The sequence below is a fragment of the Sciurus vulgaris genome, assembly GCF_902686455.1.
Source record: "Sciurus vulgaris genome assembly, chromosome: 3".
NCBI classification, from domain to species: domain Eukaryota; kingdom Metazoa; phylum Chordata; class Mammalia; order Rodentia; family Sciuridae; genus Sciurus; species Sciurus vulgaris.
Window position 1 is genome coordinate 173,613,898 of NC_136463.1, and position 131,872 is coordinate 173,745,769.

The following is a 131,872-nucleotide window of genomic DNA, read 5'->3' on the forward strand; positions in this document are numbered from 1 at the left end:
GTGTTATTCTTTTCCTAGATCCGAGATGATTTTAGTTTTATTCAGATTCCTCTTTAAGGAAAGTATCATGGAATACAACCCAGAAGAGCACATGAATTTGATATTAATTTCCCTGGCTGTCAGCAGTCCAAAGGAGCGGGCCGTCTGCCTCCAAGACTGGGTCACTCTAAAAAAACAACTTAGGACAGACGCCACTTTACCTCCTACTGTCCCCATCTTGTATGCACTTTGGTGACATGGTCAGGGGTAGGAGCCAATATGGCCAGATGCTAAAGGAAGAAGAATGGTAGGGTACTGAAGGGCATGGGAAGTTGAATGAAAATAAAGTTGCTTCCTGAAGCAATTCCATTTCCGGGGATCTGTCTCATGGAAATAAAAGCACCAACATGCAAGGACCTATATACAAAAGGTTTGCTGCAACCTATTTATATCCATCCATCAAGAAATGGCAGAGTGAATTCTGACAGATTCACCCTCTGCAATATTATGCAGAAGGATGCACATGATCTACTCTTCATGTGAAGAAATAAAGCACAGAATAATATGTAAAAAGAAAACTTCACCGCATATGAAATGTAAGTTTGTATATGTTTTTATGAGCATTAAAAATAAGTAGAAGGATACTTTTAACTTTGAGAAAACACAGGGAGATATTCAGACTCTTAACTTTTTATTTATATGCCTCTTTGGGTTTGGTTACAAGTAGTATAGAATCAAATTTTTACATAAAATAAAGGGCCATATGGAGACAATACGTAAGTTCTGTCCCCTATCCAATTTTTTTTTTTTTTTTTGATTCTTTGTTCTAGAATCTCACTTTTTGAACCAAGTCTTGGGGTTTCTGAAGAATTTTAAAAAAGAATTGGGAGGTTTCCAAGACGGGAAAAGAAGTGGCAGGGTATCTGGAGATGAATGTTTCAGGAAGGAGGTGCACACAGTGCAAAGGTCCTGAGGTTGATGGAGGGAGACTGAGGTGCTCAGAGCAGCAAAGAGGTCAGTGTGACTAGAGCTGGGTAAGGAGACATGGAAACAGCAGAGGTTACAAAGACCCCCAGGGACCAGATGACACAAGGTAGTATTTTCAATTGTTTTTACTGCAATTCAACATAAACAAGCACTTTTGTGTCTCAAACCAACACCAAAACAAACATATGATCAAATGCTGAATTTTATTCTAAGAATGAGAAGTAGTTGTTGAAGGCAGAGGATTGTAAGCTCTGACTTGGACTTAAAAGCATCCTGGCCGCTGTGTGGGAAACAAACTGGGGGTATGGTGGCAAGAGTGGAAGCAAAGACTGCATTTGGGGGTCAACGAGGTCATGGTCCAGGCGGAGAGACTTGTGGCTTGACAAGAAAGTTAACTGAAGCAACGAAGGTTATTGGCTTTCAGATGAAATGTTAGCACGTAGCTACTAGAACATGCTGGTCATTTGCATGGTGATGCGATAGAAAACAAGTCGGTCTTGGGACAAGACCAACAAGATCAGTGCTGATGCATCTACTGGGACAAGGAGCAGATTCTCCCGAAGAGGGAACAGAGCACACTCGAGATCCATTAAGCTTGTGTTGCCTTTCCAATATCCACCTGGAGAAGCTGAGGGGCTCCTTGGAATTGAGAACGGCCCTGTGGCTTGCGTTGATTAGGGAAGCATGAGCACAAGTCATGTGTCACTCTGGTAGACATATGATAGTGACATCTCCACCTACACAGATGTCTAGGAAAGCCACAGAACAAAAGGAAAGCTTCGAGGGCGACATCTTTCAAATTGTGCCTCTTGGCCTGTTTAAGGGGTCATGAAATTAATGCAGGGGTCATAACCAGAATTCTTTAATGAAACAGACAGCATAGGATAGGACAGAAGAGATAGAATAGAACAGAAAGCATCAAAGGACACCACTTACACACTTGGCAAAATTTACACACTTGAAGAAAAAAACCCAAAGCCAAATATGAAGTATGTGCCAGTCAGTAAAGATTGGAGGGATGCATGCACTGGCAAACAATACCAGTCTTTTGCCAATCTGTGTTCCCCTGGGCTCCCTGGTAGGTCATTTTCAGTTAGGACATAGGAAGTGAAAGCAAATTGATGAGAAAATCCCTAGGTCATAACCTAAAGCTCAACCTTCCCCCACTGACCCTTTTCTGCCTTGATCTCTTTGTGTGCAGCACTTTATCACCCATGTGGGACACACAATACTGCAAGGACCAAAGGACCCTGCCACCACCTCTCCTTCGGTGGTTACTTTTGCTTGGACTCAGGATGATATCATCATGTGTGCTCATGGCCCCGCCTCCAGCCACACTTGTGTGCTTCGTTAACTTAAGATCGTAAAATCAATAAATCCTAATTTTCCTTCTCTGCTTTAAATTTCAGATTTTATAAGTTAGAATAGAAAAATAAACCAAAGGATCTCCATGGTTTGCATACATTGAAGTACTTACGATTATTTCCTATGATAATAAGTTTCATATGACGAGGACTTATATTCAAGTTCAGGGACTTGAAACAGTCACCCAACAAATATTTATTGAACAGCCATTAGATTGCAGAAAAACAATCCCATTTATTTCCCATGACAACCCTGGAAGGGATGAATTAATATCTCCATTTTATTATTGAGGGAAACCAAGACTTGTAAGGTTTAATGAGTTTCTTATTCAACTAATCAGTGGGGTTTTTATTGCAAACAGGATCATCCTGAGCTGACCCAAACTGGTTCTTGTTTCAGGAGATCACAACAGCTTCATCTAAGTGTGCTGTGCTGTTGGCATTGCTCATCAAAGGAAAAGACTGGAAGCACCCTGCTTCTCTCTCAAAACAGAAGTGGTTAAGTGATTTACACAATAATGCAGAAGAACTACACAATACAATAAAGTCCCCCAAATATATTACATATAAACAAAAGAGTAAAACAATTCCAAGGCCAAAAAAAGATAGTGTTTGTTGAATATTCTTATGAGTAGCTAAAAAACAGACGCATACATATATCCACATATGTTTACATATGAAGAGGATATTTCGAAAGATAGATTGATGGATAGATAGAGCACAGATAGTTAGAGTAGCCACCCATGTATAGAAAAACTGGTGGTCTAGGATAAGAAAGAAAATTACCTTTCATTGTTTTTTAAATGTGCTGTTAACGTATGTGCTAGTCACGAGTACTATTGTTCAAAACAATTCCAGATCTCCCCAGGCCTCATTAAGGTTAGCCTGCATGACTTGCTTTGTTCAATAAAATGTGAGCAGATGTGAAATGTGCCATGTCTGGATTGAAAGATTAAGAGCCAGGCCTACTCAACACATTCTCCTGTCCCAACCATACTGAAAGCATGTGTAGAGATTAAAAGCTCCACCACCAGGGTCCCTGGCTGACTATGATGAGCAAGTTCTCCTTGCAGCTCCCATCAGACCTGTAGAAAGAGCAAGAAATAATCCTTTGTTGTCTTAAGTCATTAAAATTGGGGGTTGTTTGTCGTGGCAGCATTACCCAGCCTATCCTGACTGATAGAACATAGAAAAGAAATGCCACATATAAAGAAAAACATGAAGTTAGCCATTATGTTAGAACTTTTCACATTTTTTAATATGAGAGGGAAACTGCTTTAAAACAATAAATTTGTTTCTTCTTTCATTAAACAAATACTGAGTAAGCACCAAATATGTCCCAGGCAGGTATGGGTTCAGATGAAGTTCTAAGAAATAGGACAGACAAGACCCAATTCTCACAATTAACACAAAGGAGTAAATGAACAAGAAAGATTATCAAGTGCTCATGCGCATGCTCACGAAAATAAAGCCTCATGACATTATTGGGAAAGACCAGATGACTGGTTTGGGTGGCCAGAGAGGCCTCTGGGAAGAAATCAATTCAGCTGAAGATTGCAGTGGTAATGATAGCTCTAAAACCACAAAGGACTTTCTTTAAGCTTTCTTGTAGTCTTCAGATTTTCACAAGGAGGTCTATATTTCATTTTAAATCAGAATAACACCATAAAATAAATAAGTAACAGCGGGTAAAATGGTGGGGTAACAGAGTCCTCAGTTAGAAAACCCAGAAGGCTCAGTCTTCCTCCAGAAAGTGAATGACCATATTCAGTTACACCTGCAGATGGAACCGATAGAAGCGTAAGTGGATACAGAAGCAAAAGTTGGCACCTCTCTAAGTGGAAGAGGCCACCCATTGAAAATGTATCCCATAAAACATCCATCAAGATAGCGGTAAAAGGGGTGAAATGTGTACACACGTAAAAGCAATTGGAAACATATTTGCCTAATTATGCAGACAAAGATATCAAGATGAGTGCTGAAAGGAGTGAGAAAACCAGGCGAGGCAGACTCTCTGTTCTCATGGAACCCAACCCAGGGCTGGTATTAAGGCCTCCGGGAGAAACGCCACCAATTACAAAAGCATTAAAGAGTTAATAAAGCCTGTGAAGTATTTCCAAAGAAAAGAGGGTCTGAAAGAAGGAAGTCACAATTCTGCTTTTGTCAGCAATTGCTCTTTCATATTTTTGTGTCAAGTCAACTTTATTAAATCATTGCAAAGGTCAAGTGGGATGTGTCCTTCCTGGACTATTTTCATATTTCATGACACAGACTGAGTAACTGGATGATATACACTGTATTTCCAAAGACTGGAAGACATTTACGCCCAGATGCCGATTTCCTGTGGTGTGATATTAGTCACTTGGACAATGGGGTTTTATATGATGCTGGGCGTATGGAGACTCTAAGTCAACCTCTTCCTTTGATGCCTGAACATCTTCCAGATACCAGCACTTTTTAACGATTTATCATTAAAAGAAGAAACCGACACCAGTCCATCACAATAGCAATAGGGCGTAATATGCTCAGGTTGCCATGGGCAACCCTTTCGTTAAGTAAAATTGTTTATTGGAAAGACAAAATGCAGTGAGCTACAAGGATAATAATTCTTGAGCTACCAAAGTTCTCATAGCCAATATGTCTTCTTTTCCCCAATATTTGGACAAAGAATTTAGGACTCTGAATGGCTGACCAATCCAAAAGAGGACCCCATTTTGGCCATTTTTATGGCATCACTGTTATGATCATTTTGAAAATGGTAGTGAGGTAAGGGTGCACTATGTTTTTGCAGCATCTTTTATTCAAAAATTATAAAACTTTTCACACATAGGACCTCATTTCTCCTTCAGTATTCCTAGCAGGCGGGCAATGTCAGGTGTTTCTTTGCAAAGAAGCAAAGAAAACCAAAATATTATCAATGATTCTGAATGGATCGTGACTCCTCAGATGGATTTTTTTCACATCTTTCTACTTTTCTGTATTTTCCAGTTTTTCTTGAATGAGTTTTTATTTTTTTTTTTCTGTGAACACAGAATTTTTAACATTTCGAAGTAATTGCTAACAGGTATTTCTCCCCCATCACATACTTGTCAGGGCAAGGATTAATGTTGTTTCTCTGTCTTACTGTCACCACACGTTAGTGTCTATGCCACACATTCTTCCTCATTAGGAAGCACAGTGTCATGCCTTTTATTTATACCCTGTGGGAAGGAAAGAGAAGTAACCTTTTTGACCACTCACCTGTGTGTAATTTCATGTGTTCTAAGATTCAAAAAATTAACCTGATCAATATCACCATTCTATGAGCTAAGTACAGCTTCATTCCCACCTGATTTAAAAGTGAGCATTCAGAGAAGCTATTGACTAAAGGTCATTGGAGATTAAGTCAAGATTCAACCCGCGCCTGACCACCCTAAAGCCAGTCCTCTTTCCAATTCCATTGGTGCATTCAAGTCTCATTACGCTGCCCTCCTCGCACTTCCAATCCTGCTCTCCTTCAACGCAGCCTCCGTGGAGGATGGAAAGCAGATAATGTACCAACTCTACTTGAAAACCTTCAGCTGGCATGTAGACTCAAACCCAAGCTCCTCGCTGTGGCCTAGAGAGAGGCCAGGCATGACCTGATCCAGCCGGTCTCATTATTTTTGGAACTCTCAGTAGTAAAAAGGAGTCATTTAAAAACTGTACCCATCTAGGGCAAAAAAAAAAAAAAAAAAAAAAAAAAATATATATATATATATATGAATATGATGTCTCCAAAAGTGCATTCACATGAAAGAGCTATTTTGACTTCTCTACTCATGATCATTAAAAGGAATCCCTCCATTAATGTAGTAACACAGATATAATAATATGCAAGCTTCAAAGTCCAGAAACATTTTCTAATCACATTTTTATTAATATGATTAAATATAATATAAAACTAACTTCTGTTGGTTGATCACCATAGGATAGATGAATTCAAGATCTCATTTCATCTTCTCTAGAGTCTCTAAAGGAAACACTATTGTTTTTCTCTCTTTATGGAACTGGAAGTCAGCTTGGAGAAATTGAATAACTCCCCCAAAATCGCACAGGTAGCAAAAAATAATTTATAAACTGCTGATCTGGAAGTTAAAATCTAGGCTTGTGGTTCCCAACGTATTTGCTCCCCAGCTCTAGGCCAGGCAGACTTCAGAATATTCTTTTCAGAGCCTTATGCCATTTTTAAGATTTTGGAAGGAAAAAAGGAATGGGAAGGAGAGTGGTCTCTACAGCACATTCCAGAGCCTGGCATCCTGCCAAGCCCAGGTCTTGGGGTTCCTTTTCAACCTGTTTGTCTTTCCTCTAACAACTGCAGGATCTCGGTTGATTCCCTGCCTCCAGTTAGGCCATTGACTCTGCTCTGCACCGTGACTTTAGCTTCACATTAAAGACAAGTGTGTCCTGCAGATCCACAAGCACGCCCCTCACTCGGGAGCTTTGAGCTTTGAATCTTACTCGGTGCTAATTGTTTTTGTTAACTAAGGTGAAGATCAGGAGGAGGGGAATACATGCAGAGGGGCATGTGATGGTGTGTCTTCAGGCTGCCGAGAAGTGAGGGTGGCTTGGAAGAGTTCATCTCACAGGCCTGCAAAGCTTGCCACGGGTTCCAGGGAAGTTACCTAAACTCTGAGTGTCAGACGACCTTACTAGATTGTCAAGTGGCTGTGAGGATGTCTCGATCATACTTAAAGTCTCCTTCACAATGCTGAGGAAGCCATTGTTTATAAAAGCTCAATAAAAATAGAAACATTATAACTGTAAATTCCCAGATCACTTAGTCAATCTTCCACGTGGAGTGCTTCAGTGACGTCCTTCGCCTTTGCAATGAAATCCAAATGTGTCAACATGGTGTGGTAGAAGGTGATCTAGGCGTGGCCTGGTTCCCTCTCCACACTCACCTTTCCCCACTTCTCCACGGTCTTACCCAAAGGCAGTTCCCAAGGTGGATGCTCACGTACGAGAACCCAATCAACCCAAGCTCCTATCCCTGGAATTTTTATTTTTCCCACATTTCAAACCCAAACTGAGGTACCTTCTTCCAGACCTTCTTGGATCATGCTGCCCAGGCCTGGCTTCTAAGCTGTTCTTCTTCCATGCCCAGCCCTGCTCCAGGTGTGGTAAAAGTATTTACTTACTCATATCTTTCTAATTCTGCTGTGCTGTCTTCCTTTCTAATTTTTTTTTGTTTTGTTTTTAAAAAAATCTTTTAATTTAATGTAATTGAATGGCCATGAAAATTCATAAAAACTGGAAGAACAAAAGTGTAAAACTGAAATTGTCTCTCACACACTGGTGGAATAATGTACTTGGTAAGCCTATTCAAGCTAGACTATTGTCTTTACTTTTAACATTGGAATCAAATTGAATTGCTAGAACATTTTTAAGAAAAGCAGTTTTAGTATTATCAAATATGTATAGTAAATTAAGCTATCAACTAATTAGATATTGCCAAGTATAAATTTCTCTAAGTCCTTTAAATAAAGACATTCTTCTCTGAAATATTATTATCATGTAACTTTGCTCACTCATAAATGATTCTTTTTGTGATTTTGGAAACCTGATTTTAAGTAGTCTCATAATTACCTGTGTAATCAGATTTATACCATAATTTCCTTGTCAAATTCTTTATTCATTTCTACTGCAAAGGTAGAATAAAATTTGGTTTTTATCTAATAGTCTTATAAATGACATTATAAATCCATTCATAGGTTAGAGGTTCTGGAAGGTAGGAATTATTGTTTGTTTAGTCCTTTTCTCTCCCCAGCATCTGGGACCTAGCCCAGACATGCTGAATTCACCAATGCCCTCTGGATTTTCTTAGTCCAGTTGTGAGGAGCCCTCCATGTTACATTATCAGAAAGCCTTTAAGACTAAAGCACACAATTATCAAACTTAGTATTTAAATCAATTACAACTGAAACCAAATAAGCCTATTATATTTAAAGTATAAAGATTTTTGTGCTGCATAAGAACCAAACATAAATGGTAACCAACCATCTGATACCATTCAATAAATCTGTCAGGCAAATTGACAATTAATAAAGTTGGAAATGAAGGAATTCGGGGATGGGGGGACACAAACATTCAGACCAAGCAGTCTTCGAAAGGGAAAGCCTAGGCAGGAGGGTGGGCCTCCCAGACCCCTCTGTGGAGGGACTGCTGGGGGAAACGCTTGCTTGGCTCCTGGTTTCTAAGTGGGCTTGGCAATCAGGGCTCCCAATAGTTCTGAGAAGGGAGGAAAATGAAGCCGGGATGTGTGTCCCCTGGACACCCCGTGAGGTTTCCTCTGGCCGTCTGCACCTCTCCATCAGAGCCTCCTGCTCTGCAAAGCTCTCTTTCCAGGCTCCAGGGAGCCCACCTCCCTACTCCACGGCAGCTCACTGCTCTCACAGGTTGCTACATAATCCTTGGTGCTTCCACTGTGCCCCTTCCAGTTTGCAAGTAATCTCTTTATTCAAAATCCTTCTCTAAATTTCCAATCCAAGTAGGGCATCTATTTTTGATTTGATGAATCACTCAGAACTGATACAAAAACCATGAATGCCAGAAAGGACAGACCCACATGCTTCTATAGGGGCTGTCAGGCTGCCACGGTGTTTCTAGGAACAGTTCACTTCCTGCAAGCAGGTCTCTTCTCTTCCAAGACCAGGAAGAAGTGATTGCTTTCCTCTAAGTAAATATAATCTGCAAACAAACCTCCACCTCCAAGATACCCTTGCTGCTGGGCTTCCCACCACCTGTATGCACATCCATGTGCACTTGACTCCACACCCAAAAAGAGGATGTTTGCTTTCCCTCTGCATGGCCAAGAGACCACTGGAGTGTGTTTGCAGAGGGGGAGCAGCTCAAAAGACCCCAAAGAAGAATTTAAACTTCGAGTTCAAGAAGAAAGAACACTGATTTTTTTTTTTCCATTTTTACCCATTGAGATTGAATTAAATGGTGGAGGACCCAATCATACTCAATGACTAGAGATGAAGCAGCTTCCAGACCTTCAACGAGAAGCCCTCAGCCCAAGAAAGTGCAGCTGACCCACTAAGAGTTGGCATTACAGCCCTACCAAGCATTCTGGGATTTGCTTAGGAAGATGGTAAGAACAGACACATGTTCCTTCTTTCACGAGTTTCTTTCCTTTTTTAGGTACAGTGAATTGAACCCCAGGGCACTTAATCACTGAGCCACATGACCAACCCTTTTTTACATTTTAATTTAGAGGCAGAGTCTCATTAAGTTGCTTAGGGCCTCGATAAGTTGCTGAGGTCGACTTTCAACTTATGATCCTCCTGCCTCAGCCTCGTGAGCTGCTGGGATCACAGGCGTGCACCACAGTACCATGCTCTTCCAAGAGTTTCTTCATTGGAAAGACAGAGTTGTCCCCTGTGCCTCATCCAAGATCCTCTGAATCCTCCACCGGGGATTCTCAGAATGTTCTGGTCGAAGACTCTTCCTACTAAAGAACCCGGGAGGCCCCACCCCTCTCTGGTTTCTCTGACTTCTTTTGTCTGGCAACACAACAGCTGGCCTGATATACAAAGGGGATGAGCATCGCCTGAAAGTGCTCTTCGCCGTTGCATCTTCCAGCTAGATTTCTATTTATCCTTCAACATTCAGCCCCAGGACAACTTTCTCTGAAAAACTTTCCAGTGTTGGTGGAGTTATGCCTTCTCCTTGGGTCCCCATACTAACTCTTGCTACATCTTACTTTGTGTCGTAACTGAGCATTTAATGATCTGGTTCATTTACCTTGCCTAGGGTCTTTTGGCAGCAGAAACCTTTGTCTTACCCCTCGATGAAAACCTAGTGCTCAGCTTACAGCAGAAACAGTAAGCACCCAATGCATGAATCAATTAATCTGGAAATAAATCACTGCCTACCTCCCTCACTTTACAGGCAGTGAGAAGAGACCATGTTTGTAGAGATATTTTCCAGGCTCAGGAGCTGTAGGCAGAATGATGGGAAGGTTCTTACTATGATGTTCTGGAATGTTCTACAGCAATGTTACCCAATATAGCAGCTCCTGGCCATATGTCGCTATTCTGTACTTAAAACGTAGCTAGTGCAGCTGAAGAACTAACTTGAAAATTTTATTTGCTTTTAATTGCTTCAAATTTAAATAACCATGCATGGCTAGCAGTTACCAAATTGGCCAGCTCTCTTCTAGATCTTCTGAGTATAGAGTCCTCCCACATCAGGCTAGACTGAAGGAAGCAGAAGAATGTGAGTTTAGCACCTAGGTTCTGAAACTGGCCTGCCACTGGGTGATTCACATAAGCTCCAATGCCTCCGTTTCTTCCTCCTATGTAAAAGAGGCGTGCTGGCGGCATCACATGAAGTGATGGAGGCCTGAGTTGAGAGGTCCAAGGTCTTATGATGTTTTCCCTATAACGGGCCTCCCACTGGGCTAAACCGTGCATTTGGTCCCCTTATCCACTAAGCTAGGTTCCCTGCAGCAACAACAGTGTCCAACACCGTGCCTGGCACATTTAGACTCTCACCACATTAAGTGTGGGAAGGAAGAGAGAAGGAGAGAAGGAGGGAGGCAGACACCAAGACAGAAGGACGAGAGGAAAGAAAAGTGAGGGAAACGGGCAGTGGTTTTCTTAGGAAGACTGAGACAAGCTGCCAAAATAAAATACAAGAGCTTCAAATAAAAACTTCAGTGGAGGGGACAGCTGGGGATGAAGATGGAGCCTGGCTCACTGGGGAAAACACTCTTCCAAGTGACAAAAGAAAAGGGATGTGACAGCTCTGAACGGACCAAGGGGAGAGGAAGGACCACAGGCGGGAGGGTCTCCCTGCAACCCACAGCCTCAAACAGGCTTCCACCCCAGGGCCTCCACGGAACACGACTGCAGGGGGCACGTCCTTACCTGTCCTAAAAGGACATCAGGAAGTGAGGTCAGCTTCACTGGCTTCCCAAGGTTTCTGTGACACTACCTTTACCAATTCCCCCCAAAAAAGCAGCATTGGGCAAGTTTTCATAACTGTTTATTCATTATAAATAGTAAATATTTACTGCACTTTTTACATGAAAGACACTTTTACAACACTTTGTTGTTGGCTGAGGCTGCAACACAAAGATCCTCGTTCTCTCTTTCCAATGCCCTTGTCCAATGCAGGAACGAACCTCAGTTCCATGCCTCGTCTCGTCTTGCTAACTCACTACGTCACCATTCTTAACTCTAAAAGGAATGTATTTGTGCCTACCTCATTCATGACTCCAAGAACAGAGAGAAATAAATAACACTGCCTTCCACCTTTCTTGTTCCTCTTAACGTCTCAAAAAAAAAAAAAAAAAAAAAAAAAACTTTTATTGACATTCTAAAATGTCACAACATAATCGTATGTAAACCTCAGTTCCTATAATCTTTTAATATTGGATAGTATTGTATAATTTAAAAGTACATGAGAGCCACGTGGACATTTCTGCTCTTGCCCTGCCTTTCATAGAAAAGAGAAGAATGTAAACGTCATCATTTTAAAAAGCATTATTCTCTGACATGGTCTCTAATCAAAAGAAGCAAGCCTGGTGTGGGTTGTTCAGCAAATAGCAAACATCGCTGCATTCTACCACAATGAGTTCCGGGCTGCAAAAATAAAAGCACCTGCAAAAATAAGAGTTCTGCTTTCATTTCTATCACTCTGGCCATGGCCAAAGCGTCTGTGAGGTACACAGTATTGCACACGGATTAGCAGGTATATGACGCACGTCACTTGGCCGTGCCCTCCCCCTGCCCAGGCTGGCTTCCAAATGAATGTGAACTGGGAAAATGTCATACACCTCTCCCCACACCGGAAAAGAAAAACAAGCTTTTCTTCCTATTATCCCACATCCTGTTGGCAAAACGTGTCCGGGACAATGATTGACAACTAGATTCTAAATGAGGATACGATAACAAATAATTTATTATTCGGGAGGTCTTTTACATCTAGTCTAGCTTCCTAAAATACGGTGGCATTTATTTTTATATCAATTTCCAGTGTGTACAAGTCAGGGATTCCTCCATTCCTGCTTCATTATGTGAGCAGTTTTAAAGTTGCAGAAGGGTCAGCCTTGGACATCAAACAGGTTATACTTTAGAGTTTCCTCCTACTATATTTTAGAACATTCTACTTGCTTGAAACAGTTCAGGTAAGTCTCAGATAAACACACATACACACAAATGGAATGTTTTAGCTCCTTGATCATCAGCAATAAAGAGTTGGGATATTTTGATTTGTAGCCAGGTTAAGCCATTGTTTGAAAATGTTGCTTGTGTCTGTTGTCACTCCAGGACATTGTCTTCTCCACCGCTGTCATCCAGCCTGTTCAAAAGAAGCTGAAACCAACTTTTGCAGAAAGAAAATCAATTGCTGCTCTTTGTCTCCACCTCCCCCAAAGGATGATTTTTTTTTTTTTTTTCTGAGAAGATTCTTCATGTCCAGGCTGTGGAGACCAGAAGCAGGGCCAGTTTTAGCTCCAAGTGGACAGTTCGTTTATGCAATATCTGGCTTGAGATAATGAAAGGCACCTGTGAGGAAACACGCAGCTTTTTAGGTCAGGCTGGGACAATTCACAGTAAGGGGCAGTATCAGCTACAGGCTGACAATGTCATACTTAATACTGTGGTATCAAAGGATTGAGACTAATATTTTTATTCCTGAGACAAGTTTGACATAACTCTGTGTCCCTGGGATTATACCCCATGTGATCCTTGAGCTGACCTCATTAAGAACATGTGTTTGTAATGCCAGGGGTTATTTCATGTTGGCCAACCTTCATGTTTTACCTACTGGCAATCAGGTTTTATGTCTCAGCAATTAATAACCACAAGATGTTGTGGGCCTCAGTTAAGAAAATAATTATATAAGGGAGCCCTTACTGGAACAATCAGCTGGTCTTGCCACAAAATTGGTACTGGGATGTAAGGCTTAATGATTCCTCAAGTTCCCCCTTCTTAAGCAAAAGGTGAATTTATCTCCCTTCCAGGAGAGATCATCCCCTAGAAAGTCCAAGGCTTACTTTGTCCGTACTGCCCATATTGGTAGCCTGTGACAGGGTCCATACTGTAGCCTGTGGTGCTATAGGTGGGTGGACAATAGGACTGAGATGTTGGCAGACTGTCCAAGCTCTTCATATGGTCTAGTCTCTGACTGCAGCTGGCCGACACCGTGGTGGTAGGTTCCAGGCCCCCAGTGAGAGGGGAGAGCGCATAATCGGTCTGAGGCTGATGAGGTACCCCACCATGGTTGGTCAGGAGTCCCATTACCTAAAAGAGACAGTCAGGTTAGAAGACGTTAGCATGCAGGCAGGACCAGACGGTAGCCCAAGCTGAAAGAATAACTTGCACGTCCAATGTTTCTTTCTTTGGAAATCTGTTAAAGAGCTATTCCTGAGACTGCGACCTCGATTCAAAGTGGCAGCAATATTACATCACACCCAATGATAACATCTGATTGCAGTTTCAGAAAACGGGATGAGGGGGAGAAGGGAGGGAAAAGGAAAAGAAGGAAGGAGGGGAGGAAGAGAGACGGGGGAGATTACACCATGTCCCCATGATAAAATCAGACTGGGATTTCAAAGGAAAGAAAAGAAGGGACAGAGACAGAGAAATTATGTCTGTTCCTATACAGAAGTGTCTCACCATATATCACATCTGGAGGTTTCCCATATGAGTTAAAATAGGCATTAGCTTGTATTTTTTAAAAAGTTGGGGGTTGGGGTGTCACTCAGTGTTACGGCACTTGCCTAGCATGTGCTAGGCTCGGGATTTGATCCCCATCACTTCAGAAATCAAAGTTCAAAAAGTTAGGGCTGGGGGTGCAGCTCAGTGGTAGAGTGCTTGCTTAGCTTGCACAGGACCCTGGGTTCAATCCCTTCTAGCGCAAAAGAAAAAAAAAAAAAAAAATTACATGAATCCAAATCAGGGTTTTGTGTATGAGTGTTTGAGACCCCTGTGTCCTCCCCTCTCAAGAAAGTTCCTCTCCTTGTCTTGACTATGCTTCTGCAATCAGAAACCCTTTGCCCTTCCCTGAGGCTTCCTCGAGCATTCCTCATCCCTCCCACTAGGTCTTGGTTGCTGGGCCACCTACTCTAGCTGGGGAGACTTCCGAGGGGTGCAGCCTGCTGTCTCTCCACACCACACCCAGCACCAACTGAACCAGCGCATCAAGGACTCTCCAAGCAGCATCCTTCATTACTCAAACATTCCGTTCTTCTCTAACCAACCATTCCCATATAAGATGCGTTAAAAGACAAGCCAGAAAAGCAAACATGGTCTTTAAAGTTCAGTTTTTTAAATGACCCTGGTGAATACAACAACATAAAAGTCAAAAGCAGAAAGCAGTGATCACAGAAGAACAGCTTTCAGATCCGCTGGGCGAAGTGTTCCCAAACTCACTGACCCTTGCAACACCTCGTGTTGTAGAAGTAAGTGGGTAATTAATTTTGCAGCTGGAAAGTGACCACACAAGAGAGGAAGTGATTTTTTTTTTCCCATAAAAGCAACAGCAAAAGAAATCTGCTGAGTGAAGAGCCCTCAGAAAGCACAGAGACTGCAAAATATTTAACTACGGGGGCCACAACTGCACGACAGGTCCGTAACAGTGCTGCAGCAATGAAAACAGAGTCCTGACTGCAGGCGCTGGTGCTGACTGCAAAGGCAATTCAGGCAACAGACTCTGGATGCAAGAGCCCCAGCGAGGCGGGGGTGTGGGAGTCAGTCTCGCATCCCAGAAAGCATTCTAGCTCAAATTCAAAATCAAGGACTCCATAGCTTCCTTTGGGAAAGGTTTGCATAATCTTACAGCTAAATAAATTCTTCTTGAACTAAAGCTTTTAACTGATCCATTTTCAATGAGCCCCCAGAGGCCAGGGGAGGGGGAGATAGTCACCAACTTCTGCAGGTTATCCTCTAGCAGGGCCCTGCCCCCTGCTACCCTCCCTTTCATTGGCATGACTGCATGGGCCCACAGGTGGAAGGGTGGGAGCAGGTGGTATAGCAACAGTGTGTCCAAATTTTGAAAGATACTCCAGGGATTTACATTTTCTTGAGATGGGTGCTAAAAGAGTTCTTTCAAAATCTCTGAAAATTAGTTATATTTTCAAAATTAATGATTGGTAGCAAAGCATAGTTTCATGCAATTGCAGGAAAGTGAAAGTCACACAATAAAGTATCAACCAGCTGTATGGCTCCAGGAAGAAGAATGACTTCCTGGATGTTCTCTCCACTACCTGGTTCCTGCTCCTCCTCTTCTACCACCCCCACTCCCACTGCCTTCCTTGAACTTCTACAGATAATTTTATAGTGTATACTTGGAAAATTCACAGACTTCCCTAAGTGGGGTTTTATATGATGCTGGGCACGTATAGGCACCAAGCCAAATCCATCCATGCCTGAAAATCTTTCAGTTAGCAGCTATAAGAAACTCACTTTTTAACTATTTATCATTAAAAGAAGAACTTAATGCCAGATCATCTCAAGAGCAATACAGACAATTATACATTGTACAGTTTAAAAATGCATAAACTTCACTTGCTATATTAATTTACTAAACACTTTATCTTAACTCAGCCTTGGTACATCTATTTTTAAAGTCTTTAAAACCAAGGTCGTTGAATGTCAAACAGACTCCTTTCAAATCAAGGAGCACATCTTTGTGTGTTGGTCTGGTGAGCAAGAATGGACAGGAAAATTAAGAACACAGAAAATGTGAGTTTTTAATGAAAGGAGATAATGACAAAGGGGGATATGTTGCTGTAAATAAGCTGTATTGAGTAAAATGCAAGAACTTAGAAAAAGCAGTTTCGTAACTCCATCAGTCCAAAGAGGAGGGTACCATGGATTGAATTCAGGGGCACTCAACCACTGAGCCATATCCCCAGCCCTACGTTGTATTTTATTTAGAGACAGGGTCTCACTAAGTTGCTTAGTGCCCCACTTTTGCTGAGGCTGGTTTTGAACTCACAATCCTCCAGCCTCACCCCTCCTTGAGCCACTGGGATTACAGGCATATGACATCACACCTGGAGAGAAATGTTATAGCTGTACAGCACAGAGCAGGATTTTATTCAGAACATGCACACTCTTCCATGAGCTATACATGTACATTGTGATACATTTTTAATCCCCTGCCATACAGTTCTCATTTGCATAAATTCAAATGCAGCGATAACTTTGTCCATGGGGAGAAAACGAAAACAGGAGGGTCCTAAAAGAGAAGAAATAAGCTCTTCCCATAGGCCAAAAAAGACACCTGATGGTGATGTTCACTTAGCAACCTTTTGCAGTTGTTGCATTTGAAAACTTTTTAGGACAGAATTTAACCTTGAAATATGTCTTTTGGAGGATGGTGGAGACACAGAACTATCTTCAAGGCCATATTTGGTAGTTCCTCAGAGGTTCCCAGGCAAAGTGATTGTAGAACCCAGCAAAGGTTCCCACTTCAGTGAGAGACTTCAGTTCCATAGCCCAGAATCTGCAGCGGCTGATCCCAGGGGAGAAAGATCTGGGACCAGGCATCTTTGGTCCCCATGACTTCCTGAGACAGCCCAGAGACAAGACATTCTCCCACAAATGTCTACCTGTACTATGACTGTCACATATTGTATATAATCACTATCTTAAAATTTGTTTAGGAATAAGGGAAGGGACATTAATAGCTCCCCACATTTGGTCTGAAATTGAAATTAATAAAACTATCATGTGATTTATTTCAATATTTCACACCAAAATAAACTTGAGGAATATTCCATTTTCATAATCTGTCATTTAAAAGTTAAAAAGGAAATCTGTGTGAGGGACAGAGAGTGAATAATATCAATAAAAAAAATGCATTACTTTCCCTTAACATAATTTAAAACCTCAAATCTCTATGGAAGGGTTCCATTACACTTTTATGTATGTTTCTTTAAAAACTATTTCATATTTCATGTGGTTCAAGGGAAGCTATGGAAATTTCTTTTTGCGCACAAAGTCAGGAAGTGAGTTTCTTAGAACTCCATGATATGGTTATGGAGTGTCACCCGTCATATTTTCTTCTAGGAAAATTGTTGGGATTTCTTTCATACAAGCTTTTCCTGAAGCAATTGGTTATTCAAATCCTAGAATAAAATCTTCATCTGTTGTAAAGTGGACTTTTTCCCCTCTCAAATCATTAGCAAGATATTTCTACTACAGGGCTGGCATTTTTTCTGTTTTTTTTTTTTTGTTTTTGTTTTTGTTTTAATTGGGGGTGGGAGGAAAACACAATTGCCTGGTTTTCATAAACAATTTCAAAGGAAATGAAACAAATTCAAGGCTACTCAGTTCTGCCTCTTGAAGGCTGACCACATCCTTATGACATGCCAGGGAGATCTACAAGATGCAGCAGACACAAAGAGCTTCCCTTTAAATAAAGATCTCTGGTGTCCCACCAGAAGTGGACCAGGAGACTCTTTGGCTGTTTTCACTTTTAGTTGTGTACAGCTCTTAATCAAGGCATATTAAAAAAAAAATCTATTAGGCAGTTTTCTAAACTGTTACCTCCGAAATGCATCCCAGACACAGCTAACTGTTACATGGATGAAAGTGAAAAACAAAGTCAGTGCCTTGGACTCTTGTGCTCACACTTCTTCTGCCAGTTTCCCTGTCGTTTCCATTATTAGAGACATTTCCCGATGATCTCTTTAAAACTCATTCTCAAGTTTCAGAATTCCAAATAGGTTGTTTATATCTTGATTGGAAGATTATATGGTTCAGGAAAAACTAACTCTTTACAATTGTTTCATGCCGTATTTCTCTTGAATTAATTTTCCTATTGTGAGATTAAATATAAAAGATAAAAAAAAACTACAGACTGAATTAAGATCTACATTGAAAATGATGTGTCTGGAAAATATTTGTCTTGGCACAAGCATTATGGTTTTGCCATCCGTCGAAAGTGCTCAGAGTTTATCCGAAATCTAACATGACTTAGCAAATTAGGGTGTGTTTCTGGACGCTTCTTTCCCCTTTGCCAGACTCTTGGTCCATATCTTTATTCTCTTCCTTGTTCTTGAATGAGCCGTTGTTCTTCTGGCTTAACATTTGGTAGCAGGAGCACGGGTCATGGCTCAGTGGTAGAAAGCTTGCCTAGCAAGCACTGGGTTCGAGTCTCAGCACCACATACAAATAAATGAATGTCCACTGACAACTAAAAAAAAAAAAAAAAGGGTACTGGAAAAAGTTTTTTAAAAATTTAATAGCAGTATCTCTTTAAAACACCATCACGCATAACAGCTTTGCATGATGTAAAGAGATTTTTTTTTTAGCCCTCTGCCCTTCCCTCCAAAAGTTTATTGACTACATATTTTTCTCTTTAGATATAATTTATTCCCACAACCAGAGGAAAAAATCAAATGTTTAACAAGTGCTTTTTGCCAATATGGGTATCACTGGAGTCAATGGTTAAATTTCATGGACTATGTCTTTGGAACTGAAAAGTCTCCATTTAAACAGCTGAGACTTTCCCAAAATGTCTTCAGGTTCAAATGCCTTAGGAATTATCCTGCAGTTGATTAGCATCAAAATAATTAGATTTTTGGTTCTGTCTGTCTGAAAGCTGTAAGAGGGAAGTTGCCTGAAGGCAGAACTTTTCTCTTAAGGTATGTATGGTGACCTTCTAACCCATTCTGAGAGTTAGGCAGAGCTGACCTTTACCTAACTAGAAAGAAAGTCAGTGCATGCAAAGCACGCAGCCATCGGTCCTTAGTCCACATTTTAGGAGTAGCTTGTTTGATGCATGGTGAAAGGGAGTGCGTACCAGACAAGTGTGGTTCATATGCAGCATACATTTCCAAGCTGCATTTGTAAACAGTACAGTAAGAATTTTCTCACCACCAAATACATGTGCATTCATCTCTGTCCTCTGGAAATAACTTTTATTTTATCAATTTCTTAGAGTATGCATAAGAAAGCTAAAATGTTAAATTTTTAGCAATATTCTTTTTTGGTTGTTATTTTTCTGGGTTTTTGTTTGGTTTGGGTTTTCGTTTTTGTGGTACTGGGGATGAAACCTGGGGGCTTATGAATAGCAGGTAGGTGCTCTACCACTGAGCTACGTCCCCAGCCCAGCAATATTCTTCAGAGTCCAATGACTGGAATATAAATCTGGGCAAATAATTAGCAAAGAAATGACTTGCGAGAGATGTTTGACTGTATGTATATGTGTGTGTGTGTGTATACATATATATATAAAAAAGCACAGGTATATATGTACACATATATATACTTATTAAGTTCACTTCCAGTAAGTGATGAACACATCTACCTATTATCAATACAACAAAGCCCACTAAGAAAAAGCTTATTCCACCTAAATGAAAAAGTATGCCAGTTAATACAATGGGTATTTGACTATGTTAAACACATCATGGTCATAATAAAATTCTCATATGTTTTAATTCATTTACGCATGCCTGCATTTAATATGCTTTGAGACCATGTCTACAATTAATATGATTTATGAGAAAAGAACATGTGCAATTTTGGGGGTACACCATACACAATTTTTTCTCCTATGAATGGAAAAATATAAGAAAATGGCTCAAGGAAAAATCGTTGGCCCATAGCACATTAAGATGGACTGACAGAGCCCTGAGTAAACTTGGGGGAGTTAATGATATCCTCTTATCTGACCCTGACACATTTGCAGCATGTAATTTACAGAAGCTCTGTCCAGGGAATCTTGACAAATGCTCCTAAGGACGTCAGGGCAATGTTCCATGCTAATGTAAAACAGATGTGGGTCAGATACCCCCATTCATCACTTAAGCAGAGTCTCAAACTCTTTCTGGGAGGAATGACATTACCTGCTGTTAACTCTTCTCCTTTCAGGAAATTTCTCACAAACACAGTAGCCCTCTAAAGGGTATGTACTCAAACCCATCACCGTTTCAAAAGCCCATCTGAGAACATGGACTGTGGAAAATCAAACATATATCTTGCTTTCATTTCATGACTACTTCAGGACATGTTTGCTCAATATTAACTGACCCTTTGGGACTTAGGATGCTAAATACAGAAAGAAACAGGTTCTATGCTTGGGCATTCCGTAAGACTTTAATGAGCTGGTATTTGAAAATTTCTAATTGTCCATAAACTAAACCTGCATTTAAGAAAATGCAGAACTGATTTACCTTAATGATCATCCTTAATGCAAACCTTGTTGAATGTTAACTGTGAAGCTCTGGCTGAGGCTCACAAGTAAATAATAAACCTGAAACGCACGTCACCTTTTAGTAAGAAGGGCTTCAGTTCTGCCCCTCCCAGGCTGATAATGTTGGGCCACGCTATATTCCTTTTCCCCTAAAACATTCCCCTCCACCCAACACCCAACAGCATGGAGGGCAGACACTCTGAGCTATTAAAGAAGGAAACTAGTTTCCCAGTTCAACAAGGAAATTTCTTCTTTCATCCAGACCATGTATAGCATAGGCAAAGATTTCTGTGTTGCTCCCAAGTCAATGACACAAGATTCCTTCTACCAAACACCTGAAGACTACCAAAAAGATACCCTGCATCCCTTCTCTTCATGGGAAGGAAGGTGCAACCTTTAGATAAAGAAAAGAATCCACGAAAAAGATGCTGATTTATGGATACTACCAATCAGTAGATGTCAGGAAAAAAAATTTTTTTTAACCAGGGAAGGTAGAGGATAGTCTTGCTAAAGTCTAAGAGTGAACTTGCTCTTTAGGAAATGCACTGGGGTCTGAAGGTGGAATGAGCATTCACTTAAGATGCCTGGAACCTGTAAGCAACTCTACAAATGTGAGCCCACACCTGAGAACTTGGTCTTCCAGGAACCAGAAGCAACTGTGCAACCAAGTGAAAATCCTGTCTGCCTCAATTCCACCCCATACCTGACTGAACCAAGAATGCCACTCTGTTGTCTTTGGCCACACAAAAACCTGCTGGTATTCCTGATCCTAAATTCAGTGGGAGCTGGGTCTACTGCTCCACAGGCAACTCCACAGGACCCTCAGCAAAGTCACTTATGTAGTTCTGTGATCTGCAGAAAATGAAGTCTGCTCCTGCTGATCTTAATGAAATAAAATTTTTGTAATCTTGTGATTAAAAGAATGATCCCCAACTGTTAAGTCAAAATCACTTAGATGATCCCTTCCTTTCCAAAACCATTCTATTGCACCTGTCATTTCAGCCGCCTTTGTCCTTCTCTGGTGAGAGGGAAGCACCGCTGGGCTCCAGATTCTCTTATCTGTAAGTTACATTCAATTCTAAAGCAGTATCTTGTATTACAGAAGATGGATGGCGTATTTTAATGTGTCTGTCAATATTATATTTCAATAAAAACAAGAATTAGACCAAGAACACAATACGCCTGTCGGCTCCCTTCCCACTCTTAGCCTGTGCCATGGAGGATGGTCGGCTCTTGTTTTTGTTGTGGTGGGTCCTCGTGTTATTTTTATCCCAGTTGCTCAAACATAACCAGTTTTAGAGCATTGTATTTCCACGGACCATCTCATCTAAGCACACTAAAATTACCGCATTCTGAATGAACATCAGTTGGAGTCTTTAAGCTGCCGAGGTGGAATTCTTGAAAACACCCCTATTCACCAAGAATCTGCCTTTCCTTCTAGGTCACCGTTTCCACATTCGCTTTATTTGTCAGAGACAAACAGAAGAGTAATTTTTGTCAGAGGTCTGCATGATCATTTTAAACAAACAACAATAAAATCCCTACTTTATCAAAAAACACTTAAATTTGCTAGGTCCTATGTTCCTCAATAGTGTTCTATGGGACAATTCCTTTTTTAAGATTTTCCAGGTTAAGCAAGAAAGTGAAACAGAAGGTAAGATAGTTTGAACAACTCACCTGAGCTAGTGGGTAGCCTGGAATCCAGTGCTTTGGACCTTGGGGCTTTCTTCAAGATGACTCTCACCCAGGCTACAGACAATTCACCACTAAAGAATTCTCTCTCTCTCTCTCTCTCTCTCTCTTTCTCTCTCTCTCTCTCTCTCTCTCTCTCTCTCTCTCTCTCTCTCTCTCTCTCTCTCTCTCTCTCTCTCTCTCTCTCTCCCCCTCTCTCCCTCTCTCTCTGGCAGAATTAAACCAGGGGCACCTTATCACTGAGCTGCCTTCCCAGTTCTTTGTATTTTCTATTATTTTGAGACAGGGTCTCACTAAGTTGCCAAGGCTGACCTGGAACATGCAGTCCTTCTGCCTCAGCCTCCTGAGTCCCTGGGATTAACAGGCATGTGCCACTGCATCCAACTAAAATTCTCTTTTTTTACCTTATTTGCCTTATCTGAAGTTAAATGCCTTATCTAACGTAAAACTTGAGAGTGTGGTATTCAACAAAGGGGCTCCACAATCAAGTTGGAGAACACTGAGTTAAACAAAAGTAAATAGTTTTCCATAACTTCGGGACTTGTCAGAGCCTTTAGTAGGCACCAGGACCCTGATAGATAAAGGCATATGATTTGTGACTTTCACCTAATTGTGCATTCAGAATACTTTTCCCCAAAACCACTATTCCAAGGAGCCCACTTTGGGGAATAAGCCTTTATTATGAGGTTCAGCTTGGCTTTTGGGTGTCCAAAAATGATGACAATACAATTCTATTCCTCCTGAACCTAATTATCAATGGGAATGGGAATGGAGGCATTACAATAGAGTATCATGTAGAGTATATTTTAACAGATGTCAAGACAGTCGTGTGGCATCTACAGAGGCTAGAACAAGAAACTCTGCCTGCAAGAGCTGGGAAGGAAGGACTGACCCCAAGCTGGAATTTTTCCCATGGAGTCACACAAATAGAGGATCAGTTCCAGAGGGGGCATTTATGAATCTCAGAACAGATGCAATCGTTTAACTGAATTTTTTAAGTGCAAACTGCCCCAAATGAGACATTAGGATTTTGTGAGAAAAAAAAAATAGTCATTTCTTGAAATAATACTTGCCTCCTTCGTTAGCTCAGCCTGAGAGTTAGCTGTGCAGCCATCTCACAGTGATGTATAAATACCACCTGGGATCCTACACTGGCTCTAACATGAAGCCAGGAACAGAAAGACAAAGAACACAACTTTCACTGATATGTAGGAGCTCAAAAGTTGATCTCAAAGAGGTAGAGAATAGATAGGGGTTAGCAGAAACTTGGGAGGGCATTTGGGAGGGAGGAATGGAGAGAGGTCAGTTAATGGGGACAGGAGTGCAGCTGGATGGAAGGAATAACTTCCAGTGTCCCACAGCACAACTATGATTGACAACACTTCGTTGAGTATTTTAAACTAGCTAGTAGAGAGGATTTTGAATGTTTGCACCCAAGAAATGATAGAGCTTGAGATGATCGACCCTCCAGCTACCCTGTTTGGATCATTACATGTATTGTAACGTCACAGCATACCCATGTGCCAATTAAAAGCAAACATATAGTTTGCAAACAGCACTATCTCAAAGGCCTCCCAGTTTGCCATTTTTTCCACTGATCAGCAGGGACAATGGAATTGCTAATCCAAGAAACTCTTGTTTACTGACCTCAAGCTAAACGTCAAGAGTAATTTTTAAGTATTCTACTATACTTTGAAAAATATACACCTCTGATGAAACCCAGACTGTTTTGCAGAGACAGATTCTTTAGAGGGGAAAAAAAACACAACAAAAAATAGTACACAACTAATGACCGAATCAAGTCTCCTGTGTCCACAGTACAAAGCATACATTCAGCCCCTAATTGAATAAATATGCAAGTATTCAGATTTCTGTAGATATTGCCATTTTGCAAATGCAGTAATAAATTAAAAGCTTTACATTGCATTCCAACCACATATAAAGGGTTGATTCAGACCATTGACCTTGCCATAGAATCTACCACAATTTTTCTGTATATTACTGACTACAAAGAAAAACTTTTGATTCTAGTAGCTTAGTTATAAACTAAGCAATCATACTCGATTTTTTTCTCCTCAATGGCTAGAGGAATTCAAATGAGCCTAAACACCATGGGGTTGTAGCAGTCGATTTGTTCAACATACAGAAGAGCAGAGCTGACACCATTTCTATTTAAATAAACTCAGCAGACACACACCAAAAAGTTAATTCAGCAGGAAAGATTTTCTTGTGGCTCTCTTCAGTAGCATGATGTAACATGCAGTGATCGGTTGCTGCTTCCTTCCTTTCTGCAAAAAGGAGATCAGATCCAAGTCACTGCTACTCTTAAAATCCTCCAGATTCAACTAACTCAAGAGGCTACAGCCAAAGCCTACAGAAAGGGGGGGCTCCCCTCATATTCTTTAAGGGTAGCAACCCCAGCCTTCAGAACAAGCCAAAGGCTCTAGGTCAATCCAGCCTGCACAGATTCAACAAATGGAAAAGCAAGGCTTTTCAAGCAAGGTTTGTTCCGTTTCAAGAATAGAACATCTTGAAAGAGCAGCATGGCAGACTGGGCGTGCAAATGGCCCAGGGTTCTGATGTAGCTGGCACGGGCTCATTTTTGTTTGTAAACATCCTTGAACCTTTGTGAACATGTGAGATTCCTCAAGCCCTGGAAATGAGCTCATGTGCTGCTCTAGGAAAGGAACAAAATGACCCTGGAGCTTTTGAGAAGCTGCTGCTTTGGTACGGAATGTCTGACCCAGCTTTGTTTGACACCCAACAAATCTCTTTAATCAAAATCACTCCTCTTTCTTCCACAGATGAATCTCTGGAAAGTGTAAAGGGAAGGAAGTGCCTCCTTTGGGAAATAGGTTGGTGGCCGGCCACCTGCTCGTCTGGCTCTTCGCAATGATAAAAGGTGGGCAGAGGGCATGGGATTTGTCAAATGGACAAAACAAATGGCTGACCCACAAGACCAGCAGCAAACAGCTCCTGGATGTGTGCCCGAAGATGTCAGAAAAATTTCTCTCTTGAAACAGGAGCTGGCCGTACCACCAGAGTAAACCTGACTGCTTTTATCTGAATCGACAGCACAAGAGGACAATGGATTTACATGCAGAGTGAAAAAAACCTTCACCGAAACATATGAAATGGAAAAGTACCCATGGCAACCATTTTTAATCGTCCTTTTTTAATGAATGTCTCCCTTGTTCACATCGTCCATGGACAAACGACCATCATCTTGCCTTGCAGCTAAAGAATTTGAGATCATTTGTTAACACTGTGGTCCAAAAAATGACAAGGAAAATCAAAAGCAGTCTTGAGTTTTGTGTACACATATTAACACTTAACTGCTTCGGCCTAATAAGTTTCAGGATTAACAAATGTTTGTCAAAAGAAACTGTGCTGAGCAACTGAAATCTAATTTGAAATGGAACCAGGAGAGTCTAATACATATATGCATGAAATGGAGAAGCAGCCTAATAAGCGTAGCTGACACCAAATATGCAATTTACATACATTACACACTAATAATCTCAATTTTAATATTATTCTTTAAAGGCAACTGGATGGGTGGTTGAGTTAAAGGTTTTCTTTTGTAAGATGTGAATAAGAACAGAAGTTGATCCTGGCGTCTTCTGCCATTAACCACCATCTCGTTAGTACAAAGGGTCTGTTCCAGGGAGGGCATCTCAACACCACAAGGTCATGAGCATTCAACCAGACTTAGACGAATGGTCAATAAACTTGATGAGATCTGCAGACCTACTCTTTGTTCCTGAGGTGCTGAGTGGCAAGCAAACATTCAAGCATCTTCAAGCCTGGTACACAAATCTTTATGAGACTTTTTTCTTTCCTCAGTAGATTATCCATGAAATAGGACAGGTGTACTGGTTATTCAATTACATCTTATCCAAGACCTGGACAAAATTTGAAACGAGGCCTCTGAGCATAGCTCTTACCATGGGGATTTATTAATAACAGTTAAACATTCTCTAAAACAAAAGCTTTTTTTTTTGGTAATTTAAGCCTATTTTCTTATATTTTCATTGGTTTCACTCATAAACCAGAAACTAAAATCTGCCCATCTGCTCAAAACACAAAATGTGTTCATAATAATCCAGATTTATACCAAATGTATTTTTAAGTATTGCTGAATGGAGAGGTACTCAAAATTTATGGCCTCTGAGGTTGCAAACAGGACTTCCTCTTTCTGAGAAGGAAAAGGTTTAAAATGAGTGTAGGAAGGGATCCGAAAGCTTCTTGGGTATCAAATGGCTCCGTTGGAAAAAAAAAAAAATGTCAACGATAGAAGAGTAAATGAATCAAAACCATATGGACCAAATTTTCCCTAAAATACACAGTTTGAAAAATTAAGGAGGAAAAGTGCTTTGGCAAAAATGTGTTTTAGGTTTTACCAAACCCAAAACATTTGAAGAGTCATTTGCAATGGTTGACAAACCCTAAATTCAGCCAAGTGGCCCCATTTTTATACACTATAGAACAATAGAAAGGCTTCCCAGGAGCATGGAATCCACTGGTACTATATTTCACTCGAGAAATCGCTGGAAGCTGTCACCAAAAAACTGTGGAGTTTGTAGAGGGGCGGAGAGGGTGGAGGTGGGGCGTGAAATGATAAAAGTTTGTTAATTTCATTGGCTTTGTTTTAGGGGTTTGGCTATGTGTGTTTGGGGGTAGGAGAGCAGTGTGGGTCATATTTCTTGCCTAGGAAAGTTAATTAGAAGAACATGGGCCAAATATTAATTGGTCTCATGTCTTAAGCACGTGGTAGCTTTTCCTGGCACTCCATATTCGAAGACCTCTCCCTGTCCCTCCTGCACAGGCTGGAAGGTACTGGTAACACACTGTCTACGGATCAAGGAGAAATAAGTCTTTATTTCCCCCACATTTTGTGTTGTCCCTGCAATAAGAGAACATGTAGTTCAGACAGCTAATCTGAGAAAATAGAAAATATTGGGGTTTTATAGCCAATCCCCCTACCTTACCCATCACTAAAGATCTCATCTCAGAGATTCCCTGTTGAATCCAGCCTTTAGTGGAACTGGAAGCCCAGCCCTCCATTTGCAAAGCCCTTCCACCATGATTGCAAGAAAAGCAGGCCAAACGGCAGTACTAGAACCCACAGAAGCTTCTCAGGACATTATGCATCCCCTGGCAGAGACCAGGAACTAAAAATATGTAATTTGTGTTCACAGAAGAATTAGTAGCAACTAGGAGATAGGTTTAGCTCTTAACCCTGCCAGGAACTCATTCTGTCATTTAGACGAGTGTGTTGTCTTGGCCTCGATTTTCCCACAAGTAAAATGGGAATGTTCCCCAGATAGTTGCTGATTGCTTGATAACAAAGAAAAACTGCCAACAATTAAGTTGCCCTCTTATTACTTTCAGCAATTCAGAGGAAGGATATGACCCAATTTTCTTGTCATTTCTTGTTTTTCTGTTCTGCTTTGCTTTGTTTTTGGTATTCTGAGATTTAGCCTGTCACAGATGCAGGACAAGGCATGGCTACACTCTTTGACCATCTGGACAGGTGTGAACTCTCCGAATCATTGTTTCCCAGTGACGCCCATGAAGCAGAGGCCTTCCCTGAGGAAAGGCCTAGAGATGTCCAGGAAGCATCATTTGGCAAAGGACTCTGTTTCTGAGCTTTAAGAGAATCTTTGCCAGAGGGAGATGTTAGAGACACCAAATGAAAACCAACTATTATCCACGCACACACACAGAGGAATGATCTGACTATCTTTATGGTATGTATTATTCCATGACCCTCCACCCCCAAAAAAAACAAAAACAACTAGAAGGTCCAGTGTATGATGGTTCACACACAGTCTAGCTCATGATTTCCAAGTGATCAACAATACATCAATTTCAATGATGCCAGAGAACACATCAAATAAAATGCACAAATATTTTTAACATATCAAGTAGCTTTCACTGAAGAGATCTACAATGAACAGACCATCATGACTCATGAAACTTCATATTCACTTCTGTGACAAACTGTAAAGGCAGAGAAAAGGCAAGACATAACATTACATATGCTACCACCTTGATCATGTTTTTTGAAAAGGCTCAAGGACCCCAGAAAGTTAGAAGTTGATATGCAAAAATATTAACAGTGCCCTCTGTTAATTCTCTGGGAGAATTTTTTTCTGCTCTAAGGATATTTTAAAATTTTTTTCCCATTTTTATGAAAAAGCATGCAATGCTTTTATTACTGGAAGAAGTTAAGGGATTAATGGAAATGAGATTTAGCAAATATAGTCTAGCCAGGAACACTGGCACACACCTGTAATCTCAGCGACTTGGGAGGCTGAGGCAGAAGGATTTCAAGTTTAAAGCCAGCCTTAGCAACGGCAAGGCACTAAGCAACTCAGTGAGACCCTGTCTCTAAATAAAATACAAATAGGGCTGCAGATGTGGCTCAGTGGTCAAGTGACCCTGAGTTCAATTCCTGGAACTAAAAGAGAAAAAGAGAAAGAAATTGTATAAAGTAACCTGAACCTAAAAGTTTAGAAAAGTACTCTCTACTAAATTATTTTGAAATATAACTAAAATCCTCTGCCCCTGTTTTGTCATAAAGCCTGTTTCCTCTTCACTGAGTAACTGCTATAATGAATGAGATCTTAGACCAATCACCAGGAATCCTGGAGTCTCGCTCCGATTCCCTCCCTATTAGTCTTGTGGCTGGCAGAGGGTCACAATCTCTTTGGGCCTTAGTTGAACCGTCTGCATAACAGATGACCAGAGAGAAGTGGAGCAGGTAGAAGAGGAGGTGGAGAAGAAAAGGAGAAGCCAGGATCACAACACAAATTCCTTGTCGGCACCTTCTGAGCCAGCGTGTTAATCAGCACTTCTCTATAATATACAGTGACAAAAGAGTCACCTCTCTCTCTCTTTTTTTTTTTTTTTTTTTCCTCTAGTCCCTTCTTTAGCTAACAGGTAAACCATGTTATGAGACATGGGTTCTTGCTTCCAATTTTTCTTCACACTATTTTTAAGAAAGCCTAAATCAAAACGAGTACAGGCACCTCTGTTCTACACGGAGGCATTTGGGAGAAGTGATAAACTCCAACAGCTACAGAAACCTGAGTTCCAATCCCAATTTTTCTACACCATTAACTTGTAACTGCATTCGGTGAGATAGACTCCTTCCTTGTCTTGTTTTCCAACTTCGCCTGAAGAAACAAGAAGAAAATTCATCTTGTTTATCTCTTTCCTTACTCATTGGCAATGCAACCAGAACTAAGACAACACAGGATCTTAGTGGTGATCTTAGGCAGAAATATGTAGTAGAAACACAAAAAATCCTGGAGCGTTGCAAGGTAAGAAGTAAGGAATTAATGTAATATGTAAGATGCAGTAAGGAAAGTTGCCTGTAGAATTTTCCATTGCTTCCATCAAATGATTCTACCCTACCACCAACTCTGATCTCTGCCAATCTTCTTGAAGTCAAGGATTAGCAGCTGGAAGTTCAGGTTCTAGTAATTCCACTTACATAATACCTATTTAATACACTTATCATTGCATCCAAGATAATATAATACAAGAAACTAGCTGTGTCCACTTACAGAATCCAAATTCTTATTCTCTTCCTTATGACCCACTAAAATGAGTTCTGAGAAATGCCAGTGGATTCCTACCTCTCACCTTACAGAAGCAGCTAGGGTCAGAGTTCACTTCCATGAAAACTTTCAACCAAATCACATTCATAAGAAACTTTTCTCTGGCCCCAGAAAATTAAGGTTAAAAAATCACAGACACAACTGCTTCCCGTGTTACTTCTAACCAGTGGAAGAATCTTCTGTGTGATGAATGTGGGCACATTAAAGATGACTGTTAATATAAGCCCATGATTGTTATGCAAAATCACATTCACAAATGCCAGTCCTCTAACAAAAAATGCAGTCAGTGCTGTAGGAAGCACTTTGGTTGTTGTTTTCATGTTGTTATTTTTTGGTTGAGGTTTAAAGCCCCCTCTTACTTTTTTTTTAATCCCAGGATGTGCTATAGGAATCTATGAAACTTAATTACATTTACTGTTACAAAAAAGGATTTATGAACTTTTGCCTTTAGGCGGAAATGTTTATTTCATTGCCTTTGCTGTCCATTCTTTTCAACTTCCACGGCTTTGAACTTTTCAGCTGCTCAGAGTTATCACCGTTGTGCAGAGCTCAAGAGCTCCACTCTAAGACACACACACCACGAGCTGAAGAGAACCAAGGAGGCAAAGATATATGAGTCGTGATTTTGGCCACCCTTTGTGCCATTAAAATCTCATTTTCTGCCTATTAGAATACCCTCTCCCTGCTTAGGCGGCGGTGATAGTCCGTGATTAGTGTGTAATTGAGTATAATTGTCTTTTCACTTTTCATTTGTGTCATTCTGAGCTTCTCTCTGTTTTTCTAACCACCGGGAGGAAAAAAAGAGGTCGAGAAAAGATAAAGCTGTTAAAACTCTCACTCTCAGCCCTGAAGAGATTCTCGATTGCAATTATAGATTGCAACCCCTTTGTGACACTTCTCCAAATTTTGTGGGCAGCTATCCTTGCCACCTGGGCCAACTGCTCTCTAATAAAATCAAGTGATCTGTATTTAAACAACTGCTAATAATGTCAACCTCAGACAGATGCCACATGTAGGAAATTTAACCATCCCTCTGACATGCAATTATCGAGGCAATTTATTAATGTGATCTCCCAAGAAAAGCTCATAGACCAATGCAAATTAGAAAAACAATTACAACATTCAAATATTTATATATTCCCAAAGAGCAGTAATTCTCCTAATTTGCGCATTTATTACTCATTTATTCCAGGGTTCCGTAGTTATCAGCTGGGTCTCTCTCCACCCGACTTGTCTGCATGCTCTCTGATGGTTTTGTCAAAGCTTTGGTGTTTTCTTATGAGTTAGGTTTGCTCAAAACCCTGTCAGCTCAAAACCCATTTTAGGCAAAAAACAAACAAAAAGATCCACCATGTTTGGGAGGTTCTTAACCAACGCAGAGCTGGGAGAGAGGGGACACATGACAAATGTCTTCACAACTAAGTACAAACACAAAGTCTCTGAGATTACATTAAAAGTTGCTTGAATTTTAAGGCTAAGCGACAACTTTGGATGCAGCAGTAGGAAGGGTAGAGAGAAAGGAAACTGGAAAACTGAAATCATGTGGCTTGGATAAAGAATACATTATGGTTTAAATTTGGTAATTCATTATACGACTGCCTGGGGGAATCGACTCCTTGGTTCTGGTACACAGCAAATCGTCTGTCTAGAACCGTGGGACTGACCTGAGGTGAAAGGCCATTGCCAATGGCGGGGTTCATGGGGTTGGAGGGCCCCGACGGAGGCACAAAGCTGTCTGAGTAGCTGGAAAATCCGTGCCTGGTGCTGGGGAGGCAGTAAGCAGAGCCACTGTCCGGGTTCGAAGGAAGAGGGCTTTGGTGTACAGTGCTCGGAGGAAGCGGTTGAGGTCTGTGAACGGTGCTGCTGGGATCCGACACGGCTGAAATGAAAAAGGCTGTCAGTGCTAAGGCTTCTCTGGAGGCCAGCAAAACAGGATCAGGGCAGAAGTTCACAAGTCACTAAGCCAGTGGTAGTAACTGTGGGTCAGATGGAATGCTAACTTCAAACTGCACTTCCTAACACTCTGGTGCAGAATCACCCAACAAATAGTCACAGCTATCTTGGAGCAGATTCGCAGGTCCATAACTTTGGTATATATGCTCATGACATATTCACCTGGAATATGAATGCAGAAACCACATGAATGCTAGCCTCTTTTGGTAGTGAAAACTACGAATCAATGTGAGAATTAACCAATGTCATGACTGCAAGTCTCAAGTTTCCCATCAAAATATACTTTTTGATACATTTAGGTACTAATATTAGGTACTAATAGCTACATATCAGTATGGCTTTAAGTGCCTGGCATGCTATGTATTCTTAATCCAAAATCAATTTAGTCTTAGAATTCAACATTATTGGGTTCACTTCTACCTATTTGCTAACACATAGTAACTTCATCAACCTCTCCTTCCCTTCCCTGTATTACCGCTACGGTTAGTAACCATCAGAGAGCTTCAGGTAATTGCAAACTGGAGCAGTAACATTTTAACCAAAGAAAAGACAAAGCAAATTCCATGTTTATTGAGGAAAGTTGTTTCCTTTTAAAACACTGAAATAGTATTCCATTACAACAGAGTTTATCTAAAGAGATTCAGATATGTCCTAGAACAAACTATGTTTCTGAAATGTGACAGGAACATTTAGGACAACCCAGTGGCACATAATTGACACACAAACAGCATCGAGGTCAACCTGTGGAAAGAATTCACCGTATAAAGTATCCACCGGACAGAGCGGTTGAAAGTTCCCTCTAATCTCGGTGACTCCCTTTCCGTGTACCTTGTGGAATAGCTGTGGGCTGGTACGAGGTCTCCGACAGCTGGTATGTTGGCAGGGTCGGCATGGCAGTGGGAGGGAATCCCCCCGGAATGAGATGGTTGAAAGCCATCAGCTGATTAGCTCCAGCTTGCTTCCTCCATCTCGCACGGCGGTTGCTAAACCAGACCTATGGATTTAATTTAAAATTTGAGGATTTCACTGATGAAATAATAGTACATCCTTAATGAACTTTTCATGCTAAAACAGATTAAAGGCCCCTTACTGACAGGGCATATAGATGCAGGAGTCCTCCCTCTTCAGTGTTATTTGGAAGTATTGTCAGGAGTGAAAGCAGAGTGGAAATGTCAGGGTCAGCAGAGGGCTTTGAGGACCCTCCATGGTCTTGTAGCAGCCCCCAGGATCCATGTGATAACTAAGAGAGGAGACAGCTGTGTAGAGCTGGGACTAAACTAACTTTCCACTATGACCATCGACACCCACCCAGCTTCTTACCGTTGGTCTTCTGGGGAGCTCTGGAACCCACACGGGACAACTGTTCTAAACTTGACCTTGCTTATTACATACACCAAGCCTTGTGTTTTATGCCCCTATCAGTCTTTCTCTGTGATCTCATAGTCTTTATAGGCACATCTCCCAGAGAGTCAGATCAATTGAACAGGAGGACAAGCAAATGGAGTCTTTTGAGCATCCCTTTGAAAGTGAGACCTTGCAATGATCCCCATAGAAATAAATGCCAAAGTGTTCCCAAAAATGAAAATGTTTTTCATTTAAAAAAGCTTATTTATCATTTCTTTTGACAGTCTTAAAGCACCTATGATATTCTGTGCTGGCGGTCTCTGTGCTAATAAGATATATACAGAAAGAATCTGATATAATAAAATACTTCCAGGAATTCAAAGCCCAAGTATTGTGTGTGTGTGTGTGTGTGTGTGTGTGTGTGTGTGTATGTATCAGTGGAGAGAAAGAGCAAAAATGTCAACAAGAAATGTAACTGAACATCTAAACTGCTGAGAAAATGTAATATAAGGTTTTCAATGGGCTACATGACCTTATCCAATGCTTTTAGCTGCAGAATGTAAATGTAGAACCTGGGGTAATTTTTCCAAGGTACACACATGATGATTACCCCAAAAGAGGATTTCTATCAATTAAAGAAATGTTTTGTGTTTTTTTTAATCAAAATTCACTGAAGCTGGGTGTGGTGGTGCACACCTGTAATCCCAGCAACTCAGGAGCCTGAAGCAGAAGGATCACAAGTTCAAGAACAGCCTGAATAACTTAATAAGATCCTATCTCCAAAAAATTTTAAAAAGGTATAGGGTGTGGCTCAGTGGAAGAGCACCCCTGGGTTCAACCCCAGTACTGCCAAAAAGAAAAGAAGAAAGAAAAAAAAAAAAAAGTTCATTGAAACTTAACAGGGGAAAGCATTTCACTTGAGGTTGGAAGGATAAGGGTGGGTGAGGCAGGACCCCTGGACTTGAGTAGCTTCCAGCCTGCTCCTCATGGAACTCACCGAGAAGTCAGGGAAACCCAAATAAGTGCTCACTAGAGAGCTCAGAATCAGGACATCTTTAGAATGGAGGCAAAATCTCAGCTCATTTTAAAGTTTGGATATGATTTCCACAAAGGATCTTTCCAGATGGAGGTCACAGTACAGAGTAGAAAGACTTGACCATACTAAGAAAAAAGCAAAATTTGATTTCCTTCAAGGACAATGCTGGCAATTATAAAACTTAATTGGAATTATTTAAAGTCATATAGTTAAAGATAAAAAGAAAAGATTTTTTTCTTCCATCTGGAGCATAAGACCCAATTTAGCAAACTTTGCCCAGGCACTTGCTCAAACTTCTATCACTCATCCAACATGTCTGAAAAGAGATTTTCTTCTCCAGTCATTGTTGCAACACTGGCAAGAAAGGCAGTTTGAACTTACGCAAAATATTACCATTTAATACTCCTTATGTTTCCAACAGGAAGAGAAGGTAAATCAATATTTTCCCATGTTGATACATAATTGAATCAGAGCTTTTACTTAACCTAATAAATTGCCACCTGGGGTAACAGAACCACCAATCGCTCGCCCTTCCGGGCCTGCCTTTGCTGTTTTCTCTTTGCAAGTCTGAGTGCCCATCACCCAGATTCCCAGAGGCATTGTGGTAAGAAAACCATTGGCAAGGAAGAGCTTGAAACAAACTGTTTTGGGGTCCCATTCATCCTTGAGTGTACTGTACTGTACCGCGCAATGTGGTCAGAGCCTCACATTATAAACCCTCAGGGTAAAAGAGGCACTTCTGCTCAGGCAAGGTGGTCCCACACACCTTGCTAGACCAACTATGCAGATCTCCAGCTCTGTGTGCCAGGCCGGGAGGAAAAAGGAACTCCCCAAAGTTTAGGTGTGACCTTGCTCATGTGTATTTACCATCCTCAATGCCAGTGGTGAGACCCTCCATGAGGGCCTCAAACGCCTACACTTAGATTCTTATCAGAGCCTGCTGCCAAGCTCTCTGTGCCAACTTCCTTCTGTGACCTTTAGATAAGTAAACCAGGTTAGATTTACCCCAGGGTGGCGGTGCCTGATCTCCCCACCCATCTCACCTACTATTCTAGCCACACCGTAACTCAGTTTTTAAAAGCAAAAAAGGTCATTGCTTGAATAACAAAGAAGAAATATCATAACTTTCTACAAATTCCTTCAAAAGATAGAATCCAGACTAGGGGTTTAAAGGTTTGGGGTTTGTTTTCATTTTTTTTTTCAAAATAACACAAAATAAGTTTTAAAGGTATTAAGTAAACCCACCAGGAGCTGGTTTGGAAAATAAATTAAAAAAAAAAAAAGAAACTGATAAAGAGTTTTATTTAAAAATTCATATTTGTGATATAATATTTTATATCTACAAAAAAGGATGATAATAAGTAGTTGAGAAGCAAATCTTTACTGAAAAATGAACCTTCAGCAAGAGTTTTCCAAAAGAAAGAATTTAAATGTTCTTTAAGTTTAGGCTAAATAGATACAAAGGGCTATTCTTGAGAGAACCAGGGCATGGTGAAGACTTGCCTGCTTGTCTGTGACCATTTAACTAAAATTTTTATCATCCTACCAATGCGAACGTTCTGCATTTCCTAGAACAAGCCAAGTCTGGAAAAAGCATTAAAGGAAAAATATACTAAAGTTGAATACTGAGAAGTGGTCTTTGCCCTCTCTATGCTTTGAAACTCAGAGAAGATATATCTTCTCTTATTAGTAGAAAAAAGAAAAATGAGACCCTTGAAATACTCATCATTTTAAATACTCAAATGGACAGAGCACAGTGATCCTGGGATACTACTATCTTCCTATATTTAACTGAAAAAAAATCTCCTGATACCCAGAAGTCTTCAGTGACTCAATACAGAAGCACTAATTCCTAAGAGATCATCAATGACACATTTAAATGACATATGTGAGTGTAAAATACTAAATAAGAACATCTAAAGTAAATGGAGAGTATTCATTATTCAATTTCAATTACTATAAACTTTTCCTGGTTTTGAAAACAATAACAAAAACAAGAGAAACAAACTGGCCTTTGATTGATATTCTAAGAGAGAATATGAGTTTTCCACCAATGTCTTTGCTAGTAAGGCAGAAGGAACTAGTTTTGCAAAGTCAGCTACATACCCGATAATATGATTCTATGATCTGTGATTCAGTGCAGTGTTATTCTCTGCATCGCACATGACCTGGCCTTCCAGATCATTCTTGGCATGGTAAGAAAGTAAAAGCAGGGTCACACATTGGTTGGTAACCTACTCTTAGGCACAATTAATTGCCTATAATTGCACTGTAACATCACAATGCACTTGAACACCCTCAAAGCAAGTCTGTATTTCATTTGATGAACTAGAACCTGGTGCACTTTTATCTACCCCCCTGGGCCTTTCTCTCCCTATATGTCTTTGAACTACTGAGTCCAGCCATGAAACTATACCTATTCTTTTTGGAAAATGACCTTCTGGAACACTCTAATATCCAATAATTTTTCAAGGCAAAATTTAAATTGGTTGAAAGATTCCCCCAAACATCATAATAATCAGAAGAAAAAAAAAAGATAATGAATTGTAAAGAGGAATATCACTTTCATGAGCAAAGTAGCCGACTTGTCCAGACCCTGAACAATAGAAACTGGGGAAAACTTAGTACTCCCCACAGTAAAGACACAAATGGGTTCAATGCAGACCAGCAAAAGTAGAGTTCCACCTCCTGCCTTATGACTTCTGTGACCTTGAACAATTTGCTCATCAATGGTGGGCCTCTGTTTTTGGATCTGCTAAAAGGAAAATATTTTTTAAAAACTACCTTGCAAGATGGTTGTAGCAATTAAAAAGGTACAATCAGAGCACTTAAAAGAATAGGTAGAAGATGTTATGTGTTCAACAAATGCCAGCCGTTGGCTATGGAGGTAGCTCAGCAGTGGAGTGTTTGCCTGGCCTGCACAAGGCTCCCAGTTCTACGCCCAGCAATGCCAAACGAAACCAAAATATAAAATGTTAGCTCTGAACTAAAAGTCTCATATTGACACTCCTGTCGGAGAAAACCAGCAATTAAACCTTGCTTTGTTTTCCACAGCCAAAGCCTTGCATGCCAATAAGTGAATGGGAAAGGGCCCGAAGAACACCCCAAATACTGGAAAACCAGTTTGACTTGAGTGGAGGCTCAGGTAAAGTTGGCTTCCAGATTTCACAGACTAGTGCTAATGATCTCATCGTGTGAGCTTATTGTGCCCATCAATAAATTACTGGTTCATATTTTTTGGTGTTGTCCTCAAAGGCAATCTAACTGACATTACTCCAGATGGGTTACTTCAAATGCTAATTGAAAGAAAAAAAAAAATGGAGAGAGAATGTAACACTTCATCCTTAGGAAGAGAATTCACAAAGAGATCATAAAGTGCTTTTTAAACACTAGTCTTGGTGACCATCTGATGCAGCAAGGCCAAGCACTGTGGGAAACGTGGGACAGGCTGCTGCTTTCTCTGGACGCTCTTTCATTCCTGCCAGCTTTCTCTCCCCAGCCTCTTATCACTACTACAATCGCGCCTTCACCACGCTATGGACAACAGGTTGCTGAGGAGAAAGGCCATGTTCCCAAGCATCTCCAAGGACCATGGGCATGTGCAAAAGCACATTCAACTGCATCTGAAGCATCGGGAACAATCTCCCACCAAAAGCTGTGGGCTGACCACATTTTTGCTTCATTATGAAGTTTGGAGTATTTCTAGACCTATCTTAACTTCTGGACTATGTAGAGCTGTTAGGTGGCTTTAAATCACCATTGGGTTTCCCTGAGAATCCCAAATTATTGATGCAGAAGAGTCCAGAGAGATCACACATCCTAGTCATCCTAATAGTTTTTCACTTGTGATGTGAGAGAGGTGGCAATAGAGAATACCCTGAAATTCAGCTTCCCTAATAACACTAGTGCACACACACACTCATACAACGTTGTGTACATATCTCAAGCTCTTCTAAAATTTATCCATGATTATTCTGGCGGTCCATGGACCTGGGTTAAGATCATTTGATCTAATTTACCCCATATAAGTTTTAAAAAAAAAGTCAAAAATTAAAGCCCAGCAAGATTAAGCAACTTGCTCAACAAAACCCTTTTGCAAGCTAGGACGAAAACTCACATCTTCTGACTCCTGGTTAAATGCTATTTCCACAAGTAACTTCCCTTCCTATCTTCCCACTATCATGGTGACAAAAGGGAAAAATTGCTTTCTACATGAAATTCTTAATTGAAATAGTAACTAAAACTTTTGCAAATCGTAGATATTTGCAAATAATTTGTCCAAGAAAAAATTAATGCTTGTCATTATTTACATATGAACAGCTATCCCAGTAAATTCAACAAAGTCTTTTTTTTTTTTCTTACTTCTAATGTTGTCATTACTAGGCAAACAGTTCTTGTTGAACAATAGTTCTTAGATTATATACTCAGATTTGGCCATGAGAAACACAACATAGCTACTGTCAAAATAAATTTTTATGAAACACTGACAAAAACCTATGTTTTTACAGCTTTAGTCTCATCTCTGTCCAGAAGAGTCTAGAAATATTTTTCCTTTGGGTGGGGGAAGGGGTGGAGAACAGAATGTAGACGTGGTTTGCGGTTTTGGGTGTTTGGGGCTTGGTTTTCCCAGGTGCCCCAAATTAAACTAACTCACACTTTCTGGCTATCACTCAAAGTGAGTCCACTTACTTACTGCTTTCCCGGATCCTTCTAAAAACTACAAGATTTTCTTTTGGCATTTTAATCAGTGATTAACTACTCCCTTCTTTTTCCTGCTGGGTTAAGTAAAAGGTCCATATGCTGGGTGTTCTAGGGAATTTGTTAGGCCGTAGATCATAGCCTGTTGCAAGACATGATGTGTCTCAAGGGAACTAACAAAGCCATAAGGAATGTAAAGAGTCACTGGGTTAAAGCCACATTAAGACAGCTGTTACGTTAATGAGGACCCAGCTTTGGAAAGGAGGTCACTGTACAGAAAAATATGAACTACTCTTTATTGGTTTGATCCCATGTCCTCTGGAAGTTAATGGGCAATTATTATTATCCTTTGACATTCATTGAGCCACCTAAGAATGCTGGGTACTGTACAAGCAACAGGGGTTTGAAATTTAGTCTGTCCCCATCCTTATTTCTGACGAAGGCCCCTCAGTTCCCATCACCCACCTCATCTCATCTCCTTAAAAGTTTGTTTTTTGATTTAGTGAGTTCAGTATTGCCCTTCAACCTGTCTCAAGAACCACAGACCCAGGGTGTGGGCTTGGCCAGCCATGGAGTATAGGAGCTAAATTCTGAATTAGACACTCCATGTTCATGCTTAATGTGTCCCTTCACATTTAGACCAGGTAATCACAGAGCTACAATCAAAGCAAAATAGGGCTCACATATTTATTTTTATAACACCCTTACATGGTATTTTAATATTGCAATATGACAGAACTATTAAATCCCTCCACCCAGGTCACTGGGATACAGAGTGTGTCTCCCCACTGTCCAGGACAGAAGTGACCTCCATTAACCACACATCATAATGACTGTACTCTGGAACAGTGGGCCGAGAATTCAACCGTTCCAACTTTAAATCCGCAGCCCCACGACCCCTGGTGACTCTTCCTTCACCTCCTACCCACCTGCACCTTACACCACCAGCCGCCTGCACTCCGCCCCCACCTCCCCAACCCACTACCACCACTGACTTCCTGCCATAGCCCCTACTGCCTGTCGCACCAAGTGCAAGCTGCCGGGTGACTCTCCAGCCTCCACAGGATGTCCTCAGTTGGCTGCCCAGGCATATATTGCTTGTCCCCCCTACAGCCAGGTACTCTAAGCAAAGTGACTATTCACTGCTCCCTCCAGATGAATGGTGATCTCACATGGAGCCCAAGCACTGCCAATCTCTGTACCTTTGTTCCTGGGGTTCCCTGTTACTACTACACCCTCTCCACCCTCGTCCAACAGCCATCTAGCCTCAGCCTCTCTCTGTACTCCAGGATCTTGTCCTGTCCTTGTCTTCACTCACACTGCTCTCTCTCTCTCTCTCTCTCTCTCTCTCTCTCTCTCTCTCTCTCTCTCTCTCTCTCTCTCTCAGCGGCACTTAGCACATCCACTTTGCTTTTCAATTGCTAGTGTTAACGCAGCTACCCACTAGGCTGTGGCTCCTCGGGAGAACGGTCTCAGTTCCTCTCAGCACTCGCTGACTTTCTTATCACTGTGATGATCAAAGTTGAATAAAACAATCCCTCTTGCTAGACTCTTCAAGCTGGAAGAGTCTTCTGTAAAGAGCTGCCATCAGAGAAGTAATGCACTGTGAATGTGAAATCTGTGCCCAATCCAGGGACCACGTCCACTGACTGGTTCATTGCCAGTCACCAGGATTTGGACTCTGACAATCGGATGGCTGGGAGAATCACACAACGCTCCTGGGTACTTAAGGTAACTCAGGTTCTGGGCCAGGGAGGGGTTCCAGGTTTCTGTCTTTTATAATCTACCAAACTACCTTCAGGGCAAAGCTCACGGTTGATGATGAAAATATTCTACGTTCAGTAGATTCATCTAAGTAGCCTTTTCTAGAAGGCTCAGAGCACTTCCAAGAGTTCAAAAGATAATTCAGCATAGTATTAAAATTATATACGTACTTGAAAGGCTTGCAGACTATGGTCTTTAAAGGAAAGACTTCATCTCATGCACCTCTGCATGTGTTCCTAGTGGAAAGGTCACAGAGAAGAAGTGCAGGGGACCGTGTCCCTTTGCACTAGGTGTGCGGCTGCGTAAACATGGGTAGTCAACTAGTCCACGTTTCCTCTTCCTTATTTACATACATATATAGTAGCCACTTAGTGATGATTGATGGGTTAATTCAATAGTGCCTGAAACTGAATATTCACTCAAAAACTGTTTGCTATTATCTTGGTCCTAACCCCCAAATCCGCATAGTGCCTGGTGCACAGTAAGGATTCCAGAAGTGATGAGCAAACATGAATAAGATGAATTTCTGTGCATCCTAAATAAAGTCAGCACCCTTCCTTAGTAATAAGCAAAGTCTAAAGGCACGCGTCCACACTCAGCGCATTTATTTTCCAGGTCTAAAGCGTGTTTCAGGAGAGGACCCTCACAGGTATCCTACTCGCACTGAAGTGGGCCAGGGAGTCTGGGTGCCGGTACCTGCACTCGGGCCTCCGTGAGCTTCGCCCTCTGGGCCAGTTCCTCCCTGGTGTAAATGTCAGGGTAGTGGGTTCTCTCGAAAGCACGCTCCAGCTCTTCCAGCTGCTCTGCCGTGAAGGTGGTTCGGCTCCTGCGCTGTTTCCTCTTTAGTGGCAAATCCGGTTCAGAGTCAATGTCGGAGCCTTCATCTGATTGAGGTGCTGAGGCTAAAAGCACAAGAGGGGGGAAAACATGATGAAATATGAATCAAAAAGCAAGTCTGACCAGGCCACAGTGGCTGCTTTCCTAAGTACACTCCCAAGGCCTCCCACAAACACCACTCCACTCCAGAGCATGCTACCTTCATAAATAACATGTAATCGCTTCCCTTCCTGGATCACCCTGCTCCCTGCACAGCACTAACTGCTCTGGGGTGCTGTCATTCTGAGCCCTTAGGAAACAAAAGTGGGCCTTATTCCATTTTTATAGCCTTGCACTTCGTACTTAATAGGTACTCCAAATGTGTCTAATGAATGAGTCACATTTAATTTGGTTTCTGATAAATTTTCACCAGCCTTTACACTGGAAAATCTGTTAACAAATATGATTTTTTCAAAGAAAAATTTCCGAGATTGACTTGATATCTAAAAAGTCAATAACTGTGAACTATTGCAGGATTCCTATATATTTATAGACTCTACTAGTCATATAAAAAAAATCTGTTGGAATTTAGTATCTCATTGCCAGATATTAGAAAATCCTCTAAGGAGAATTTTTATTTTATTAATATAAATCTGAACAACTACTTTAAAAGGGAAAGAGACCTTGCCTAGCAAACTGTCCCTGAAGTGAAGTTCAGAATCGGGTGGGTCTCTGCTTAGTGGATGGATGGCTGCCCAGGGCAGCTGCCTGATTTGGAAAACCACACACAGAAAGAAAATGTGAGGTATCTTGTTATAAAATTATCACAAAGTCCAAGGCAGAGCATCAGGGCATAACCAGTGTACAGGGCCCTATTCAGGGTGGGGCCCTGGGTGACCACATAGGACCAATGCCTCAAAAGCTGGCCCTGTTGGGGCCCCTCCCACAAAACTTGTGTTTGCCTGGGTTCCCATGAGGAAGGGAAACTTCAAATTTTAGTGTGTGGGTACCTAGAAAGGAGAAGTGGGAACTGGGGAATGAGATGGAATTTGCATGAATAATACAAGAGGTGTCTACTCCCATTAAGAACAAGGACTGAGTCCTGGGGGCACAAGAGGTGCTATTTCCAGGCCCCGGTCTGATGGAGAGGGGTGGAGCCACAATCTCACTGTTTCTTATGGGGGTTCAGAATTATGGCTTCCCCAGCAAAAGAAGTCGTGACCATAATAGAGTACCTGTTGTTCTAAGGTTTGAGGACACATCAGACAGGGGCTCTGGACAGGGGACCAGCCCTCTCCAGACCCTGGAGCAGTCAGGAACACACCCTGCGACTAGCAGAGGAACCATAGCAGCCTTGCTCCTGAGCCATCTGAACACGCTCTGGAAACTCCCCAAAGAACAAGAGCATCCTCCAGAGAAGGGGCTGTGTTATGCTGTCAGCAAATGGGGACAACAAGCCAGAAAATTGTAGATTATTTATGTAAATGTTAAGGTAACTCATTTGTACCCTCAGGCTGGTAGAAGCTGGACAAGCACAGGTGGTACTAGCAGCAATGAGAAAATGCAGTATGTCCTATACTTCTAATTTCTTCAACCCAGACTTAACTCTGCCCTAGAGAAATATAAATCTTCATTCTATTTCAGAATAAATTACATTCAAAAAGGTGCACGTCCAAAATGAACAAACAGAAATGATTCTAAGTTTCCAATAAACCAATATTTCTACATTCAATGTACCACTTAAACACTGTGCAATGACGTAGTAGAGAGAACTAAAATATGTAATGTATCTGGCTTGTGTTAGTATGCTTGGTTTTTCAAATATGTTGTCTGATTTAATACAAAATTCTCTCATTGAATATAAATCTTATTTTAGGTATTAACTTAAAAATAGACTTCCTTTAAATATAAGAATATTTTAAAGGAATATGAACATGCTAAACATATGCCATGTTACATTAAAAACTTCAAAAGCTCCCGATATGATTTACATGCATATATATTTGATAAGTATGAACTAAGTAAAATGAGCAATAATTTGGACGCAATTGTAAACCAATGGTTCTCAAACTTTTGGAGCATCAAAATCACCAGACTCATCATCCAGAAGAGTTTAGTAAAATGTAGATTACTGGCTCCCTTTCAAGGTTTCCCATTCAGTGTGTTCGTGATGGACTTCTTAAATTTGCATTTCTAACACATTCCCAGGTGGTGGGCAGTGCTTCCACTGGTGCTGAAGATCACCTGGAGGACCATCTCTATTGAATGTTCTAGATTTATTCTTTACCCTCTCCAAATTCCCAATAAATAAAATACTTCCTACAGCACTTTATCAAAAAAGTCACTTCTATATATTTTTAATTATAAATAATTTGCTTCCTGAGAAGCAAATTACTCATTCCCCTAAGAATAAATTTCTATAAAATGTTTAGCTTCATACTTCAAGTGTCTATTGCTCTGACTTTTCTTTCCAAAGTAAATTCAGATTAAAAAGAAAAAAAAAAAAAAAAAAAGACTTGAACAGCATTAAAAATCTGACCGAAAGCTTCCTCTGCCTGTGAGAACTCTCAATCTTTGCTTGCACATTCTCTTACTATGATCCCATTAGGATAATAGTATGTGGAAATTTTCATGTTTCCTTTGGGAGTCTCTGGGGTTATTAAATTCTCCCAAGTAAATATGATGTGCCATGCACTGTCAGGTCAATTAATCAAAATCATCTCTGGTTTCTGAAGAAAAAGACTGGTTAGGTTTACAAGCACCAGCAAGAATTAATCCTGAGGGTCAAGACACTGGGTTGCACCCTAACAATCATCATCCCCCAGAAAATAAGCTCTGAGAAAATAAAGCCCCTTTGTGCCTTGTTCACTGCTGGAACCCTCAGAAAACAGTAGGTGCCTAACAAGTACACTTTCTAATGAAAAAAGTACATAGTATAACTTCAGTTTAACGATTACTTCTCCACCACTATTTTACATCTTCATAAAGAGGAATTCTGCTCCTCCAAGTCAGTCTCTCAACAACTATGTAGATGAGCTTTGGGGACCTCTGAACTCTCAAAAATTATTTGCAAAGTTTTGTGAGTATTTGTATCCCGCATTTTTCTAGGGAATAATTATCAATTTTTTTCAAGGAGGATTGTGTGTGTGTTTTTTAAAGAGGAAGAAATACCACAAGATGACTTTAGAAGACTCAGAATTTTTGAGTTCAGTTGGACAGCCCTTTCCACTATAAATACAATTTTCTAACAAGCTAGCAAATAACTACTTTTATTGCTGCTCATCTCAAAGCAATGGAAAAGTTGCATCTAACCAGGAAAACCTCCACGCAGCATCATTTCAAAGAAAACTAAGGAAATAATTTGCCCAATTTTTCTGCTAGAAAAATTATTTGAACCAACTGATCATTTTGGCAATATGAAGCCACAATCTTACAAGTTAATTCTATCTTTTCCCCATCTGTAAACCCCCAAAGGATGTGGGCTTTAAAATATGTAAAGTCAGCAACCCCAGGTCAATTTACCAGCTAGGAAAAACTAACTCTTTCTAAAGATGAAAATACTACTCCTTCTCATATCACTCAATAGAAATAAAATTTATTATTTATACAGAACTTAATTCACCTGAACTTGTCTGAATTTAAATCATTCAGTTTTTTCCAGAACAAATCTAAAACTTAAGTCACACTTGAATAGCACCTAGAAACCATTTTATTAGAGTTCATCTATTTCACATATTCAGTTTATTCAAGCTACTAGAACAAATTCAATACAAAATCTTAAATATTACATGACAGTAAAAACAAACCTTCCTTTCAAGCAGCTTAATAGAAAGAAATTATATCTTTTTTTTTTTCCTTTCTGTACAGAATACCAAATGCTATGACTTGGAAACTATAGGCAGTGTTAACAAGACAGTTGTCTATATGAGTTGATAAAATGCTAGCATTGCAACTAGATTCTACTTAACCTCTTTGGTCAGTTATTGCTATACAACTTTAATATTAAAAGTTGATATTCCATTGTATTGAAGTTGTTCAGTCATATATTCCACGAATGCCTTGGCAAACAAAATTTGCTTTATTATTCACTGTTCCCAAATTTGAAATTCTAGTATAGCTCTCATAAGAAAACACACATCCATGGGTAATGCACAGATTACTCTATATTGCAATCAATTGTCAGATTTTATCCCAATCCCTACTGGATGCAATTTTGAAAGTCTGGACATATTATCAAAAACCCTTCCAAAATCTATTCTCTAACTTAAAGAGTAGGACTTACCACAACACAGGAAAAAGAAACTAAGGTTCTGAGGGTTATTCAGATCACATAGTTAAGGAAGTCAGGCCTGTGTGACATCAGAGAATATGCTCTCTCTTCTAGCTTGGTATATTCTAAATGATGTTGAGTTCCTTTCATGTGTGTACACACACACACACACACACACACACACACACACACATACTGCCTTTTGAAAGAACAGCAGAAATGAACCGAAATAGGAATTCTAATGTCTCAATGATGAATCTATCACCACCATTTCTCCCAAATTTTCAAAAACTCCCAGAATCAAATGAACCTTACAGAAAATAGTATAGTCGGATTAATATTATATGACAAATCAAAAAATTTTCTCATGAAATCCAATTTAGTTCAATGAAAATTTATTGAACTCTATGTTCAAGGTCTAATTTTTAAACAATAATAAAGTGCCAAGAAATTAATTGGCTTTGCTAAGATATTGAATTGATGTAAGAAATCCACACAGGCTGATCATCTTCATCCTCCATTAGAACCACTGTTCACCATTCACTGGTCCGGGGTCAGTCCAGAATGTGACACTAACCACAGCAGTTGGCTAATTTTATATCTTGATTAAAGTCTTCTTTGGGGATTTTTATTTTTAGAATGCACATGGTGGAAGGTTATCAAGAGCTATAAAAGTCTTAAACAAAAGTGCAGGAATAAGTAACTTGAAACGTATTGGGATATTCATAGGTTATTTCCCAAAAAACTGCAGTGTTTCCACTCTGTATTCTACAAGAAAGTCCCATCCTCTCTTTTTCTACCGAAAGCTGATTTTAGATTTTAGGAGTCAGTTTTTCAGCTATCCCAAGGTTTCACATCAACTCCCCAAATTAAAGCTGGGAAACTGGACACTGTCAGCAAAAGAGAATCCAGCATCAGACAACCTTCTTACCCACAGGATTAAAACTCTTCCTTCAGAAACAAGGCCAACCGGGAGGAAGAGGCAAAAGCACTACCACCAGCGGACTAAGCATGAAGCTTAATTAAAGGAGGAATTACAGAATTAGAGAGTATGTCTTTGTCCGTTGGCCCCTTGCGACATCTTCTGTAGCCTCGGGAAATATTTCATCCTAGTTAACACTATTACACATGAAATCTTGCCTCAATTTTATAGGGATTTAGTCACGTGGAATTCTGTAATTATTGGTTTCCAGACAAATATAATTCAGAGAAGGGAGACAGGCAAAAAATGGAGAAACAGAATAATTCACAAGCATGAATCTGGCACATTGTCTTTCTTCTCAGCAAGACCTTTCATTTGAATAATTAAAGAATCAAAACATGACAACCATTTAAACTCTGCATTTGCCCTGGATATAACACAATGCGATTTACAGACCCGGGAGGAGGTGGGGATCTCTGGAGGCCAAACTTCCTAGTCATCCTTCATTTTCTCTAAGATGGCCCCATACCAAATCTGACAGTCTTTTCGTCTGTTTTCATCTTTCTGAGCTAGACCTGTCAGCTGGGTGTCACTGATAAAGGGACACGATAAAAATGAGAGTCTCTCCAAGAGCTCCAGAAGTCCTCTCAGGCTGCGTCTCACCACTTAGAGGTATCTCAGAAGTACATTCTAGAAGGTCCTTAGCAGGTCAACTCAAAGTTCGATGCTCCCACTTGGCTGACTGCAGAACTGTCTCTTGTGCTTGTGAGTTTTACCATCAACACGAAGGGCACAATAGACAGCTAACTGCGTTCTGATCCGAAGTCGCCCTTTTACACTGAGAAAGATGTGAATGACCTGTCTTGTGTTCACTCGGGTGAAAGTCAGGAACGAAGCAAGACTGATATTCCCTCACAGACCCAGAGTAAATGACAAATGACATTTTCCCTTTGTGATCTTTGGGATTTTTGTTGACTTATTTGGAGGCTTTTGTTGGATCCCAAGAAATGGCCTGTGGCTGCAGCCTATTCTACCGATTTCCACGCTCCATCTGTGGAATCCATCAATGGGGCATTTACCCTCATTCAGGGTTCTGACACCTGCCTGGCAGGGTGCAGGAGACACAAAGAAAGCCAGAGTGGAGGAGAAAGGGGAGGTTGGGTGTTTCTTTTTTTTTTTTCTAGAGAAAGGGGGGGCGCGGTTGAAATGGAAGCACAGTAGGGGTTAATCCACGCCAGTCCAGAGACCAGCACCTGCAAACTTCTCTTCCACATTAATTCACAAGCCAAGGAAGTAAGGCAACATTTTAAAACTGTACATACGTCAAGAAAACAAAAGAGATACACCTCTTAGAGGAATTTACCACAAAATCCTAAGGTATGGCTAGAACTTGTATCAATCAATAAACTGATCTGCCCAGAATTCCCGACCCAGACCTAAGCTTCAAGTACTTGTGATTTAGTTAGCTGCTAGGCCAGGAGAGATGGTTTCTAACCTGATCAGTCCTTTATTTGGGGGTGGGGTAGAAAGATCTTGTTTGAATTCCCTCTAAAATTTCTCCCCCAAATGTACCAGGAAAAAGATTTTGCAGCAAGTGCAAAAAAGAAAAGAAAGAAAAAGAGGACAAAATTTTGTCAAGGCAACAGCTCTGCCTTTTGGAGAAAAGGTTCTTTCGAGAACACCAAATCAAATAAAGACCCTCCAGCCATCCACCTACTCCAGTCCCTGGCCAGCAGTCCCTGTTTTTGGCTGGAGAAATGTAACGCTATTCCCCTCCCCTCTGACCCAAGCCCTTCCCTCGGAAGCTGCAGTCTCACAGCACGAGGTCATTAGAAGGAAAATAAGCTCCTGCCAGGTTGGGGCTAATCAAAATAACACAAATAAACCCTGACACTCAACAACTCCCCGAGTGCCGCTGCCCTGGGAGGAGAGTACAGATTGGCTATGAGAATGGCCAGCCCAGGGCCAGAGAGGTCCAGGAGGGCTGCGGGGTGCTTGGTCGCCCGGGAGTCACTTTAAATGCACAACATGGACTGTTGGGTGTTTGTTTAAGGTGAGGGCTGACAAACAGAAACTGGCATAACGGCCAAGCTGCCTTGGAGGTGCTGAGCCACGTGGCTCCAGAGACCTCTCCCCACCCCTCCCCGCATCCGAAGGTGGGGATAACTTTGACTTTCAGGTGCCTACAAGATGCCTGTCTGCATCACCATGAGACAACGTCCTTTAGAGGAAGTCCTTTCCCATCAGCTACCACCTTGGCCATTAGTCATTTAAAAGCCCTCCTCTGTGACAACCATCTGGAAAGAAAGGCTGATTTCTCCATTCATTCATTCAGGCACGCTGGTGACGAGTTCTAGTGGCTATATTCAGTGGAATGTTTAAATAAAAAACCTGCTTGCTACCTTTCTTATCCCCTGATACAAGCTACATTTTGCTTAAGGGAGCCACAAAATACCTACCAAGCTGTACCTGTTTCAGCTCCTTCTTTCAAGGGCTTAATGCCCTGGAGAAATCCCTTCCTGGTTTAGGAACCCTGACACCCAATGGCTTCTGAAACCCTTTGTTTTCAGGGTGTTGTGTGTGTAGTGTGTGTGTGAACAAGAATTCCTTTTAGGACATGAATCTCTCTCATCCCACAAGGCTGAGATCACCCTTCCCCAACGCACCCTATGAAAGACTCCCAACTATATATATATATATTTTTTTTTTTTTTTTGAATGCCTTTTTCAATTCCACGATTACTGCCACCACAGCATGTCAAAGAGAAAAGGAGACTATAGAACCAGGAAAATGTGTTGCTATTCAATTAGGAAAACTGGTTAGTTAACTAATTAATTGGCTGACTGCTTTCTAAGAAGAGTCTCCTGTGATAAGAACTTTCCCCTTCAAGAGCTTAAAAGTCATTCATAATTAAAATTAAGACTCAGGGCTTTTTCTGCGTCTCTAGAAGCAGCAATCGAAGTTCTGGTTTACTGGGTTTGGATTGCATGGAGCAAGGAGAGGTAATTTGCACACTGAAGGGGAACAGGAAAACAGTAGTTCTCCTGTGAAAGGCAGAGGGCCAAGTGGCTTTTATTTACAATTGCCAAGAGAGAGGCCATTATGGACCATATGTGCCACAATTGCCCTCTTATCACGGGCTGGCCATCGTGTCCATTGGGAGCTGTTAATGAACTGGGTAATTGAGCCGCTGACATGTGTTACCAAAACAAAACAATAGGAAGAAGAGACAAATGAACATTTTATTTGCCAATCAGAGTAGGTTCAGCCTTTCACCGAGCTGCAGCTAAGTGACTGACTGGATACATAAAACAGTGCATTGAAAGCCAGCAGATGTAGGCACAATAATAGTTAACTGACAGCTTATGGCCCATCTGTGCTTAACATTTTGTTAAAGAAATTACTTGACTTGCTAAAGAGACGAATCATACAGCTGCCCAAGTGCTACATTATAAGAGATAAATCATTAGCTAAACTGTTTCATGCTTAAAATGACAATGCTTATTAACAGTTATGTTGGGACATTTTGTCAGCACAGCTTGACACAGTTATTACTTATTAAAAATGTGACAAGTCATAGATATTCAGCAGAATTGGGTTGGGGGGAAACAGAACGATGCAATCCATTTGAAAGAACAATAAGCATTTTCAATCTCTCCTGAAGAAATACGCCCTTCTAAGATGAATGAAAAAAATAAACTCTCTGAAAAGGAACATAAGATCACGTTCCATAAAATAATTATTATGTAACTTGCTTCCATTTACCACTTTCTTCAAAACTGAAAAATATATGAGAAATGTACTCATTCTAGGTTGATTGCCACTAATTTAATCAATGATAGACCCTAAAGCAAGCAGTTTAAAATAATCATTTCTAGACACTTCATTTTCCCAAATATACTCACCTTTTTTCCTCTGGGAAAAATATTTCTTTCATAGGAAAAGAAAAAAAAAAAAAAAAAGCCAATGTTGCAAAGACTAGTTTTATAAGGGGATTTAGCGTGTGTTTTTGTTACTGCAGCTAAATTGAAACCACATTTTTTGGTCTAAGTGTGGTTTATTCCTTACCATGTACAAAAATTTATTCCTGAAGTCATATCAACATGAACTGATTCATCAGAGGCAGAACAGAGGTCTCTCAACACTCTTCCAGTGACAGTTTCTTCACCAAGATGGGCAAAATTAACTTAATAACGGTAAAGACAACATTTAAAAAGATGCTGTTTATTGACCATTGACAGCTTACGCCACCCAGCCCCTCTGGGGCCTGTGCACACATTCTTCATCTCTACCAACACCCTATTTGAAGGGTGATTGTCATCCCCAGCTTCAGATGGAAAAAAAATGAGATCAAGAGTGATCTGACCTGGTTGATTTCATGAGGACACAGACCAATACAAGCTCTTGTTAGGTTTGCCATTTGAGGAGTAGGACTGTTGTGAGTTGGAAGAAAAATTGTAGCCAATATCTTCAATATTTTTTTTTCTTCCTGGTCTACTGAGCCAGGACTCAAATATCACAGTCAATCCTGTAAATCAGTTGGGAGAGCATGAGCATGAAAGGTGAGTAATATTTTCAGTGGTGGTTGGGGTACATGAAAATTATGTTACGTACAGTTACTAAGAAAGAACTCTTGCTGTGAAACCTAAACCTCAGCTGTATCTACAGAGCTTAAACAAGAGACAATGTGCTCGGTAAGGCTCATGGCGTAACTGATGAACACAAAGGAGGGTCTTCCCTTCATCTGTATTTTCCATTAGCAAATGTTTTTGCTGTTGTGTGCACAAGTTGTTCTAAAGTCAACAAATATACTAAGGCTCCATATATGGAAGAAGTAATAGGTTCACAGAGCTTTTCAAGGGGTAGAAAACAAAAGAGTGCCTTTGCCAGCACTTATTAAGACCAAACTACCCAAAGACACACGAAACCCAAACAGCCTTATCCACAACTAAGCTTTGCCAGGACTAGCATGGCACGAGATGTTTGAAGACCAGAAGAAAGGCAGAGTTAAGAAGAAAGTCAAATACTGGACTTTGTGTGCCCAAAACCTATAAAAGGAGGTAAGAAGGTAAATGACCAGGAGAACTGAGATGCCAAGTCAAATATCATCTGTGAAACTACAGGATCAGTGGAAGAGGCCAATCCCTTCATTTTACAGACGAAGCCCTGAGAAAGCAAATAGGGTTATGCTTCAAAAGAATTGAGCTAGGAAAAGAAAAAAGAAAGAAAGAAAGAAAAGAAAGAACACTGCCTAATATCTACAGGATGCCTAAGAGGCAGCTGATGTTGTCCCTGGTACCAAGGACGCAAACGTGAATAATATATGGAACTCAAACTCAAAAGGTAAAACACCCTCCCAGTATTCTCTCTACCCATGCAAAGGAAAGTGTCCAAATGTAAAATAGATAACATGGCCATGCCCTGGGGCAACAGAGAGATGGAGAGCCTCTCAAGGCTGAAGGACCTAGATACGTTATTTACTAAAAAACAGAGCCATCGATTTGGTCAGCTTATGATCTTTAATACAGAGATCAAAATATTTGCAAACGCTTTAACTGACACTTCCCATATGGCATTTCAAGATTGTTTCTTTGCTTCCCATTTTATCCTGGGTTCTCTAAGGGGAAAGGGGTGGTGGGCAGGGGGTGGGCAACACCGGAAGCTTGTTTTGAAAATCCAAATCTTATCTGGGTCAATTTTTGCTTGTTGGAAGATAGAAAGAGCTAATAACTGAACATAAATGAAAGAGGAAATAGTTTTCCTGGAGGCAACAGAAAGGCTCAGCTTAATCCTGGCTGGCAAAGGAATTAGTAGCAACATCGTCAGAAATGCTGCATGGGATATCCACTGTGTGAGGAGTGCTTCCCTGGGGCTGGGAGGAAGGGGATAATGAATCAGAAGAGTGATTCCCTCCTTCATCCTGCAGAAGTGTAAGGTTCCAATCCAGAAGGTGTACTTTCAGATCAGTGTGACATCCCACCAGAGGACCCCAGGGAAGAAGAGGCAAACCAGTCAAATTACTGAACAGATGATGTGTTTCCCTGAGGTAGGGACAGCTGCTTTTTGAAATTTTGTTTTCTTTTGGTGTCTAAGCAACAGAAGAGGGGATTCAAAGGTTTGGGCAAAAGTTTGGCATCACAGTGGAAGTTCAATAACCTAGGAGGCAGGCCAACTACTTCAGTACCCACTTGGCCTCTTCCTGTCTGACTTCAGCAAGCTTCATAGCCTCTGAACTAGTTTTCTTATCAGCAGATTTAAGACATCTGCTTCAAAAGCTGGTTTTAAGGAGAGAATAATTTGTAAAACATACAGAGTTCCTTCCCATGACATAGCCTCAACCAATCCCTACATCCCTTCTTGTTGCCTAGACCTATGTATGACAAAATGTTCTCCATATTCTGTGAGAAAAAAATCACCGCCAAAACATTGAAGGCATTGTAGAAGTTCTTAAGTGTGTGAAATAAGAAAATCATCCAATCTCCCATCTGCTTCCTCTTCAGACGGCTCTACCCATAGTAGCCAGTCCATGTGCCCACTCTGAAGAAAAATCAGCTTTTGCTGCATACCCAATTGACTTAAGAATCCAACATGGAAGCCAAGGATACTCAAACCCACCACAACTTAGGACACACTCCCGTACCATGAGATCAATGGTTACAGTAGTTATGAAAGTGAATAGACTCTGTGCTCTCAAAGCCTAAACAAGAAGACTGAGCTGACCAAAACTCAAGCAACCAGCCTAAAATAAATTAAGTACCATTTATGTGGGCTCTCCTTAATGCCAACATTAATTTTGATTTTCCTGAGGAGGAACTGTGACTGCTTGGAAGAAAATTCTTGTCTTACATTGACAGGAATTTACAGAGGCAAAAATGAAGTCGTTTTGAGCAATTCATTATCTGATCATTTTGATCAGTGTCTACAGCCACTATGAATAAATAAGCCAGGTATCTAATTCCAGAAAAATATGTCAAGACTTTCTTAAGAAACGGCTGTCAACACATTTGATCAGACAAATGCCCTTCACCTCCACATTGCTTTCCAGAAGCAATCTTGCAGATGAAAGGAAATTAATAAGAAATTACTAGATAGGATAGAATACAGGAGGAGAAAGAAGGGAACGGAAGGAGAAGAGAAGGAACAATTTTTCCATCAAAAAAGAGGAATAAGGTTATAAGGAGTTCAAGAGTCAATGAGTTGGCTCCAGTCACATTTTTCTCTAGAAGTTTCTGGCAATAAGTCTTTCTGAGCTATCAAAGACTAGGTGGGGAACTAGATAGGGAGGTGAAGACCTGATATGTGTCCTGGTCCCTTGCAGTTTTGAGTAAATTAAGGACTGTCCTTGGTAAAGACCAAACAGTCCCACCCATTCCTCCCATCCATACCATCCAGCAATTTTTATCCAGAAATCAGCAATTTGTCAGGATAGATGCTGACATTCAAAAAAACACACTGCTGCCAGTTCAATTAAAACTCAAATTCTACCTATGCTTCATCACCTTTTCCTAAAAGCTTCTTGGACAAAACAATACATTATTTTACTTACTTCATTGTGAGTTTTTGTTTTCACATTATAAAAACACATTGCATTATAAAATAAAAATTGGGTAATATTTAAAGAAACAATGATAGTTTCAGAATCCAAAATAATACTAATTTTTAATTAGACAATTAGAGTATATAGGTGAATGGTTGGGTGGATGAAAAGATGAATGTATAGATGAATAATAGATCAATACACAGAGATAGATCATACTCCTTTACTGCATGTTTTTCCATTTTTGGTTCTATGCAATATGTATTATATTATATTTATTATATATTATATATTATTAACAAATTACAAGTTTTTAAATTTTTTCTTAACTGGCTTTACACTTAAAAAATATTTGAATGAAGGCATTCTTGTTGTTTTAGCAATAATAGAATATTGACTGATAAGATTGTTTACACTTGAGAATTTAACCTGAGTTCTGAGATTATATAGCTTTGTTCCTTCCAGAGTGCTCCTAAACACCTATAGATGCATTTGAATGTGCAATTAAGAACATTTACCCATCTCTCTCTATGAGGGCTGAGAAAAATGCCCAATATGTTTCACTGCATTCATATAATGCAGCTACATAATTCATTTGAGAACCACTGAATCCTCTCTTACGTATCTCTTTCTTCTTTCACCATAGATAGGCCACAGTTTTAAGAAAACTTGTCAAAGGCCTAGGGCATCAGAGGTGACTATCCTTAATGACCACTCCTCCCAAATCTCCATCCTTGGGCTGGGACTGTAGCTCAGTGGTAGAGTGTTTGTCTAGCACATGTGAGGCACTGGGTTTGATCCTCAGCATCACATAAAATAAGCAAATAAATAAAACAAATCCCCCATCCTTATTTCTATTCAGGCTGCAATTAAGTGGGAGGATGTTCTTAAGATGCCTTCCTCTTCCTAACAGAAGTCAGAGCAGGAAGGATGTGTGTGAGCCTGCTCATAGAGAGTGTGGCTAGAGAAGAAAACCAACTGAAGCGCAGGGTGGTCCATCCCAGGTAGGTAACAGTGTCATGAAACTGTAGGGGAAAAATCAGAGTACACCATGATTTAAAATCATCTCCCACTACTTTCTAGAGATGCTCATGTTTTGTATAAATGTGCTGCTTTAGCTAGAATTTTGAAAACTAGAAATCATCTATACATTTAAAGAGTTGACTGAGATGGATCAAATGTTACCTGGCTTATTAGTGGCAGACCCAGATCAACTGAATTCTAGCTCTTTCCACTGTGTTGCATAATCAACTCTTTTTTTTTTTTTTTTTTTTTTTCTTTCTTCTTTTTGGATCTGTGGGTGAACTGACTTCTATTTTCCAATCAGTTATGGTAACTAAGTCCTTCTCCTACCAGAAGAACCACTGGGTACAAATATTAATGAAGTAAAGCACTTAGACTCGATACTGGGCTCAGAGGCTGGGAAAGTTTGGTTTTTTTTGTTTTTTTTTTTTTTTAGTACCTCAATCATTTAATTTCTTTTAACAATTATATAAAACTGGTTTTGTTTCTGAGTTTTAAAGTCCCATCCCTTGTTATACCTCCATAAGTCTCTGTATGTTAGACACCTTATCTTTGTTTTTTTAAAAGAAGTTGATTCTTAGAGTGTTTAAAAGAACTTGCCCAAAATCTTAGCAAGTCAATTAGATGACAAAGCTACAAGGAAAACCACCAATCCTCACTCTAAATATGCATGGAAATGATTCCTGGATCATCTATTACTTAGTATCATTCACAGATTTTTTTTCACTCAAATAACATATGTATTCAAATACTGATTGTTGATAATCCATGTTTAGAAGAAACAATATTTTCCTTAGTAAATCAGCTTTAAAATATAGAGAACCAGGAATTAATGTAAAATTGAGCATTAAAAAAAAAAAAAAAAAACTTGGCACAATTTAAAATTTTCATTGGACTGGAACAACCATTCCCAGAACCCCACAGGCTCATAGAAGGATCTAGTGGGTTGGTGGTAATCTTGACTCCTACCTGGCTCACCATCTGTTTTTCTGCCTTCCTGTGTATCTTCCATGAAACCTCCCCTCAACCTCCCAGCCCCTCCCTTCTCTGCACCATAAGAGCATTTTGGACTTTCCATACACACAGCAACTTTGCTTCCCAACTGGACTATTGACTAAAACTTACAGTTCAATTTTTGTTGTCTCCATGCTTATTCCTCAGATTGACCACTTCCTTGAATTTCTATAAATTAACTGTGTGCCCCAGTGGGTTTTTTCATTTCAACAGGTCAAACACTCAAGTCAGCCAAGCAATTAGTAAGTTCATGGAGACAAATGGAGCGCCAGCACTGCCTTCCTAAAACCAGGTGTGGAGGGAGCTTGGGTCTTTGCTTGCTGGTACCATAGCTTTGCAAGTGAAAACTTAGAGGCCCTTCTAAGAGGGATGGCTTTGCATGTCAGAGCTCCATAGTGATTTTGACTGCCTTGATGATGGACACCTCACAGAAGAGGACCAACTGACTGATGGCATCAAAGAGCATCATCACAAAACTAGAACAGCAAAATGAGGTGCGTGCAGACCATTCTACTTGAGTCTCTCACAGGAGTCCATTAATTTGAAAGGACTCCAAGCCTTGGTTTCATGAGAAAAGATGTGTGAAGGTGTCTCCTAAACCCTAACACTCCCGAAACACATATTTCACCATCGCCATCACCATCACCACAACCAGATGATCGCGTAATTTTCGTAGATACTGGAGCACCAATTCAACAAGCTTCATTTAGCTAGAATTAAATCAAAGAGGCATTATATTAAGCCTTTCACAGTCTACAGAAAATGGAAACATGAGGGAACGAGGTCCTTCTGTGATCAACCACAGACACTTGCCCCTTCTTCTCAGACTTCTTGGTTCCTGCTTTGAATACAGGGAACACCAACAGTGCCACTGCCCTCTCGGCCCAGCCACTCTCCTTGAGTCAATTCTTCTGTCTCTGTCTTTCATCTTCAGTTGCAGGCCTGAGAGAAGGTCTGCGCTTCAACTTCCAGAATCCTACATATCTGTCAACAAAGACATTTTTCTTCTCTTCTTTCAAGAGAGAAGTGAATCCCAGTCCAAAAATAGTCAGAAGCAGATCCAATTTTTGTGGGGACCTGAAACTTTTACAGTTTGGGAAGTTCTCTTTAAGCACACAGAACCAGTTTCCTTTGACATATTTTACAAAATCATATGGCCCTATGACACACTGTGAGTGCCCTTTGCGGCAATCAGGAAGGAGCCCTTACCTGGGAGGCCCTGGCCTGCCTTTATTATAAACCCACTTGGGCTCATCAACCTCTAGTGAAGACAGAGCCACATGAAAGACCCTCTCCTTCTGCATCAGCTCATCCTGCCATGAACACAGTGCACACGGTCCCCAAACAACAGTCATGACGGCCACTACATCCACCACCAAAACAGCAGGGACAAGCAAGTCAACCCATACCGATGAGTGTAAACTACCCAGAGTCTCCAGTGGGTGGAGGTTTCTTCCCCAGTGACCACTGAAATTAACCCTTGGAGTAGCCACTACCTTGACCTAAGAGTAAATGAAAGCATGTGATCATAATCATTCAGAAAGTTCAGGATAAATCCAGAAGGCCATTTTGCTTTGTGTTCTGAACTTACAGAAACATCTCAGGAACCTGAACATATCATAGGTACAAAGATCTCATGAGCATCATGGTACCCTCCCAAAGGACTCCCATGAGCCCAGATTCTCCCTGTATACTTGCCTTGCACTCATAGGCCTCAAAAGAAATTCAGCTGAGTCAGGCATGGTGGGGCACACCTGCAGTGCCAGGTGCAAGAGACAAGGGAGGCTGAGGCAGGAGAATCCCAAGTTTGAGGCCAGCCTCAGCAACTCAGCAAGACCCTTTCTCAAAATAAAATGGGCTAGGCATGTATCTCAGTGGTGAAGCACCCCTGGGTTCAATTCCTACTACCCCCTCAAAAAAAAAAAAAAAGGAAAGGAAGGAAGGAGCTGACCTGTGAACTCGTATTTTAAATATTTTTTTCTATAATAAATGTGTATTTTTTAAATAATAAAAGTAGTTCCATTATTGGGAATACTCCCCAGATAAGCTTGGTGGGGGGCATATTTCTTGAATAAAAATTTCCAAACAACCTTAAGTGAGTTCAACGTGTTAGTTAGCTGTGTAATATTTGGGTATCTAAAAGATGATCCTGCTAGCACCCGGCTAAAGCAGAAAACAAATGAGGGCTGGGCCTGAGTTGAGGCTCAGGGGAGAGCCTTGCCGAGCAGTCATGAGACCCTGGATTCTAAGCCCAGCACTGCAAAATAAATAAATAGACAGATAAAGAAATCAGAGGTACAAGAACACATTCCCCTTATAATTCAACAAATGTTAATGAACTGTGACTTCGTATACAGGAAACATTTACCCCATGGAAACCTAGGAAATTATCATGCAAAGGGGAACATAGACCCAACACGCTGCCCTAGAGGTGAAAGAAATGGGGCAGTGAGAAAGTTCAGAGACAAAATGATCCTTGGGTTTAAATCAGTTGGTTGTTTCAGGACCAGGCGCTTCAGAATTTTACCCACCTAAATATTACCTTACATGTCTTTTTTACTTTCCTCTGAAACTGTGGCCTTATTCTCATCAGATCAAAGGTTCCTTAAATTCTGACCATCATGCAGGTTTTGCCCTGGTGAATCATTAGGAACCAAGTTGCTTTATATTTCTTCATACCTTTAAATTGCTAGTACACTAGTTTTCACTTCCCTCAGCAGTTTTTAAACATTCCAAAAACATTAGAGAAACATTTATTAAATGTGGACATTTTTTTTTTTGTATTGGGAAGTGAACCCAGGGGTGTTCTACCCCTGAGCTACATCCTTAGCCCTTTTATTTTTTATCTTGAGACAGGGTCTTGCTAAATTGCTGAGGGCCTCGCGAATTTGCTGAGGTTGACTTTGAACTTGCAATCCTCCTACCTTAGCTTCCTAAATTTCTGGGATTATAGGTAGGCACCACCACACTCAGCTAAACATAAAAATTTGGAGGCAAAAATTTTTAAAACTCCTGTATTTAAAACAATATTAAAAATGCACACTGAGCCAGGCATGGTGGCACACACCTGTAATCCCAGCAGCTCCAGAAGCTAAGGTAGGAGGATTGCAAGTTCAAGACCAGAAAACTAGTAAGGCTCCAAGCAACTTACTGAGACCCTATTTCAAAATAAAAAATAAAAAGGGCTGAGTATGTGGTCCAGTGGTTGAGTGCCCCTGGGTTCAATCCCTGGTACCAGAAAAGAGAGAAAAAAAAAGAGAAGAAAATACACACTGGTATTTCATTAGGAATCACCTACCCCAATATGCCCATTGTCCTCCAGAAGTGCCCACTGTGTATGCCCCATCTCAGATGAAAGAGGAAGACTGTCAGAGACAAACTGATCCTTGGGGTTAAATCAGTTGGTTGTTTCAGGACCAGGCGCCTTAGAATTTTACCCACCTAAGTATTACTTTACATGTCTTTTTTACTTTCCTCTGAAAATGTGGCCTTATTCTCATCAGTACAATTTCACAGTGGTTTTCTGAGACTGCGCACTATATTGCCAGAGGTTGCCAAGAAAACCCTAATATAAAGAATCACCGCAAACTTAGATGAGGTGAAATAATACCTCCAAGTTGAACGTGTGAAGATTTATACTGCATTCAGCTAAACAGGCCCCACTGCCTGTTTTTATATGCCCCATGGACTAAGAAAATTTTTTTGACATTTTTAATGGTGGGAAAAGAAGAGTAACATTGACACACAAAATCGACAAGAAATCTTAGTGCTCACAAAGTTGTCTTGGGAACATAGCCATGCCCATTGATGTGTGTATTTTCTTTTCTTTTTTTTTTAATTTTTAATGTTTTTTAGATGTTAATAGAACTTTCATTCATTTATTTATATGCAGTGCTGAGAACTGAACCCAGGGCCTCACACATGCTAGGCAAGTGCTCTACCACTGAGCCACAACCCCAGCCCGATGTGTGTATTTTCTAACACAGTCTAGCTAAGTAGCTAGGATGGAGACCAGCAGCCCACAAAGTCAAAAGTATTCACTCTATGGACCTTGATGGAAAATTTTTACCTAATTTATATGTTAGTCGATATTTTATGGGTGCTAACGATGCACCAGGAACCATGTCATGCAACTTCACTCGCTTTCCTTTATCCAATCTTCAAATCCACCTTATCATCCCCCAATTTACAGATGTAAGCATGAGACTCAGGATATACAGCTGGTGTGAGTGGAGGTGGAAACTGTTCAATCTCTCTCATGTCGATGTCCATACATTCTGTGCCCAACTTCATCCCTGAATCCCCTGGCGCCACCAAAAGCCCATCACCACTACCATTAAGGTTTCAATCTGAAATGTCTCATGTGTTGAAGGCTCGGTCCCCAGTGCAGCCATGTTCCAAGGTGGGGCTTTGGGGAAGTGACTGGGTCACGAAGGCCCTGACCTCATCGTGGATTAATGCATCCATAGCTGAATGGACGAGGTTGGAGGAAATAGGTCCCTGGGGGAATACTCTGGAAGGATATTTTTTGTTCCTCACCCCTGACCCCTTCTCTCTCTCTCTCTCTGCCTCCTTTCCGGCTGCCACCAGCTGAGAAGCTTTCCTTCACAATGCCCTTCCACCATGATGTTCTGCCTCACCTCAATCCAGCTAATCCTGAACTGAAACCATAAGCCAAAATAAATATTTCCTCCTTTAAGTCGTTTTTCTTAGGTGTTCGTTACAATGACAAAAAGTTGACTTGAGAGACTACCGTCATCCAAGAGCAAGCAAAACACAGACTCAAAGCTCCCAGTGTCTACGGCGTGACGCAAGCCCCAAACCCCTGGCAGCCTGCATGGAGGGGTGCCCTGTTGCGATGGTTCCCCAGTGCCAGGCACCAATGAAGCCAGAGCTGTGTGAGGTTTTTTCCTCATGAGAGCTCAGGTCTCTGTCCTGTCACTCAACTTTATTAGGCAGGTGCAAAACTTAATTCAAGAATTAACTATCCCAAAGAATTGAGCTACTGCTCAGTTCACAAGGAAGAGAGAGACCAGGTAATTCTTTCAAATGGATAAGTTTTCCAAGAGGTCTGGAATCTTGGTGCCGTGATTACTTTAGCTTAATGCTGACTCCTATTTTGACTTAAGACTCTTGATCATCTTGCAGCTCTGGGTACAAACCCAAGGACCCCTGACACAGAGCACTGACCACACCTCCAGAAATGTTAGAACCAGAATCGGTGCTGCATGCCCCAGTCCTATGCCCCAATGTCCCAGAGGCTACCTCCATCATATCTAACGGAAGGGCCACCATCACCGCGGAAGTTTACCTATTCAGTTAACAAGAAGGCTAGAGGAAGCAAACCTTATTCTATTCCCAGGATTCTGTTCTCCACCCAGTCAGTTGGGCAAGTTGCCTAAACTATATGACTCTCAGATTCTCCAAACGTAAAGGAGTAATAACAATCCACAGGTGGTTGTGGGAAACCAATCTTCAGGTATGAATAGACTTTGCAAAATGTAGAGTACTATAGCAAGTAAAGTAAAAGCAAATTATATAATTGAAGTATAAATGTATATTTTGGATTTATATTAGTAAGTTAACTTTGTTAAACCCTTAAGACATTTTAGAGTGTGATTAGGATCCTAAATGTCACACTAACCAAGAATCTGTGCACTTGGATAAATCCAGAAATAGCAACAAACAAGATTTCAACCATGTAACCAATGTCCAGCTAACAGGATGTAGCGACCTACATCAGACATAAGCCTAGGCACACATTTTCACTCCCAGGGGTGGAGGGGTAGGGGGGGAGTTGAAGTTTCTAACAACCTCACCCTAAAACATTTTTCTGAATTCATATGTATTTATTCACCTAACGCTTATTTAGTGTCCACTTTATGTCCAGTTCTCTGCAAAGCAACACATTTGATGCTGAACAGAACAGAATTCACAGTCTAGTAAATACCAAATTCTTTCAGATGTCTGACATCCAATCTCCAGGAAATGCCAATTGCAATTTTTTTTTTTTTTAAATGGAGAGTTTCACTTTAAGTTTTCAGTCAGACATATTAGATGGTTAAACAGATAGTACTTGGACTTCTAATCCCATTTCATGTTCAGTGGATATGTTCTTTGCCTGGGGGAAGGAGGTTGATCTTATATGTTGTCAGTCTTTTCTCACCTTACATGTAGGCTGGCTTTGTTGTACTCAAACATGCTTGTCTGTTCTGACATGCTTCCTCTTACAGTCAGTACTGCCCAATGCTTCAGACAGGAAGGCTACCTGAGGGTCTGGGATTCAGGGTCTCTCAGATGACCAGATTCCCACACTTGGATCCTTCTTCGGATCCATCCCTAAACTGACATCTCCATCCATGTCACAATTCCTTAAGATGCAAGAGAGATCTATAGCTGACTGGGGTTTCTAGAAGATCCATTAAAATTAGTGAGCACCTATTTTAATTATCACATACCGTTTTGGGTGACACCCTCTAGTATAAACACATTCAAAAAAATCCCAGTTAATATCAACACTGTATTTCTCATAACCTCTCACATTCTGGAGGGTTACTATCCAGCATTCTATTCTCAACGCACACAGTCAGCTGGGCACGTTGCAACATTAATGGAAACCGTCATAGCCAGACTCATTTGCAGATGTTCTTCAAAAGCACGAAATGTAGGATCTGATGGTAACACTGAGGTTGAGTGCAGTAGTCCCACTGTGGTGGTATGTGGCAGAAAATGTGGGACGTGCCTTAATAAGATCCAGGCCTCAGGAGAGGAGCAAAGGTGTACTGCGACACCTAGCTGGGGAGTCCCCTTTAGTGACACTATACAGATAGTCTACCAGCCCCTCCAGCAGGTCCCCTGAGGTGTTTGTTAAAAATGACCATTTCTGGGCCACAAGCCAGACCTGTGAAAGCAAGGCACTTCAAACCAGTTTCAGAAATATTCTTTTTAAACAAGGACCTCAGAAGTGAAGCGGAATAGCACCGACCCTTACCTAGCATCTACATGTCAATATTCTGGCCATTTTATGTATCCACATTCAGGTTCTTTCTACATAACTCTTGCGTCCGTCCCCTGAAGTTAGGAGACCACTGGCCTATCCAGATTTGGGAGGCCAATTCTGGATCTGGAGTTGGGGGTGTAGCTCAGTGGGAGAGAGCTGGCTAAGCCTGTATGAGGTCAATCCCCAGCATCAACAAGACAACAACAAAAGTTCTGGATCTGTCCTTTTCTAGCACTGTGGCCACAGCCGTGGGTGCTTGCCTGCATTTAAGAAAACACCTATAAAACAATAGCAATGGCATGCCCAATCGTAGTCTCCACAAGCTGTTTTCATGCCTACCTTGAGAATGCACAATCAGTTCTCTTTTGGGCTTGTACCAGACCCTGTGCTTGGAAACCTCAGCACTCATGGACTCTGGTCTTCCTCTGGTATTTGGAATGTGCCAGAATCAATCACATTCCAAGGAGGCAAACAGGCTGGCAAGCAGATCCTCTTAAGCGTTTTCAGAGTTTGCACGAAGGACTTGCTGTGCTCACAGTAAACCGTTCTTCCCTCCAGCCAGCCGAGGACTGCTCCACTCTCCCCTGGCTGATTCCTTGATGCTGAGCAGGACCTCCTCCCTCTTGGAGACCCCCAGGGTCCTTCCTTGATCCCTCAGGCTCACACTGAGCCAGGCGCTTCCTGATCCTTCCCTCTCCCTCTCCACTCCCACTGAGACAATCCCTCGGGCACAAAGACCCCCTAACCTCCTCCAAGTCCTTCAGCCCAAGAGATTCCGAAACTGCCCTTTGATTTCTCCACTGCAAGGAATTAACTTTTATTTAAGAGTAGCCTGGAAGTCTCACTTTCTCATGAATACAAAACTACATGCTGTATATGACTGTGATTTTTAAACTAACCCTCTTTCTCATTTTCTTTTCCTAAAAGTCACCAAGCAAATGCTGATAGGGTATTTCGAATACTAGGCTTCAACTGCACAACTTGGAAACCTGATTTCACCTCAGCACAGCGTTGAATCTGACAGCTGGTTTTCCATTTTGAAATTTGACAGGCTGTCCCAAGACCTATTCTACCTCTAAAAGTAGACACATGGCCATGCGGCATGACACTAGAATAGCCCCCACAGTCATGAGATGGTTTTGTTTAATAAGGCTGATTTGAGATAGTTCTTATGATCGGTGTGCCGGTAAAATCTGGAAAGTATTCATAGAATGGTCACACAGGCACACCACGCCACGGGCCCTATTATAGTATAGTATAGAGGCACTGGGGACAAAACAGATCCTTGAAATTACAGTGGGGTTTGCATGCTGCAGCTACTCCAGGTGTACTTTTTTAGCTCACAGAGCCAAACGTAAAGAGTCAGTTAATAAATACACTTTTATGTTTTAAAAGGTCACTGTCATATACAGTTCTAGAACAGTTATTTTTATACCTCAAAAGTTACTTTTTTTAAAAAATTAAAACTCTGCAGCTTGCACATGTTTAAAAAAATTAGTCAAGGTTTTCTCATGCGATGGAAACGGTTCTTCATGACTTCCACTGAGAAATTGCCTATTTTTCAGTGTTTCAAAAATCCTGAATTTTGTGCAAAAAAGTCCTCTTAATGAACTACCCCTCTGAATTCAGTTTTTCTAATGCCAATAAGGATGTGCACAGGTTAAGTGCCCCTAGGTCCTACCACACGATTATCAAAAGGAGAAGAGGAAGCACCGCAGGAGTCGGAAGTCGGGGATGGGGGGCCGCCCGAGGCGTCCTTGTCCCCCCCTCCCCGAGTTCCCACACCACCTCTGTGGGAAGACCCAGGCAAGGGTACAGAGGAGCTTTGTCACCGGGTATACAGCAAACCCTGCTGGAAAAAGTTGTGCTGGAAAAAGCACAACTTTAGGGAAGAGGACTATTCAAATGAAGATCCAAATCCTAAAACTAAGGTGATTTTGCAGAGTGTGTGCAAACACATCTATATTATAAACCAAATCAAATTAATTCCTAACACACTATGCATGTTTGAGGGGAGACACTCTAGTGGTGGAAAGAACAGTGTCTGTCCGCTTCTTACTATGACCTTAGAAGAGGTAGTTGTGCTTCAAAGCCTCAGTTATTTCATCTGTAAAGTGGGAATATTACTTACCTCACACCTTGTAGTGAAGATTAAGCTACATAACCCCTCTAACACTCATGATTATTATCATCGTCATTACCATCAACACCCCACATAAAATTACTGTAAGAATTTCTGATCCCATTATTAAATAATATTTAATAAACCTAACAGGGTAATAATTTGTTTCAAAAAATCTGAATATCTAGCTGCAAACTTATTTAAATACAAAGCTTACATTCAGAACTGGAACCATAACCCTCACACACTCCTCTATGCTGCCCTAGAGATAAACTTTGACCTGTTGTTTGGTAGTCACACTTTCTCTGAAGATGCTTTGTTCCTTTCAAGAACAACAGCCTGACCCCAAATCTGGAGACTGACATGCCTCAGGGTACCTCTCCCTCCCTCCTGGGTTGGTTAGCAAGAACCTTTAACCTCTGGACTTGATTTCTCAGCTTTGCATATTGTTTGCAATTAGACAATATTTGGGGCAGATGGAGAATTTCTTTAGTCTGAGTTTTGTTTGTTTAGTATTCACAGTACTGGGGATGGAACCTCCTTAGCACTTTTTTATTTTTATTTTGAAGCAAGGTCTCCTTAAGTTGCTGAGGCTGGTCTCAAATTTGCAATCCTCCTGCTTCAGCCTCACCCCAAGTAGCTGGGATTACAGGCTTGTACCACCACGCCCAGGCTAGTCTGAGTTTTAGTGGATGCTGACCAATCGTATCTAAAATATGGATCTGAAATTCAATTCTGTGAAAAAAATTATCTTACTGATACTGCTGAGATTTTTTTTCTTTAGTGTTATTTTCTAGGGTCAAACCTGGCACTGACTACCATAGAGATCTCAACCCCAGGTACACTGTGAAGAGAGCCAGTATGGTGGCCCCACAAGAGAACTAGAATAAGGTACTTCTTCCTGAGGAGCTATACCTTTAGAGTTTCTGATTTTTTAAAAAAAAAGTTAATTTTAAAATGTCAAGTTTCTTAAACTGAACATACTTTGTATTTTAACCTCATCTAGAGCAGCTGAGATCTACCTTCCAAAAGTAGTTCCTTGTGAGAGGAAAAATCTCTTACTGCTTAGAAATGAACACACTCACGTGTGCAGCACGCGTACATGCACACGCACACATGCACACACAGAAGTGACCAACACAACCTATTCAACAGAACATCATTGTTTGAATAAACCCCAGTCCCCACTTCCTGATACACTCTGAGATGGGAATGCCTAATTCCTGGAATCATATTACATGAGCAGCAGGAATCACATTGCTTCTGTCTGTTTTATATCTAGATCAAAAGGAAGGACGTGGAGGTCGAACAAAGCAAATAAGCACTTTGCAGGTAACATGTGATATATCAAATATAAAGAGTAGGTATAGCATTCTACCAATCAACCTCTATTAAGAACATCAAAATAGAAGGGGTTCATAACCACTAGTCCCAACAGAGAAATCACATTGGGAAATAGCACTGATCGTGTTTAGAAAAGGAAAAGTGCAAGTCCTTATATTTTGGGAGCATTTCAAGACCAAAACTAAAACTACGGAAGTTAGCATTTTTGTCCTCTGTCCTTTCACTTTAATAGAAAAAAAAAAAAAAATTAAACAGCAAGTAACTTTTGCCTTGGAATCAGAAATTCAGCACTTTGAAGTCTTCCTTTCCCTTTCTTGCACACAGAAGGCAGGATTTGCTTCCCTTAAAAGCAAAATGCTACTTCAGACTGCCTCCAGCGGATGAGGCTGACATCTTGATGCTACTGCCCACTAGTTGCAGAACCCTGGGCCAGCCACTTCATCCCCAATGCCCACTTTCTCCATCCCGAAGACAGGCCTTCACCAGATCAAAGTGGCAAAGCAAAGCTACACGTGAAAGAGCTACAGAAAAAGGAGAGCATGATAATCATCGCTGCTGGATTGGGTTGCTCTTGAACTACTTTCCCATGTGTTTTTCAAGAAATCAAACAACTACCTTTAATTTACACGTGTTTATATTTGAACACTGTAAGGTCATGGTTGAGGAATGAAAAACTTATTTCTGGCAACATAAAATTTAAAAATAATGTCATCCTTGGAACCATTGAAAATTCATCTAGAGCCAACCAGACTCAGTGTAAATAATTAAAACGGGCTCAAGTTGTAGCCAGAAACATTCAGCACCACATCTTTCAAGACAGGGCCGTCTCCATACAGAATTTCTAAATTCATTACCAGTAAACTTTACCTTAGATACTCATTTCAATACACAGTTTTGAAGGAGTAACCTGGAATGCAGACTTTAACCCAAAACTTATAAAATTATATCAACATAAACCTATCCTGGAGAGCTGGGTACCTGGTGAGCTGCCAGGGTGTCAAGGGCAACTGGCTAAGGAAGAAATCCTCCCTCAAAAAGTCGAGGGTCTTGCAGGCAGTGGCTGCCATACTTGGGACTCAGTGCAGAATCCTCGACTCTATTCTAAACTCATTTTCATCATGCTCACATGGACTCTGTGGGTGTTAAATTTTAATCCTATTCAAAATTTAGAAAATTCATTGGACAGGAATAAAATACTAAATACCTAGCATACAGATCAATTTTTTATAAAACGTGGCCCCCAAAGCCCTCTGGAACTCTGTAGTGAAATTCAAGACTAGAAGGAAAAGACACCAAGATCACTGTAACATCCCTCTGATTGTCCCCTTCTGGGCAGAACAGGGGTGGATTTCTTTCTGAAAAAAGAAAGCAAAATGTCTTACCTTCTACTTCCCTTCCTGAGGTCCATGCTAGTTTTTAATTCATGGGCCAGAACATGGGCCCAGAAACCCTATGATACTGTGCATTCATTTGCAAAAGCTTTTGAGAGGACCCACATGCTTAAAACTATATAAATTAAATAAATGATATAAAAGCCACAAGCAAGTGGTCCTGTTCTTTAAGAGCATACATTTAGTGTTCCCCGTATGCCTTCCTTGTTCTCTGAGAGGGACTTTGAAGGTTGCCTGACAAATGAGGAACGTAGCTTAAATGTGCTGGTAATCCAAAGCTTTTCTCTGTGCAGATTCTGTGATTTTGTTAAACCTCTCTGACTTACAGCCAACCGTTTCACCAAAACAGAGCACTCCTAGAGAGGAAATATCTGTGATAGAATGACATTCCCAATTTGGAAGATAATTTTATTAACTTTGTATGTCATAGAAATAGATTCATTTTACCACCACTCTCAGGTTTCCAAAACTCTTTAAAACCAAACAAAAACACTTAGAAAAAATTAAATGTTCTTAGAAGGACTTTTTGCAGATATGAGCAAAATAATTCTAAAAGGTAGACAGAAAAGCAAAGGACTTAGAACAGCTAAAAATGTTTTGAAAAAGAAGAAGAAAGAAGAATCACATTTTCAGATTGTTATTACTATAAGCTGTAGTGACCAAGACCCTGTGTGTAGGCAAAGGAATAAAGACATGTGTCAGTAAAACAGAACACAGAGCTCAGAAATAGACCCACCCAAAAATGGCCAGTTGATTTGCACAAAGGTACAAATGCAATTCTATGAAGAAAGCTAGTGTTTTCAGTAAGTGGTGTGGCATCAATTGGACATCCATACGATAAACAAACTTTGTCCTAAACTAAGAATGCAGGCAAAAATTAACTGGAAATGGGTCATAGATTTATAGGAAAAAATATTCAGGGCCACAAGAGGCGAAAGGCTCTAAGATATGTAAAAATCACAGCACATAAATTTAAAAATTGACTTCTATTCTACAAAGGCTTCATCAAAATAGAACTTCTATTCTACAAAGACACTGTTAAAAAATGGAAAGAGGTACAGAGTAAGAGAAAATATTTGCATTACATATCTGGTCAAGGACTTGTATTAGCAATAAAAAAAAAACTCTCAGAACTGAACAATGTAAACAATTTTATAAAGAGCAAGAGAGTTGAACTGAAGTGTCACCAAAAAAAAAATAAATAAATGGATGGCAAAGAAGCACATGAAACGGTGTTCAAGATCATTACTTATTTGGGAAATGTGAATTACAACTATGATTAAATATCACCACACACATATTAGAATAGCTAAAATAAAAATATTGACACATACAAGGGTTTGCATTGACACAAAGCCCCTGGAAATTTTGTGCATTGCTGGTGGAATACAAATGGCATTCAACTGGCAAGTTGGAGGTTTCTTATAACAGCAAGTGACTCAGAAATCCCACTCCTAGGTAGTTAGACATATGAAAACACACAAAACCTCTCCGCAAGCATTTAAGGCAGTTCTACTTCTAATGACCCAACACTGGGAATAACCCAAATGTCCCTCAATAGGTGAATCAGTAAATAAACCAATAGCAAATCCATTCAATGGAATACTACTCAGTCATAAAAAGGAATGAAAGAGTGAGACTTGCAACAACTTAGGTGAACCTCAAAGTGATCACACTGAGTGAAAGAAGTCAGTCTCAAAAAGTCACATACTATCCAACTGCACTTCTATGAAGGATTCTTTAAAGAACAGAACTACACTGATGGGGAAAGGGTCTGCAATGTCTGAATGTTAAGGGTAGAGCAGGATGAAATTGCCAAGAGACCATTTTGGGGTGATGTAATTGTTCTCTGGTTTGATTAGGATGATGGTTCAGGAATTAATATATGCTGATATTTTTTAAAATGCATGTTCAAACTCATATTCACAGCACACTCTTCATAACATAGCCCAAACTAGAAGCAGCCCACGTATCTGCCAAGGGATGAAACTGGGATATATAAATACAATGCAAAGGACCATTAGCCATAAAATGTAACGTAGGACTGGGAGATGCCACTCCATGAGTGAACCTCTGAAACACTGTGTCAAGAGAAGAAGCCAGACGGAAAAGATCACACTCTGTACGACTCCCTTCCTGTGACATCATCAGAATAGTTAAATGCACAGAGACAGAATCCACATTGGCAGTGGCCCAGGCATGGATGGGGAATTGAGATGCAGTTGTTTTTTTCTTTGGGAGTGATGAAAATGTTTTAGACCTAGATCAAGCTGTTGGCTGCATTACCTTGTGAATGTATGAAATGCCATGGACGCGTTCATTTTAAAGTGGTTAATTGTAAGTATGGGGGTTTCACATCAATACCAAATATTTCAAAAAATTCAATTTACTATAAGAATTTCGAAAGGAATTCACAACCGCAAAAATAAAAGTAGAAAAAAATTAATAACCGTTCATAACTTCGTGCTTGGAAGACCACTTTGAACACAGCACAAAGGAAGGGGGTGGTTACGTTGTAAAATCAAGAGGACATTTATTTCTGTGCATCAGACTCTCTTTCCATTGTCCCCCCAAAATGCTTTTGCAGTAGTAAGAGCCTCCCCAGAGTGGGAGAAGGTTTTTGTCCCAATTTTTCAAAAGTGTATGAATTTCACTGTTTTCAAGTGACATTTGCTTAGTTAAAACTGTTTAAAGTGACCTACACGGCTGTGTTTTAGAAGATATCACAGAATAGAGTCAAAGCAGTGGGACCTGCTTTGCCCCTGACGACTGAGGCACTGGCGACAGGCCCTGGTCCTCAGTGTCTTGCTGTTCCTGCCTTTGCTGGGTGCTCCCCTCGGTCTGCAGTACCTTTGCTCGGCAGCCCCTCCCGGACTGCTTAACTCCTAATTATCCTGGCACGCTCTGCTCTGAGTCCTTTTCCTCCAAGGAAGCCTTCCCTGATCCCACAGGTGCCACACAACAGCCCCTGCATTCCCATGATGTCCTGCACTTTAATAGCACACAAACACATGTGGTCGTATGACCTGCTCACGAGACCATCTTCCCCTCTAGGCTACAAGCTCCTGGAAAGACAGGCCATGTCTCATTAACCATTTCTCTCTCCAGTAACTGGCATGGAGTCTGAAATGGTTTCTGAACAGGCCTATCTTAATATATACAGGTTGTTTGTTCTTGCTTTAAAACACACTCTTAAGGGTTGAGGATATAGCTCAGTTGGTAGAGTGTTTGCCTCACATACACAAGGCCCTGGGTTCAATCCCCAGCACCAAAAAGAAGAAAAAAAGTTCTAAAATACACTCTTATTCTCAGGGTTCTATGCTTTCTCTGTAGTTCTTTCTTTCTTTATTATATTTATTTATTTTGTTTTTAATTTTTGTGGTACTAAGGATTGAACCCAGGGCCCCCCAATGCTAGATAAACACTCCACCACTGAGCTACTATGTTGCCCAGCCTGGCAATTTGCATCCTCCTGCCTCATCCTCCTCAGCCTCTGGGATTGCAGGTACTTGTCACCACACCTGGCTTCTCAGTAGTGCTGTTAGCCTCCTGAGAATTCTTGATGCAGCAAGGATACTGAGAACATTTAGCAAGCCAGACCTCTAACAATTCCAAAAGAGGATGGTCGTTTTAATTCTTGTACACACATGCACAGAATCTGACAAAACAACAAACAGCTGGAAGTCACAGTCCATGCCTGTGAGTGAATCAGACTGATCCAGTCAATCAGCAAAGTAGCTGCTCTTCTACCTCCTGCCACAACCTGCCTTGCTGACACCTTGGAAGGCTTAAAGGCGGAGCCAACCCAGAGTAACCAGACAGTCAGCAGTGGATCTGGGAGTTGTGTTGCTTGGAGCTTGTAAAATGTGGGGGATTCTTATAAATTATATATATTTACAAATACAAATCAAGTATGAACAGTGAATATTTGCTTAAAATGAGGGGAAAAAATCACAATAAATAACTGGAACTCCATTTCGTGTGTATCTCTTGAGACAGTGTACTAGAATACTAAACAGGAACACATCCTGATTGCATCTGGGCCTCCCCTCCCCATCTTGAACACTCTACAAAGCTAGGGCATTCCCAGAACTCTCAGGGGTTCATGTTTATGAGACTCCAATGTTAAGTTTTATTAACATTCTGAAAAATCTACCTTTGGACCACACCGTGCAAATTAGATTAAAAAGGACAGTATCTGATGCATACTGAGAGGCACTTGATGTCCCTGTGAATTATCTCATATAATCTGCTGTGTGTGTGTGTATGTTGCTAAGGATTGAACCCAGGGATACTCTACCACCGAACCACACCCCTAGTCATTTTTCTTTTTTCTTTTATTTTGAGACAGGTCTCACTAAGTTATGCAGACTGACCTCGAACTTATGATCCTCCTGCCTCAGCCTCCTAAATTGCTGGGATTACAGGCATGTGCCACTGCCCCTGGTTCTCATATAATCTTTATCGTGATTTTATAAGGCAAATGCTATTATTGGTCCCATTTCATACACCCACGATCTTCAGAGGAACCTGGCCCCCTCTCAGAAATAGCCCTCTCCTCAGTACTTTCTTAACACCACTGGTCTTCCCGGAAGCCATGGGCCAATTACACAGCGGCAGGGAGGAGCCTAAGTCCTGCATTGGGCAAGCCCGCAGTCTGAGCCCCTGACTAGCTGTGTTAGTCCACCTCTCTAAACACCTGCTTCCTTAGCTACAAAGCAAGAAATAGGTGATTATTGTTGCTTTGTGTTTACCTGCCTGGCCCTCTAAGGGCTGCCTGTCGGATGGAAGAATAAATTTAGATGCCAGGGAGGTAAGAGATAGAGAAAATTCTCTCCCTCTATGATTTGAGGGAAGCACTAAAATCCCTTGGGATCTCATGGGTCACACAGATGCCAGGAATTTCTTTTTCTTATACTTCCAGGAAGCAGCCTAGAGAATGACAGAATCAGTTTGCTATCTTTGAACCCCATGAAAGCAAATGGCATTGAACCTGCAGGTAACAAGAACCGAAAGTGTAATAACTGCAACTCTACTCTATAAGCTAGGCTTGGCCTCTCCCATCAGACTCACCAGCGCTGAAGCAGAGCAAAATGACAAAATTCATCTGGACTTCAGGACCTTATTCTTGTCAAGAGATTGCACAGGCCCATAGCTCAGGAAGGCAGCCAAGGACCAAATGGGAGACAGAAAGGAACCCGAAGGTTCTTGCTTACTCCTGTTTCCGAGCCTTCACTCCTGGCAAGAAACCATTTTGGTTTGTGTAGGGAAATAAGTATGAAAAGAGACTAGAAGGAAAAAAGCTAGTAGAAATTTGCAGATTGCCCAGGAGGGAGAAGCAGAAGGCACCTGATGAAAAGAAAAATGCTCCAGATCCTCCTTTCTGCTTGGTCCATTGTGGTCCACAAGGTTCTTCGACATTTCAGTCCTCTAAGACAATGGACACATCCTGATCTTCCCAAATATTAGGGCTTTCAGTTATATTTACAAGGGTTCTGGGAAAACAGTTCAATGGCAAACCTGCCGGGCATATGCAAGAACCTGAGTTGGATCCCCAGAATTGCAAAATGGTGGTGGCAGGGTCACCAAAGAGAGCTACCTATTTTTAAAACTAAAATAAAACATTTTTTTAATTACCAAGAAAAATATACTCTTTCTAAAACTGGAAATTTCCATGGTTACTCTCAGTTATAATGTCCTAGCATATACCCTTTCTATTACCTGAATTGCCCCTTATGTTACAATTTATTGCTTAATTAAGTTTTTACTATTATTTGGGGCATTTTGCGGTACTTTTCTCCCAAGACACCTAAGGAAATTTGCAATGTCACTCCGTGGCTCCCTGTTGAGTGAAGCAGCTACAGCTCTATTAACTGTTTCTGTGACAGTAGCATTTCCTAACCTCCTAAACATTGTTATCTTAGCTCTGATGGGAGAATCATAATTATTGGTTGACTCTATAAAAAAAGAAAAAAGAAAAAAGCTGAAGTTGCTAATATGTTACAAAATCATATAATTTGTTTTCACAGTTTTATACCCAATTCACCCTTGCTGACCCTAAAATCGGAGTTTTCTTTTTAAGAAAAGAAAAATTTCAAGCACTGGTGTAAAACTATTGTGTTAAAATGGTTCAGTAATGGCCATTTTACAAAGGCAGTAACTTTTATATTAATAGCTACATTCTGGAACAGTATGTCAAAAAGCTGCATAACAGATCCTTCAGATCTATAACTGTTCCTCCAAACAAAACCCATTATGCACAAACACAGCATCAAACAAAAATCTGTAACAGCCATGTTGCAAGTAATCCGAACAGAGTTAGCCCCTCTGCAGAGACATAGTCGACCTATCTGCAGACATTTGTTTGGGGGTTTTGCCCCCTGTCTTACCCACACACCCCTGGGGGAATCTGGAAATCAGTTCTTAAAATCAGTTTGCTCACACTTTCCAAGAAGTGCTTCCTTGACGCTGTTCTTTTGTTTTCTATAATGACATCCTCACCACACGAATAGAAACCGATGGGATCTCCAATCAGGCCCCTGCCCTACCTCCCCCACCCCGCTCCAGGTCACATATGCATTGGCTGCTCTGTCACCACAAGGACTTTCCAGTCGCCTCTCCCCAAGGGCATTTCAATAGCCAGGCACAATGGGGAAAGCTAAGAGCTGAATTTCCGCTTCACTCTGAGTCTCCTCTTTTCCAACGGGGATTGAAGGGGTGCTCTCCAAATCCTTGGCAGTAGTGGAGACAGTTCTTGTAGGCTCATATATATATATATTTTTTTTTTCTTTTTTTTTTTTTTTTCCCAAATAAAGAACTTCCCTGGATGGGCAAACGTGTTTGTCTTTAAGGGTTGTTCTAGGACAGATCATGCACATACTTCAGCCAGCTCCAGATGAAACGAGTTAAGTGACTCTCCAGCATGCTGATGTTTGAAAATGACATATTTGTGCCATATTCGGACCTTTGACTAGGAACTCCACTTCAATGCAGCCTCGGCGCTCCCCAGTGCCCTCCCACCCCCTCCTACTCCTTTATGTATATATGTTGCATAATTACGGAGCAGTGAGTATTTATCACCTTTTCTGGGCAGTAAGCAGAAAGAAATACAATACCATTACTTCCAGTTACTGCCTTTCCCAAGATAATTAGGTAACACGGTGGAAGGAGCCTTGGTAGCCTAATGCTGTTCAAGTTAAGTGATTGACATGGCTCTGTCTGGCTGCTCTATTAACTGTTTCATTTTGTTGCTATTTGCAGTTTGCTTGGCTAATACTCCGAACAAATACAGACTGTTTCTTTAGCCCCTTTTTTCTCTTTGACCTTCTCCTGCCCATTTTCTTTGACTCACTTCAAACTGCCTTGAAAAGGCCTGTTGAATGCGTGCAGTCCATCAGAGACCCAGGTTCGTCCCTACCCTTGCCCTGAATGCCTTACTTCAAAGATGGGCCGCATTCTTTAATTGCCCTTTGAATTAATATCAAAGGGTCACAATGCGAGTGCCAAAAGAGAAAGGGGCTTTAATGAAGCAAAGAGCTGCCATTCATTTGCAGATAAGCACGTTTTTATGCCTGAGTGGTCACTGTGGCTAAAGGCTTGGTGAAGAGGAGGCTGGTCTGAGAGGACTTTTCCTTAAGTAGTGATCAGTGCAAACAAACAAGAGTAAACAAATAAAAAAAAAAAGTCTACAAACAGCGACAACAGAAAATAAATAATAAGGCTAAATTCGTGAGCCGCACATCCCCCTCTCCCACTTCCATTCAGAAAGAAAAGAAGAAAGAAAAAAGCTGCACTTAATTAGCAAATCCATTCACCATTTTTAATCCCATATTTCAACATTGAAATTCCAAAGACAGAGTTCAACGTGGAGCCTGAGAGAACGTATATTCAATCTGAAATTCTGTGCCACGGGTAACACAAGAGGGGAAAATGTTATGACTTCAAAGTGTAGGGGCAAAAAATGTAACTTTTCACACACACACACACACACACACACACACACACACACACACACACAAAGTCCCATGCTCCAGATTTAGTTACTTTTGATAAGAACATTAGTTCTTAAATTATTGACACTTGGTCCTTTAATGCAGAGAATTTAGCATGAGGCTAAAATAGTGGAACTTCATCTGTCTTCTGTCTTCTACCTTCTACCTACCTACCTACCTAAGCCCATACTTTCCATTTCTCCCAAAGAAATTGAGACCATTTAATGCCACTGTCTTCATCGTCCCCTCCCTCGTAACACTGGAGCTACAACCACATCATGCATGTACAGACCCGCAGCACCAGAGGTCAACATAAGGTAAAATACAGTTCAAATCATCAATGATTACAGAGTGAAATAGTAATCCAGCCTTCCCCTCTCCCTCATGCTCCTGTTAGAGACTTTGGTGATTAAGGAAGGAATTCAGTCCTGGTGAATTATCCTCTTAGCTACAGTTCTGACTAGCATCCTGGGTAACCAGCTACAAACTGCATGGCGATCTCTGGTGGACATAGCATTCAGACCATTGCTCGGACCTTTGTTCCTCCCCTGGATGCCTCAGAAAACAGAGTTTATGTTCCTCGCCATGATGCACAAGGGAGGTCCTGTTCAGATGCTTCAGTCAGTCTCCAAAAGTGAGTTGCCAATTTTAAATTGGGGCACATAAAATTGCCAATGCTGTGTTAAAAGGGAGAGAAAGAGGTCTCCCTTATCTCTGGGGAAATCAAAGGCATCTTTTCCTCATTGGCCTTATTTTCCATGAGCTTGTCCATCTGGTTCAGAGTTGCCAAAACAGAGTGAGGAAAGAGCAGCAAATAAATGTCAGAGTGGGCCAATCTGCATAAATCTCCAATTCCTTCCAGAGAAACTCCTTCCTGCCCTGCTGGGCCTTCCAATCTTGTGACATGAGCCAACAGGCATCGGAACAATGTGGAAATCAAAAGACTTATTTTGCCCAAACCCAGACCCCTAAAAGCAGTTTCTCTCATACCCGTTTTCCACTAGCTATGCCACAATGTGCTGCTTTGCAATAAAGCAATGTCATCGCAGCAACCAGGTCCTATGTGTCCTGGATACAGAGTTGGATCAGTGTAGTTCAAACTGATCACAGGAAGATTCACTCAGTCCTTGTTACACTGTACTCTGGGAAAGCAAGAAGGCAAATTCATCAGTGGCCAAACCTTGTTTCAATGAGCACAAAGTAATCAGCAGATTGTAAGTAAACAGTATATTTGCTCAGAGCTTCTAATGTGTCTGTGGTCACAATAATCCGTTGTGGCAGTGGAGCAAATACTGCCATCTCCATTTAAGGGGAATCTGGCTGAAAATGGAGAGTGACCTTTCCCTGATCGCACTCCTCGTCAGAGGGTGAACTAGGGCAAAACCCAAGTCTCAACTCCAAGACCTTTCATAAAGCTAGTTATATCTGATGCAGAACTAAATTTGGCAGTCCAAAGCTCTGTGGTTTCTTTACCAAAATCCACAAGTGGAATAAACTTCAAGACACTGCAAATCCAGCTTAATGAGACACAAGAAAAGTGTTTGGACCACATATTTCAATGCTTCCCCCGGATGCTACACTCATACAAACACGATCCATAGACTGCATCCCAAACGGCAGCCACAGAGAGGCTGCTGATAATGATGACATCTTGAATTCGTCTAGGCCTTCACATTTCTTAAAGTGTTTTTCATACCCACTCTCTGGTGTGATTATGATTCTGTAGTTGAGAAAAAAAAAAAAAAAATTGGTTTCACTTTAACTTCATGACAACCAGCCCTGATGTCAGATGAAGACATGAATTTTAAGGTTTTAAATCTAAACAGCATAGTCATCGAAGCTACCCAAGTAATGCATTTCTTATTTCCTATGTAAATCTCAGTACAACTGCAGGGCATTTGATAGCCAAGTTAAATTTATACTCCCCAAGGACAAATCATTCATAGCATTCTCTTCTCTTGCCACCTTCCCATTACAAGCTCAGAAAGGTACTTCTGAAATTCAGTTCCACGTGAAAGACCTCTCACTAAGGCTTAACGTGCGAACAGCAAAACTGCAAAACTGCAAGAAAGAAGTTTCATCTTTCCAAGTTGCTGTTTTATTGAGAGGCTTCTGAGGCAAGCCTGGCCTAGATACCAACCACACCTCTCTCCTGAAGGTTTTCACTTTCTACTTGAAGCAGGCCTCTGTCCTACCAAGCCACATGAACCCAGAATCTGATGAGGATTAGTTTGGGAAACTGCATAGTGATCCCCCCTGTTCATCCCTACCAGGGATGGGAGAAGCTCTGACCTCTAAGGGAAAAAAAAAAAACCCAAGAACAACAACCAAAAAAATTTTAAAAAGGCGGGAGGAGCAAAAGCTCATGAAGTTTGCAGAGTTGGATCAGACTGCTTCTTGAAAAATCTAAGTGCAGCTCCTCTAATCTTCCACCACTTCCTGCAAGCACCAATGAGCTGCTCAAGCCTGGAGTGAGTGTTATGTCAACCAAAGAGGCTTAAGGGGAAGAAAAAGCGGTCTAAACAAACCTCTAGGAGCAGACGCACTGCTGTAAGCTTCCAGGGGTAACATTTGTTATGAAGTAATAAGAATTTGCATAATTTGGGGGAAGACTTTGTTTTCAAAGTAATTCTCTCTTTCACCTGCTTAGGTCTTCCCCGTGTATGGCTTTGGTTAAGTTTTGTTGATGGAGGCTCATGTTTAACCAACTGTTTTTAATTTACAAATTAAACTTGTCAGAAGTAGAAATCCTTCCCTTGGAACTCTTCCAATATGTCAAGAATTAATTCTAATGAAAACGGCATTGCCTAAATGCAGGATGGCCAGTCACTTATTTTATTTACACAAAGTCCTTCTCAGTTTCTTTGATAAAAGCAGCTAAATCTTTTTCCTCTTTCATGTTTTGTCAGCACTTGATTCCTTTTGTCCCTTGGCTATTTGCCTAGCTGTGGACAATAAGGCAGGAAGAATAGAAGCAGATTGTTGGAATGGCCCTCAATAAACCTAATTATGACATGTTGAGTGCCCTCACCATGACACAGTCAGGGGACCCAGGCTTATTCAATTACCCTCGCCAGGTTTCTCTTTCAGACCTAAAGTTATCCTTTGACTGTTTGTATTTCTGAACAGTATTCATGTTCATTGTGAAAGAAAATCCCCTGGACTTTGAGGGGTTTTAAAGTTGATGCTGTTATTGTTGCTAATTTTTATTAACTGAATGATAACATGATAAAGAAATAGACTTTTGTTATGTAATAAGAACAAATCAGTGTGCGCTTAAAGTTACACCTTTCTTTCCTTTCTCTTCCAGCCAGTCTAGCAGGCCATGTAACCAGAATTAATAAACAAAATAATTTCTTCAACCTACGTGTCCTTTACAACATGATATGGAGTCTAGCGGCTCAGGACAGGGCTGTTGCATTGTGATTCTTAACTTCAAAAATAATAATAACCACCTGATTTTGCTCTGTGTGTGTGTGTGTGTGTGTGTGTGTGTGTGTGTGTGTTTTAACCACCAAGAAGGTTCCTTGCCCTATTAACACCAGAGAACATAAGTTCATTGGTACCTTTACGCCAACAGCTATTTCTTCAGCTGCTCGAGGTAGGCAGGATGGACAGTATTTAATTAAAGCTCTGGCTGCTGGTTGAAGGAGCCCTCTGCTCCCTGAACAGATCGTTCAGAGATGGTGCCAGGAGTTCCCGCAAAGCCAGTGTATAAAAGCTGTGTGTCAAGTGAACAAAAGAATGGGGAAAAAAATGAAGGAATGCCAAAAATCAGCTCCTAATACTTCCTAGCCTGTAAGTCAACCAGGTCTGATAAAATTAATATTCAGTCATCTTTACGTGTACACATGGCTTAGCAGGACAATTATTTTATAGTTGTAGCATCTCTGGATAATTTTCTTTTTCTTCTTCTACTTTTTTTTTTTTTTTTTTTTTTTCTGTTGAGAAACTCATTGTTCCCTTTAGGTAATTTAACAGATCTGGGTACTATAATATAACAAAAATTCAACTACCATATAACTTATTGTATTCAACTATAATATTTTTTTAAATCCACTCCTTGATCCATATTCTTCATTAGAAAACCCCCACCATTCTAACAAAAGTGGATATAAATTGCAATCTGTTCTACAAGTGAATCTGGAGTTTGGTATTTATTTGGTTCCTTGGGAAATTGCTTTTTAATCCTAATGTGAGAAAGCCAGCTCACAAAAGACTTGTGAAATAAAATACACAGAATCCTCAGGTCTTAAAGAAAGTTAGGAGTAAGTACCCTCCACAACACTGGAACTTACTTTGTTGGTGCCTCTCCTCTCAGAGAGGAATAATTTCATTTTCTCCAAATCTTAAGGGGAAATTTTTAATCTCAAGCATCCAAAATGACTTGTATAACAAAGTCTTTAAGCATTATTAATATATGTAATTTGGGCGAAATGTTTATCTTACAGAACATCATTTAGTTTCACTTCAGACATTTGTGGATTTCAACTCCCTTAGTGTTACATTTATGTTCACATGAACTTAAAATCCCTTTGAACAATTGCAAAAATAATCAGAATAGCACTCTGCTTATTAATGGAAAACACCTCTTTTCATAGCACGATGGAAAACAGTAAATGTCTCACTACTGTGGAGTTAGTGTTCTTCCAACGTATTCAAATTACTTTAATCAGCAAATGTAACCCTCCTGCATAAGGGAAGCTTTAAAAAAAAAAAAAAAAAGTCTTCTTACACTACTTTAGAGTGGAAATGTTATTAAAATATCCAAGTTGTCTCAATATTTTAACCTGAAGCATATGTATTTTTGCATTCCCTAAAATGTTTTAATGTTTTTATAGAGTTAAACAGAATAACAACTCTTCTTCGAATCTCAACTAGCACTTCCCTAAGAAAACACGAGGAAAAAAAAAAAAAAAATAAGTCAAGGAAATCAAATCCTCGGATTGAAAACTGCTTGCCACCCTAAACTTGGCAAAGCATTATAAATGCCTGCTGTTTTAAAAGTTATACGGTTATCTTGCTATTCAAACTATACTAAACAAATTTATGCCATAACTCTCGCAAATTTAACTTCTTACAACCTGTTGGAACCCAATGCATGTGGCAGCATAAGTCAGAGGTTTGCCTATGGATACGGAAAGGGGAGTTGATAATTTGGATTGTTTTGATTTGTATGGAGTTACTCAACAAAAAAATCTCATGTTGGCTAAAAGTGGCTAAGATCAGATTTCTTCTTTAATCTAAAGGTCAAGTACTGCCTCTCTCTCTTATCAAATAAAAATTTTAATTTGCAATTCAAAGTTCAAATTGCAATATATTTGATCTGAGTACAGGATAATCACTAAGAAAAATAGAAATAAACTCTTTCATATGGTAAACAGTAGTGCTTATTGTTCTGGGTGTATAAGAGGTCTAGTTCCTCTTTCTAATGTTCTCATTTTATAGTTTTCAGACTCTATTTTAAATGATCAGTAAATATTTTATAGTAATATTTGCTTACATGTGTTTCCATGAACCTACTTAAGATAAAAAGAACAACAAAATTTGAGACATAGATATCAGGGACATAAAAAAAAATATGCAGCATACAAATATGCCACATTGGGGAGACAAAAATAAATGTGAAATAAATTCAGTATTTCAATAAAGTAAAAAAAATGCATGCAAATGTTAGTTTGGATATTTTATATGCTCTAGAAATTCCTCAAACGAAAAACATTTCCACAATGCATTTTATATTATTAACTTTATCATTCAGTCATTGCAACCAAGGATAGAAATATTTGAATGATTGTCTGTTTTCAGAATATATACTTTAAAAGTCAATATATTGTAGATGTCAACTCTTCAAATAATTTTCTTCTACAAACATACAATAATAAATAAGCGGGGGGAAATTAATGAACTCTCCTCTAGTTAAGCTATGCCATGAATTATTTTCAATGACAAAAAATACTTTTTACTTGCTTTTCCAGGCTCTAAAGTGTTTTATAGCAAAGTCCTCAAAAAACAACATGTTTTCAGACTTGAAGTGATCTCCTGTTTACTCTGTTCAAGTTTTTTCCCAAATTTTATTTTGTGCAGAAATTTTTGATTGAATTTAATTCTTAATAAGACTTTTTTGTTTTGCTTTTTAATAACTTTTGCGTGGTTGTGTATGTCTTTTAACTTGGAGGCAAAAAATGAAAAAAAATTTTCTTTGCTGGATTCAGTTTCTGACAACTGTGTGTGAGACATGAGGTTGGAAGTTCACGAAGAGATGACTGAGAATCAGTTGAAGTGACTGTATCACTGTCCTCTTTCTCTCTCCCAGCCCCGAGCATTGCTGGCGTTGACTTGGTTTCTCTGGGCACAGGAAGAAATCGTGTAGGTGCAGAGGTTTGGAGAGAGGACTGTTCCCATCCTGCAAAAGGCACTGACACTCTTTCTCTCACACAAAATATCCTGGGCAAGAAAGTTCTCTAAACAATACCCCAGACCTTCCCAGCCTCTCTGAAAGCCACAGTTTGACAAGAAGAGAAAGAAAACGTGCACTCCCTGTGTGGATGGGACAGAGCAGCTCAGCCACCTGTGCAGTCACGGTCGCCCAACAGACCTCAGCCCGTCCTCCTGCCAGCACTGAGAGCATCTGCCCCTGCCCCAAAGACAAGGCAAGGCAGGAGTCACTCACCTAAGACTCTGAGTGGTCAAGGACCCTCTCTAGCCTTGTGCTGCTTGCCTGGCTGCCCGGAGGCCCCAGTGTCTCCTGGAGGCTGCCTGGGCTGCTGAGAGTACTGACAGCAGGCCTTGGCACCACCGCCTGCCGGAGCTGTGAGATGCAGCCTTCACCTTGCCCAATGCCTCCGGTTTTCAGAGCAGGGGAAAACGAGGTCCAGAGAGGGAAAGCAACCTGATCACAGGTACATTTTCAGAGACCTTGAAGAAATATCTACAATCACCTAATTCCAGCTGGACAGCTGAAACCCTGCCCCAAAGCAAGGGTTTTGCCCACCTGCCCTCCTGCAGAGACTAGGTGTTCATCTTCTTGTAAGGAGTAGGTTCCAGATCACTGTAAGGGACTCCCTGCAAGGACCAGGGATGCCACGTAGTGCTCAGGCCCACACGGGGAACTTGTCAGACCCAGACTTTGGCTGCCTCGGTAAACAAGATAAGGCAGAGAAAGTGAGGAGCCGTCCTGGAAACTCTAAAATCCAAGACACATGTGAGGGTGACTGAGAATTGCTTCTATTCCGCTGTCACCCACGTTGTGCCAGTTTCAGTCCACCGGCAGAAATGCTCCATCTCTCCCCAACTCTGCTGAACGAGGACATTAGATGTGGTTTCGTGAGACCTGCAGTGCTTACAACTTAGGGAGTCCCTCTTGAGAAATGAATAGCAGCTGATCTTCATTTTGCAACACTTACAAAAATCTAAGGAAATAAGGACATTGCTCGGCTCTCTAACGACATGGCTTGGGTCCCTTCCAGAGCCTGGAGACCACACAGGTACTTCCACAGGTTCCTCAGTTCTGCAGTGAATCCACTTCTGATAAGGGCCCCATCAGGGGAGATGTGGGCTCTTTCTAGACACTTGCTTCTGCTGTCATAAACCTAATAGTCGTAAAGTACCCACTGAGTCTAAGACCCAACTTTGGGGTCCCCTAGGAACCCACAATCATTTAAATAGTCCTCCAATACAATAGGTCTCTTCTAAACCCCAGCTGTGGTGGAGTCAGTTCCAGTCATCCCGCTAAAAGTCCTCCAAAGCACTGTTTCTGAGGTTATCAAGGATCCCAAAATCCAGAGTCTAGGAGGCTCAGGAGACGGAAACCCCTGGTATTCCCTCCACAGAAGCCCTCTCGGCAAATGGGAGGATGCTCCTGGGGCCCTAGTCCTCTGGAGGAAGGCAGTTTCGTTTAATAAGACCTCTGACAATTGTCCTGGGGCCATTGAAAGGGTGAGAGCTTAGATCCAAGGTCTAGAGGTCCCTTAGGGAAGGTTTTGAGTCCTGAGGTAAGATGAGATCCACAGGGTCCTCTGGTCTATGGCTCTGAGCCAGAAAGACCTTTCATGTCTTTCTCTGACCCTGCTCTTCACCAAGGAGTGCCAAGGACACAAGTCAAGGCCTTTTCTAACGCAAAGAAGTTGTTGGGGCAGAACGGAGAGGGAAATTCACTTGTGATCGAGGGTGCTCCTGGCCCAACCTGGGCCTGCCTCCTCCTGGACAGCTCAGAGGGCCACCATGTCCCTGAAGGTCTTGCTCAGGAGCAAGGAGGCCCCGACAGCTGAATTAATCCTGTCGATTTAGAGGCAAGACAGAATCCACTGGGATGTGAAGTAAGGGGTTTCAGAAACCTGTCCCTTGCCCCCACCAAAAGCTTTCCTCTGTGCATCCTCCAGATCCCACCCCCAGGGATCCTTCCCACCAAGCCACTCTGTCAGTTCCCAAGATCCCTCTGGAAAATGTCAACACCTCTAGGAAGTGAAACTGGTTGAGTTTCAGTGAGAACAGGTGGAGCTGAGCGGAAGTGTGAGGTATGGGGAGTGAGGGTGCCCGGGGGGCGGGGATGGAGGGAGCAAGGCAGGGGGCGAGGAGGAGGGGAGACACACCCAGGATGGCTTCACTCCTGCCACCTAAGGGCAGGCCACATGCCAGCTGGGGAAGGAAAGTGGGGAACCATCATCAAAGAACTCGGAGAGGAGAGTTAGAGGGTGTGGGTGCTTTCAAACAGGCCTGTGAAAAGGCTAAACTTGCTCTGGTAACATCATTTCTTGTAAAGAACAGTTTGAGTGGCAGTTCTTTTTATGTTTCCTAAAATGTTTTTTCCAAAAGGATTTTCTAAGTACCAGAAATTTCAATGTTGAAAGATAGTCATTGTCTTTTCTAATGAATTTCATTTGGGTTTTCATTTCTAAAAAAAAAAAAAAAAAATAGAAAGGATTCATTTCAGGGGAAAATTGTTAAAACTAGTAACATTAAATTACAGTAATTCAATAAAATGATGAAAGTGAGCCAACAATTATTCAGACCAAATTCAGTTCTGTATGTCATTTGTATTTTATAATGAAGAAATTACTCCTTATCGGACTAAGGTATATGTGGCGTCCCATTAGAAATACAGGGATTGTGCTGTGGCTAAGTTTCAATTTTCCTAAAAGAAACAGACAATATGCAGCAAGGGTGTGCCAGACAATGAGCACCTGCTCTCACCTACACAAGAGCTCTATTCCTCTACACCCTACTGACCACTTAGGAGACTTTAACATTCCAATTATCAACAGCCTGTTTATTCAGGAACACAAGATCTGCTGACACTGTCCAGAGGCGAGGAGAAGACACAGAGATGCCAAGCTCTGAAAAGCTCATTGAGAAAAGTCCAGAAACTGAATCCCAAATAAATCAGGTCTTGTGTTTCCATCCTGGGCTTAGACCTTGAGCTCATTCCCTGTCTAGGAGGGACTTGCCCAAGACCCAGGCATCCCTGGAGCCCCTGCCCCTGCACACTTAAGTCTGACTCTTTGCAGTTTCTGACCCAAGTCTGCCATTTGCTTTCTTCTTCCAGACAAAAACTCAGCAAGTATTCAGAGCTTGGCAGGTCCAGTGACCACAAGCAGACACTGGCTTCCAGGAAGTAACTATAGAAGTTGGCTTTCTACTGCCCTCTGATAAATATGTGTTGTGCATACATATGCCATGGATGTGCCCTGTCTATTAAAATCCAAGCAGGTCTACCACCTGGAAAGTTTCCACTCTGGACAAGTTCCCAGGTCACATTTTGCCCTGGCAGATCACTAGTCTACCAGAGGCACTGGAGGAGAACTCCGTTTATTTGCTCCACTTCCTGAAATGGATTTCCAGCCCCCTTTAGAAACAGTCCAAGAGGATGTGAGAAGGCCCAAAACTTTCCAAAATATAGCAGACAACTCCTGACACCGAAGTCCCATGTACTTGGTAATCATGAAATGGAAAATTGAAGCATGTCCCCCAGACGAATTCACCAGTCCTTCCTATTTTAAAGAAGAGTAAGTTTACAAATCAGAAGCCAAGGGGCAGCTCTCCCAACAGAACACCTGTTCACTGACATTATCCAGTTCCCTAGGGAATATGGCTGTGCTTGTCACCGCCCTATACCTGTCTGGAGAAGAGCAACGCGATGGTTTGTCCTGCACACCAAGTTTGGTCACTCTGCTGACATTAGGCCAGGAAGCGACTTATTTTGCCCGGCCTAAATTTCTGTTGGGAACATCACAGCAACTTGGCAAACAAATCAAAATCTTCCTCAACAGGATTAACCCTCCCTAGACCTTTCTCCCGATGTGCAGAGCTGGATACATTTACAGGTAGTAATCAGACGCCACAAATTACGGGGCTGATTCAATCCAAATTACGCACAGAGCCAGGAGAGAGAGAGCAAAGCTGCTTTTGATTCTTCCCGGCTCCTTGCAGATGCACTTAACGCCAGGCCTGTTTACATCCCCTAACTGACTTCTTTAGATTTCTATAAGCAAGTCAGAGGGAAAGGGAGGGGATCCAGGGCACACAACGAAGCACAAAGAAAACTTCCAGCATTAGGAAAACTTTCCTGCCTGGCCCTGCAGGCTGTGTGCTGGGTGTTCTGAGGCTGCTCTAAGAACAGTCGAGAAAGAAGAGTTGTTTTTGTTTTTCTGTTATTTTTTTAAACCAAGTTAAGATTTTGATGTTCGAAAATAAATCCTGAGCCTCTAACTCGTTCTCCTATTTCTGAACGGCCCACTCCCAAGGAGGGATGACTTGAAACACTGCCTTTGTAATATTTATTGGCATCCACATCTCCCATTTTCTCAGGAGGTATGGAGAGTCTTGTTTTTCTCAGATGGTTGGAGTGCTGTTCTTTCTGGTCCATTTTAGACTGACTCCCAGCATAGGTATGCCAGTTACTAAGCAGTATCAACAACTGAATTTCTGAGCATCAGATTTAAGAGAAAATAGTCCAGAATGATTTGAAAAAGGCAAGGTATGTGAAAAAACATAAAAAGTCTTTTGTTCATAGAAGGGAATGGATACATACTCCCTAAAATGGATACATACTCCCTAAGAATTCATAACATTAAAAATCAGCCATTACCAAGCCCAAGAAATCCCTGGAACATCAGATCAGCACTTCTAAAAATTTAGAAATTTAAAACCATGTTCTATTACTTACCAGTTCAAGCTTAATTTGGTGACCTTAGAAGACAATTTCTTTTTTGTAGCTAAATAAGTTGCCTCTAAATTGTTATAAAATTATCCATAATTTCTACATTACAAGAAGCAAAGTAAGCTTAACATAGACTATTTTTGATGAGAGTAAAAACAAACAAACAAACAACAACAACAAAAAAAAAAAAAAGACTAAAAGAGGAACCAATAAGTAGAAGAAAAAGCTTTACTTAGATCTAGAAAATGGGCCATTTGGAGAAACGATAGAATATTGGAGGAGTTTCCAGAAGGCAGTCATTGTTGATGGAACAAGTCTGAGAAGCAACTTCAAAACTTCTACTTAGGTATAGTGGGTAAAGAACAATCCTGTTTTTCTAGCTCAAGTGCCCATCAGTAAACATGCTTTTGCTCCGAGCTTTTCAATGACTCCACCATTTGTTCTCAATGCAGACCCCAAATTCCACCAACACTATCAAAATTGCAAATGGTATTCCCTTATTTTACAAATAAACTCACACATGGGCCAAATGGTGCTGTTAGATTGGAAACTAAACATTATGAAATAAATCATCTTTTGCCAATACAATGGTATAGCATGCTGTTATACAAGCAAGGCTGAGGAGGAACAATGTGAAGAATAATTGCTGAGATGTAATCTAAAGTTCCAAAAAAATAGTAAAAACCTAGGCTCTGGCACACGCCTGTAATCCAGTGTCTTGGGAGGCACAGGCAGGAGGATGGCAAGTTCAAATCCAGCCTCGGCAACGTACCAAGACCCTCAGCAACTGAGCAAGACTCTGTCTCAAAATAAAAAGTATACACAGGACTGAGGATGTAGCTTAGTGGTCAAGAATCCCTGGATTCAATCCCCAGTATCAAAAGAAAAAGAAAAGAAAAATGCAACAAGGTACAAAATGTTTTATCTACTTTATCTTTTCTACAAAAGGAGGAAAGGGTTTTTTGTTGTTGTTTTGTTTTGTTTTTGATTTCTTCAGTGCTGGAGATTGAATGCAGAGTCCTGCATGAATTAGGCAAGTGCTCTACCACTGAGCCACACCCTGCCCATGAGATTTCGGGGTTGGTTTTTGTTGTTGTTGTTGTCTGTTTGGGGGGATTTTTGTGTTGTTTTTAATAAGAGGAAAGAGAGAAAGGGAGATGTAATTCTAAGATCATGCAGTCTCCAGAAAGACACGCTCCTGGACAAAAGTGGAAAGAAATGTATCATTGCATATTCATTTATATCATCTGAACTTTGTATAAAGTGAATATTTTAACCACTCAAAAATAAAGGATTTGAAAACTGAATCCTGACAAAGAATATATTTCACTGGAGTGTTAGGGCCGATGAGAGAATACAATCCTTAGAATAAAAGAACATTTCCCTTTGGAGGCTGAGGTTTGGCTCACATAATCCAGGAGTCCCCCTGCATCTCAAAGCCTTCAGGGGGCCAGGACCGTCCAGAGGAGGGTTCCATGCTCTGCAGCGAATTTTTATCAGTTCACTGGGGGCCGGCAGGCCAAGGAGCCCCGGCTGCCTGCTGTGACGCCTAAGCCGCGACAGCTGCATAAACTGGCCGTGCCCCAGCCTGACCTATTTCGGAGACAGGTCAGCCCAGTGCATGCGGGGATAAGAAAACAACCTTCTTGCAGCCAGTGGCTGTACTGTCAAGCTGCTCCTGCAGGAGAAAAATGGGGGCAGGAGCTCTCTGGCCCCGAGAGCCTTACCAGCAGGCTATTTTCTTCTCACTCATGTTGTGCCCCAATAACACAGGAGTTCCCAACCTTTGGAGGGTGGGGGAAGGAGGGGACAGGAAGGAGGGGACTGAACGTAGGGAAACTAAATCGAAAAGTCGTTGAAATTTGCCCACTAGTTTAAAGAATGCTATTTTGGAAAGTTTCCTTAAAATTTCTGAGCTGCAGCTTTAAAGGAAAGGGAATTAAGAAGAATCATGCACAAAGAATGGAGAATGCACGCAATCTCACGTGCGGAACTCTGAAGGCATTTAAGAACCACGCAGCAGGCTGCAGAGGGGACAGATGTAATGAGGAATTGCAGAGTGGGAAGGAGGCCGGGGAAGACGTCACAAGATGAAGGAGTTTCAGGAAGAAAGATGTGAGACCTATTTTCAAAAAAAAAACAACTTGTCAAAACTTTGATTGAGGAAAAAAAAAAAAAAAAAAGGCATGAAACCCAAAGAAAGGTTTAATTTGAAGGAGTTTTGCAAAGCCAAGTTTGTCTAAGAGAGAAAAGCAATCTTGATAGGCCAGAGGAAAAATAATTAAGAAATATCCCTTGACATCTCTGCGAAAGGTTTTAGAATTTTATTACTTTTTGTAATAAAATCTTTTTTTTTTTTTTTGTACCCATTGAAGTCAATGAGGTCTTTTACACTAAACGGTAGCTTATAAACTTAATTTTTTGATATTGTAAAAGTGGACTTTGTGGTGTGTGTGTGTGTGTGTGTGTGTTTGGTCCTCATTGTTGCTGCTAAGCCCTGAATTAAGCTCTTATCTGCCCTTGGGCAGAGCCCATCTGTTAGTTTATAGGCTCCTCACTTTCTGCAAGTTCAGAGATTTTTTTTTTCCCCTCAAGACTTTCAGTTTTGCTAGGGTAGATGTAATTTGCACATAACATGCATTTTCTCATGTTATCATTACAGAACACTGGGAAGTTGGTATGACGTACCCATCTTACAGATGTCAAAACTGAAGTTCTAGAGTTCACACCTGAAAGGTGCTTGGTCTCAATTTCAGAGCAATGTTAGTGATGCAAGAACAAGTCACTTTCGCCTTAGGTATCATGCTCTTATAAGACAAGAAAAGATGTAGAAAAGTACTTTGGAGTATGTTTAAATCAGACAGAACAAGAGACACTCTTTGCTCTAGTGACCCTCAATCAGGAAACCAGTCAAGTGGGGATTCAGAAATATGAAACCTATTTGCTTTTGTTATAATAGAATAAATTGGACCAATTAACTCTCTTTAGTTCAAGTTATGCTCGACAATAACAACTGAGACACATACCCTCAAATCATGATAATATATTTGAACATTGAACTTAAAAAATGTTTGAGGCTAGAGATATAGCTCAGTGGATAAAATACATACCAAGTATGTGCAAGGCCCTGAGTTACATCCACACCACAAAAATAAATAAATAGGTTCCATCTACAGCACAAAAATAAATAAATAACATAAAAGTAAGCAAATATAAAAATATATTTGGAAGGCACACCCCATGTCTACACTAGAATTTACAAAAAAATTTTTAAAAAGAGGGCTATGGTAGCTGTACTTTAAATATGTCTGTGTGCCTGTAAAAATCTCAAAATACAAATGTAGATAATTTGTTAAAAATGTAAATGTGTATGTGGTCAGATCAGCATTTACGATGAAAGTACACAATAAACTAAACCAATTTCAAGTTGCCATACAAATTGCACAGAAATTAACTTTCTTTCCTTAACTACACAACATTAACTTACTTACAGTGTCCATCTAAAGACACAAGACCAAATCCCCTTAATTCTGCAGTTATTTCCAGAAATACATCTTATAACTGATTATAAAAAAGTTTAATTGCATTTAAGTCTACATATAACTATACTATTTGAATGCTCAATATGATCCTATAAGTTGTTAAATGCTAAAATTCAATTGTAGATGGAACCTATTTATTTTTCCCTCAGTCTTGTCTTCGTTAACCAAGATGAGTCTTCCTTTTTTTCAAAGCATTTTGATCAGCTACTTTTAAATAGAATCCATTGAATTAGGTCCAGGATGAGTGGGGAATTAGCTCCTAGAATCGAAAGTTGACATTAATATACTCTTAAAGAGCTGGGAATGTAGCTCTGTGGTCAAGTCACTTGCCTAGCATGTACAAGGCTCTAAATTCAGTCCTTGGTACCAAAAAAAAAAAAAAAAAAAAAAAAAAAGGCAGTAAAACTGGTCAGCTAAGTGTACAAAAGAAAGCTCAGTCGAGAAATTACTGAGTGGGTTTAAGAATACAAACACATAACTATATTGATATTGCCTGTCATAAATTCTAATCTGTATTACTATGGGAGGTCATTCTCAATTACCACAAAAAGAAGAGGACATAAAAATCCAGATAACTTTGATCAAGTCACCTGACACCAACAGAGGTGTTTTATTTTATTTCACCTTATTTAAAATCCTGCAGCAAAATTTAAAATGTTATATACAATGTTCAAGGTAAAAATGTTTTCTTAAGATTTACCTTTTTCGGAGGGAAGTACATCAAAGCAAATTCTAAAATTTATACTGATACACTCTGTTAAAATGCAATTTGTTTTTAAAACAGAAGTGTCCATGTCCATAGAATATTATCTATTGGTCTTTTGTTAGTTTTTATCAGGAAAAAAAAAAAAAAGGAAAATGAGACATTGTGGGTAAGTAAGAATTCATAAAACCTACTCACTTGTCCTCAACAATTACCTCTTTGACAATGGTGAACTTTGTAACTCATCTCACTTACATAGATGTTTTATAATGTTAACAGGAATTTTGATAACTATGCATGACCCGACTAAGAACTGAAAATTATATATCTTTTCCTTAATTCAAAGTGCAGTCCCAGCACTGATAACTTGAAAGAAGATGTCTTAGAGGACAGGTGCTCTCGTTCCACCTGAAACTCACACTACTGGAGCTCAGGGCTTGACCTAACACCACAGGTGAACACAACTGAAAGCTGAGCTACTATACTGGTGTGGATGGGACAAAAATATCTTTCCCCACAAGGTAGGGGAAGGCCTTAAGGTGACTCTGTCCCCACTCTGGGGTTCATCTTCTAAAGAGAATGGCAAAGGCTGAAGTTCCTTTTCACTTTCTCAGCACCCTTCAAGATCACTGCTCCCCCACTAGACGCAGCCAGTTCTTGGGTCAGCAATTTTCATCTTGGTTCTAAAATCAGGCCCAACTTGGATCTGCTGTCTTGCTGGCAATGTAGGAACACTTAGCCTAGTACTCAAGGAAGAAAGTCATTTTTAACCCCATGTGTATGTAAAATATGCATGTGTACGTAAAAAGATGCAACAAAGGACTCTCTAACGCTGCATCTGCACCCAGGACGGGGGGACCACATCAGATCTGAGCTGATTTTCACTCCTGCAGCTTAATCTACCTCAAGCAGTTGTTCTACACTGAAATGATTGGTACTAAACATTATATATCAGAAAGCACTTAAACATAGATGATTATTAATTACTTTGGGAATTGAAATAGAAAACACATTAAAATATTTACTAACATTCTCTTCTGCATATCAAGATTCATCTTGTTCAAGAGCAAACAAGACTAAAAACTAAAATTAAAAAAAAAACAATTATTTAGTAATGAGATGCACACAGAGAAGGGCATCAAAAAATAAATAAATAAGCCCATACACAGACAGATCCATGATACACAGTTAAATATCCAAAGTTTGAATCTGGCATAAATTTTCCATCCTTAGAGTGATTTGTTGGAATTTACAAATTAAGCACAGAGATGACATTTTCAAAAGAGTCCATGCAAGAATTTTTACTCTCAAAATAAAAGAAAAAGCAATGCAAACATACTGAGTTCTTAAAGAAACAAACAAAAGTCTAATAGTTCATCTAAAAATCAACATCCAGAAATGTCATAAAATGATTCAGGGCAGTATTGCTCCTGGAACTCAACAGCTGAGCATGAACTGAGAGACTATACTGCACCTTAGATTCTGATGACTGGAAAGTGCAATTCGTGGGGCAAATAAATCTTGACTTCATGCAACTGGATATAATTTAGTGCCAGCATAATTCTTAGTGACCAATATATAAATAAACTCCAATGATGCACATACTGTACACACAAACAAACACATATCTATTCCTATATTATAGGGAGTTTAAAATATACCAGAGAATCATCTAACCAACTATAAACACAAAAATTACGGAAACATATGTAGAGAGATGTAGCCAATATAACTTCCAGTTTCCTGTGCGTTTAATCATTTCTCCACCTAGTTTTACAATAAAAATCTGACATCTTTTCTCCATGTCTGTCCAGTTTAGAAGACAACTTTTGAGAAACTTCCTTATTTAGAAATTTAGCAACAGGCAGATAGTAACTCCTATGCCTTCCCCGGCAAAATATGAATTGATTTGACAAAAAAATCACCATCTTAGCCTCAGTTCTAAACAAGAAATCACCATAGGATAATTAAAAACACCCCATGAGTCTTCTCTACAAGTCAACAAACTTGTAACCGGTTTCAGTTCCTATTTCTTAAAGAGACTTTGGTCAATTCCTCCTTAGAGGTTTCAGAGGAAAAGGAGGATTTTCCAAGACTGATAAATTGAAATGATCCTGCTTTGATCTCTGTGGTTAAGAATCTCTCACAATAGAAGATGACCACCGAGGGGCCGCTCTCCCAGCCCTTTAATGCGTAACAATGGTATCAACAAACAGCTACTTAATCAATATTTGGCCAGAGCTGCTGAAAACTTCCTTTTCAGATTTTAATTCCTAGTTGTAAAACAACCCCAGAGCAGCCAGTGAGATAAGACATTAAACTGACTGCTTAATTGCCTTTTAGTGTCTCGTTAGTTACATATGTACATTCCTAATGGTTCTTTAATCTTTATTTACCCGCATAAATAAATTATGCCGTAGAATCTCACCGAACTTAACTGGTCCAGGCGCAACTCGCTCTCACACCGCTTGCTGCTACCGTTTTGATTTTTACTGGCCATTTACATATGCACAACTTCAACACTGAATCTGATGGTGAGGAAAGGTTTTGGCTTTATCCTCAAAATACACGTGTTCGTGGATGTTGAAACCACCCAGATTTAGTGGCCACGCTCCTATTCACGTGATTGATCTGTATATTCCAGTCGCCCGAAACGCACACTTACTGGTTCCGCCTCGCCGCCCGGGTGGGTTTTATTGCTCAGCCCTGGGGACTCTTAAATGACCCTTCAGTAATTATTACACACTTGAAGCCCATACCTCCCGTTCCGGTGCTATCAACAATCACATCAAACCTCAACATAAACATACGATTTCAAGCATTAATTAGAAAATCGGCATGTTTTCTATAAGACTAGAAAGTAAGCATACCGCGGTCAACCAAGTCAAAGGGACAACCACACAGAAAACGCTACCAGCCGAACTCTGCCGTCTCCTCTCACATTGTTCCAGCAGGGAAATCCTTGCCCCTAGATTGACAAAAAGGACACAGCAGGGTGTTCTAATTTAATGCAAGTTCTTGAATCTCCAGGACTTTTTTAAGTCAGTGGGATTTTCTTTTTGAGATTTGTAAGGTCTTCAGCAAATATGAAATGTACCTTAATGGTTAGAGACGGTGTTGAGGTCAAATTCCTGATCCTGACAAACGGACTTGGAGAGGGCGACATGCCCCCTTTAATAAAGGTTCGGATCCCACAAACCTGTGATCCCATGCCCCATTATTTTAATCTGTGGGAAAGTTTCCTCCTCCTTCAGTCCCAACCTTACGCCAAAAGTCTATTCCTCGCTAACTGGGGGAAACACATGGCCTTGCTTTTCTCTCGATTACAGCACTCTCTCCCTGATCAGAGTGTTCTTTTCAGGCATCCTCTGGAGGTGAAGTATTCCAAAGAATTTAGAACACTTTCCGAGGTTTTAATTGGCTTATCTCTTTAAAAATCGGAAGTCGTTTGTCTTCGTTAATTTTAATCCGTTAAGATCACAAGTTTACAAACAAAATAGGAGCTCGAGCAAAGCTTTTGTCACTTCTACTTTCTCAAATTAAATTTTCAAAACACTCTTTTTTACCCACGTCAATTGGAGGGGGAGAGATGAAGGGAATATAAGCCCTCAACCAACCTACACTTGAAGCCTCTGAGGTTCATCTTTGCAATTGTTACAAACTTCCCAGGCTCACTTGTGATTCTTAATAGGGACGGGGGGAGTCCTAGGAAAGTGTATCTGCAGTCCCAATCAAAACATCAATTTGGCAATCTGGCCTCTTTCCCCTTGCACTCCCGAACTGCCACTTCAAAGCCGCTACAACAAATCAGTAATTGTAACGTTGCATCTAAATATTTAAGCGAGAGTCTTGCAGTCGCGTGTCCATTTACAGTCCTCATCTGTCCTCTAATTCCATTACGGCACAAAGCAAAAATGTTGCCCAAAACTCACAAACAGGAAAAGCGTCACCCTGCTGGAGGAGGAGGAGGAGGAGGAGGAGGAGGAGGAGGAGGAGGAGGAGGAGGAAGAGGAGGAGGAGGAGAGGAGGAGGAGAGGAGGAGGAAGAGGAGGAGGAGATAATGAAGGAGCAGTTTCTATTGATTAGTCACCGCTTTTGTGTTAAGGGCTTTCTTTAAAATAAGAAAAAAAAATGGGGGGAGGTTGCAGAAATTTCACTAATGTGACCCTCAGGCAAGGGAGGGAAAAAAAGAGGAGAAGAAGGGGGAGGCGGGCCGTGTCTAGATGAAAGTGAGAGGAACATAAAGGAGGCAATTGAGTCGGCTGCAGCCCGGCGAGCTAAGCTTCGAGCCGGCCCGAGCGCAGGGGAGGGGGCGGCGCGGCGCGGCGCTTTGGCGCAGGGAGCAGGAGTGGGGGCACAGCCCATTGTGGCGGCGCCCGCGGGCCCGTTCAGCCGCGCCGGGGGAGGACAGAGGCGCCCATTGAGCGGTCGCAGCGCAGGCCATGCTCACAGCCCCCGATGCCTGGCCCGGGGCTTGCTTCCTCCGGCTGCGCCAGCTCCCATGTCACTGTCGGTCGGGGGGCGCGGGCGGGGGAGTTGGGTGTTCCTGAGCCACCCGACCCACTCCTTTCACTCGGGCGAGGGAGCTGGAAGGAGGGACCCAGCTCCCAGTGCGCGCCAGATCGCACCAGCCGGAGGACACCGAGTCCGCACTCTCCGTGCTTTAGGATTGGGCGAGAGAAAGGGGAACCTTGGGAAGGCAAAAGGGACTATCCAGGAGAAAGGGCAGGACGCTGGAAAGAAGGAGGCTAGTTCTGACCTCCTCAGGGTCCCATTCTCCCCGTGTCCTGGTGTCTAGGAGCAGACCCCGGGTTAAAGATGTCCCACGGAAAATCAGTCCCAGCAGCACCCACCAGGCCCACCAAGGCTGGGACATCCGGCGAGAGCACACCACGGGGGTCGGGGCACCCCAAAGTCACTCCTCCGTCCGTTTTTTCCTCCCCCTCCCACAAGGCGCTCGAAGCCCTTTGCTCAACATTCATTCTATTTTACAAGCTGGGCAGCTTAAGACTTTTGATGCCCAAACAACAGAGGGGAATTTTTGAGGTTTCTAGACTTCAAACTACATCTAACTCTCCCTTCTCTGGGCCCCTCTTGCCCTCCAGGGCTCATCCGGAAAGGGAGCTGGAGGCTCTGAGGAGACTGACTTTGCATCTTCCTTGACAACCCCAAATTAAATTTAGGCTTCAGCCTCTGTGTGTGTGTGTGTGTGTGTGTGTGTGTGTGTGTGTGTGTGTGTGTGTGTTTTCATCCGCACAGCCCTCACTGGGGAAAATACTCGGATTTTAAAAATGGTAGCAATTGCCCTTGAATGGCAGCCGGCCCAGCTAGACAGCCCGAAAGACTAGAAACATTTTGTAGGTGAAATGGCCACTTTTTCCACGCTGGAGAGTCCATAAAACTTCCTGGCGCAGCAGCTATTGGGGCTCATTGAATAATTCATCCCTCATTGCAAGCCCATAATGTCTATTCTGGGCCCTTTGTGGAGCTGTTTTCTCTTCTTTTCTCCTTGAATTATAAAAAGGTTGCCTTCCTTTGTTCACATCAAGCTGCTCGGAGTTGGAGCTTTGTCTGGGCCAAGCTAAAGTGTGAGTTTCAATGGACTCTCCAGGCTTTGTCTCCCAAGTTCATCTCCAAGTGTAGATTGTGTAGAGAAGGCCTTCATTGTAAAAGCTGGAAAAGTTGTACAAATGTTTGACCAGCTCATTTGGGACGTTTTGTCTCCTGGGCCTGGGTTGCCTGTGCTGTGAGGGAGCGGCTGATCTGCCTGGCCGGCGCCTCCAGCAACAAGTCGCAAAGCCATGAGCCCCTGGGCTCCAGCAACTCTGGGCTCTTCTCGCCACTGCCTCAAGAGAATGTTTGGTTTGGAGTTCACTGACTCCTCAACTCCTCACTTTCCTCCCACCGCAGCACCACTATGCTGAAGCTATGACTGGGATAAAAACAGAGGTGTCTTCTAAGCAACCAAGGCAAACAAACACCCCTCCAAAAAGAAGAGCTTAGACTGAGTTCATGTGAGGCTGTAAAGGGAGGGAAGCAGCAGCATATATTTTCCCTGCTCAGTCTCCTGTAGTTTGGGGTGTCTTTTCTGGATTCCAGCATGCCCCAGAACACCTATGTTTGTTTATCCCTGAAATCAGACATTTGGGTTTGTAGCATCCAAGTGTTCCTTGTGTGTGGATTTTACATCGCATTGTAATGTAGCTGCTCTGAAAGACCAGTCAGTGCCCCAGGGCTGGACAATGAAGGTTAAAGAGATGACCAGCCTCCCGACCCAGAGTTCTAACCTGGACACCACCCTGGTGAAAGCATGGACCCAGCTAGTTACAGTGGGTGACTCCTGTAAGCCTGCCTATAGAGTTTTGTGCCACTTGAGAGCAACTACAAAACTCATCTCCAGTCCAATGAAGTCCAAGCCCCAGACCAGGGAACCCTAGGAGTGGGCAGGACAATGTATGGGTCTGAAGAGATGCAACTATCTGCAAAGGAAGACTCAGTGCCCCACTCCCCCAGTGAGCTTTCCTAGTTCACCGCCCAAGGCTGGTTTGCTCGCTCCCTTCCTTTCTGTGTGTAATTTTAAAAAGTTTAAAGATCACTCCAAGCAGGTAAAGGGGAAGCAGGCTGCACGTCTTGCTCCCCTGGGGGAAGGTTTTCTCTTGGTGCTGACAGGCCACAGGCAACATGGAGTGGGTGGTCCACACCCCTGAGGGACAGAGGGTGCAGCACTAAAGGACCCCCAAAAAACACAAGATCCCTTTGAAATCCAGAGCTTGGGCTCATTTCGATTGCCAGACACATCAAGTTAAACCCCATCACGCTTGAAAACCAATTTAAAACAAATGAAAAACAGTCAACTTATACACACAGGCACATTTATAAGGCAGCATATGTGGGCCACTTCGGGTGCCCAGTGCCCAAGAGCCTGCTCTCTCTGGGGCCACTCTGTCTCTCTAACAGAGGAAACTGAGATCCCGGCCTTTCCTGAGGGCACAAAAGCTACTTCAAAAAGTTATTTCAAACTCTGAAGGATGAAGTACTCTATATGCCCCAGCTCCACAAGTCCTCAGAGATTCCCAGTCTCAGGCTCCATAGACCCCATTACCACTGAGAACGCAATTCATAGACTTCTAGGAGTTGGAAGTGGTAAGGAAGAAGGATTTATAAATTTTAAAAATGTAAATAAAATTAAAATTTAAATAGAAAAGTTTTTGTTTCAACAGCCGGTGTCTCTCTGGTCTTTCATTTGAATGCGCATACCGGAGTACAGTGGCTGAGAACCAAGAGGGACTTCGACCAGAGCAGGGGCTGGGCGGCCTTCACGCGTTCAAGGTCAGAGAACCGATGTAGCTCAAGCCCACCGCGCCGCCGCTTACCTCGCTCGCTCAAGATGCCATCGATGCTGTGTTTAGCCTTTTTCTCGCTTTCTTCTGCCTCCTTCCTCTCCAGGTCGGCCTCCTCCTCTTCTCCTTTCCCGAATTTACTCCTCAGGATTCGGCTGATGGAACTCACTGGGGGCAAGAAGAGAAAGGGAGCGCACACGACTGAGAGGCGCGGGATTGTGCGGGGAGCCCCCGAACCCCAAGACGCAACTCCAGAACAGCTGCCCCGCACGCTTGAAGAGTGTCCCCTTTATCTTGTGGCATCACTGTCCTCTCACCATCCTCTCACTCTCCCCTTCAAAACCCCTTTTCTAGGCCTCTGTGTACAGTAAGACCGAGCCTGGGAAGTGTGCGCCTCCGATTTAGGGCTGAGAAATGCATCTCTCTCTTCTCCCGGTAGGAAGTGTTCCCCTTCTTGACTCCGTACCCCGGCTCTAGGTCTCCAACCTAAGAGATGCCTTCCACCAGCCCAGCCGCCAACCTCCCTCCTCCGCACCTGAAGCTCTTGGGCCCTACGGTTTGCTTTAAGTGAAGAACCACAGAGGACTGTCCCCTGCTAATCAACTTTTTTGAGGCTATAAAGGATTTACATTTCAACTGCAGAATCGTTTCCTATTGTAAAAATCAAAGACAATTCACTCTCTTCATTTATTTTTTCCAGATTCCAGTCGGGTAAACAAATCCATGCTCTGAAATATATCGTTCTCGCAGAGGGAAAAAGGGAGTTTCCTTTTAATTAAAAACAAACTCCCGCGCGCCCTCGCGCTGGCCCTGCGCTGGCCCTTCTCCCTCCGCCTCCCCCAGGCTGCCGGGGGCGCCGGATGGTCCCTGGGACTCTCGGCGAAAATCCGGGTGGTTGCCGATGCCTCCCCTCCTTTGCGCACAAGGCAAAGTCTCTGCTGGCGCGGCCCCATCTCCCTTCGGTTGGGGTTACCAAAACATTTGTTTCTCTTTAAAAGGGAACATCAATATTAATAAACGCTTGGCCTCCGCCTCACGTTTCCTGCCCTGCCTCCTCCACAGAAATCCTCTTTGGGGAGACCTCGGGGGCGGTCTCTCAACCCCCCCAACCCCGGGACAAGCAGGGCACCCCGCGCTCCATAAAACGCCAAGAACGTCTGGTTTGTAAATATCTCAGGGCCTTTGGAGAGGCCACCTCCCAATAACCAGGATCGATCATTGGGACGATTATGTGTGGCTTGGATGACCCGCCCGGGTAATAGCGACTGACGGTTGCGCCTTGGGGAGACGTTAATGGGCCTAGTACCTGAGGGCACAGTGTTTCGATCACAGACCGCGTCCTTGAGTAATTTGTCTCGGATTTCCCAGCTGAACATGCCCGGGTTCTCTCTTTTGTATTCCTCAATTTTCTTCTCCACGTCAGGCGTTGTCACCTGCTTTAAGAGAACAGGCGGACCGGCGTTGGTACCCGGTACTCGGGGCCGGACTCGGCGGCCCCACCGCCTCCGGGCCTGTCCGGATGCTTCTTCCTGCATCCTCTGGGAAGGTCCCCTGGTTGGCCCTAGGACCCCAACTTTCTGAGGCAGTTCACATTGGAAAGCCGCAGACAGGAAAGCATCCCACTCCCGAGCAGCCTGGGGACCCTCCACCTGTCTAGATAAGCTCCTCGGACAACCGGGTTAAATCGAGAATTATAACATCTTGGGGCTGGGGCCGTAGTGTCTGATCCCTGGAAATAAAGGCAATTCCTTATACCGAATCAGCAAGAAAACGAAACTAAAAAGGGAATGTTTGAAAGAGGAGCTGAAAAATCAAATTAGATCGGCAACTTGTGATCCTCCAAGGGGGCACAAGAGCTTAGCTGAGGAGCAGAATGAAATGGAAAATGGAAAAGGTTAAGTATCTAGGTTTTTAAAAATTAGAATGGAAAACAAATAGACCCCTCCCAATAAAAGCCGGTTCCAAAGAGTCCTAGGTTGAGAATGGGTTGGGAGGGAGAAGGAAGGTGAGAGTTTTGAAAGTCTTCGGTGTGCCATAACCCTCTTGATTTTGCCCCTTGGCAAGTAGAAAATTGTATTGGCTTTCCCCTAAAGTCAGAAGAAAAGGCAGACCTTGGGTAATCCCCTCCCACTCAGTCCTAGCCAGTAGGACTCTTTTTTAAAAGAGAAGCAAAATAATTTGAGGATAGTTCCAAACTTTTTTTAACGGAATCATCGGACTCATTACAAAGAAAAGTAATCGCCCTGACTTTTGACTTTTCAAAAACAACTTGCACTGGGGGAGATTGAAAGTTGAGATAAAAACCATTGGGACTCCGTAGATTCGTTTTGTAAGAGACCGAGTAGCGGGTGGGGGCTGGGAAGACGCTTGGGGAAGTAATAGGCAACAGGTAGGCACATACAGCTTGCATGTTTTAGGTGCTTATTAAAATAATTTGTTGAGAATTCCAGGGTTCCTGGGCATAAAAAAACAAATATTGCTTTTCCTTTGCAAAAACACTGGAGCTTTCCCGTAGGGGAAGAAACATCCGGCTCAAGCAACAACCGAATCTTTCTCTTGTCCCAACACACACACACACACACACATGCACACCACACACACACACACACACACACCCTATCATGGACTTAAAAAAGAGCCCCAGATGGCAGCCCGCTCTTACCCACCCGATTGACCGCAGGCTGTGAGGCGGCATGGCTAGGCCCGCCTGCTCACCTTGGGCTTGCTGCCGCCGATAGCACCGGGACGGATGGAGCCTGTCTCTTGGTACCTGCACAGAATCTTAGAGACGCAGCCGTGGGACACGCGCAGTTGGCGAGAGATGACGCAGGGCCGAATGCCGTGGTGGGCCATCTCCACAATCTTGTGGCGGATGTGGTTGGGCAGCGGCCTGCCGTTGATGAAAACGCCGCCGAGCTGGTTGACTCGGCCCTGGCCAAGAGGAGTGGATACTGGGAGAATAAGGAGAAAAAGAGAGGCAAGGACAAAGTCACTTAGGTGGAAGAGAAAGCAGCACGAATGATCAATCCCCCTAATTTTGCACTCTTCCAGCCAGTCCGCAAGTGACAGCCCAGCTGCTTCACGTTTCCACTCCCAGACACTCTTTTAGTCACATTCGTTCAAATTATCAAGCAACACAGAGGCCTATCACCTTTGTGTGAAGACAGTAACCGGGCCACGCTAACTAACCTAGGAGAGCTGGCAACTTGGGGAAAGACCCTGAAGCCCATGGAAGACTCTGTCTTCCTCTAGAAATTACCCCCAAACCCTGCCCAATTGGAGCTACCCTAAGGGTCTTAATCGAGCTGACAGCCCTCGGAGTTTCTGTTTAGAGAGCAGCAGCCAAGGGTCACAGAGGGTCTCGATAGGAGGCACAGGTGGCAGCGCAGCGTGTCACCTGTTACATCTCGGGACAGAGACAGCAAAGACTGCGGGTCTGCTTGTGGGCAGCCGAGTCCCCTTTCATGCTCTGGTGCTGCGATGTATTCTGCATGGAGGACGAGGGGCCCAGCAAATTGTTTGAAAGGACTCAGGTTTGCAAACTTCCTACTTCCTTGGGATTCCCAGAATCTTCATCCAGACCGTAAGGCGATTCCCAAACAAGTTACAGGGACTTGGAGGTGCTATTTGAGTTGAATGGAACTTTAATTGATTAATATTAAAAATTCTAATTACGATCGTACCAACCGCCGTTAGCCACCACAATTTTGCCCGACAAGAAAATTCTTTCCCAACTAAGAAGAGTTTTCTAAATGTGGGCGCAGCCAGAACACTTTGGAGACGGGTTTGGGTGGACAGAATGTGGAGAAGTTACTTCCGGTACTCCAAAGCTGGTTCATTCCATTCTTGCCCAAGACATCTCCAAAACAACCGGCGAAAGTGGACCCGCCGGGCGCAGGCCTGGCCGCTCCGCTCCACAAATATTTGCAAAGAGCACCACGATCCTTTTGCAGATAGAAAATCGAATGGGCCCTCGCCCCAACTATTGCTACTTGGGGTGGGAGATGTTGGGGGTTTGGGATCCCTGGATTCACCACAGGAGTCCGTGGAGACCTGGGATGGGGTGGGGCAGTCGACCCCAGGCGCCAGGATCCCCGAGGCGTTATGGCCCTTCCTTACCTTCCAGCGGGAACCCGCTGCGTGGGTAGTTCTGTCCCGGGCCGGGCCGCATCATCCTGGGCACAGCGCCGGCCAGCGTGGTCATCCTGGGGGCAGCTTCTCTCGGAAATTATATCCAGGTGAAGGCAAAACGGAGAAGCTAGCGCGGCGACCCTCGGGAACTCTCCAGAGCGTGAAGAGCTCCTCCCCAAAAAGACAGGAGGGAGAGCGACGCGGGGAGGGGGGCTGCTAGCTCCAAGTCCAGAGCTCGAGATGGAACCCGGGAAAGGGGCGGGCAGGGAGGCCCCAGAATCCAGGATCCCAAGCCCAGGGCGGAAAAGTTTGGTGCGAGTCTGGGCGAACAGCCCCGCAGCTGGGGGCGCTGGAAAGGGGGCTCAGAGCGCCACGAAGAGGGAGGGAGGGGGTGAACGCAAGCGCGGCCAGAGTCTCCTCCCGTCGTGACACTGAGTGCAGGGATCCGGGCTAGGGAGCATTTATTAGTTCTTTCACCCAAAGCTTGGTCAGGAGCCCTGAGCTGCGATTGGCCGACGGGGAGACCGTCCCGGGTGGCGGAGACACGCGCTGATTGGGCGACAGCGGCCACTTTCTCTTCCCATCCCTGACTGTGCCGAGGCCTCTGCCTGCCCCGAGAGGGACCCAGGGACCCGCGCTGCGCGCCTTCCCCGAGAGAGAAGGGCGAACCCGTGGAAACTAAGAGAGACAGCCCCACCAGGGTGATGACAGCCGCTGAAAATGGAGAGGAGTCTTTCGGTCTCTGTTATCCTCTTTGTGCATCTGTCTGTCTCTTTCTCCTTGGCTATTTTTCTATCTCTCTATCTCTGTCTCTGTGTGTCTCTGCGGGTGTGCCTTTCTCCATCTCTGAGACCGTTTTTCCACCTGTGGGCCGTCTCTGGAGGGGCACGATTCCACTAAGAAATTATGGAAACCCGAGATATGTTCAGCTTTCCTTCCTCTGTTCTGCCAGTGCCCCTTAGCCACGGCCTGTTATGGGGTCTCCCCTGTGGGGTTCCTCTCAAGAAGAGTCAGGGGTGTGCCGATAATGTTCTTTTGTCTTATCAGTCTGGGGGTGGGGGATAGGTGGGGTAGCTCAAAGGGTAGGCAGACACTGCTGGGCCCCAAGACTGTTAGTTGAAGGCTGGGGGCGGAGGTACGCTCCTCTCCTTTTCTTGATTGAAAAACCCTTCTGGGAAGCTGGGGCTCTAAATTTCCACGTAGAGCTCCCTGATGAAGAGATACGTCTATATGTTAAAGTTTTGCCCGACTGCAGCGTTTGTTCTCAGGAATTTATTATGGTATTCAGACTAAACTGCTGGAAAAATAAAAGGAGCAAAGTCTTGGCTAGGAGCTGAAGTGTCCCCAGCAGGATATGACGCCAGGAGTGTTGTAAAGACTGTCTGTCCTTAGAGAAGGTACCATTGTGCATAGCCTTTTATTTATAACTTGGTAAGTGCCAGCGAACTCGCCTCCTTTACACCCCCGAGTGCCAGCCCCGCGCTCTGGCCCGCGCTTTATTCGCTCAAGTCTATTCAGGGACTGTCACTCTGGGGCTGCGAGGTATTCAGGGCCTTAATCAATCAAAAGGATGAGAATCGGGCAGGTTTTTCCCTTTGAAATAAGGAAACAATGACTTCTGGGCTTCAAGTTCCCCCTTTTCCTTTTACAATTTTTGAATTTTTCCTGCCGTGGGGTTCTCCACCTCTCTCTCTCTGTCCCCCTCCCCCACCTCCTTTGACAGTTTTGACGTGTACTAGCCCCCCCCCTTGTCCACCCCCTAATTAAGGCAAACTCGGAAGGCAAGATTGGAGGGAATAGTTTAGCTGCTCAGCAGTCCACGAGTTGGCCCTGTAAACACCCACTCCCAGCAGGGAAAACAGACAAGCTTTCTCTTAGGCCCATGTCAAAAGACTTGGTTGACCCGGAGAGCATCAAATTCAGGCCTCTGGAGGCTCCAGAAAATGTCTGGGCACCCCCCCCCCCCACCATCCACCCACCCTCGGGGAGGGGCATGTACATTCATAGTATAAAGCAGAGAAGCAGCTTGGGGTGGAGCCCTGTTTAACCTGGTTTTGCATAAAATGATTCAATTTGTCAGGGGGAAAACTTTCTCATTTTCTTTTTGGGGCCACCAAAGTCTGTGTCCTTTATTTCCTAAACTACTTCTCATGGATAGCATCTGAGGAGCTACCTAGATTCCTCCGCCCCCCCCCCCCCAAGTTTTGTGCTTCCAAAGGTTGCAAGGAGCTGACAGGACAATTCTGGGGATCAGAGGTATTTGTTGGGGGAGAGGGGTACCTAAAATGTATTAAAGAGAGCTAATACAGGGCTCAGTACAGGAACCTACACACCCATGGTGAGCAGTTTTAAAAGCTTTGGGGCTGAGACTTATTTGTTTTTGAGCCCGAGGTGGTCTCCAAGTCCTCACGACACAAGGGGCTCTCCTACAGAGTGAAACCACAGAATCACCTGAACTACCCTGGCTTTCAGACTCCCCTGGGACATTTGAATGGAGGTGCTGCCAGTTAAACTGGCTTTTGAGTGCCCACGAATTGCAGTCCAGTAGTGCATTCATGAATTAATAGTCACTTGCTATCCAAATGCACAAATGGAGACCCCGAGAGTGTGTGAGAGAGTTGCAGGCCTGAAGCTCCTGGGTGGAGATTTGACCTCCTTTTTTTTTTTTTTTTTTTTTCCTTTTTTTTTTCTCCTTTCTAGCCTTTTCCCAGCCCAGCCCTCTGAGGTTAATAAGCAGTCTCCTTCTCCACCCTAAGGGCCCAGGAAATGGGGTTGAGGGAGTACCCTCAAGCTGGGGACAGCTATGCCACTTACAAAGACCTCAGAAGGCCCATTTTTCCATGGCGAGTGGTGTAGAACTCCCACACAGGAAGTCCAAGGACATCCATGTTGTCTGAGTTTCCTCTGCTGCTGGGCCTGCCAGCCACCAGACCAAACTAAGCCCAAAGCTCAGGACACCACAGAACTCTTCCCAACAGGTTCCTGGGAGGGCCTGTTGATGCCTGGTTCCCGAGAAGTTTCAAAGGTTGCACCCAGTTCCAGAGTTCAGCCACTCTTCCTACCTTGGAGGCCTGGGCCTCCCCTTCTTCCTGAAGTTGTTCAGGAGGTCAAACCCACCCTGCCCCACCTCTCTGCAGCTGGAAGGGAATGTCCACCCAGGTCACTACCACTATCTAGATCCACTGAAGTCCTGGTGCCCAGTCTGCCACAGGCAATTATTGGCAAAAGAGTGACTCCGGGGCGTGGGTTCCAAAGCAAGAGCTGATGCTCCGAAGCCTAGAACCCGGGTTCGGAAAGCAGCCCTGTTTCCCTGGGCCCAACGATTACCTAGAAAGTACCCGGGGAGTACCTGAAACAGCCCTGTGAGTGATCAAGCCATCCACTCATTCTCTCTGCACATGTGCAAAATGAAACTGAAGCCCTGAGGACAATAATAGAATAATTTAACAACAAGGAAAATCACTTGCTGGTTGCCTCTTGTGCCCCTCTGCAGAGGAACTGTTCAGAGCAACCTCGGGGGAAACTGGCAGCGGGCTGGCTGCCCAGGGCTGGATGGAACATACCATCCTCTTCAAGCGCGCTCTCTTACGAATTTGGATGCCTGGATCTACATCCTTATGGCGTTGGACCGTTGGGTCCGGGCTGCTCCACACCCCTTCTATGAACAGCTTCTACAGCCGGAGATCCCAGCACACGAGTTTGATGACCCACGGGCTTCTGGAGGCCTCTGAAGGATGACCTCACTTCCAACCAAACAAAGGTCTTATGAGGAAATTATGAACTGTACAAAATAATGTGTGTGTGTGTGTGTGTGTGTGTGTGTGTTAAGGTGGGAGCAGGTCCTTTTGGCAGGATCGGGAGCGCCAAGCTCTGGGAGTTTGGCTCGGTGGGCTGGGGAAGCGCCTGGCCTCCCGCTTCCGCCCCAGGCTTGACTCTCAGAATGCAGTCTCAAGTTGGGCAAAGGCAGCGAAACCTTCCATTGCGCAGAAAGGCTGTCTCGTGGTCACAAGGAAGAAATTAAAACTCCAGGTTCCTGATCACAAACTTCCTGGCCAGATTCTCTGGTACCGACTGGGCAGTGTGCGGGTTAAACCGTTGCCGCCACTGCCACAGAGACCGTCATTAGGACCCCCGCAGTTATTTGTCAAAAGCATTGGCGCCGCTGTTCTCCCCACCAGAAAATTCGTCGGGAGGAGTTCGGATTTAGGAACTGGATGGGGATCTGGACGCCCTATTGAAACGTGTTGTGGGCCGGCCGAAGTGGGTTTGCCCCGGCAGTGCCCCTGCGGCGTAGGGAGCCGCAGGGAACTTGTGAGCAGATTCTCAATAAAGAACATATGGTTTGTGAGAAGGAAGGAAAGAGGAAGGAAAAAAGGAAAAGAAAAAGGAGGGAAGGGGAGAAAAGAGATATTAAAATATATATATATATATCAGATATATATATATATCTGAAGGAATCAGAGAATGAATCTCACAGCTACTGGTCTCCTACAGAAGTTCACTTAGTCTGCACACATTTTTATGCCAACAAGAAATACAAAATGCCAAAGCCCGGTTCTCCAGGGGAAAAGCATCTTGTAATAAATAAATAAGTGAATAAAAAATAAAATAGTCGTCTCTGCACGCCTTGCTAAGAGTATGCTGGGGAAGCGATTGTGATGTTCAGAGAGGAAATTCGATAATTCCTCGGGTGCATGTTTTGGGGGATGGGAATGTGGGTGCGTGCACACTCGCGAAGGGACCTGGTGCATTCGGGGCGGGCAATTAAGGGCGGACGGGTCTCTCTTAGCCTGGGGACTGAATGATATTGGAAGCATCCTGGGTCTTTGGTAAGGGAAAAGTCTAACCTATACGGAGGCCTGCGGAGGGTCTGAGGTGGGGGCGGGGGCAGAGCAGGCAGAAGTGAATAAAGGAAGCAGGAGAGTCTCCTGGGTGTCTGGGAGATCGTCTGGAGCAAACAGGTAGACAAACGATCCCTGCAGGAGCTCCTGCCCTAGATCGCATAGACTCAAGTGTTGGAACTGACTGCCTCGCTCCAGGGTCTGGCGGAGTTGTGGAGGGGACACAAATGGTAGGGCGGAGGTGGGGGTTAACAAGCATTTCGCTTAAATCAAATCAGATTTCTCTCCCACTCCCCACGACTCCTGATCCAGCGGTGAGCTGCCACCGCTTTTCAGCCTCGATTTCTTCAACCCTTGCAGGAATTCCCCCTGAGATGGATTTCAGAGGAAGGGATGGCGGGTGGCGCTAAGGAGCTAGAAAAGAGAAACCTGGAAGACGAATGTTCAAACCCATGGTCTCCCCGCTGAGCCTGGACGCAGGCCACATTCGGGTCACCGGAGACCAAGGCGTCAGGCTGCAAGTGTGCCCAGCACCCGCGGTCCTCGGCTTTTAAAGGCGCGCCTGGAGCTGTAGACTGCGCAGCCAACTGAGCGGACTAAACGCAACAGGTGGAGGAGGAACGGTTTCCAGGGGCCAGGCTGGGCGTGATCTGGTCAGAGACCCGCGGAGCGCGGGCCTGGGACGCCAGGAAGACACTAGAAGCACGCTGTGTACACCTGCTTCCCTGAGACCCCTGTTCCTGCCCTCGTGTCCTTAGAGAGCGTACCACGCATAAACTGCAGGAAGGGCTCACTCAGGGACACATTCTTTCTCGATTGGATCAATGGATAGGGGAGAGAAAAGGGGGGAATGGGTGGGGAGGGGAGTAGAAAGGGGGAGGAAGGAAGGAAGGAAGGAAGGAAGGAAGGAAGGAAGGAAGGAAGGAAGGAAGGAAGGAAGGAAGGAAGGAAGGAAGGAAGGAAGGAAGGAAGGAAGGAAGGGCAAAAAAATTTAATTTTTTTAAAAAATTTTTTTAAAAACAAACTCTAGTTGTCATGAAAGAACCAAGATTCCCAAGCCTTTAACTCTCTAGACATTACTTGCATTATTTCCTTCCTAGACAACCTTTTTCTCCATCTCCCATCACCCAAGAAATGACATAGACTTATTGTTTTAAATAAAGTCAATCTTTCTGCTGACGAAATTTTAAACCAGTGGTAGGCTTTGGGGAGGGGCACGGGAGTATCATTTTGATTCAGAAGCTTGGACGTGGGAGAACCATGAGGGAAAACTCCGCAAAGATGAAAACTGACCATCTTGGACAAGAAAACCGATCGAAAAGGGATCAGCGAGGCACAGCGGCTTAGCTCCCTGGAGCACGCAACCGACCGAAGTGCAGATCTCGGGCTAACCCACGGCCCTCCCTGAGCCGTCTTGCAGAAAGCTCTACCGGGTACCCCAGTACCCCCGAATGCAGGTCACCCTCGCGGTCTTGCTTCTTCGCCCCCCAAAACCGCCATGAGGGTTATCCCAGCCCCTACACGTTCAGCACCCAGCCGGGGCCAAGACTTAAGACAAGTAGCCCCAAGAGGAATGAGCTTCAAGAAAGCCTTTCTTCTTCTTTTCTTTTCCAAACGAAATCTAATACTATCTGGCCGCAAAAATATATATCACCGGCCCTGAGTCTGAAAGATTAACATTTGGATATGTAAGAAACTTAATCTGCATGGCTAATTGATTCTCAGCGTATCAGTTTAAAGGATAAAGATCGATATCTGCATGATGGATATTGTATTAATAGGGACATAAATAAAGGCCGAAGAGTCGTTACAGAAACCTTTGAAGCCACTTCCTGGCTCTCTGGTCCTCCTGGGGGCCACTCGGTCACCCCCACCTCCTCACCCCCACCATTCCCGCTCCTGATGTGTTGGAAGCACTTGCTTCTTTCTCTCTGGGTGCGAGTGAGGAAATCTACAGTTATTAAAGCGAGTTTATTTTATTGCTGCCACGCTCAAGGAAGAGGAGGGACTTTCTTGCTGGATTGACACAGGTGGACAGTAAGAAAGGAGCCAGTGGTATTTTATGATTATTTGGGGGGAGGTGTTGGGAACCAAACCCAGGGCCCCACTCTTGCTAAGCAAGCACTCTACTACTGAGCTACTGAGGGTGGAATTTCTACAAAATTAAACACATTCCTATATTTAGCTACATAGACACGTTAATTCGCAGGGCATGGGTTCCCAATCTCCCGTGCATGCCCTTGGCCTTAGGGACACCACCGAGCTAACGCTTCTTTCCATCTCGATTCCCAGAGGGCACCTATGGAAGGCCTCCTGGAGCCTAGGAGTAGGTGATCTGGGCTCCTGGAGATGCCCTCTGGACGGGCATAGAAAGCGCAGCAGGGACCTTGCGGATCTGCCGAGAACCAGCCAAGTCAGGCGGCGCTTTTTGAGGAACTGGAGGCCTAACTCAAGCAGGAGGGAATGGAGGAGATTGGGGGCGGGTGAGCCTAGGGAGGACAGCCTCATGGACCAGGACCAGGCGAAGGAACAGGTAGAGGTACACTTGATTCGAAAGAGAACGCTTCAGGCTGGTGGTTGCCAATCAGTCTTGCGTCCCAGTGGCTGCCTCCAGTGAGGAGCTAGCACCAGGGAATTTTCCAAATGCGAATAAATCACCCTTCGTTGCCCCCCTCTCCATTAATTAAGAGGGACGTTTCGACAAAACGAGTGTAATCTTTATTAATTACGAAGCCTCAGCGTGCCTCGCACATCAATCACGCCCAAAGCGAAAGTACCGGAGGCGCCTAATCCTTTCCCAGAGCGCTTTTGCAGGAACCGAGATGCCAGCGTTTCCACCACGACGTTCACCTTTCTGGGTTCTTCTTGCAGTGGCGGCCAGAAGAGACCCAGCTCGCTCGCGAGACCCATCCCGCGGGGAGACATTACCAGGAAACCCCTAGCCCGCAGTGCGCCGGCCCGACCGCTCCCACAGCCGGGAACTGACTCCCCAAAGGCTTCCACGAACGCCCCTTATTTGGGTACGCTCTCTCGGGTAAATGCACCCGAAACTCGCACGCTGACTCACGCGGATGCAGCACACTTTCTCCGCCCTTTTCCGCTTCTGGGCGGGGTCTGGAGCTTACAGCTCCCAGGGCTCTTCTAATTTTGGATGCTCCAAAGAGAAGCCTGACAAAAAGCGATTCTTCCAAGCCCAGATTTAGTCTGCGCCACGATCCTGGGAGACTGTTTATCTCCAGGGCGAGGTGGCCGATGGAGGCAGAAAACACAGTGCAATTGCACTGAGGACACTTAGAAAAGTGGAGTGGAGCAGGGAAGACCTTAGAAGCAGTTCAGACTGCTAACCCCCTTGGGTCGCCACGGGTGCCATAGGACAAAGCACAGCGCAGGTGCGTGTGTTGGGGGGCGGAGGGGGAGCGTTCTCCAGTTTTTTACTGAAGGACCAAAGAAAACTCGCAGACGACAGGTTTCGAGTGAGAAATCCGACTGGAGATTAAGAGAATTCCTAAATCAGGGTCTCTTGGACACTGCTTGATGCACTTTTATCCGCGGAAGGTAGGGACCCTGGATGCTCACAGGAAAGCGCCCTGGCGCATAGGGTCCGGAGAGACCACTCCTGCCAGGTGCCACCTCTTGATCTGAAACTTGGCTCCTTTCAACACCGTTCCAATGGGTCCTGCCTTCCCCGTGCAGTGACGCTGACCCATTGTTCTCAGATTCCTCTACTCAAGACTGTTAAAAAAAAAAAAAAAAAAAAAAAAAAAAAAAAAAAAAAAAAAAAAAAATTCTGGATTTAGAAGGGTGAGGCAATTAAGGACCCAAGCCCACAATGTCATCCGAAGCTATAGCAGATGAGGCGGTTCTGCTCAAACCCTCTTCTTCTACGGTGAACTACGTACGGGGATCGCTAAGTCCGTTCCTAGTTGACTGTGCCGACTTTTCAAGTCAGTTATAAACGCTGGATCAAGTCTGGCTTCGGAAGTCCGGCCCTCAACCAATCTCTGCCCTGAAGGACTGGCCTGGCTGCCCTTGCATCACGGGTCTTGGACCAGGGCCTTTCAGAGCTACCTCAGGTACGCCTCATACTCTGAGCTGGGAGCGTCCCAGCCAGAGTGCGGGCTTGGGGATCCGTTGACCCACCGAGAAACTCGTGCTGTACGCAGCCTGGCTTTGATGCGCGCTGGCAAAGCTCAGTGGTGCCAGTACACTGCCTTCCTAGCACCTGAAGCACTGCCCTCTTTTCCACTCCTACCTCCGTGCTGGAGTAGGGCACAACCCATCGCTGGTATTCTGCCGTCTGTCAATCATTCCTTTACCTCTTCCCATTAAGGGTTCAGGCTCATTTGCTCATAGGTCACCTGGTTATTGTAACTCTCTCCCTCCTCCCCAATGAATGATCAGCACAGCCTGACTTCAGCCTTCCTCCCCAGCATCGATCCCAGCGTGGACACATAGCCTTCCATTCATTCCACAAATACTTATTGAGCTTCCACTACCTACTGCTTACTCTTCCAAGGGCTGAAGCTACAGCAGTGAGCAAAATAGACCGTAGTCCTTCCTCCCTGGCACAGCTGACATTCCTGAGGCTGAGCTGTACAAAAGCAAGGAGTGCTGGGCTAGGGGTTGGGAGCATTGCTGCTTCAGCTGTGGAGCTCTGGGCAGGCTCTGCAGAGGTAGCTTCTTGCAGAGAAAGGAGGATGGAAGGGACTTGGTGAAGGAAGGAAAAGGGGAAGGGAGAGAGAAGAAACCAAGTGTTTGCACAATAGTGTCGGGTAGGGGGTAGGGAACACCTACAGTGCAGCCGCAGCCTGAGGTCCAGGCAAACGTGGGCAGGGCCTGGGTAGTCAAAGGAGCAGTTAGGCTCCCCATGGAGAGGGAAACCCCGGACCCCAGGCTTTCAGGAGCAGAGTGGGAAAGGAAAATCAGAAGCTTTCTGAACTAAAAAAAAAAAAAAAAAAAAAAAAAAAAAAAAAAAACCAGAAAAGTATCTTCAGAGTGGATGGTTTTAGAGACAGGAAAAAGAACCACTCTAAACTGAAATAGGGGAGGAAGCTGTGAGGGAGAGGCGGGGAGAGGGAGAGAGGGAAAGAGATGGAGAAACACTTCTGTAAGATATTTCCCATGAAATAAATCCTGTGGTGCTGCGCACAGAATCAAGCTGGGTTTATACTTCTGAATGACTAGTTTTGATTGGTACCAGGAGAAGTTAACTCAATCCCCATTTCATTCCTCCAGAATAGGTGAGGGGGGCGCCAGGGGGGCAGGGGTGATGCTTTGGATATTTGGGGGCGGCAGGCTACAGGGGGCTGTGGTAAAGGAAAGACCATAGAAAGCAAATGTAATAGTTATGATTCTATTATTATGTGCTGGGTACCCTTACTTTTATTGACATGAATAATTTGGTTTGGTTTGTCTTATGATTTTAAAAAATTGACTTATTTTATTATTTTATTTATTTGGTACTGGGGACTGAACTCAGAAGCACTTGACCACTGAGCCACATCCTCAGTCCTATTTTGCCTTTTATTTAGAGACAGGGTCTCCCTGAGTTGCTTAGCACCTTGTTTTTGCTGAGGCTGGCTTTGAACTTGCAATCCTCCTGCCTCAGCCTCCTGAGCCTCTGGGATTACAGACATGTACCACTGTGTCCTGCAAAATTGGCTTACTTTAAAAATAAAGTGAAATAAAGGTTGGAATTCACCAGCTCAGATAGTGCAGAAATACAGTCATGGAAGAAAAGGTGGACGTGAATAAATCCTTCAAAGCAGAGGTTATGGAAGTGCCAGAGAAGACGTCACTATCTTCTTCCCAACACTACTGTCAAGCCATCTAACCTGTCATCTGCTCCTGCCTCTATCCCAGGGACCAGACTGAACAATGACACAGAGCTCAAAGAACCTGGTGCTTGTTGGTCCAGCTGCATGGGTTCCCCACACCAATAGGAGGAATAATTGGTATGAGGTGTAAACAGTACTTAAAGATCAATAGTGAATTGTAATAGCAACAGATTTATGAGTGCTTAGTTCCTGCTGGCATTGTTCTCAGTATGTTACAAAGATTCAGCTGCAGTTCAAAGCAACTAGTTAAAAATGAAGACAAGGCCAGTCAGGTGGTGCATGCCTATAATCCCAGTGACTTGGGGGGCTGAGGCAGGAGGATCTCAAGTTCCAGGCCAGTCTCAGCAATTTAGTGAGACCCTCAGCAACTTAGCAGGACCCTGTCTCAAAATAAAAAAAATAAAAAATAAAAGGGGCTGTGAATTAGCTTAGTTACACAGCTAGAAAAACTGGTGCTAGGATTTTAACAATATTGTGCTGCCAGTCTTGTTCATCAGAAAGTCCTAATTTTCTACCACTGTGATCAAACCCAGAAGAGATAAAATCTAGAAGCTACTGAAAAACTTCACCTTTCCCTGGGGGTGGTGGAGTGTGCCTGTAATCCCAGTGACTCAGAATGCTGAGGCAAGAGGATCCCAAGTTCGAGGCCAGCCTCAACAAATTAGTGAGACTCTAAGCAACTTAGTAAGCTCCTGTCTCAAAATAAAAATAATAATAATAATAAAGACTGGGGATGTCCCTGAGTTCAATCCAGGGTGGGGGTGAGGGACCTTCACCTTTCATCATTTACCTTGTTCTGGTTGTAAATAAATTTCAACCAAAATTACTTTTAATGCCTCCGAGAAGTACGGACTTAGCGTATCTCGATTGAAAATAATTTGGAAATGTATTCCATCTCGTTCCAATTATCATCCAGGGGAGAATTTATTATTTTATTTTTCCACGCCAAGGAGGACCTGAGACAGTTTGATCATCCATTCGCTTCTAATTCAGGCCAAGCACGTGGTAAGCAGGAGATTAAATGCTGGCAGGAAGCGTCCAAGTCTTCTTGCCTTCCTGCTACAACCAGCTTCGTATTTGAAACTTGACATCTTCGGGGCTTCCTGAGGTCCTCGATGGCGCCAAGCCCCGCGACAAATCTGTCTTCTTCCCAACTGCCACCTCTCAGTCTGTAACGGTGTCGTGGAAGTTCTCGGGTTAAGGATTGCGTGGCTGCGTAGACCGGGACCTGCGGGTCTTGGGGACTTGGGGATGAGGATGCAGGAGCGGCCCCTTCGGGAAATTGGGAAGAATTTACCGGCGGAAACCCCCCACCCACGGTTTTAAAGCCCCACCAACCTGTTCTTGCAGGTGTCTGGGGCATACGCCCTCGGACCTTAAGAGGGTGCGTGAAGACCCTGTCTGGGAAAGCCCTGGACTCCCGACGCCAGGCGGGGTTTCACCAGCTTCTGGAGGCTAGGGTTGGGGAACTCCTGCTCTGGGGCAAAAGCGCACGCACGTGACAGCAAAGACTGAGCTAACACGACGCCCCACCGACTCCTCTGCAGCCTTTTTTCTTCTTAATCTATTTGGGACATCTCTACTATTTTTTCGCTTGGTGTTGGGGATCAAACCTAGATAGAGCCTTGCAGTGCTTAGGCGAGCACCCCACCACTGAGCTACGTCCCATCTCTACTATTTGAGCACCGGGGAGTGAACTCAGGGGGCACTCAACCACTGAGTCACATTCCCTGCCCTATTTTGTCTTTTGTTTAATGACAGGGTCTCCCTGAGTTGCTTAGCGCCTTGCTTTTGCTGAGGCTGGCTTTGAACTCCTGCCTCAGCCTCCCAAGCCGCTGGGATTACAGGCGTGCGCCACCGCCCGGCTCCCATCTCTACCATTTTTAAGAATAAACGTGAACGTACCCCTTTACTGTGGACTTTGGGAGTGGCCACTGGGAATCCAGGGATGTTGAATACCCCGTCTGGTCATAAATGACATACGCTGTAGATCCTGAAATAGGGGAACGTCACCAAATCCGGAGAGGTGAGACTGAAGACGAGCTCCGATGCAGAGACAAAACAAACCGTAGGAACTAGGGGGAGATGCTGAGTGATCGGGTTGACAAGATACCGAGACAGCCGGTTGCTCCACGCCCGGGCAACTGGACTCATGACAACACTTTGTGTCTTTCATTTCTTTCCGGGTCCTCCCCTGCCCACTGGTAATTGGGCTAGGAAATGGGACGAAGGACTGCGAGCGGAACAAACTAAAGGGGCGCCGGTAGAGCCCAGTGGGGATCAGCGCTTCTTAGCCTAGGCGGTCTCAGGTTCTGTGTAACTCAGAAGGTCCCCTGTTGAGAGGGACACCTTCGGCCCCAGGATTCCACCCCCTCGACCCCAGAGAGCCACGGGGCCCCAGGTGCAGTGGCTGCCTCGGGCCGCCGTCGCAGTGCAGGCGAGAGCGCAGTTGCCACCCCTTGCACCCCAACTGTCCCCTGAGAGTCGTTGGGCTCAGTGACCACCGCTAGCGTCCGCGCCCAAAACCGGAGAAATCGAGGTAATCCCCTGCTTCCCACCGACCCAGGGCCGTTCTGTTTCAACACAAATCTATTTACACCTGATCCAAGAGCATGGAATTAATTTGCACGCCAAACGGCTACTCGGAAGGATCTTTTGAAAGGAATTGAACAGCTCTGTTCGTATCTGAAGACACGATTCTGCCCTCTGGGAACTAAATGTGCTCACGCAAACCCACCTGTCCACAACCAGCAGACGCACTGAGATGCCCCTTTGCCTGGCACTGGCGATGACACCACAGCTGTCACTGGTGAGGTTTTGTTCATTTAACCTCGAGAAGTTTTCACAGAATGCGTCCCCAAGTTTTCACTTTTCCGCTATTTATTTTTTATTTTATTGTTTTGTGACGAGTGTTGGCTATGTCGCTCAGGCGGGTCTCCTGGACTCTAGGACTCAAGGGATCACCTTCGGCCTTCCGGGTGGGCGCTTGATCTTGTGCTTCTGACTTGTCCCAGAATTTAAATGACTCTCACCGGACTTGGAAAAGACTCACCTGTTTTGCGGGGGCTGGGGAAGCTCACAGAAAAGTCCTGTGATGGAAAATGGCACAAGCCATCACCCGGCCCACGTTATGAACATCACAGATCACCGCATGGGAGTGCAAACATATATACCTGATTTGCCTGGGACTGCGAAGGCAAAAGAAGTGTGTGTGTACGTGTGTGTGTGTGTGTGTGTGTGTGTAAGAGAGAGATTAAAGCAATGATTAACTAGCCCTCCTTCGGTTATCCAAATTACGGCCACTTCCGAAATCCGAGCAATGCCCCACGCTCTCCAAATGAGTTTCTAAGAAAATACAACTTGGCGGCATTTAGTTCATTAAAGTGAGATTAGGGAGCCGGTCGCGTTTCAATAAAAAGGTTGTGAAATATAATGACTCTCAAATTTAGTTGCTCAGAAGAATCACCCGCGGCTTCTTTTTAAAATACCGATGCACCTCCTTCTCCCCCGCCTGGACCAATTAAAAGTAGTCTTTGTGGGCGGGAACGGTGCTTCGAATTGTTTATTATTATTATTATTATTATTATTATTATTATTATTATTATTACTTTACAGCCCTTTAGGTAACTCTAACCTGCGACCTGGTTCGAGAACCTCTGCTAAAACTCGCATCGGGAAATAAATTGGTTTTATGTAATTTTAATAAATGGGCCTCCAAAGACAAATCATTTGTCTTTCATAGTTCCCCCCAACACCCGATTTTTCCCAAGCAAAAACTATCTAATTCTCACTGGGAGTTAATCCTTCCCCAAACTATGGGTCAGATGGAACTCGATCTCTACCTCCTAAATTTGACTGCAAAAATTTAAAAATGCATACACAATTGAAATACAAATCTATTATTTACATATGATGAGGAATACTCATTGTTGCTGCCGGAAGAGATAGCTGAGGGGACATTATATTCCATGGTTCCCAAAATTATAACTGTTGAAATAAAAGTGTTCTAATTTTTGCAGTGATTAAACGCTTTCTTTTCTGTTTATGTTGTGGTGTGCTTGGTAATATTAGGAATTAAGGAGACTTTTCTACCCTCTTTCTTCTCACTTCAACACCCCCACTCAACCCCGTGGAGAAGGAGCACTGCTAAACCAAAGATAATCCAATTTTACATGCAAAGACAACTGTTTTTCTGAAGGAAGTGTGCACATTCTTCCCCAGCTCCTAGGAATATTCTTGGAGATGGAATTTGAAGACTTATTTCCCCAAATATATTTTATAAAGAGAAATGATCTTGAATTTCTCAAAGAAAGAAATTTACTTCTCTTTGGCATATTTTGGGTTTGCATAAGTAAACACTTCCTCAGAAACAACCCAGATGGAAGAAACCAATGGCAATGGTATATATATATATATATTATATGGATAGTCAAAAGAGATCTAGTATAAAATCTCTGTCTTCCTTTTTTATTTGTTTTTGTTTTTTGATAGTACTTGGGGTTGAACCCAAGGACACTGTACCATTGAGCTACATTTCCTGACTTTTTTTTTTTTTTTTTTTTTTTTAAATTTTGAGACAGGCTTTCACTAAGTTGCCCAGGCTGGGCTTGAACTTATGATCCTCCTGCCTCTTGAGTAGCTGGGATTACTGGCACCTGTCACTACACCCAGTGAATAAAATCTGTCTTATAATAAATTCATCCACATAACTTCAACTGCAGTCATTTCTAACACTGATCTTAGAAATAATTACTTTAGTAAATATTAGCTATTACTCTAACAAATTCACACTTTAACATACAATAAAAACATGACTTCAAAGTAAGAAATGCAAATGTTTATTTAGCAAGAATGCAGTTCATTGCCCATGATGTAAATTTAACCATCTTTGTATAAAAGAAGAAATGTAAAATTTAGATATTAGCTAATGGAAATGAAATGATTACAGAGGGTACCAGTTGGATCACAGAGGAAGGGGCTCATTCCCTTGAGATCAATAAAATTAACAAGTCCATGAAAAATTTTCACTATGACAAAGGCTGGAGAGTTAATAAAACAGGGAGCAACAAATAAAAGAAATTTAATAGAACTTATTCTCAATGTTATGGAAAATTCCACAGTAATGTATGCTTTTCCCAACTATGCAAATGCTGCTCAATTTGCAGGGGACAGTGCATAAATGTACCCTAAATGTCATAATGCAGATATGATTAGAAACAGAAGCCACATGTCTTAGACTCTCTAGTGATTTCTGTCCCTGAATGCAATGCAGTAAGAGTTCTACTCTTTGTAGTGCTGATTTTTCTCAAAACTCAAAGGGAATATTTCCATCTTTCCAAAATTATTATAAAATAGGGAAAGCACTTTTTGACCTAAGACCTTCAGGGACTAATGAGTTACCTAGTGGTAGAAGAGTATGGGGAGCCCAACATTCATTCCAGAGTTTTCCTTCAACAGACTATGATAGGCCACTTATGTACTGGGAGCTCACTAAAGCTTTATGGATAGAGTAGAGGAACAGAGACAAGTAAATAAATAAATAAATAAATAACATCATTGCAGAGAGTTACAAAGGTTAGGAAGGAAGTAAAATCAGAACCAATAACCCCAGGGAATACAGCGGTCAGGGCAGACCTCTCTGAGGTGATATTACATCCTTGGAGAACTGAATGAGAACAAGGCCAGAGAATAACACAGGGTTTTAATTTCCAAAGCATTGTGAGACATCTCCCCTCTTAAACCTACAAATCTTCAACCAATTTCTTGAGATAGAGAAGGCTGATACTTTCTCTCATCCTCATTTTATAGATGAAGAACTTGAGGTTCAAACAGGTTAATCGACATCCCAAGATATTTCCAAGTAAGGGGAAATGAAATATCAGACACATCTTGTGACTGCAGACAATGTTTTTTTGACCCCCAAGCCCAAAGTGCTTTCTGAATGTAGATGCTACATTGTATTCAGAGGCCAAGTGTTTAATCCATGATCTGCATGTTTAGTTTCTTTCACTTGAAATTTAGATTCTATGGAAGAATGAGGATAACTCTAACCTGCTACCTCAGAATGTAGACTGAACATTCTGAACCATGGGGACCTGGGGACCTGAGTCCTGAGCAGATGGGCATGCCGTTAGCACCAGGAGCGATTCAGACAATTCACCCATTATTTCAATAATTTCCAAACTCTAAGATGCTGGTGTGCCCACATTTCTACATGAAGTAGGAATGAGTAAATCGAACCTGCAGAATGGGAAATGAGGAGGGACACCTGCATGCTAGAGAACCACTGGAAACCATCAGCCATCTTGTCAGTCAATTTTTGGTAATAAAGTAAGACATTTGCAATACAGTAAGGTTAGTTAAGGTAAACATATCTTTAAATCCTGAGCTACTAAATGTACTGATTTGGTTTTGAAGTATTTTAACTCAAATTTCTCATTTCAAGACATTCACATGGGAAGCCCATGAAAGAAGTAAAATGTGGCTTTTAGTGTGACTGAGTCAATTCAAAGATGTAGGTCTCATTTATAAGGGATAATTTAGGTTACATCATTGATGTACTTGTGTGGGACATAAGTAAACTCTGGAAGAAGCAAGCTGGTCCCCAAGTAACTTTAGACAGACTTCTGGGTTCCCAGCTTCAGAGAGTGAAATAACAAACATATGTTTATGGATGCATGTACACATGGTTACATCCACAAGGCCATGTTCTGTTACTACTATGCATATATATACACATACACATATACGTTATTGTATACATTTGTATGTAACATATGTGCATACATATTATGAGTAGATGCATTTGTTAATTTGTGCAACTAAGGTGACTGCAGACAGAATCTCCACAATGGAAGAAAACAAAGGGAGAATAAAAGGTAAAAATACATCTATAGATGCTGTGGGTATAAATTAAAACTAATCTCTGAAATTTGATTCTTAGTATTTGGCACCTTAAAATACTTCACAGAAAACAAGAATAAAGGGTGACAACAGAATTTAGTTTTGGTGGATGTTATAATTGTAGGTGGCTAGGGGGCTTCTCCCTCCAGAATCCTACAACAGATCTTACTGAGCCTTTAGGGACTCATTAAGCTCTAAGGATAATTCCACAAAATGTTCATCTTAGCATTTCTCTCTCAGCCCATTCAAAATGTGAAAGAGACACTTCGATGGGGACAAGTATTTAAGGAAAAGGCCACACCAATAACTTGAAGTTTCACAATGAAATAAGTGTCACGAAATAGTTTTTTCTATAAATACTTCTTGTTTTTATTAAGACAATGTAGACATATAGCACACCATATTGTAGTTCCTAAAATGCAGCCAGACCACTTACTGATGGCCAATAAATTACTTCACTCATATGATAGCTACAAATGATCCATTCAAGTACAGTTAATAGCATAGTATCAAGATATCATGCAGGCAGCTTGCATAAATACACGAGTAATAATAGCACACCCTCAGTTTCTTCTGTGACTTTTAAACATGAAAACTTTCTTAGTCCAAATTCCAAAATATGGATTAGGGAATGTTTTCATATAAAATACATTTGAAACCTTTTTCTCCCTTAAAAAGGGGATCTAACCCACCTGCAACATACACTCATAATTCATCTCCTTAGTTACAAAATAAGATATGTATTCTTTGTCATCTCCTGTGGCCAGATGTGAACATTTCAGTGATTCCAACAACAGCAAACAGCTACATCCAAAATAATATCTTTACTGTTAAATGTATAATGTATATATGTGTATATATATATATATGTATATCTTGGTAGTCAAAGGCAGAAAGACTTATCAGTTAATTTCATCTTTGGGCACTATTTTATATTTCATCAGATAGTTGTTAAGTCACTTAATGTTGTTTCACAGTATAAAAACTTGACTCTGTTACCAACAAGCCTTTATTTTCTGCTCTTAATTTCAAAATCTATTTGAATCAGAGGTATGAGAGAAATGTCACCACTTAAAACAACTTTTCTGGAAATCTTAATGTATAAAAATTTCCAGATATATCTATTCAAAAATAAATCATTTTAAAAATGAAATTAAGGAAAAAGACGGGAAAGGGGAAGCCTGTAGTTTATATTCTTGAATAGCTTTCAATATCTTCCAGGTGGGGGCAACAGTAAGTCAGTTTCGAGAGAAGGGAGATCAGGCTTTTTAAACACCCTGAGTCCAGTTACAGAAGATGAAATGACTTCCTGGCAGTAACACCGTTAATAAAACAACCACAAGCGTTCAGAAGATGGGACTTCTGGGCTCTGCTCCAGACGACCGGAGGTGGGCAGCAGGGTCACTACCCTTTGCAAGCTGCGGTCCCTGAGCTGCACTGCCCTGAACGCGCACGCGCGCTACGCACCTTCCCAACAACTACAGATGCCCGGGGCTGCTAAGTCCAGCAGCCACGTTCATGCCCTGGCTGTGCCCTCGGGGAGTGTAAGTCACTCTCAGCACTCAGTATCTCTCCCTTTCCAGGACCGCCGGGAAACGGGAAAACCTTTTACTTCTCTCCTTCCTTTGAGCAATTCAAAGCCATTCACAACCGCTGTGGACATATACGTGCGCTCACCTGCACCCTTCAAGAAACTCTCAAGTTCCAGCCTCCAGAAAATCAGCTTTCGGGAGGGTTGACTTGGGACCCCTCCTATTTCCTCCTGATTGCAAATCCTCAGACTCTGGGAAGGGACGGTCACGCACTCTGCAATGATGGGGATGGCGCCTGAAGGGGAAAAGGGGACACAACGCCAGCCTGTTCCCTAGCATCCTCGCCTCCTAGGTTTTCCTCTCTGACCCTGCGCAAGGAAGTGGGGCGTGGAAAGCTTGAGGCAGAAAACCATGGTGGTCAGGAGGCTGGAGGGTGGGGGATGGTACGTCCGGAGCGTCCCAGGGTGACAGGGAGAGGAATGAGAAGCTCGAGTGTACAGAGTCCTCCTCTTTGGCTGCGCAAGGCAGGCGGTGCAGGCGGAGAAACCAGTGTGCTGCCCGGCTACGTGTCGCTCCTCCGTGCGCCGCCGGGTGCCGCCGCTGCCCGCGTCCTCGGGCCGCCACCGCCGCTTCCCGCCGAGCTGGCGGTCGCACCCTCGGGCCGATACTTGAGCCAGCAGATGACCCAGGTGACAACGACTGAGAAGAGCGCCAGGATGCTGGCTACCGACAGACAGATGGGCCCCACGGGCGAGGGCGAAGGCGACCCAGTTGCCGGGGCATCGCCAGGGGGCGCTCCGCTCCCGGGGGGTCCCCCGCCACCACCGCCACCGTAGTGGTTGACGAAGATGAGGCCGGTGAAGAGCAGCACCACCATGGAGAGAAAAGAAAAGACCACGCACACGCAGCCGGCGGTGAGCGCGGCGCGCTTGCAGTTCTGGCAGCTGTCGTAGGCGCCCGGGACGCGGAGACCCGAGCGGGCGCGAGGCCCAGGGGCCGGGTCCTCCACCGGTGGCGGTGGCTGCGGGGCCGGGGCGGGCGGCTGGAGCGCCGCAGGCGCTGCGCGTCTTGCTGGCAGCGGTGGGAGGCGGTCCTGGGGTAGCGGATCCTGCGCAGCGCGCAGAGCTAACGGGAAGGCCTCGGCGAGCTTGGTGTTATTGGGCAGGGCGTGCACGCGGCTGTCGGGCAGCGGCGTGCGGTGGCGGCACACCGGGCACGCGATGGCGCCCGGCGGATCGTGCCAGGGCGGGGGGCGCTGCGCGCGCTCAGGCGCAGCGCTGGCGGCGGCAGCGGCCGCGGCGCGGAGCTGTAGCTGGCTTAGGCACTCCTGGCAGAAGGTGTGCAGGCACGCCAGCAGCTTAGGCGCGCGCCGGTCCGCATCGAAGTAGTTGTAGCAGATTTTGCACTCGTAGTCCTCGAGAGGTGGAAGGCCTGGGGCCGTAGCTGTTGAGTTCCGGGGTCCCCCGTCTCCGTAGTCCCGGCCTCCAGCCGCCGCGCCCCCGGCTCCCGCGCGGCTCCCGGGGCTGCTGCTGGGGCTCTGTTCGCTGCCACCGCTGTCGTTTGCTGGCGCTGCCATGGCATGATCCGCCCCTCATCGGGGGCAAGGTGAGTCGCCTTCCTCCCCCTGCGTTGCCGCCTCGGCTCCAGGCAGGGAGGAGGCGCTTCTGCCTCCCCCTCTGACTGCTGTCGCCTGGCAGGGGAAGCACCGCTGGCTGGGCCGGGCGGGGGCGCAACGGCAACCGCCTCCCCCTCCTGTCCACCCCACCCCGCCCCGCTCCGCCCCCACACGGGCGCCTGGGTCCCTCCCTGTCCCCGGCGCCTCTCTGCGGTCCCCTTCGGCCCCCTCAAGGGAGCTCTTCTGGCTTTGGATACCGGTTTTTGTTGGATTTGGAAATGGGAGTCGAGGGTGGCTGGGAGGCGGCGCGGGAACGCGTTTTGGGGTTTAGCTGCTTAAGGATGTCGCGTTCTGTCTGTACTACCCCGCCCCCGCCCCAAGGATCGATGATGGGAACCCCGGATCTGCTTTTCTCCTTTCCCTCTTCCTCAACACTCGCCCACTCCCACCCGTCCTTTTCTGTTTATCCTCCTGTCTGGGGCTGGGTCCCTGGCCGAGCCTTCTCTCCCCCACCAGCAAGAGCTCACCGGTGATGTAATGCGGGGCCCGCGCAGGGAGGGGAAGCGGCGGCCTCAGCAGCCTGGCAGCGGCGTTGCCTCCCCTTGGTGAAAATCGTGATCTCATTTCTCCGTCCAAGGGTGAAAGCCAATAATCACCAAGCCATTTACGCTTTGCGCTTTTATTAGCAGAGACCACGCAGCCCTGCAGAGCGCTTTCAGGGTGGAAGCCGAGTGGTGGCATTTTCCTTTCGTTGTTTGGAGGAAATTTTGGAGATGAACAGTATCCCCCCGCCCCCACCCTCAGAAATACCGCTTCCTGAGATTTGAGGAGACGTGAAGACAGGCTGAGAGCAGGAGCTTGATGTTTTCTGGATACTGACCACAGCAGACCCAGGTGGCTATTTTGTTGGTGCCCAGGCGTTTACAGAGGTAGCGTGTAGGAAAAGTTGTCAAAGAACCTCACAAGTCCAGATTTAACCTAGCCACTGGCATCAGCACCTTCTTCCTCCACGCGTCCACTTCAGCTTTTACGCACAAATGTGCGCAGCCCCAAACTCGATGAATAACATGGGACAATTCTTGATTTTATTAAAATTAATAGGAGCCCAAATGAGCAGGTGAGCAAGAAGTAGGGCTTCTTCAAAGAGCACTCAGGAGAGCATAGGAGCGGTGGGGGTGAAGCTCAGATATTTCTAACCAGAAATTTCCTTTCCCTGTTTCCCCAGGCTGGGCCTCGCTCTGTGAGGAGGGAAGCCTCACCCACCCACCAAGGAAGGGAAAGAAGATAGCTTTGTAAGGTTCTGGATTCCCAGGAGATGGGATGTTCCCACTTTCTGTCCAGATTCTCTGCAGAGGACAGCAAGATGCCCCAGGGAATGTTTGTGGAAAGGATAAATGGATGGAAAGCTAGCCAAAGGCAAAGAAAGGACAGAAAGAAACCAATGAACTACCAATGTACAGACAAGAGGTAGAGAGTCCTGAATAACCATAAGGCTTCTGTGATATTTGAAAAAGAGATTTTTTTATTCTATGAAAAGTGACTGTTATAGGTGTTTTAAGTTCAAAAGACCTTAGGTGAAGCTTGCTAAAAACACTAATTTTCCAAGATTCAAATTTTATAATGATGGTTTGGGGTGCTTCTCTTTTAATGTTGTTGAAGTATTTCATTTTGTGATGTGATCAGAGAGGGCAGGTTGGTGGGACGTCAGAAGGCCCTGCTCTGGCCTAGGAATATTGTCAAGTGGCCCAGGGCCTGTAGTAAAATGCTTCCTGTGGTCCTCTTCCTCTTCAGGCTGTATGATTGTGAGAAGCCTGGAATAGTGTGTTTTATGCATGGTATTAAACCGGGTCCTTCTGCTGTGAGCCTTGATCGGCTCTGTGCTGAGAAAAAACGTAATGCTGATATGAGAAAATGTAAAACAGAGTCCTGAGAAGAGAAGCCCAGAAATAGAAGGGTGAGTGTTGATTTGTATGGTTCCTCCTGCCCACCCAGGTCTTAGGACATGGGCAGCCTCCATGACAAAAGGAAACAGCCGGAGTTCTGAAGTCCATATGTTGGATGTAGCAAGCATTTGAGCAAAACACTGAAGATTTTTCAGCCTCACTTGTTGATACATTCCACCATACACCAGAGTGTCTCCCCCTCTGCACTTTTGACATTCTGTGGTAGGTAATTTTTTATTGTGGGTGCTGCTCTGTGCATGGTCCTTAGCAATATCTACCCTAACCCTCTACCCTCTTGATGTCAGTAGCCATGCTTCCCAGTTGTAATAATCCCGAACATCCCCTGGGGACAAAAACCATCCCCAGGGGAGGACCATGGAGCTTACACCAAACTCAGGGTTGATTAAAGTGAAATCAAAACCTGAAGCATCTTCCAGCTCCTATCTCGTGTCAGCAAACAGCATTACCAAAATAATTATTCCTACACAGGCACATCTATAGATCATGGTCATGTAGGTACCACTGCACTACCTAAAAAGGGCCAGAATGGTTTTGTGAATAATACATTTTGTTGATAGGGTCACGAACAATTATAGAATTTGTTTAATGATAGAATTTAGCTGTGGCACACACCTGCAATCCCAGTGACTCTGGAGGCTGATGCAGGAGGATTGCAAGTTCAAAGCCAGCCTCAGCAAAAGTGAGGCACTAAGCAACTCAGTGAGACCCAGTCTCTAAATAAAATACAAAATACAACTGGAGATGTGGCTCAGTAGTCAAGTGCCCCTGAGTTCAATCCCAAGTACTCCCCCCAAAAAAGTAATGCTAGAATTTGTTTGAATATTTTTTCAGGGGCACCCACTATCTCTAAATATTGTATTTTTCAGTACTAGGGATCAAACCCAGGGGCGCTTTGCCACTGAGCTATCCTTAGCCCTTTTTATTTTTTATTTTGAGACAGAGTCTTGCTAAGTTGCTTAGACCCTCACTATGTTGCTGAGGCTGGCCTCTAACTTGCAATCCTCCTGCCTTGACCTCCCAAGTTCCTGGGATTACAGATGTGGACCACCACAGCCTGCCCCAATTATTTTATATCCTGGAGACATTTGCTCATTTTTTAGGACTCAAAGGTGTCATGGGGGATTCCACTTGTACTGCAAGAGGGTAGCACTTTTCTGAAGGGGTGTTTGTGTTGCATAGGCCACAGTCTTCTGTCCAAATGGTCCATAATGTCCAGTGTCCATCATGTCACCGACCCGGAGTGAGTAATGCTGTTTGGTCTTTCATGGAGGAGCTAGGGTTTCCCTGGGAAGAAAGCTGTGTCGAAGGAATTTTTGAGTCAGAAACAAGAAACTCGGTATACATGTCGGTGTTTGAATTAGCTTTGCAAGAACGCTGCTCTTGCCTTGAACATATTGCACACTATTTACTGAAGTGTTTAATTTTCAAGGAACTTAGTAAATGGGAGCCCACCTTTGTTGGATGATCTTTTGTCTACATTCCGTCTATCAACCATCTGAAGAATCTGTGAGTTTGGTCGTACAATGTGTGATTTCACAATCCTGAGTCCAGATCCTAGACCTTCTTCTCACTCTTTGTGTAGTATTGGGTGTGCTGCTTCCTTTCTCTGTGCTCAGTTTCCTAAATTGTAAGATGAGGATAAAAGTGGTAACTGCATAAGTCTATTGTGAGGATTGACTATGTTGTGCATACAACATACAAAGAATAGCCCCCAGCCCCTGTTAATGCTTATTATTATATATGTCAGGGGTTCCTACACCTGATCTCAGTAACCCTCACAAATGCTCCTGAGAGAGTTCAGAGGATTTCTGTAAGGTGGTGCAACCAACCAACTTTTCTGCTATTCAAAGACAGGGATACAGGTAGCATCTCCATCCAAAGAACAGGCGGACCCTGACCTGTGAAGTCAACCATGCATTATAGACCTGACAGCTGTAATAAGCAAACCTCTGCATAAAACATCAGGACAAAGTGAAATCTTATTTGGTAATGCTAGAGGGAGAGATATATAGGCAGATAATGCCACTCAGAAGTAAATAGTAAATCATTCAATCAAACAGTTGACATTTTAAAATAGAAATCAGGTCGATTCAATTCGACATTTATTTGAGGTCCTGTTTCAGAAGACATTGGTGCTGGTAGTGAAATCTGGACTCCAGGAACCAAGAATTTAATAGGAGTCAATAGAAGAGAAGAAGACAGGGCAACTCAATGTGCTGTGTTATCTTGGAGAGGATCTGAAATACGTTAAAGGGCCTTAGGAGTAAACTAAGGAAATCTGAGTAAGGCCTGAGTTTTAGTGAGTAATAATGTATCAACATTGGTTCATTAGTTATGGAAAATGTTGCATGTTAATGTAAGATGTGAATAATAAAGGAAACTGGATATGGCATATGTGAGAACACAGAACCTTTGCAAGTTTTCTGTAAATCTAAAACTTTTCTTTAAAAAAAAGTTCAATTTTTCATTGTATACATATTTGTGGGGTTATGTTAGTCAGCTTTGCATTACTGTAACAAAATACCTGAGATAAGCAACCAATGAAGGGAAAAACCTTATTTTGCCTCACAGTTTTGGAGGTCCCAGTGATAGTCTGTTAGCCTGGCTGCCTCTTGGGCCTAGGTTGAGGCAGTGCGTTTAGGTTGAGGCAGAGGCTAAATGTTTGCCTTGTGGCAGCAAGGAAGAAAAAAGCGGAAGAGGAAGAGCTGGAGTTTTAATATTCCTTCCAAAGCACGTCCCCAGTAACCGAACTGCCTTCCACTGGCCCACCTCCTGAAGGTCCCACTACCTCCCAGTGTCACCATAGGCTGTGCCCTTGCCTTTAACAAGTGGAACTCTGGGTGGCCTTTTAGTCCAAACCACAGTAGGGTACAATGTAAGGTTTTCATAAAATGTTTATTTTTTTAAATGTGGCTGATTTATGGGGATTTGCAATAAGAAGGCTACTAAAATTCCTTGAGAATTTTAGATAAAGACTTATCTGCTCGTTTCCTTTTGTATCATTATAAATAAAACCCATCAAGCAGATTTGAAAACTCTTCCATGGGAACATTGTATTTAGTATTCAGCACATTAGTGCATCATACTCTTCATTATAATATGCAAATAATGTTTCTTTTTAAAGTATGGATATCATGCAACTACCTTAAATAAAATTTGGCAAAGAGAATTTAAAAACTCTTATATCCTGGCCTTCAGCATAACTATTATACTCTTTGGATTTATTTATTTATTCTTATTTTATTTTTTATTCTTTTGGTGTGGTACTGGGGTAATCTTTGGATTTATTCTCAGAGGCATATGTTTTTACATAGTTATAATAATGATACACATACCTGGCTTCACTCTAATTAGATTTATTCTTTCAAATGACTGTTTATGGTGTCTACTATTTGCCAGACAGTGTTTTGGGGAAGGATACAAAACAGTGAACAAGATAACAGAATGCTTGCCCTCATGGAACTTATATTCTAATGTCTGTGTGAGAAAACCAAGAAATAAATTGATAGAATATGCAACATGCTAGGAAGTAGAAAGTGCAATGGAAAAAATTAAAGTAGGACAGGAGGACGGGAGTTTGGGAGTATAGAAGAGGTGTGCTCATTGTTCTTCGTCCAGCAAAGGCCAACTTAGTAAAGTGACATTTGAGCAAAGACCTTAAGGAAGTAAGGGGCAGAACCACATGGCTGCCTGATGGGACAGTACTCCAAGCAAGGGGGAACAGCATGTACAAAGGTCCTGAGGTGGGAGTCTCTCACTGTGTTCTAGAGATGGTAAAGAAACCAATAGCAGGAACAGAGTAAGCTAGGAGAGGGGACAGATATAAAGCCACAGAGGACAATGGGGGAGGGATGATGATGTGGGGATTTATCAACTTTTTATTTTAAATTAGAGTGTGATAGAGGTCATTGAAAGGTTCTGAGCACAAAGGTATGGAATCTGATTTAGGTTTGGAGAGACCCGCCGCAGCTGCTGCGTGAGTAGCTGGGAAGGGGTGAGTTCAGAGGCAGACAGCCTGGGCAGGTGGGTGGGTTGACCAGTCAGAGAGGGGATGGCGCCTTGAACAAGTGAGAGTAGGTCAGTCGTGTCCAGGTGAAGCCTCCAGGAGGCACTGATGGGATGAACGGGAGAGGAAGGGCAACTTGGGGGGATGTTTCCGTGGCTTTTGACCTGAATCCGCAAAACTGCAGTGTATATTTTCTGACTCACTCATAATCACTAACAAAAATATACTGCACATTTTTCTATAATCTTAAAACCAGGACCTCCTTCACCTCCTTGCTCTAGGGTCACACCAGTGAGACTCTCCCCGGCCCCCCATCTTAAAATACACCCCCTCCCACTTCTTGTCTCTCTTACCTGCTGTATTTTATTTTATAACTTCATGGCTGTTGGTGTCTGGTGAAAATTAAAAGAGGGGGGCTTAAGAATTGAGGATTTCAAGAAGGCTGTCACTGTGAGGCCCCTCTGGGTACCAGGCCTGTCACACCTGGTACATGTGGGTGAGTAGTCCTTTGCTGTCCACACCTTCATGGACGTGGGTCAGTCTCTGAAAGGAGTGGGTCTCTGTTTTGTCCGCTGCCCTATCTCTCATGCCTAGAATGGGACCTAGCAGGTGGTAGACACCCAATACAGTAAGTATTTTTGAATAAGTAAGTGTATTAATGGCAGGTTGACATTTCTTACCATTACCCCACCAGAATTCTCTTAAGCAATCTTTCACCAGTGAATATTCAGGTAAAATATTTTGCCTCCATCAATCATGCGGCAATAAAAATTCTCATCATAAAGCTTTTCTGCTCTTTGGATTAATTCTCTAAGACTGATGGTCAGAGTAGAATATGTGCAAGTCACTGCCCTCCAAAAATGTCATTTGCTAAATACACTTGGCTGGATGACTTTACATCACATTAATTCACCTTTGACAGTTTTTATTTATTTATCACCCAAGAAAGAACTTTCATTGTTTTAACATTTATGAAGAAATCCTTTTTTAAAAAGGGGGGATATTTTCCTTTCCCTTCAGAAATTCCATGGTAAGTGTTGAAAATGTTTTTTTCTATTGTGTGTTTCGATTTTGTTTCAGGGAGTCATCAACAAAGAAAGAGTAATTAGGTCAATGTTATTTATTCAATAAACACATTCTATTTTCCCATGTTTTCTGTTTCATTGGATTTTTAAAAAAATGTTGATAGACCTTTATTTATTTATCTATATGTGGTGCTGAGAATCGAACCCAGTACCTCACCCATGCTAGGCAAGTGCTTTGCCACTGAGCCACAACCCCCGCCCCTTCATTGAACTTTTGATCAATACTTTGTCACTACCTTGTTTTCTCTGCTTGTACTATAGTTTGGGCAAGGAAAAAGCATATTCTCTGGGCTTCCAGTGACTATCACAAGTTGTTCTTTAAAACTTTCAGTGATTATTAGAAGTACTGCCAGAAGAAAAGCTCCAGAGACTTGCAATCTGAATTTTCATTATGCAAACTAACTTTTACGCATTCCAATCTGGGACGCTCCTAGCGCCCACAGCTTATGCCTGCTGGCAGATTGATGGGTTCTGCGGTTGATTTTTTTTTTGTCAGGTGTCAGTCATCAAGGGCTAGCAAGAGTCTCCATACCAAAACCCAACAGAATCAAGTCTAAACTGGATTAGATATGAGCATCACAAACTTGCTTTAGAAGGTTTTCTCAGTGAGAAATGGGCTTTCCATGCTCTGAGTTAGGGGTCTCCACAGCAGGATTTTGCAATTGCTTTGTCCTTTGACTCCCACTTCCTGCTAAGGGAGCTCATATAGGACACCCTTGAAAGTCCAAACTGCTTGCACCACAAGCAGGGTGAATTCAGCCAAACTTCATTCCATGGAGGCCCTAGAGGAGAATCCAGTCCTTGCCTCTTCCAGTCTCTAAAGCCTCCTGGCATTTCTTAGCTCCTGGTCCCTCCGTTTTGGCCTCTCCTCCTCCCACTCTGACCCTGACTCTCCTGTCTCCCTCTTAGGACACTTGCTATTCCATTGGCTCCACTAGGATGACCCAGGTGCTTGCCCCTTCTCACCATCTGTAAATCAATCACACTGGCAAAGTCCATCCTGCAGGTGTATAAGCTAGTTCTAGGGTCCTGGGATATCTTTGGAGTCATTATTCTGTGAACCCAGAAGCTCTGCGTGCAGCCCAGCAAGGCTGCTCCCAGGGAAGGGGACCAGCCTTTGGCTGAACTGCCCAGGCACCACTGAGCTGCAAAGGGAC

General features: G+C 42.9%; 2 protein-coding genes across 3 annotated transcripts; both read right to left on the reverse strand.

Moving 5' to 3' along the window:
- Positions 1 to 11,325: 11,325 nt before the first annotated feature.
- PAX3 (paired box 3) lies at positions 11,326 to 103,354 on the reverse strand. Of its 2 annotated transcripts, none has more exons than XM_079132243.1 (9): positions 102,921 to 103,354; positions 101,517 to 101,752; positions 100,108 to 100,234; positions 98,835 to 98,969; positions 41,325 to 41,530; positions 32,615 to 32,780; positions 31,498 to 31,712; positions 13,357 to 13,603; positions 11,326 to 12,865 (listed from the first exon to the last, which is right to left on the reverse strand). In XM_079132243.1, the coding sequence occupies exons 1-9, from the start codon at positions 103,003 to 103,005 to the stop codon at positions 12,831 to 12,833; spliced, it is 1,452 nt and encodes a 483-aa protein (XP_078988369.1). In that variant the 5' UTR covers positions 103,006 to 103,354; the 3' UTR covers positions 11,326 to 12,830. The 2 variants fall into 2 exon arrangements, with proteins under 2 accessions (XP_078988369.1, XP_078988368.1); XM_079132242.1 differs by having other exon boundaries at positions 100,108 to 100,237.
- Positions 103,355 to 120,727: 17,373 nt separating this feature from the next.
- RNF228 (ring finger protein 228) lies at positions 120,728 to 123,789 on the reverse strand. The gene has a single exon (XM_079131910.1). The coding sequence runs from the start codon at positions 123,619 to 123,621 to the stop codon at positions 122,608 to 122,610; it is 1,014 nt and encodes a 337-aa protein (XP_078988036.1). The 5' UTR covers positions 123,622 to 123,789; the 3' UTR covers positions 120,728 to 122,607.
- Between the last annotated feature and the right edge of the window lie 8,083 nt (positions 123,790 to 131,872).

Coding starts and splice junctions, on each gene's coding strand:
- PAX3 (XM_079132242.1), bottom strand. CDS start 103,005: ATGACCACGCTGGCCGGCGCTGTGCCCAGGATGATGCGGCCCGGCCCG. Junction 100,238..101,516: donor TCGGCGGCAGCAAGCCCAAG/GTGAGCAGGCGG, acceptor GTTCTCTTAAAG/CAGGTGACAACGCCTGACGT. Junction 13,604..31,497: donor GCAATGGCCTTTCACCTCAG/GTCAGTCCCACG, acceptor TGTCTCTTTTAG/GTAATGGGACTCCTGACCAA.
- RNF228 (XM_079131910.1), bottom strand. CDS start 123,621: ATGGCAGCGCCAGCAAACGACAGCGGTGGCAGCGAACAGAGCCCCAGC.